Source organism: Acomys minous, assembly GCF_964271855.1.
Source record: "Acomys minous genome assembly, chromosome: 16".
Classification (NCBI taxonomy): Eukaryota; Metazoa; Chordata; class Mammalia; order Rodentia; family Muridae; genus Acomys; species Acomys minous.
This window is the reverse complement of record NC_140498.1, coordinates 8,843,702-8,964,633: the sequence shown is the minus strand read 5'-3', so window position 1 is coordinate 8,964,633 and position 120,932 is coordinate 8,843,702. Positions and strand designations below refer to the sequence as shown.

Below are 120,932 nucleotides of genomic sequence, written 5' to 3'. Positions count from 1 at the left end.
GACCAGGCTAGCCTTGAACTCACAGTGATCCGCCTGCCTCTGCCTCCTTTCTCTTACTCACCACATTCATTTTCTCCACATCTCTGCTCCATGTGGCACAGCATAGATTCCACTTTACTGTTTACTTTCCCCCTCCATCGGATGGAGCTCTGTGAAAGCAGAGGGTTTGTCTGCTCTGTTCGCTGCTGTGTCCGCAGTACCTGGAACAGTGCCTGCCACACAGTAGTTGCTTAGTAAAGCACAGCCAGTGAATGCACACATGACCCTGCCTGTTGTCCACACACAAACACATTCTGTAATACGATCTACCCTTACTTTTCCAAACTCTATGACGGCTCAGAGCTTGTTGCTTGTTGAGCATGAGAGTCATCTCATTCTTCCAAATGTTAAGGGTCTGAGGGTGCGAATGTTGAAATATTGGTCCTCTTGATGGATGTTTAGATATCAGTTCCCTCGCTGTTGTCAACAGTGCTGCAGTGCCCTGTAGCCTGCATTGCCTCCTTCCTTCCTCCTGTGCAGAGAAAGGACGCTGTGCACATTATACAAGTGCTTTGCCAGGCTCTTTTTGTTTTTCATCTTTATATCCCCCTTCATTGTTTTGCTCATGAACATAATTGGAGGTTTGGCCTTGTAGACCACAAGTTCGGTTTCTGTATTAAGCTCTTTATTTGTCAATTCTTTCTTTAAAACCTGTCTTTTAAGCATCTCACCCAGCATCTCTTGTATTTTGATGTTTTAGTATTATTGTATGGATTTAAATATTTTACTGTCAACGTAGTTAGTACTTCTAGCTGTGACTTCTTAATTCTGACCTCATTGTAAAGGCTTTGCTCCAGATGGTAGGTGAAGATTATCTCACTCTTCTTCTGGTGCTCTTGTAGATTTCTTTCTTTAATTTGAAGATCTACTTTCACCTGTAATATTCTTTAATATAGAGGCACAACACCATTGATTCCTTCAACCCAAGCTTAGCTTTGCTAACACCATTTATTGAGCTGTCTTTCCGACTGTGATGTACTTTTTGTTTCACACCCAATTCTATACTTTCTAGGTTGGTCTCAGATGATTTTAACTCATTAATCTAAGTCCCAGAATTAACCTGCTTCACTAAGATAGAAGTATACGCTTTCTTTCTTTCTTTTTTCTTTTCTTTTCTTTTCCCATCACCACCACCACCACCAAGTAGCCCTGGCTGTCCTGGAATTCACCCTACAGACCAGGCTGGCCTCAAACACAGAGCTCTGCCTGACTCTGCCTTCCGAGTGCTGGGATCAAAGGCATGCACCACCACCACCTGGCTTGCATTATAACCTTTTGATAAGTGAAAGAAGTAAGCCAAAGGGACTTTCTGAAGATTTCTTTTCATGTCTCCCTGAGTCCTTTGGCAGGGATGTAGGCAAGTTTAGGAGGCAAAATTGTTGACCCCTTTCTCTTAGGCAATGGGAGTGCTGAGTGGAGCACAGGGCCCTGCAGCTATGCCCTGGCTGATGCTGTCTTCCTGCTGTAACTTCCTATCCAGAGGATGGGAAGGTGTTACGGTTTGACTGTGAAATGGCTCTCAATGGCCTTCACAGGCCCATGCCTTTGAACCCTTGGTCCCCCATTGGCGGGGCTGTTTTGGGAGACCATGGAACCTTTGGAACTATGGCCTTCCTAAGGGGGACATTGGAAGTGATATCTGCTTCTCGTTCTGGGCCCTGGTCTGCCTGGCAATGTGGGAGCAAGTCATGCTACAAGCTTCCACCACCATGGACAAAGTCACTCTGGTTACCACGGTTCCTGCCATCACGGACCGGACCTTCTGGAACCGTGAGACTGAATCAGACTCCTTGATTGCTTCTGCTCACTGTGTGTTGTCACAGTGAGGATGAGGAGAAAAGAAACACATAGAAAGCAGCAGCCTTCTTGCCTGCCCTCGGCTCTCCTGAGGCCACAGCTCTGCCTGTGCTGAATGTGGTAAAGTGGTGTTGATGGTGGTTGCCTCCAGTAGGCTAGGTCGGAAGGGCCAGAATTTGAGCTTTCCAACTTAGGTAGTAGTCTCAAGGTAGCATTTTTTTTAAAGGGAAGAAGGAAGAAAGAAGGAAGGAAGGAAGAAAGGAAGGAAGGAAGATAGATAGAAAATGTAAATCAGAAGAAAGAAGTCCCACGCTGGTACGCTTGGTGCATGACTGTTGCACAGGACACTGGCCAGGCTGTATGCTGTGCAGGCTGTACGCTGGGCAGGCTGCACGCTGGGCAGGCTGCAGGGCCACCCTGTGGCCCTAGCTAGTGTAGACATGCACTCTTCTGCATTGCCCAGAGCTTTCTGTGGTCCTCAGATGCAGTGGGAGGTTGGTATGAGGTTAATTTTTGGAGTGGGTGAGTGTAGGAAACAAAAGCAGATCTTTAGACATTTTCCCTTCTCTGCTTCTTTCTTAGAGAATCTTGAAGCATCCATGGATACAGGCTCCCATTGTGTGCCCCTTTCCAAGGCCTTCTGAGCCTCTTTGAGAGGTCCGGGAAGTAAAACTAGACTCTTGGAGAAGTGGCTACACAAAAGCCTGACTCACCCGGGACCCTTACCTGGGAACCATTTGAGCCCCGTGTTGGATGCCCCATTCTCCTCCTCCAAGCATCTATGTGGTTGCATTCTTATGCCATGGGCACTACAGGTGCTGAAACTTTATTTCTTGACCAGGGTGCGCTCAGTCAGCTACACTTATACCTGTGGCAATGCACAGATCCTGGCCCCCTTGCCTCCTATTTTTAGAGACCATGCTGACACGTAACGAAGGGTGGCCGTGAGGCTGGGAGCTCCCTGATTTGGGTGAGTGAGTCCCGCTCAGGTGATAAGAAAGTCATCTGCCTTCAGCCCAGTGCCACCTCAGCATCCTCCCAAGGTCAACTAAGACTTGTGTCCTGCTGGGCTTGTACCAGGAGTGAGCCTTGTCATCTGTGGGATGTCCTCGGGGGTGTTGGTGCTGCAGATCTGGTCCAGGGCTAGCGTTCTGACAGTCTGAGGTGCCCTGTGCTCACTAACTCTCTTCCCATTGCAGAAGGCCCTTCCACTTTAGAAGCAGTTAAAAAAAATCTTCCTAGAGTTCACCACTGCATTGGTCTTAGGGGACACTGGGAAATCAGGCTAGGATAAAAAGACTGAGGGCGGCATCGCCTTCCTTGGTGGACCAGCTGAAGGTTCAGGGGTCTTGGCTCCATCCACAGTCATGCCCACCCGGACAGGGGATTCTGTCCCCTGTCGTGTGGAGATCTGTTTCACAGGCAAGAGGTGATGCTAACGGCTGTGTTTGTTTACTGAGTGGCAGACACTTCTGTGGACCACGATGCGTGTGTTACCTCATCCAAGCCCCACAAATGCTGTTAGACAGATGTTTATATTATCCCCATTTTTATCACATCGATGTTTAGGAATTCAGCGAGTCTGAAAAGATAACTAGCTCATTGTAAAATCTCACTACGAGTGGTGGCAATTGCACACATCAAGCAGGGATATGATGTTAGTAGCTTAAAATTGCCCGCTGCTGGACTAGTCACACTTCAGAAACTGGCCTTCACTGCAATCCAGATGTTTGCGTGCGTGTATATGTGTGTTTTTTGTTCTGCCCCCCACTTTTATAGAAATAATATAAAATTTGGCCTCCCTACTAAAATCAACATGCTAAAAGAAGAGGTTCTTCCAAAATTCTCTAGTAGAAATCATGTCTTTCTCTGTAGCTTGCTGTCATTGTGTGAATAAAAAATCCAGTCCGAGAAGAGTGGGCTTTGCCTGCAAGAACCTTGTCAGGGAGGCAGGGCCTGCAATGATGGACGGGTAGCCTGGGGAATGCTGGGGTGCTGCTTGGCAAGCCAGTGTGGGGTGCTGCTTGGTGAGCCGGTGTGGGGTGCTGCTTGGTGAGCCGGTGTGGGGTGCTGCTTGGCGAGCCGGTGTGGGGTGCTGCTTGGCGAGCCGGTGTGGGGTGCTGCTTGGCGAGCCGGTGTGGGGTGCTGCTTGGCGAGCCGGTGTGGGGTGCTGCTTGGCGAGCCGGTGTGGGGTGCTGCTTGGCGAGCCGGTGTGGGGTGCTGCTTGGCGAGCCGGTGTGGGGTGCTGCTTGGCGAGCCAGTGTGGGGTGCTGCTTGGCGAGCTGGTGTGGGGTGCTGCTTGGCGAGCCGGTGTGGGGTGTTGCTTGGTGAGCTGGTGTGGGGTGCTGTCACTTGAAAGAAGTTGCCTGTTCCCTGAAGCAACACTTTTCTTTATTTTTAATTTTTTTTAATTTTTAATTTTTATTTATTTTAATTTTAATTTTTTATTTTTTATTTATTTAATTTTTTTCACTTTTCTGACTAAATCCTTGAAGGCAAAAATGCTGCTCAATAATTAGATCGCTTGGCGGGAGCGATGAAAGGAGCAACTCCAGAAGACGTCGAGGCGGGAGAGCTGCTGGGCAGAGGCCTTAGAGGGCGAGAACAGGTGTCTCCTTGGTTTCTGGTTCTAGTTCTGTGTGGACTTCCCTGTGAGGGCTCTAAAAAGGTACCAGGAAGCTCTGTTATTTGCGATAAGAAGAGGCGGTGCAATGTACAAAGACCCCCATCTCGCCTGTCACTGTCCTGCACAAGGGCTTGTACACAGAATGCCCTTGGACTATAGCGCACTGCGCCAGTGTAATTGTCACAACTTTCATGACAATGTTTTCTCTTATCATAGCCTAGAACCAAGATGTGTACTGTATGAAATGAAAGGTGACTTGGTGTTTGGATGAGATAGATCAAAAACAGAGAAAGAAAAAAAAATATTTTGTGTATGTTGTTTGCCAAGCAATTAAAGGTTTATGGAGTGCATCTCTCATCTCATCTCATCTCTCTCTCTCTCTCTCTCTCTCTCTCTCATCTATATCTATCTACCATCTTTCTCATATCTATCTCTCTATCTCTCTATCTATTTATCTATCATCTATCAATCTACCTATCTATCTATATCTATTTATTATCTATCATCTATATCTATTGATAATCTGCTTATATATAATCTGTCAGTCACAACTGTTTATCATCTATCTCTCTATCTCTCTATCATCTATTATCTATCTTGTGGTACTGGTTTTGGAATATAGGGCCTGACACATAGGAGCGAAATTCTCTCTCTCTTAGATACACATTAAGCACAGATCTGTGTAAATCAACTCCACTTCGGTGTCATTGCTATATCTTGCCCGTATTCCTTAGGCTTGGCTACAGTTACGAGTTGGGCATCTTTAATCTAAAATTCTCAAATCCAAAATACAACCGAATGGAAATGTTTTGCATGTTAACATGACTCCGGCAGAAGAAAAGTCAATACCTGACCTCATATGATAGACTACCATCAAAATACAAGTGCACTAAAAATATTAGACAGTGTGGGGGACAAAAGAAAGGAAGGAAAGAAGAAAGAAAGAAAGAAAGGAAGAAAGAAAGAGGAAAAGAAATAAAGAAACATACATGAATTTCATGTATAAATTTGGTCTGTCTATTGCTGTTGTAAGCTACCATGGTCAAGGCAACTTATAGAAGAGTTTATTGTGTGCTGACAGTTCCAGAGGGTTGGAGTCCATGCCCGTCATGGAGGGAGGCATGGCAGCAGGCAGGTAGGCAGGCAGACATGGCCCTGGAGCAGTAGCTAAGCTTACATTTTGATCCACAAACATGAGACAGAGAGAGATAACTGGGAATAGCAGGGGCTTTTGAAATCTCAAAATCCCGCCCCCAAGGGACACACCTCCTCCAACAAAGCCACACCTCCTAGTCCTTCCCAAACAGTCCCACAACTGAGGACCAAACATTCAAATACAGGAGCCTTTGGTGGGCACTCTCATTTGAACCACCATGGGGTCCCATCCCTTAGATATCTTATCCTATATGCAAATATTCCAAAGTCTTAAGAAATCTAAAATCGGAAGCATTTCTGACACAAGTACAACTGACACTATTACTCGGCGTCTATTGGTTATAACTCTCCAGTCTCTCACAGTGGACGAGACACTTTAGGACAAGGCTCAAAATGCACTCATCTCCTCACTCAATAAGCATGCACTGAAGACTACAATGCACTTCAAAGAAAACCTGTGAAAGAGAAAACCAAATTTCCCACTGCTGGGCCCTACCAGGACAATACATCAGAGAAAGAGTCCAAGGCAGGTTAGGGTGGGGTGCTTAGAAATACTCACTGGTAAGAAGCAAATGAATGCCAAGGAAGTTGATAAAAGGAGGCGTCTGGTCTGTAGGGGACAGGAGTTGGAAGACACATTTGGGGATGAAGATGGCAGTGACTTTACAGAGAGAAGATCATCAGAGACACAGCTCCCATATTCCTGATGGGAGACACTCCTGGACTGTGGTGGAAATAAAAAAGTAATGCAACTGAGCTTAAAATTCGCTTATAAAAGCCTGTCCAGGCTGAGCTGATGGAGGCAAGGCAGCCCAGAGCCTCTGATAAGATTACATGACCACAGACTCCTCTGTGGAGGAAACCATATATTTTGACCCATGGGGTCTCTGTCAGCAGAGGTAAGTGTTGTCCCCCAAGGGAGTATTCAGAGGGACTGATAGCAGTTGGCTGCTTAGGCATACCACTGAGATGCAATCTGAGGCACTGGGATGCCCACACTTGGAGCTTTAGGTATTCTGAATCACCTGGACACACAGAATGTCACCCCTTAGTCTTCACGTTCCTCAGAGCTGGCAGCAGGCTCAGAATTACAGACACCTCTCATGGGAACCCAGTAGTTCTCTCATGGGGTAGTAGTGTCCTGTCTTGAGGGCAATCAAAAGAGCCCTTCAGTGAGTGAGTCTCAGAGGGGCTTTGACAGCATCAGGTCAGTGCCTGGACAATTGAGGTCAGTGCCACCCCTGGGCAATGTCTTGGGTTCTATAAGAAAGCAGGCAAACAGCGTCTCTCCCTGTCTGCTTCAGTTCCTGCCTCCAGGTCTTTGAGTTCCGTCTTTAGCCGCCTTCTATAAAGGATTGTGAGCTGCAGAATGAAATAAACCCGTTACTCCCCAAGTTGCTTCTTGCTTATAGTCTTTATCATGGCCACGGAAGGCAAAGATGTCTATAAGTGATAAATGTGCACAGAGGTTGCAAATTAAATGCAAATTATGTGCAATAGCATGTTGTCTTACAGAAGGATCAGGAACACTAATAAATTTTAGTGTTCTTGGGATGTCCCTGAACTAATTAACAGTGGGTACCAAGAGAAGTCTGTATGTTGAATGATTTTTTTATGCATGGAGAGCTCATATATATTAGATATATTTACTTTTGTGTAGTTATGCAAATTTTATGCAAATGAAGCAAAATGTGCACATCTGTTCTGATGAATAGGTGAAAGATGGGTCCCTGTGTTTGGGGCTGGGGTGGGGTGCTGACATGTGCCAAGGTGCCACTTGCCTCTGTTTCATTCCTTCCCCTTTCCTTGGAGACAGCTACAAGTGATTGCAAGAGGCATATGTGGAGAGAAAGAGGACAGATTCCCCAGAAGCGACCTCCAAGGTGACAGCTGTGGAAACAAAGTTAAACAGGCTACAGTAGGGTCCCTTGCTTCCCTAAATCTGTATATATCAACGTTCTAGCCCCTGAGATGTCGTTATGTGACTTTATTTGGAGATAGGGTCTTTATAGTGATAACCATGTCAAATGTGACCATAAGGGTGGACCCTAAACCAGTGTGTGACTAACAGGAAGTGGGAGCTTGGCTGCTGAGGCAGACATACAGGGGAAACAGCATGTGATCATGAAGAAAACTATGTATGTACCAGGAGGATGACTCCTCACAAGCCCCAGAGCTGCGGTTCTCAACCTGTGGGCCGTGACCCTTTCGCAGGGGTGGCCTAAGAGCGTAAGAAAACACAGGTACATTTCAGTTCATAACAGTAGCAAAATTACAGTTATGAAGTGGTAAGGAAGATAATTTTATGGTCGGGGCTGGGGTGGGGAGGGTCACTGCAACATGAGGAACTGTGTTAAGTGGCCGCAGCATCAGGAAGGCTGAGAACCAGTGTCCCGGAATAGCAGCCATGCCAGCATCTTGGTCTAGACTTCCAGCCTTCAGGACCGTGTGTGTGTGTGTGTGTGGCAAACCCCTGCTTGAGAGTGATCCTTTCTCCGTGGATCTTTGTAGATCAGCCCCAGCGAAACCTGCAATCAGGGCGGCAGCGTATTTGAAGCACTAATCTAGAGTCTCTTAAGGAAGATGGGGCCTCTGGGAAAAGCTGATTCTAGCTGCCCCACAATGCTCAGCACAGAAGGGATTGCTGCCTGGTGCTGCCCGGTGCTGCCCAGGGCACCACCTTATCTTCGAAGCCAACTGGACTACCAATCTAGCAAAACAGGAGAATTCCTGGCTAAATTTGGGTCTTCTGCCTTTAGAGGTAGGTTTCATTTCTCAGCTAATCCATTCCAAAGAGGTATAATCCCAGGTCCCGAGCCTGGGAGAGGAATATAACTTTTTACCGAACATTTTCCGGAAGTCAAGCCCATGGGGTGTTGAAGTCCCTGACTAGATGTGGCCTCCTCTTCTGTCCACTTCGCCACGTCTGCCTGCCCAAGGACACAGCAGCTGCTGAAGCAGCTTTACTCTGTGTCCGCCTTCCTTTTGAAACAAAACAAAACCAAACCAATCCAACAACCCAGCCGCATGACTCTCTCCCCTTCCACCACTTCCTTCCCCATGTCCTAGTTCCCCATTTCAGTAGCATCATGTCCTTTCGTGTGTGTGTGTGTGTGTGTGTGTGTGTGTGTGTGTGTGTGTGTGTGTGTGTATTTAGCTCCTCTTAGCCTTTCCTTTTCTCTAGGCTATTTATCCTGGTAAGAACAGTAAAGGCGGGGCCTGGAGTCAGTGGCCAGGTAGAAGTCTCCTTGCTTTCTCACTTCCAGTGAGTTTGCAGTGATACCTGCCTGGCTGCCTACCTATCTACGCTACCTCATGGCATCCATCTCTTGCCCATCTCTTTAACATTTCTAGTGTTCTACAACATGGCGGGATGTCTACAGGCCATAGTAACCCATTACAGATGTTCTGAAGAATGAGCAGAGGCTCTCAAAGGCTCCAAACAAAGTAAGTTAGGGAGTGATGGACGTGCTAACCGCCTTGATTTCATCAGTACCAGCATGCATTGCGTGCATGTAATGAAATAGCACAATATCTTCCCCAAAACATGCAATTATTACATGTTGAATAAAAAGAAAATAGAGATCTAAAATTTTATAGATTAAGCGACTGAAGGGATGCCTCGGCAGTTAAGAGCATTGCTGTCCTGGCAGAGGAACCTGGTTCATCTCCCAGTGTCCACAAGGCGTCTCAGAACCATCTATAACTCCTACCCCAGGGGCTTTGATGTCATCTTCCTACCTCCACAGGCACTGGGCACCCATGTGCTACACAGACAAAACACCGACACGCAAAAATATAAATTAAAAAGTATCTGTAGATTAAAATCGATACAAATAGAGACTTGTACACATATACGTTATTTTCTCCAGCCACACAGGACAATGTTAAGGCTCGTCCTTCCATGGAGATCTCTCCTCGGCGTAGGCCTGGGATGTTCATGCAGTGAAGCCCATAATTTGAGGCAGAACTCTGAGCTCTCCAGACTACAGATGCACAGGAACCTCTCTCTTCCTGTGGCTCCAGACCTGCCACAAGCGCCTCACAGTTGCGTTGCTTTTCCTTAAGACATTTTTAGTTTTTATTTTCAGATGCAATACATGTTTACTCCCCCAAAATAGGCACAGAGAAGCTGGAAGAAAACTGACTCTATTTCTTAGAAATTGTTATCATTTTTGCATGCACACCGGCAGGCTTTGCTTTAATGTGACACACGCACATCTGAAAACACATATGTACAAAAGCAGAATTAAATATACATTATGTATTTTCGAGGATGGAGTTAAAAATCAGCATATCGCCACATCCCTAAGTGCAGGTGTTCAGGAAATAGTTCTTGGTGGATAGAGTAAAACACTGAAGAAAATTTTCTCAAGGACAAATGATTAATTTGGCACTAATTACAATGGCTTTCTTAGAGGCTATTGTCTTCACCAGCTCAGGCTAGTGGTTCATGTTAATTTCCAGCCCTAAAGCCTTTCACAGAGGAGTCAGCCACCTCGACTGACTAATCAGAGTGCTCATGAACCCCCAGGATGTCTTTGAGGAGGAGTGCTTCAGTGTGGAACTTAACAGTTTTATTTTATGCACAAGAACTATTTAGCAAATACTAACAAAGCTGAGGAACCACCCACAATTTAGGGAACTCAAAAAAAAAAATCAAACTTTCTGGGATTTATACATCACCACACAAAAATTTCTCATGGCGTTATACAGCCAAGAGGGAAACAATGCTGTTTCTCATAAACAGTTGACTCTCTTGGCTCTGGAGACAGTGGTGGCGGGAACATCACCCAGTGAGCAGAATCCTACAGAGAGGTCTGCAAGTTCTTTGTCAGGGTCAGAGGGACAGCCTCAAGCTGCTGACCACTGATGGCTGCAGTGCTCAAATGGATGGTGTAGAGTCTGTATTAATAAATGTCCTGGTGGCCAGAAAAGATGGCTGAGGTAGCTGGTGTTTTGAACACATCTCTGGCCAGGATATGTGACTTTAAAGGGGCAGAAATAGTTTCCTTTGGGAATGACCCCATTATCCAAAACGGACCCTTGCCTTGCACTGTTTAATGCAGTGCTTGCCTCCTTGCTCTTAGAGCCATTCAGTAGAGCATGCTGACATCATCTTCTTTGGGTAGCCAACCTCTCAGAGTGCAGACAGCTCCCCAATCCTACTTAAGGGGTTCTTTTACAAGATTTCTATCAATTAGAAAATTTAGAACTCCTTCTGTGTTGAGTGGGGAATGCATTTCTGCAGTAAAGCCCTTTTCATAATGGTGTTGAGGATGATGCCCAGTGGTGTTCATTTCTCTCTATGTTACAGTACAGCCAGTTTGCCTGTCCCAGCCCCTCTAGGCCTGAGCACCTTCACGCAGACTTTGAGCGTCCTGACTTAGATCTACTACCAGTTTTGATGAACGCTTACTCTGTGATAGAAGGTATACTGCCATCTTTGAACAGTAACATCCTGGTACTTGACCTTCTCAAGGTGAGGCCTGGGCTCTGCAGATCAGCCTTCCTAGCACCCAGAATCATGGGCCTGTGGTACATGTCCAGCCTCTGTCTCCTCACAGGTGTCTGACTGAGGAGCTGGAGAGAGCACGCAGTAGATTGGTGGTCCATTGTCTTTGAACCATAGAGTGAACCATAAAAGCTTCAAGCCTGGGTGGCTTTAATTTTCCAATACATTAAAATTTGTGATAAAACACATATATCATTAAAGTCTCTGTCTCTGTCTCTCTGCTTCTGTCTCTGTCTCTCTGCCTCTGTCTCTGTCTCTGTCTCTTGGTTTTTGGAGACAGGGTTTTTCTGTGTAGCCCCAACTGTCCTAGAACTCATGCTATAGACCAAGCTGGCCTCGAACTCATAGAGATCTACCCGTTCCTGCCTCCCAAGTGGGGGCAGGCTTACAGTTTGCTCTTTGGTCTGCTTCCCCATTGTCCTCCTTGTCTCCTGCTGCCTCTTGCTGGTCCCCCTCTTCCTCTCTTAGCCCTCCTCCTACCTTCATGTCACATGTATTCCATTACTTTCTACTTTTTCTTCCTCTTTCCCTCACTTCCGTAAGATCTCTTTTTGGCTAGTCTCATGCTCCTCTTTGGCGTTTCATGACACAGGATTACATATTTGTTATGATAGACATATAAATCTAGGATCAACTTATGAGGTTTGTCTTTCTGAGCCTGGCCCGTTTCACTTAACATGATGATTTCCAGGTTTATCTGCCTTCCTGGAAAAAAAAAACTCATGATTTTCATTTTTCTTTATGGGAGAATAAAGGCCCACTTTCTCTGTTCAAGCATCTGCTGATGGACATCTAAGCTGGGTCCATTTCTTAGCTATTGTGCAAAGTGCATCAGTCAACATGGATGCACAGGTCTTTTTGTTATGCTGGGGCTTGTTGCTATGCAGTGGGATAGCACGGTCATATAGTGGGTGTACTTTTAGTTTGCTTTAAGTAAGATATTTTAAATTATACGTGTACGCGTGCGTGCGTGTGTGCGTGCGTGCGTGCATGCATGTGTGTGTGTGTGTGTGTGTGTGTGTTTATGTGGACATGAATGTATGGGCCCACAGAGGCCAGAGGAGTTGGGGGCCCAGAAGCTAGAGTTACAGGTAGTTGGGAGCTGCCGGATGTGGGTACTGAGAATCAAGCTCGGGTCCTCTGGAAGAACAGCGTTCCTAACTGCTGAGACATCTCTCTCACTCCTACTTTTAGTTTTTTGAGGAACGTCCATGCTAACGTCCACGGTGAATGCGCCGGTTTACATTTGTGTCAGCACCGCATGCGAGTTCCTCCCTGATACCCTTGCAACATCTGTTGTCACTTGTTAGCTTGATGTCATCCATTATTGACTGGGCTGAGATGGAATCTCAGAGTGGTTTTGATTTGCATTTCCCCGATGACTAAGGATGTTGAACACCTATTAAAATATTTATTGGCCGTTTCCATTTCTTCTTTTGGGGACTGTTCAGTTCACGAGTCCATTTACAGAACGGATGATTTGGATTTGGTATACTATTTCTATAGTTCTTTGTGTTTTCTGAGTAATAACTCCTCTGTCTGGGGTCTATTTGGAAAAGACTCCTTTTGCACTATGGATGCGGCCTCATTCTTTTGTTCTTCTGTGCACATGTGTTGTAAACTTCATGTACTCCCATTTGCACGTCTTCAAGGCCACATCGTGTGGGGTTTTTTTTGAGTTTTTTGCTTGTCCATGTCTTTTTCTTCGTGTGCTTTCCCTACATTTTCTGCTTGCAGTTTCAAAATCTCGGGCTTTACATTGAGACTCATGATTCAGTTTGAATTGATTTTATGCAAAGTGAGGACTGTGGATCTATTTTCACCTTTCTGTGTGTAGAAAGCCAGTCTTCCATGGACCGTTTATTGATGAAGTGATTTTTCTTCCAGTTTTAGGAACAGAACTTGAAATCTAGGGCTGAACACACGGCTTAATGATACAACAGTTCCTTATTTTATGTCCTATTTTGTGTTGTGTATATGAGCTTACACAGATTTTTGGTATTTGACACTGTTGCCAATATTAATTGCTGCCGCTGTGTCGGTTTAGTTCTGGGTGCTCTTCTGTTAGTCATCTTGTCTGTATTTGCATGGCTACCATGTTTTGTTAGAATGGAGCTGGAGGATAATTTGAGATCAGTTATCGTGATATTGCCAGCGTGGTTCTTCTTGTGTTTGGTGTTCATAGTCCTTTGTGTTTTCAAAGAGACGTTAGGATCCCCCTACCCCAATTTTTGTGAATGTCACCATTGGAATTTTGATGAGGACTGCATATACTATGTATATAGTGCATTCAGTAATATAGCTATTTTCATAATATTAGTCCTGCCAATCCTAAAGCATGGGAGATCTTTCCATCTTCTAGTATTTTCCTCACTTTATTTCTGCAGTATTTTGAAGTTTTTCTTTGTTTAGATGTGTTCCTAGTTTTGTTTTTTTTATTATTGTGAATGGGATATTTTCCCAATTTCTTTCCTGGCAAGTATGTTATTAGTATATATAAAAGCTATTGATTTTTGCATGTATGATAATGGTTGCCATTTTAACTGTATGGTTTAGTGGCATTAAATACTTTCATACTGTTGTGCAACCATCACTACTATCCTTCCCCATCTTCTCCAATGGAAACGCCATAATCATTAACATTCATGCCTTATCCCTCACTTCCCCTGTCCCTTGCCCTGTTCTTTCCCCTGTCCCTTGCCCTCAGACTCTGATGACCACTGTACTAGCTCTTGTCTCTGTGAATCTTGCGACTCTATAATCTCATGTAGATGGAGTTATGTACCATTTTTTCTCTTCTATGCATAGTTTCACTTAGCATCATGTCCTCAAGGTTCATTTCTGCTGTAATGTGCAGCAGTAGTTTGCACCCTTTTAATACTAAACAATAGTCTCCATTATACACATATAAATATTTCATTGGACATCCATCTGTTGATGGACACTTAGATACTTTTGCCTTTTGGCTGCTGGAAGCAATGCTGCTTTGAGTACAGTACACTAATATGGCCTTGAACTTTGAGATAATTATAGATTCACATGTATTTGTAGATAATAGTATAGATAGCACGCACACACACACACACACACACACACACACACACACACACACACTCTTATGTCCAATTCAATTTTGACATCTGTGTAAGCTCATATACCCACCACTAAAATATGACATAGAATAAGGAATCATTGTATTATTAGGTCATGCATTCAGTTCTAGATTTCAAATTTTGTTTTTAAAGCATGAGAAGCTCTTTAGCCATGGTTTCCAAGAGGGTAAATGAGGCAAGAGGTTGGTATGATGCCAGCAGCATCTCCAGACCACACATTTTCACGTCTTATGCTGGTCAGTAACCAGGAGGCGTAATTATGCCAACAGTCACCACATTCATACCTCAATCACAGACACCACCAGTGGAGTCAAATTCCAGGGGGTGGCTCCTTAAATGGAACGCTTCCCCAAGAACAGTGACGTCTGCTAGGAAAAAGAAACAGTGAAAATGAACTTTCATGTCTTCTTTGTTAAATCTAGCATAAGACTAACACTATCAACTCGATGTGTAAACAATTTCAATTTTAATGTAAACATTTCACTGGGCTGTTTCTTGCTCTGTTCTTTTTATTCGGGCTTGGGTATTAGGCACATGTTTTGTACTTGCAGCGTGACTTAATTTGGCCCAGCCCATGTGACCACCTTCTGTCAATGCTGACAATGTGAGCATCTGCCTTGATAGGTACTCAGAGACGCCAGCTGGTTGTTGGAAATATACCAACTTTGCTTAGGGGCTGTTACCTTGGTAACCTACTCAGCAGCCTTGTTAGATTCACCTGTTTAGTGACGCTGCCATGAAACGAGCCTTTGAGACTCAGAGAAGGAGCGCGCGGCCCTGAGATGCATGTTAACATTTATAGAGAAGATGGAGGCGAAATCAGCTGAGAGCAGTGTTTAAGGGAACCCCAGACTGTTGGGAAGGAGTGGATTCCTGGAACTTGACAGCTCTGAAGTTGCTGTAACTCCCTGAGCCAAGGGCCTCTGCATTCCACTTGGGTCATCTGGGCTGACCTCTCACGTCCTCCAATGTGAGACAGTCTCTCTGCTACCCGGCACTTCTGTTCTAGCATTCTACCCAGGGGTTGGCAGTGCCACCCACAGCTAGCCACCTAACAGATAGATGGAATACCAGCTGCCCACAGCCATACTGTGTCAGCTAAAAGCACCCTAAAAAAATGGGTGGCTGGATACAAAGTCTTCTGTCTGTTGCAGACGGGGACAATGTCTACCACAGCCCACACTTTTTATTGTGGGAACATTTCTTGCTATAGTAACACTCTGGAGAGACTATTGTGGAGTTTCTGCAAAATGTGTGGCCTCGTGGGCCTACAGCTGGTGGCTCTCCTTGGAGAAGCCTGTGGTGCTGGTATGCAGAGTCGGCCTCTTACTCACCCACCCTTGGCCCAGACGTCTCTTCCCAAGCAAGCCTAGCAGGCACACAGAACATTTAGCTTAGCAGCTTGGAAAGCGTGCACAGAGAAATCTGGTATATTTCACACACAGCGGGTTAGGGGCCGTGCATGACTAGGGTCAATGTTAGCTGTTGTTTCTCCCCGCCCCCGCTTTCGTCCTGTGGCTCTCAGAAGGTTTAAAACTGCACACCACATATTTCCACTGGGTGGGAATTCTTAAGTGGCTGCTGTGTGATGATGTCTGGTTTCAGAGTCACGGCATTCAAGTTTCAGTGTCATCTATGATACTTGAATCCCAGAAGGCTTCGGTTTCCCCGTCTGTAAAGCAGCAGCAGCGTTAAACTACACAATATCTATACTACAATGAAGGAGAGATAAACATGTTATTTTTTTTTGTTTAGACCACAAGTGGAGGATGAGAAAAAGACTTGTTAAGAAAATTGAGCCTACTCTACAACAGACTTTTTTTTTTAATTTTACTATGCGAATAACCTGGGTAAACTAGAGTAAAACTATGCTTGCCTGTTCTCAGCCTCCATGCCTGCATAAAGATAAGGCTCCTGAGAAAGCCGCCTTACAATTAGTTGAGCAGCAGGCCCTGTGTGGGTGAACAAGGGCAGGCATCCATACCTCCAGGGCGACCTCCCTGAGGCCCGTGGTCCTTTCTGAAACCCCAGATCTCAGCACAGGACGTACAAAAGGGTGGGGAGCTGGGCCGCTGCTGGACAATCAATTTCAGGGTAAGGGAGTGTAGGCATTAACTGGCCCTTCCAGGAACACTTTCACAGAGAATCTCTTGAGAGCAGGGCAGAGGATGCACTGCACTTGGCCTCCTGCATTGTTTATGCATTCAGATACTGAGATAAATATTTCAGATGAGCAGTCCTAAGGGCCAGGGTTGCTCACTGGTCCCTCGTGTGAATCACTGCTCTCGACTTCCCTCACCAGCTTCCACCTGTTTTCAGCAACTGGTTGGTCCCTTCCTTGCCCTACAAACCTTTTGACTTTCATTTTTAACTGCTGCACCCCATTCCCATACACCCAAGGAGCTCTGTATGGCAATTTGATGCATGTATACACTGTGCAATGATCACAGATCACAATAGGTTTGCTCTTCTTGTGGTAACCTAGAGTCACAGTTTTCTGTTTTCCTTTTTGCTCTACCCCCATTTCCCTGTCTCTACTTCCCTCCCTTCCAGGTAACTTGTGTTTCCCCCTGTGGTCCAGCCCTCCTGCAAGTCACTGCCTCTGTCACTGGTCTCACCCACGGCTCCCTGTATCAAAGGCTCTTTGCTCCACCCACACCACTCTGTCTGTGCACTCCACCTGTCTACCCGTGTTGAATCTTTCCTTTGGATCTGCTTGTGTCTTCTTTGACTTCTTTATGGAGTGATTCTCGCTTGGGAGGTTGCACGCTGGAGGGTCAGCCTCACGCCCCACTCCTTTCTGAGCATCTCCTCCCACAGGCTATGGGACAGGAGGCTGGTACAACGTCCCTTCCTTCTCTGTGCAATCATTTGGAGGCATACAGGAAGCTGGATTCCAATTAGACACAGGCGGCCAGCTCAGTGACTGGAACAATATCTAGGGGGCTGATGGCCTTTGAACGAGGACCTGAAGAGAGGGCCAGGAGCCTGGAGACAGCTGGAGACAGGATACCTCGGAGTCTCAGAAGCAAGGGCCCTGTGGTGAATTTGCAGGCTGCTGTGGTGCCCAACACGTGCTTGTATGAGAGTCCAGGGCACTGAGAGGGGCTCACATCCCACTCCATTGGCCCAGCCAGGAGTAGTCTGTCGGGCTCTGGAGATCAGCGAAGAGATGGATTTGCTTGGTTTCTTCTGGTCTATGAAGCAACACTGTGGATGGGAAAAAAAAAAGGATCTGGATAATGACGTATTGGTGGGAGGAGATGAGAAAGGGCCGATGACGTCAAGTCCCAGCTGGTGCCTTCCTTGAGGCCTGCAGAGTGCTGTCTGTCTGTCTGTCTGTCTGTCTGTCTGTCTGTGTCTATCTCCCTGCCGCCCCCAGGCAAGGTCTCACTATAGCCCTGATCTGAAACTCACAGAGAACCTTCCTGCCTCTACCTCCCGACTACTGGGATGAAAGGCATGGCCCAGGCATCGTCTCTTTCCGCTGCATTTTCAATAGAGCGAATCTGGCCGAGCGTCAGGATTCTGTTTTAGCAAAGGTCACCACACAGATGCCAGCAAGAATCACATTCACCGTCCACACTCCACCCTTCCCCTCACCCTAGATAAATTAACCACGAAAGCCCACCTTCCTTCTGAGGACCTCCAAGGCACCTCATTTTGTCTTTGCCAATCAGAGACAGTTCCCTTGGGAATAGCAAATCTGTCCCAGGTCCAGCTGTTTGTGTGACCTTTGAGCTCATGCAGGGCTTGGCCCCTCCCACCTCCCATTACTCCACCGCCACCCTGTGGTTTGGCCACATGGAACAGGGTTAGAATTCTGCATCTGTTTTGGGCCTCTCCCTGACCCTGAATTTACCACAGTCTCACTCATTATTTAAATCAAAGGCTCTCGAAGGCTAATCTGGGTTGTCAGCTTTGACATCTGGGAGGTGGGAACCTTAATTGAGGAATTCTTTTTTTTTTTCCTATCAGCTTGTCCTGTGGGAATTTCTTTGAGGTTATTTTCTTGACTGCTGATGGATGGAAGAGGGCCCGGCTCACTGTGGGCTGCACTACTCCTAGGCAGGTGGTTCTGAACTATATAAGAAAGCAAGCTGAATAGGCTAGAGAGAGAGAGGGAGCCAGCAAGCAGTGTCCCCTCTGTGGTCTCTGCTTGAGTTACATCCAGCCCTGGTTTCCCTCAGTGACAGATCTGTCAGTGTGATCCAAACAAACCCCTTTCCCCCAGGTTGCTTTATGGTCATGATGTTTATCACAGCGTCCGAAAGTCAACTGGGACAAGACGCTGCTGCCTTTAAGAGCAGTCATCCGCCAATCCAGAGATCCAAGCTGCTCTTTCCCAGCCTGCCGTGTCTGCCGTGGGATTGGGACCCATTTACCCGCTCCCACCATTTTATAGATTCTAAGGCCACTGTAGGACAGGACGAACTGTCTGCTTTCCCTTCGCCTCCAAGTCTAACCCAGAATTCCATAGGACAGGACACACTCCGCTTGTTTTCTCACTACCAACCCTTGCCTCTCCAAGTCTAGCCCAGAGTTTGTACAGAGAAGGCACTCTGTGCGCTCCTCTCAAATAAGCAGTAGGCTTCACACTCCTCCGTGAAAATGTGTCCACGAGGAGCGGTCACTCTGCTTCTGTCTTCTCGGGCTGGACTTTGAGAACACAGCCCTTCATACTCACGAGGGACCTAGCTAAGGTCAAAGGCCACAGTTCTGGTGATTTGAATCGTATGACCGAATCCAACAATACCAGTAGGAAGGAAGGGGTCATCCATGTGCCTGATGGGGTCTTCCTCTCTGGAAGGTGCCATGCGGGGAAAGATGTGAGCCCGGTCATGAAGAAAGTTAAGGGCACAAGTGGAGATTGCTAACTCCCCTGTTATTGGGAAGTGGTGCTGTTGGTAGGTCCTGTGGTGTGGGACTCTGATTGTTGTGTTATAACCCAAAAAATCTTCTGTTTTCTCCTTGTGGGGACTGAGAACACCTAGGGGAAGACCTGGTAGGAAACACATGACATGACGGGGAGAGAGGTTCAGCTCAGCCCATGCCTTGCCCACGTGAATGCATTGAAGGTTTTAGCTTCTTCATTCTGAGTCTTCCAGGTAACTGTATTTCACGGGGGCAGGCAGGCACAGTGATTGATTGATTGATTGATTCCGAGCCCTATCATATAGCTGGGATGACAGCTATGACTGGCTGAGAAGAGCCTTAGCAAGGAAGGACAAATGCCCAGCTGGGACATCTGTTTAAAGACAGGTGGGAGCCGGGGATGTGGCTCAGTGGCAAAGTTCTTACAGAGCGCGCATGAGGTCCTGGGTTCAACCCCGGCATGGAGAAAAGGAGGGGCAGTGTGAGTATATGTCAATCCCATTTCACCAGCGTTAGTAGAAGGCAGGGAGGGTGAAAAAAATGGGGGTGGGGGTGGGGGGTGGGGGGTGGGGGGTGGGGGGGGAGGAGAACATGTTTTACAAAGCCCAATGTGTATGGACAAGTAGTAACATTAAACTTAGCAAGCTGATTTCTAATCTTTCAGGAAAAAAAAGAAAAGAAAAAAAAAGAGCCTTTTAGACCAGAGACGCTTCCAAATGTTCTGGGAGTGCAGTGGTACCATGCGCCTCTAGAAGTGGGAATCCAAGAAAGGAGAACTCCCCTGAGAAACCATTTAAGAAGACATTAGAATCCTCTGCTCTCTCTCCTGACCTCCGCTGTGCAGCCAGGTGACCACCCAGCCCACACGCTGATGGCGAACCAGAAATTTGTCCCTCTGACAGAGGCTCCAGGTCTTTGGACTCAGGGACACTGGTACAATGAACTAATATCCAAATGGCCATTTTGGAACATTTCCTGAAGGCAAGCTGCTGTGTGTCCTGCAGGAGGTGGTGACCCCCACCATCGATGGAGGTTTATTAATGGGAGACATGAGTCATGACAAGGCAGATGCCAAAAAAAAGGCCGATTGTCTGCCAGTTCTCGATGAGATGGCCTCAGCAAGAGCTTATGGGAAATGGTCCGAGTGGACAAGAACGAGAAATGAAGAGGCAGAGGGATGAGAGGACAGTGCGGTGGTCAGGGACCTCAGATTTAGAACGACAAAGCAGGAAACACCAGATGCTATGCCTGAGGAAGGCCTCTGCAACTGAACGTCTGCAGAAGCTGGGACCAGGCAGCCCGGTGTCTCCTGGCCTTTATCTCTGGGGTCTTTATCTAAGGGGTCTGGTAGTGAGGGGCTTAAGATAATGGGAATATTCAGTAGGAACAAGACACACACACACACACACACACACACACACACACACACACACACACACAGCCCTTCCCTCGTCCAGGGCAAAGGCTTATCAATTTGCGTAACCCCGTTCACTCCCTGTCCAAGGACACTGAGGCTCTTCATCAATGCAAATAGTTCAGGCAAGTTAGAACTCCGGATTCCCAACAGCCACATACGTCCCAGGGCTTTGAATTCTTGGGAGGAATCTTAGTTAAAAAGCAAACTGGACTTTAAATGGAAACACATATTCTCCTAAGCCATTTCTTGAATGTTATCAGTCTTCAACCAACCACTGTCCTGGACTCCCTGTATGCTGTGAGAGGGACCACCCAGGAAGGCAGCCAGTTTGCTGCCCTGCCCTGTCCTGGCTCCTCCCTGCCTAAGGCTGGCCTCAGCACTTCAGCCCCATCATCTGATAAGCACAAAGCTAACTATGGCGCCTTGCAAGGAGCAAGGGCACAGTAAATGCTAGCCGTTATCTTTAATAATTGTGCCTGGCGCCCGGGTGAATCAATGTTTGACTCTGTCAAGTCACCTGGCAGTTCAGAGCTGGTCCAATGGGCTCAGTGGGTGGGCAGAGAATGCTGTGGACTTGTTGTTGTTGTTTGTTTGTTTTTTTTTTCAGCCCTCTTGGCTCAGATTTCAGGGTGTGCCTTCCCACAACAGGAATCTAAAGGAGGATACAGAGGGCCCTTCTTCTGATGGCACCCGGTGCCTCTTGTGTTTGAATCTGTTGTTTTATCTAACTACAGATTTATCTTTTCTTGCACTGATTTTGCTTTATTATGATCAATACACACGGTGTAAAACGTATGCACCATCTTAGTAAATTTTTTTTGTTTGTTTTATTTTTCGAGACAGGGTCTCTCTGTGTAGCCTTGGCTGTCCTGGGCTCGCTTTGTAGACCAGGCTGGCCTCGAACTCACAGCGACCCACCTGCCTCTGCCTCCTGAGTGCTGGGATTAAAGGCGTGCGCCACCGCATCCGGCTAAAGGTCCAGTTCAGTGGCGTGGAGTGCATTCACACTGCAATCTAGTCCCACTTGAAATCCTAAATGCAGCTTGATGCATCTCATTGACTACAACCCCACTATCCTAGCTGTTCTGGGGACCCAGGAAACTTAGAAACCAACCTCCAATCAGATTTGACATCTCACTTCCTGACATCTGGTCTCCAAAGTCTGACCCCTGATGTTCACATAGCATGGAGAACCCCAGGCCACTTCTAGGCTGCTGAAGCTCATAGCCTCTGGGTAGCTTTCCTGCTTCGCCTAGCTGGGCACATTCAAGAAGGTGTTTTGCTATTTCACAGGAAAGTTATTGGACCTTGGAAAGGTTACTAGGAGCACAAATACATCTGGTGCTGTAGGCGGATAGATCTGAGGTCAGACCTAAAAGCATATGAGAAAGGAGTTGTGTTTTCTGATCTCGTTCCTCTTCGGTAGACTGAGCATCGTACCTTGGAGTTATAGTGAGGTTGAGAAATAATGCCCAAGACACGCCCAGAGTTATTCACGACTCTGGAAATCACTTCCATACAGAGACAGGAACGGTCTCCCTGCCTGTATGTCAGCATTGCCCCTCAACTTCCCTCATGGGGGAGATTTCTATTTGCACGATAGAACCAACTAATCCCTCTGCTGTCGTTAGATGTGAGTTCACTCAAAATCCATGCTTTATATGTCAAAAACTGCTCTGCGGTAATTCGTGACCCAAGACCCAGACAGCTGGCAAATTGGAAGCAATCATTATCCATCCATCCAATGTTTATCACACTCTGTATTTGCACAGAACAAGAGGCTTTGGGTGTTGTTTATAGTATAGTCTACTAGTGTTTATGTGACGGCCCACGATGTTGCAACTTCTTACGAGGACAAGGTGGATCCAGACATGAGGAGGGGGCGGGCCCTGGTGAAGGCAGATGTATCAGTAGAGCATCCTGAGAGGGGGCCCCTCTGGCATGAGGGGCCAAATAAGAGGGCAGTGATGCTATCTGTAACTGCTGGAAGGGAAGGTGCCTTTGTGTGGGCGGTCTTTAAATTCACCCCCTCCCAGGTCATGTGTTGCAATGAAGAGGACAAAAGGACATCTAACACATTCCCCCAGTCATTACTTCAACATATTCCCCAGAAGAGAGTTTTGAGAGGCATTTTATTAGGAAAGCGGGCCCATTAGATCCTGGGCACTTGAACAAGGGGAGGGGAGGCACCTGGAAGAAGGTAGGACAGAGGAAGTGGTGACCCGAGGACACACTACCGTCGTACAAGCAGTAGGTACTCTGGTTTCACGCCTCCTACGTGATTGGTATCCATGGCTGGTGGCCTGTGAGGCATAAACCTGCACTTCCTACTTCAAAACAAATTTAGAGAATACCGAGCCAAACTCATCAGGTGAGAGATGCTGGTCACCAAAAGGTAAGAAGATCCAGTGAGCCCTTCCAGAAGAATCTTGCAGAAAGATGTAAGTGGAGAAAGTGACTCATGTTGGCCAGTCTCAGAGTGCCTGGTGTGTCAAGGGATATGTTGTTAGAGCTGTGGGCCTACCTCTGAAGACCCATGGTATCTTTCATGAAGCTTCTCCATTATGTTCAAGGACCCTGGGATCTTTAGTGGTCAGGGGACTTTTGTGGACATGAACTCAGACTGTTGAGAATTAGCCCGGCTGGCAGCTTTGCATTGACCAACAGGTGTGCCTCTGGGCCATTGTCACACCAGTGGAGAACTGGGGTACTTGTCTGTTGGTTGCATCTCTTCCACGCTTCCAGGTAAAATACAGACAGACTTTCTAGATGCTCCTTGGACCACCCATCTCTGGCTACAGCAGCTCTCTTTGGCTGGGCCACGGTTCTGAGCTCATAGCATGAGTCACCTTGCTGCGCTGGGTTGGTTGACAGTTTCCTCTGTAGTCAAGGGCCGAGCCACTTCATCTTGAAGTCCACTATAGTCCTAGCATTCTAGTGGGGATTAGTGCCTAAAACCTCCCAGACAAAGTGCCCTTTGCCCAGTCCTGAATTCAAAGGAGCACCAGGCACTGACAGGCCAGAGTCAGGGAGCTGAGCCAGCCTTAACCCATTCTCCCTGAGCTCAGACACACAGCAGCCGGGAGATGTCCTTCGCAGCCACCACTTTGACAGTTTCCTGGGAGTGAGGACAGTGTTTTTAGCCACCACAGCCAGGGTACTCCTTGATTTTGGGTATCAGCCCAGTTGTCCAGATTCCAGGGGTCTCTGAGGTTCTTCCTTCACTGTTAAATAGATTTTGACTGGAACTTTCCACAAATGGATAGATAGAGAAAAAAAAAATCCAAAATAACCCTAAGACATTTCACACCTGGTCTTCTCGCTCTGTGTCCATGAAACAGCACAGAGCTTCTTATTTGCTGCTGCCTAAGCACCTCAATTTGCCTCCCAGCTTCTTTTCCCCAGGGAATACGGGCATGCTAAAAGCTACCATCGAGGCTAGGCTGGCAAAGTGTGGACCTGGCCCCGGGGACTCTTTCTATTGCCCTAATGGTTATGGTACACATCTGTGCCCCTGACTCTGCCTGGCACTTTCTCGATTTGTCTGCCAGCAGTATCCCAGTTCCTGAGACCCTTCCAGCTCATAAGAGTGATGTCTTTCTCATCCCTTCTCCTTATGGCCTGGCATTTACACGGTCTGGCCCTCTTTGGGTGTTCAACATGCTGACCACTATGTGATGGGGCATCTGCTTGCCAGGAGGCAAGCACCCATCTCCTACCACAGAGATGCTCACCAATGTCAGCTGCATGGTCTTCTGCTCTGGGCTGTCACAGGAAAATGGGAGGTTAGCATGGTCTAGGGGGCAGAGCCAGGCACTAAGGAAGGTTGGGTGACTCTGAGTTAGCTTAGTCCTGGCTGGGGCAGGAGTAGGCATGACAGTGGGAAATGAAGGGGTCAGCATCTCCCCTGTGCCTAGTCTTTGCTAGGCATTGCCTGTAGCCCAGGAGCATGCTCCCTCTGCCTGTTAGCTTGTCTCTCAAGAGAGTTGATAGCAAACAAAAAAATGGGAATAGTGGTGTGACTCCCATCTCAAATGTACCAGCCACGCACCCTGCTTCAGAGCCCTCCCTTTCACCCCGTGCTCAGCAGGCCCCGGATTCTGTCTCCAGGGTCTCCTGCGGCTTCTTATTCTCTCCCCACTCCTGCCCATCACACCTTCTTGCCACAGAGATTTTCAAGAGCTGCCATTCTCCCCAGCCCTCCTGCCCCCCACCCCCGTGCCGTGTTCCTGCCGGAGTTACTACCCTAAAGCAGGTGAGGGTGAGGCACAGACACTGTAGTATGCCACCAGCACCAAGTCCCCTCACCCGCCCTCCCTCTGTCTGCAGGAGAAAAGTTCAAACTGGAATACAACTTCACCTCTGACCCCCTTTCTCCCATGGAGCAATAGCAACACCAGCCCAGACCTTCCAAAGCATTTCTCATCCCACAGGGTCCCCGCCCCACCCTTGTTCTCCAGGTGAAGTCTGTTTCAGGACTGGGCCTCAGCCCCAAACCTCTACTTCCATGAGACCCCTATTGACTGTTTCAGAGAATTCAGACTACCATGTCTGGCCCGTGGGTGCACACAACAACCGTCCAAATTACACTTTGTATGCATCTCACACAGAAACTCAATGTGTAGTCACAATGTATTGTTATATTCCCAGCCCTCACAAAGTGCCTGCCATTTATTGGAGGAATTATTATATATATTTTTTTAATTAAGTGAGCTAGTTTACAGGAAAGAGAAGAGCCCAGCAGTAAATTCAGAGGGGCTGGCGCTCAGAATTTGGGTGCCTCAGGTAAACACAGCCTCGGCAATGCAGGGAGTAGAGGGCGGGGGCAGGGGTGGGCATGCCTTTCCACTCCTAAAACTTTTTTTTTTGTTGTTGGAGTCTGAGAACTCAAAAATGCAGCTGCACTTTGCCTAAACAAAGCCCTGATTTTTGTTTTCTGTGAGCGAGGGGGAAGGTCCTGAGTGGGTGGGTAGAGTGCCGACAATGACTGTTTTCACCCATACTTTGGGTTCTAGCTGGTTCAACTGGCCATCAAGGGGAGTCCCAATGCCTGTCACCATGTGGTGGTGTCCCTACCCCGGGGAGTCAAAGAGCACCCGGTGTGCCAACTCCAGCTAGCTTCCGAATCTTACCTTGGAATTGTCTCCTGTAAATGTGCAAAAACTATTAAGTAGGTGCCTGCTGTGAGCTAGGAAGGAAGGCAGGAGCTATCTGGAGACGACTCAAACACGGTTCCCTGCTCTCACTGAATTCTCAGTCAAGTGGAGAATGTAAACACAGGGAGAGGATCCCGGCAGAAGGCAGCAGGCCACCGAGGGGTCATGGGAACAGAAGAGAGTAAGCCAGTCCTCTAGGGCTGAGGCCAGAGGCGCAGAACAGAACAGAGTCAAGTGACTCAGGGAAATTAGGTTTGTAATTTCTCTTAGGACGTCTCCTGGTAGCAGGTCATCGGGAACACTCCTTCAGCCCAGGGTCTTCAGCTTGTGTTTTTCTCACCACCCAGACCTTGACTACGGCAGCTCTACTAAGCCGTTCTCATTCCAGGCAACAAAGGGGACAGAAGCCCTCTCTTCCATCCCATCATGCAGCTGTGTCAGCAGCCTTCCTTCCGGGAAGTTCCTGCTCTTGTCTCAGGGGTCCCAGATCTCTTTCTGTGCCATTCCTCAGGGCAGAGGGGTCAGATGCACCCACGTCAGCGCTCTACTGAGCTAAAACGTCAAGGTTCTTCTTCCAAGGAGAGAGAGCTGAGGACGTGGCCTGCCCAACAGATGCAGCTTGAGGGAGGGGAGATTTCTATTGGCTCATAGTTTAGAGGGTCAAGTCCACCGGATGAGCATGGCAGGGTGAGCATGGCACAGTGGCTGGAGTGGTAAGGTCTGCCGCAGGAGTTTGTGGTACAACATCTCGTAGTAAGGGTCAGCCGGGAAGCAAACACTGGATAGAAGTAGTGACCTGCTTCTACGAGTCAGGCCTCACCTCCTAAAGTTCCCACAGTCTCCCATATAACATCACCAGCTGGGGACCAAGCATTTAAACACACGAGCCTGTAAAGGATATTTCACACCCAAATCGTAGCAGCCAGTGTAGTGAGCTAATAGTTGTTGCCATGGTAACCCCACTTGGACCACCCTGGAGAATCCCTGTCTGTCACTCTTGCATCCCAAGAAGAAAAGGGACACCTGGGGAGATAGATAGGCTGTGGCAGGACGCCTGGGATGTAGTGTCAGGGATCTGCAAAGTGGTTTTAGTGCTTGAGTTCGGAAGCCCACCATAGCTCCCTTCCAGAAGAGGGGGAGGGAAAAGAAGAACGTGAGGAGTGGGGTGGGGGTGGGGAATATCAGTTCCTTTCCCTACGCCAAGGCAGAGCTCCCTGGTAAACAGATGGGTGAAGGCAGCTTTGGTCATCAGTTCTTACTGTTCCAGGACAGAGGATGACCAGACAGAGCAGATGAGCCTGGGCTAACTCACCCAGCTGAGGGGCTGAAGGAAGGAAGGAAGGAATGGAAAGGGTCAAAAGTGGACAGCCCCCTGCCTCATGAAATAATATCTTCTGCCAAATATAACACAATGACTCTCGGCCTCTCATCAGTCAGTTCACCTCCTTTGGGAATATTTTTTTTTTCTTTCTTTAGGCTAGGGGTTTTATACTTTCCTGACCTTGAGACATGAGGCTGGACATGGTGGTAGAAAAAACACACATCCCTGTTCCATGAGGTGTGAAAGGAAGATCATGGACCAGGATGCGTTAGGCACGGACCTAGCATCTTATGCAGACTCCCCAGTGGCTCTGATCTTGAGCCATGGTGTGATCTTCCGCGCTCCCTGCCTGAGCCTGTTGGCATGACCTTACATTATTCCCAGCTCTGGGGTCAGACTCCAAGAGACCCTCAGAGGGAGACACAGGAGAATAGTGACCATTAGACAACTAACTGAAAAAGAGCCACAGGGAACCTAACCTGGAGGATTGAACCAGGGCTTACTGGAAAGTCTGGAGTCCATTGATACAGCTGAGCAAGCCGAGGGCATACAAACTGAGCTACGGTAACAATACTGGTGGTTTTCTGTTCCATAGTACCGTGAAGGTGTAGTTGACATATAACTAATAGTTCTATAAGTTTTCCTTAGATATGTATGGATGAGTATTATCCAGGGTTCTCTAAAAGGACAGAGCTGTTAGAATTATATATACATATGTAATACATCCATATTTATATCCATATCTTCCTCCCTATCTATGAGGGGGATTTATTAGAGTGACTTACAGGCTATGATATGGGTGGTCCAACAAGGGCTGTCTCCGGACAGAAAGGCCAAGGCTCGAGTGGCTGTTTATTCTGTCCACAAAATTGGATGCCTGAGCAGTCCTAATCTGGCGCTGGAGTCCCAGGGGAGTCCTAGAGAGCGAGCGCCTTTCAGTCTCTGTTGATATCCTGAAGAAGTAGGTTGTAACACCAGCAAAGGGATGCTGAGGACCAGGATAAACAGATTTATTAGCCAGAGTGAGGGCAAGCAGGCAAAACCTGAAAGCTTCTTCCTTCTACATCCTTTCGTATGGGCTACCACCAGAAGGTGTCACCCAGATTTAGAAACTTCTGACCTCACGAGCTGTGTGCCCATGGGTGTGCAACTGAAGCCCATGGGTGTGCAACTGAAGCTCATGGTTGTGCAACTGACACTCATGGGTGTGCAACTAAAGCCCATGGGTGTGCTACTGAAGCTCACGGGTGTGCAACTGAAACTCATGAGTGTGCAACTGAAGCTCATGGGTGTGCAACTGAAGCCCATGGGTGTGCAACTGAAACTCATGAGTGTGCAACTGAAGCTCATGGGTGTGCACTTCCTCTGCATTAGACTATTCCCATACGTCCTTTTCTTGGATTATTGGGGGAATCAATACTAAATAAATTTGTAATTTATACCTATTAAATGCACTCAAAGCTCAACAAATACTAATGTGCTATACTTAACCAACACCTTGAATCCAATAGCTTCCTGCTAAACATTTGTTGGTTAAAAGAATAGAAGGCAAAGGGAAGGGAAGTAGACACTGTCAATCACCAGGAGAGGAGTTTCAAACTGCACTGTATTTTTGGAGGTGATACCACCAGTGTTTCCAAAGGTGGAAAAGCTGGCAATGCTCCAAGTGTTGACACACTCGGAGACTGGTCCCATTCTAGCTCAGCCACAGTATGCGTGGTATCACACAGCCAAGCCACTGCAATGTTGCAATGCAGCACTGGGACCATGTCACTTGGAGAGCAGGCATAGCTGCCTGTGGCAAAACCTACCTTTGCTGCCTGTGGAATTTGGCGAGTTTGGTTAAGCAACTAAAAATGTTAACTTTTCTATTTTTAAAGTGGTGGTAACGATGTCAACCTCACTGGCCCAGGAAAACTCGACAAGTGTTTGTTTGGGATGGCTGCTGGCAGGCCACCAAGGAAAACATACAGAAGATGCCATCCACCAGATGAAACTGGTTTTTTAATAGTTTGATGATTTTCCCTGAGGATGGATGACTAGGTCTGATGAGGTCTGATTCAGTCTCATATAAACTTATCCAACAAGTCAGCTCCTTGCCTCTGAACGAGCCTCATTATTTTCCTATGAAGGGACTTTGGACATGAACTCATGGGTGGGACAGGGAGTGCAGCATCAGCCATGCCACCTACAAAGTATCTGGAAGGACAATAATGGCAATAATAGTAACTGACGCCTTTATTGAGCGCTCGCAGTCTGCCACACTCTGTGCTGAGCTCTCCCTGCCCGCCCGCTGCCCCTCTCGGCAGCCGAGTTAGGTGGACTCTTGTTACTTTTATTATGTGGATGAGGAAATGGAAGCTCTGGGAACTTTAAAAACATGTCCCACGGCAACCCAGTAGCACAGCAACAACAACAACAACAACAAATAAAAACATTACATACAAGTGTGTTATCTTCTGATAAAGTACTTTGACGCTACCTGAAGCCATTTGCTGTTAACCAGTTTGTCAAACAACTGTGCAAGTTTCTTCAATAAAATGGGAGCCGGAAGGGTGCTCAGGGGGAGCACCACTTCCAGAGCCTCCAGCGGAGGAATCATGACTCAGGGTGTTTGGCAAGTCCACTCACTGTCTTGGAATCTTCTACAGGGCTTGGGGGTGGCGGTAGGGGCGTGACCACCTGCCAACTGGGCTTGAGCTTGACAAGGCAGGTTCAGTTTTTCTCCTTAGGCCTGAGTGATCTAATGAAGATAACTTCTATAATAATAATAATAATAATAAACTGTAAGCTCATCCTAACTTCTATAATCTTGTCTTGTAAGTTATTTCTCGCACTGATTAACAAATCATGTTTACACACTCACGGCATACAGTGGGATGTTTTGATTTATGTACACAGTGAGAAATGACTAAAGCAAGCTAGTCACGGCATCCTTTGCTTTCCTTACCTGCCATTTCATTTGCTGTGTTATTTGAAATATTCCACCCCTCCTACCTTGGACTGACACCCTTCCCCTCACCCCAGTGCCTCATGCATGCTAGTGAGGCATTTATGCTCTGGGCTTCCCCCCACTCCCCACCCCAGTTTGTACTCCATTAGTTATTTTTTTCAAACTTATGAACTTTTTATTTATTATAACTGTGGTGTTGGGCACATATGGATAAAGGACAACTTTATGGCATTGGTTCTCTTCTCCAACCTTTATGTGGGTTCCAGAGATCAAACTTGAGTTGCAGGTTCATTCAGCAGGTGCCTTTACCTACGGAGCCATTTTTCTGGCCCCAAGTTTACATTATTCTAGGCTATTGTTACCCTGTTGTACAATAGGTCTTAATACCTACTCCAATCCACTTGAACCTTGGGCTCTCGGATCAATTCCTTAATTGCTCCCTCTTCCCCAATCTTCATCTTATTTTATGAATTCAACTTTATTAAACAAGAACACTGTTGTCTAGTAGCAAACACAATTATTTATTGCCAAGTGGCCCTTTATTGCTGTTCATGAGTTCGATTCAGTATGGCTCAATCAGCAGATACATGTCTTCAAGGGCTGGTTTCAGGAGCCCCCCCCCACCCAAATCCTCAGATGCCCAGAGCCCTTGTATGAAATGGCACAGAATTTGCAGATTTCCTACCTCCATAGCCCCTCTCCTGTTCATTAAAGCATCAGATAACACTGGGGTGGAAACATCAGGTATGCTGTACCGTTTATTGAATAATACCAAGAAAGACAACGGAAGTTAAGAGTCCTGGGATTACAGAGTTTGCTACACTCTGTCTCTTTTTCATTACCGAAACTATTCACGTTTGATGAGGAAAGAAAAGTTGTGAAAATACCCATGAAAACAGCTGTCTTTGGGGAACACTTACCACACCTCCCAATTGGCTGACCCTGCAGATGCTAATGGATGGAAAGGACATAACTTTGAAAAGGGACATAATAACTCCAGGCACCATGGCACACTACTGTAATCTCAATACTCAAGAAATAAACGCAGGAGAATCCTAAGTTCTATGACACTGGACTATAGACCAAGGCCTGTCTCTAAATGGAGGAAGAACAAACAGAGAGAGAGAGAGAGAGAGAGAGAGAGAGAGAGAGAGAGAGAGAGAGAGAGAGATCCATTAAAGTTAAGTCCTGACTGGTTGATGAAGATCACAAGTGAGTAGTAAGATTTGGCCAGATCTTGATCACCAATACATCTGTGAAAATAATGTCAGAGTATTAAGATGTCACATCACAGGGGCCAGGGACCTCACTCCTCAGGAGAACGCTGCTTTTGACCTCACTGTGTGGAAAAATGTTTCATCAGAACTCAAGCTCTAAAGCAGACTGGGATCATGTCTCCTTGCATTGGGATCCACCTATGAACCTTCTCCTTTGCAGCACTCTGTAAGGACACTGTGAGCATCACTCTGTAAGGACACTGTGAGCTCCTGGAAGCTGGTGATCAATGAATGACAGCTCTAGTAATGATGTTGGTGGTGATGGTGACGGCACTCTGAGTCACACTGGGCAGGTTATGGGAGAGGGGTGACTTCTGGGGTAGACATGAAACATACACCCCTACAATAATCAAAAGTTTAACCTCCATAAAAATTAAACTATAAGTCAAAGTCCAGTGGACTTGGATCATTGGATTCACTCACACACACACACACAAAGACATGCTGTACTGGGCAGAAAGTGCCAAGAAGGCTCAAATGTATCTCACTGTATTTTGTTGTATCATTTTATGATGGTAGTTCCTACTGTTTGACGGTGGACAGCTCATAGCATTTTCAGTTTATTGTTCAAAGGTACAGGCAAGCTCATTTTTATGGTGGTTGGCTGGAGTCTGGCTTTGAGACAGGTGGTTGATTTTTACACACACACACACACACACACACACATACATACACACACACACACACAACACACACAAAATCACACTGCACAATTCTATTATTTCTAGACTTGGCTATGAGTTTAATTACCCTCCTCCTTTCCGCGGATGAAGATCTAGGAGTCTCAGGCCTTGAACCTGTTCTGCCTTTATTGAGGAACTTCCATTCAGGGTGCCACGACTCACTCAGGTGCTCACGGCCACAGTGTCGTCTAGGTATCCCATTGACTCATGGAACAAATTCTGTCTTCTTGGAAGAAACTAAAAACAAAACTGCAGTTTTTGCCTACCAAAATGCTCTACTATGTCCACAAGTAGTTAGCAATGAAGACATTTATAATCCGATACTAAAATATATAATAATCCCACTTATCTGACCACCACCTTCTCATGGTCCCACTGTGAGAGTTGTGGGTATCAGAGAAAATCCTCCTTGTTGGAGGAGCCTTTCAGAGTGTCTGGGTTTGCTCACCCTCTGTGGCCCTTGATAGAACTGAAGTCGGTCCATTTACTGTCTAAGTGCCAGGGACTGTTTGTTCTGAACACGCCACATCTTCCATCACTTAATGCTCCCAAGAGCCCCATGAAGGAGGCATTGTCATCATGTCCCTTGTAAAGCAGAGGAAATCAAAGCACAGAAACATGCTCATCTGATAGCTTATAAGTGGGCATAGTCAGATATGGTGCTGACATCTCTGGGCCTCCTGGCTGATGTCATGTGATGTACGTAGTTGGGCAGAATTCACAACTGCCAGGTGAACACCCCTCAGTTACACCAAGCCACAGGTCTTCGTTTTGTCCAGGTCTGAACTGGGGAAATGACGTCTATCTAGAGAGTAAGTTTTATTCACATGTCCACAGTTCCTAAGTGATAAACCAGTTCTGCAGTTACTTAGCTGTGAGTCAAAGGGCCCAAACACACACTTCTCAGTAAAGACCAGGGAGGGACCAGGAATAGGCACAGGGTGTGATGGAAGGAGGGAGAAAGGTACCTTTCCCAGCTGCGCCTGTAAGCTAGTAAGGAAAACAACTCAATGAACTATGTAGAGACCAATGCCTTAGAAAGTAAGATCCCCACCATGATGAAGGGGTGCCTTTACTCAGGGAGGTATTTATTTTTTCCTCCCCCCCACCCCCTTCTCTAGAGCACGATCCATAAAGTCCTGAAATAGTTTCACTGTAGAAGCCGAGATCTGGGCATCTACAATCTACTCTCTGGACTATGTCTGTGTTCACTCCCACTAGCTGGAATTTTTTTATGGGAGTTCGGACAAAGACCATTTTGTGGCGACTCCCTCTGCCCCCTGCCCAGAACTGGCTCTACCGGAATGCACTAATTGCTGCCGGAACAAAAGGATGCCTTATGTCCCCCTCTGCTCCACGGGCTGTGCATTGATTCTCTATGGCACAGGGATGAAAACTGCCAGTGTTTCCTCTCACAGCCGTGGTAGAACAACAGTGGTGGCATCCTGCGTGCCAGGGGAAGTGCTTGTGAGGCTGGGCCATGCAAGAGGTGTCAGGTTTCATGTACCTTTGTAGCCCCGTGAGAAGGAACCTTCACTGGTCACAAGGGTTCCTTTTGCCTGGCTGAGGAGCCTGCAGCTGTGAATGGCTTGGCTGGTCCAGGCGAACCACTCAGGGCCATTCAGAAGCATGCAATCAACAGCTGGGTGTAGAGCCTCAACAGAGTGGCCCTACCCAGAATAGCTCTTTAAAAGTCTTTATGAATAATGAGTGTAGGGCATGGTGAATAGGCAGACTGAATATTCAATAACAATTCCTGAAATAGTACGTCTATAAACCCATTAAAAAGTATGATTTGGTACTGTTCATCAAGAAGGATGGAAGGCAGTTCCTGAAGATGGAGGAAAAAAAAAAGGCAGAAGTGAAGAAAAAGCCAGATAGGAGGATGTCCAGGGCAAGGTGACCTGCTGCTGCAGGAGTGTCAGGAGGCTCCAGTCCAGAGTCTTCAGATGAGATGAGCCGGAGGCCCTGGTGGTGTTCCTGACCACTTGGAAGGTTACACCTTATAGGCTCCTCCATTTCTTTCTCCAACTTCAAGTTCTGCTAAATATCAGGATGCAAGGATGGAATCAAATCATGACAGAGTGAAGGCTTGTGCTCCAAACAAAGTGCCCCTGGGGCCACAGAATCCCCAGCGTGCGCACGTGCACACACAGACACACAGACACACAGACACACACACACAGACACACAGACACACACAGACACAGACACACACACACAGACACACACACACACACACACAGACACACACACACACAGACACACACACACACACACACACACACACACACACACACACACACACACCTTGTAGGATGCCCACTTACCCGGAGCAGGATATAGGGGGTCCAAGAGCCCCTGGGGGATCTGAGAAGCCTCAGTGGAAACCCCAGCTGCAGAGGAAGTGTGAGAGCCTCGGGCAACCCGGAAACCACTAGTGTGGGAAAATGGGCTTCCATCTTTCTGCAAACGTGGAAAACAGAAAATATTAAAAAAAAAAAAATAAAATAAAGATTGGCTGGGCATGGTGGTACTTGCCTTTTAATCCCAGCACTCAGGAGGCAGAGGCAGGTGGATCTCTGTGAGTTCGAGGCTAGCCTGGTCTACAAAGCAAGTCCAGGACTAATAAGACTGTTATACAGAGAAACCCCGTGTGTGTGTGTGTGTGTGTGTGTGTGTGTGTGTGTGTGTGTGAGAGAGAGAGAGAGAGAGAGAGAGAGAGACAGAGAGAGACAGAGAGACAGAGAGAGAGAGACAGAGAGAGACACAGAGAGAGACAGAGAGACAGAGGGAGAGAGAGAGAGAGAGAGAGAGAGACATAGAGACAGAGGGAGACACACACACACACACACACACACACACACACACACACACACACACAGAGAGAGAGAGAGAGAGAGAGAGAGAGAGAGAGAGAGAGAGAGAGATCATTAACATATTGTGATGCTTTACGTGGGGGATCGTCATCACCAAACAAGGAGAGCAAGCATTACACAAAAGAACCAAGAAATTCCTAAATCTGAAGTAAGATGATCTAACTAAAAGTAAAATTTACACCAGTCAGCCAGATGTCGTGGAGCACGCCTTTAATCCCAGCACTCAAGAGACAGAGACAGGTAGAGCTCTGTGAGTTCCAGGCCAGCCAGGGCCACATAGAGTGAGCTGGCCCTCCCTACCCCCCAGTTAAACCAATGAGTAACTCCCCATTCTTCTCTCAACCCCTGGCAACCACCATTCTGTCTCCTCCTTTCCTTACCTGACTACTGTACAGCCCTCCTGCAAACAGGATCGCACAGGGTTTGCGTGTTCTTGCCTTTACGTTTTTTTTTTTTTTTTTTTTTTTTTTTTTTTTTTTTTTTTTTTTTTTACTAAGTAGAATGTTCTCCATTGGAACTTAGAGCAATTTCTTCTTTAAAGCTGAATAATATATTCCGCCATGTACTTCTTGGAACTTAGTCTACATTCCATATTTGTATGCGTCTGTAAGGCAATTCCAAAGTTCAAAAATAATCTTATCTTTCACCAGGACAGTTAAGTAGATTACACAACCAATAAAAGGAATGAGATCGCTTTATACATATTGATAAGAACAAGCTTGTCAGTCTGCGTGAAAATAAAAGCAAGCTCAGAATATACTAATATTTTGTAGAATATGTAAATAAATGCTTATCAATATTTAGGTGTTATCAGAAAGGAGTGAAAAGAACTGACAGGATGCTGTTCTTTACGTAGCTCGGCCATTAGGCAGGGAGATGCTATGTTTTACATTTAGTGCTTTTTGCATCCATGTCATTAAGCCATTTTTAGGGCATAGAAAAAGAAAGCAAGCTGCTAGTGGCATTTATATTTGAGGAAGGCTGAAGGCAGAGGAAGGATAAGATGTAAAATGGCTCATGTGCCACCTGAATTCCTGCAAGGAAAATTAGCATCATATTCTTTGAGTTTAATTTCCTATAAATAAAAATCCCATAAGTCATATAAGCATGTTGTTAGAGACAGGACGTTCTGAAAGTGCCCCTCAGCAGCCCACTCCAGGCGTGCTCTGCTTGGTGTAGTTTCAGTCGTCTCTCGGTACTAATTCCTTATTTCACTGGTGTCATTTCAAAGTGAGTGGATGGATGTTCCAGCCTCCGCCGTTGTCAGCTGGGTGTAGTGCTTGCACGCTGACCTTGTTTGTGTGGGTGCGCTGGGTGAGTCTTTAGTTTTAGAGCAAATCCTAGAAGCACACCCAGCCGTCCTAGTTTGCTTCCTATTGCTGTGATAAGCACCATGACCAAAGTCATTCAGGAGGATGACTCAGCTTACAGCTCATCATCATGAAGGGGAGTCAGGGCTGGGACTCAAGGCAGGAATCTGGAGGCAGGGACTGAGGCAGAACCTGTGGAGGAACACTGCTCACTGGCTTGCTCTCCATGGCTTTCTCAGCCTGCCTTCTTATACCACTTAGGACCACCTGCCCAAGGCTGGCACCACCCACAGTGGGCTAGGCCCGCCCACACCATTCATTGATTGAGAAATTGTCCAACATTCTTGTCTCCAAGTTAGTCTGACAGAGGCAGCTTCTCAGCTGATATTCCCTCTTCCCAGATGACTCTAGCTTGTGTCAAGTCGACAAAAAAGCCAGTTAGTACCACTGAGGCGATGGGTGATGAATTTCCACCTAACTGTGACACTAGTGAAGTGCCCATGTGCTGTGTGAAAACTACGTGGGCTTGGAACAGGAAATGGCACACAGGGTCCGAGCACTTTTGTTCTGATCCAAATTCTCCCAATGCTTTGACTCTGGGAAACTTGTTGAGCTTTGCTGGACTTCCTTTCATCTTTAATAAATGGTAAAATGGTGTGTATATATATAGTAACCAAATATATAATACCCAAAAAAGTTATTTTAAAATAAATTTCTTTTTAAAAAATTTTTATTTTATTAATTTATTCTTATTACATCTCAATGGTTATCCCATCCCTAAAATAAATTTCTTTATGACTATCAGTAAATGTTTAGTTTATATACCTATTTCATATACCTATTATTACAAGGTCATTTAAAAACTTTTCAGACCAAAAAAAAAAAGAGTTTTTGAGTGAAAAAGTTTGAGAAATACTGCCTAGGGAATATAGGTAGGAAAAAAATCTGTGCATTTTGAGTACAAGGGCAAAGTTTATTTTGATATTTTCAGTTCTGGTTGGCTCTACGGATGTGGGACCCTCAGAGGCAGAGGGTTGACATACTGGAAGGGTGGCACCAAAGTCCACAGCAGGACTCTGACTCTTTTCTGGAGGACCGTGCCAAGAGTGTGGCCTGTTCCCTTCAACAGCATTGCTGTTTCTCAATAAAAATTTCTGACAAGTGAGTTGGGCAGGCACAAGCTGCATCGTGTCCACCTTGCAGAACAGTGCTGAGATGTCTGGTGTTTGTCAAACTCACAGCTCACGTGGACCTGCTGTCCAGCGTCTGAGCCTGTAAGACTGTATCTTAGAAACTATCACAGGGCTGTTGAGCTATGGACCACACTTAGAGTAGCAAGATGCAGCCATGGGACTGAGTAAAGGTCTAGTTGTGAAGACATAACAGGGGAGCTGTTCTAAACACCAGGGTGTAAGCAGGTACCCCATTACATTTCTACTGCATCCAGAAACATCTGCCCTGCCATTTACACTAACATTGGAACTCTTGGATTTCCCAGTACTGAATTGCCAGGGAACAAAATTCTATAATCACGAAGGCAGCCATGTTAAACCAACAATTCTTCAGAAGGCACGACAAGGACACACAGATGCCTGTGCACTGTGCAAGAAGAGGACGTTCTAGGTCACGTGCACATGATGCTTCCAGTGACTTTACTTATCATGTGCACTTTCTATCTGCTTTCACAGTTGAAGTCAGACACGCCAGCCCTCAGCAATGCGGCTGACCCAAGCTTTCTTCCAGTGGGCCTAGCTTCTGCTTTTGACGGCCTATTTTGGTCACCAAAGGCCCCTCCCTGACCTCACAAGGTTCAGGGCCTCCGGTCTATGACTTCCTGTTCCTTTCTCAATCCTGAGATGGATTTGCTCTCACACGGCAGCGTTCGCTCCAGTATGAGCTTTCTAGCAGTCATCTGTCTTCACAGCACACCCAGGCCTGTTGTGTGTGAAGAGTTCTCCCCTGGAGCCACATATCTGTCACCAACCACATCAGTTATGAAATCTGTGAGGACAACAGTGCAGCTGATGCTGAGAGTCAAAAGGGGATCTTGATCCCTATGACTTCAGAGACAGGGTAGGTTCATTTATAGATGCCAGGGACCTTGGGAATGGGGAGTGGGGGGACCCTAAGTGCCTTGAGGCCTCCTCCTCCTTTGTCTGCTCTCTTCTCTTTTGTTCCCTGACAATTTTAATAGTTATCACTGCCGTCCTCCCTGCCTCAGATGCAGTGTGTGTTGGGGGACTGCCCTTGTTTCACATAGCATCTGGACAGCATGTCGATCCTTCTCCTGTCTAGTACATGGGCAGAATCACATGACCACTTGCTTATACTATCTATCACCATCCTTTCTAGAAAATTACAGACCCATCTCTCTTGGTTTCTCTTTTGCTGTGGTAAACACTGTGACCAAAAGCAACCTGAGAAGGAAGGAACTTATTTAGCCTTACACATCTCTATCCCAGGCCATCATGGAGAAAAGTCAGGACAGAAAACTCAAACAGGAACCTGGAGGCAGGCACGGAAGCAGAAGCCACGGAAGAATGCTGCTTACTGGCTTGCTCCCCGTGCATTGCTCAGCTAACCTGTTTTTATTCAGTCCAGACTCATGTACCCAGGGATGGCACCAGCCACAGAAGGCTGGACCTTCCTCCATGTCCATAGACATGTTCACAGGCTACTGTGATAGTGGCAGTTCCTTAACTGACATCTCCTCTTCCCAGGTCACTCTTGCTTGTGCCAAGTTGAGGAAAATCTAACCAGCACACTGACCAAACAGCATTAACAGCAGGATGTGTATTCTGCATGGGCAGAGTGTTTCTGGGCTGTCCTCATGTCACAGGACAGTGATCCACAGCCCTGAGACAAAAATCTTCTAAGTTCCCTGGGAGCCAGACAGGAGGGGGCTGCACCTGGGTTGCATTGGAGCTACGATCTTTACAGTTTTGGATTCATGCAACTTTAAAACAATTTTTAGAAAAATGTCCTAGTATCTCTTACTTGTTAAAATTGGTACATGAGAATTTATTATTATAAGTTTAAGTAGTTGCAAACAAATAACTTTTCACACATTGCAAGCATTGATATTTAAAAGATTGTTTTGTTTATTCTTCCCATTGTTTTTAATGCATCAGGCTAAATAACGAAGAATATATGTGGTCATTCACACAAAGATGAATGAGTTTTTAAAAGGCAAAATGTCACGACCCCTCCAGTGGAGTCTGTGTGACAAATGTTTCTGCACAACCCGAGGCGATGACCTCTGCTCAGGGAGAGCCTCTTGGAATGGGTCTGATGTTCCTGCCAGGAGTAACTGATTGCAGCCTCCTCTTTTTTTCTTACTCGTTTGTGTTGGAACATTCTGCCTTTGTTTTCTCTCATAACCCACTCTCATATCAGAACTTTTCAGACATGACTCTGTTGCTATGAAATGCCCTAACTTGGCACTGCAGCCAAGGGTCATTCAGGCCCAGAGTTTACCACCAAGTTCCGCTCCACTTGTTAAAGGAAACATGGCTAAGGATTAATCATCAGTTAACAGTTTATATTATGACTAACAAATAAAGTGTTTAAGAAAGCTCCAGGTAGTGATGCTCAGATAAAAAGAAGAAATTAAAAAAAAAACTGTCTTGACACACAGATGTTTGGCCTAATGAGAGAACACTGACCTTTGATAAATAGGGCACATGCGTGCTGATACCAAGCCAGTGATTTGAGAATGGTGACTCAAGATTTATGACAACATTATTACTTTGCATCCTGTATTTTGAATTGTATATGCCTGGTTGTTTCACTGACTTCTTTGAATGAAAAAAAAAGTAACCACAAAAACACTCCCCATTTCAAAAACATATGTATAAAAATCTAGACTGCTTGCCTGCAAAATACGCTCAGACTTAAACTCTCCCCTGGATTGGTCTGTTTGTCACTTTGCCTATCTTTGTCCACCAATGCTTTGCGAACTCCTATTCCCAAGGACTTATACCTGACTGAGATGGTCTGCGGCAGCAAAATTCTCACACCATTCTTTGAATCAATGGCCTTGGTCTGCTTTTCCTGAAGTACCTCATCTTATTTTAATATTTAGTCTCAAAAAATTTCCATTGATCGCTTATTACATGTCCCTGCTGAACAAAATGTGCATGTAAATGAAAATTTAAATAGCTACTCTGTATATAAAATTTTAGGCAAGAGCTTTTAAATAATTCCTGTTTAATAATTTACAATTTGAATGTCTCTGGGTTGGAGAGATGGCATAGCTTGGTGGTAAAGAGCGCTTGCTGCTCTTACAGAAGACCTAGATTCAGGACCTAGCACCACATTAGCCCACAGCCATCCATAACTGTAGTTTTTAGGAAATCCAATATCCTCTTCTACTGCCTTGGACACCAGACGCACAGTGGTACACACACAAACATGCAGGCAAACACTCATACACATAAGATAAAATGAGTAAATCTAAATAAAAAGCTAAATTTGAACATTTTATATAAAACATGCATATTTTAAAATGTATTTAAGCATAATAAAATAATTATAGGAAAATAATACAATTTAAAATAAATATATTGCTTTATAAAGCCCCTAAGCAAGATATTATTACTTACATACTTTTTACTCAGGTGAAGGAGGTATTAGTGAATCTCTTTACTGAGCCACGATTGCACATAGTGGTGCTAACTGGAGGCAGGTTTCAGTGTCAGTTCCATCTAGATGTCTTCTATTTTACAGAAGTGGGTTCTGAGAGACCACTTTCAGAAAGTCAGTAGATGGGCCTGGAGGTAGTGCTCTTTATCCTTGGTTTGTAATGTGACTTTTCATGAGCTGTGAATTAAAATAACAAGATAACTTGCCGTGAAACATTCAATAGACAGAGCTCTAACTTCTGTTCACTTTTTGGAAAATCATCCAGAAGGCATTTCACTCATCATGACTGATGCTCTTCCTCTGCAGTTCTGGTGTAGATACTCCAAACAGAGTATAGTCATAGAAAAATGATTGTTGCTTTAGGAATACACTTTAAACCAATGTAGGGTAATTAAACATATTCAGAGGCCACAATATGTCACTTTAATAAAGGCGTGTGGCTATTCAAAATCTCCCGTTAGCTCAACTAATTGTGGGCAACCATGGTTCCCCAAATGTGCTCCTCAGCACCGGCAGATGTTTTTCTATTCAGCTGCATCTCTATGAGCAGGCTGGCCTCGAACTCACAGAGATCCACCTGCTTCTGCCTCCTGAGTGCTGGGGTTAAAAAGATGTGCGCCACCACACCTGGCCTCATTTACAGTTCTTCATATAGGATCTTCCAATTCCATTCATATTACTGCACACTGCCAAGCACTTCGTCCTTACCAACGGTTGAGTAATATTCCATTTTTTATGTAGCCCCCCATTTTCTTTATTCATTTGTTTGCTGGCATCTCTGGTGACTCCAGACGTCTGACATACTGATGTCACACTCCTTGTCCGTATGCCTAGTAGTGGGATTGCTGAATCAGGCGGTAGTTCTATTCCTCATGTTCTGGGGGGCCCTCCGTTCTGGGGGGGCCCTCCGTACCATTTTCTTAAGGGTGGTACAAATATACTTCCCCATCAACAGTGTATGAGAGTCCCCCCCCCCCACTTTACTCCATGTCCGCACCAGCATGGACAACATCATGAAATTCCTACGTGTATATGTACCAGGATTAAAGTCTTACGTCACTATTGTAATTTCTAAGCTGCATGGCTGGCAGTGTGAGTGAACTATAGGAGGCCAGCTGCGTGAGTCATGAGTCGCGATACACCGTGGCCTAACTTAGAACTTGAGCCAAGCTGCCTTAAGTTGAGAAGTGGGAGAGGAAGCTACTTTTCAAAACTCGTTTACAAATAATAGTTGTCACCTCCCAGAAGCCCTTGTTCTTTTCTGTAAGAGCTGATGACGCCATCTAGCACCGTTGGCCGCACCGTAGCCGTGCATGACTAGGCTCTGACTTGCGGTGGTTCTGCTAAAAGATCGTGTGGAGCATCTGTTCCGTCGCATGCCGTCGTGGGTTCGGGGAGGCTGGGAGGAAACAGCTGATGTGTGTGGCTTTGCAGGTTCACAGACATTCCCGTAATTACCCTTCTCCAGTTGCATAAGAGCGATGCTACACTGAGTGGGGAGGAGGAGGGGTGTGGTTGTCCTTGTGTTATGTGCATAACAACTCGTGAGGTTGATGTCGGTGTCCAGGCTTCATAGGGACTGTGGACCTCAGAGAAGTCAGTGCTGTGTTCTGTGTGCTCTTCAGGACGGGTCTGAGCCTAGGCCAGCTGTCGACATCTGCTTCGCTGTTGTATTAGCTACTTCACTAGTTCCTGAGACAAGATGCTGGGCCCAGAAGCAGCTTAAAGGACAGTTTGAGAGTGCAAGTCATCATAGCTCTGGTGGCAGGACTGAGAAACAGCTGCACCATGTCCACAGCCAGGATGCAGAGACGGATGAACGCTGGTACTTTGCTTTCTCCCACCCCCCCTTTTTTTTTTTTTCAAGACAGGGTTTCTCTGTGTAGCCTTGGCTGTCCTGGACTCACTTTGTAGACCAGGCTGGCCTTGAACTCACAGAGATCTGCCTGCCTCTGGCTCCCCGGGTGCTGGGATTGCAGGTGTGTGCCACTGTGCCCAGCTGTCTCTTTTTGCCTTTTATTCAGCCTGGGACCCTGGCCTATGGGAAGGCTTTGGAGAGACACCTGGGATCTCGACAAGCTTTTTAGAGACATGTGAGGTGCGGGAAGGGGACATGTTGTTGATTTCAGATAGGCATCCACATTCAGTTGGACCTATGTGTTCACGGACACTCCCACAGATATGTCTCCTCGATGAGTGAAGACCTGGTGAAGCTGACAGTGTTCATTAACCATCACAATTCCTAATTCCATAATCTTCCCAGCATGCCATGGGGCCCACTGTAGATGAAAAAGTACATATGTCATTCTCCTGGCCAGAGCACGTCTGTAGCAATGCTGGGGGCCCCAGATAGGGGCTGGGGAAACTGCTGTGTGGGTAACTACTCTCTCCAGATCATAGAGCGGATGGGTATGTTCAGTAGGCTCCCCTCAATTCCTTGTATTTCATGACACAGGAGGAAAAAGGAAGCATTTGTTTGGCAGGATTCTGAAAGCAAAGAGCATGATGGTGACATGTCTATGGCAGAGCTAAGGGTTCCTTACCTGTGGCCGTGCACCCATCCGGTGTTGTCTTACGAGAACAACCACAGTGCAATATGGGCATCTGAAGGCCTGGTGCCCTCCGGGGGAGGAACAACAGACCAGCTCCCAGAATTCTCAGCAAGGGCCTGCAGACTGTTCTCAGTGCATGCGTGGCTTCAGTGGGCAGGTGAAAGCATTCCTCGTTGTTATTTCTACGTTTTTTAACTGCGTGGCAATCCAAAGGTTGTGCCGAATGAGATAAGAAGAAATAATATAGTATGCAGTTTGTAACTTTAACTTTCACTTCCATACTCAGAAAAACAAACTGCAGGGAAGTAGAGAGTATATAGGCATATGTGTATATATAAGTAAAATGTGTGTACATAAATGGGCATAGTGTCCATAAATATAAAGAAAATACAAAGGCTATTATGTTATTTAGCATTTCATCACTGTGACAAAGTAAAAAAACTTAGAAAACCTAAGATAACCAAGCTAAAGTGTGCTTTCAGAGGCTTCAGGTGATGGGTGGGGGCTTGCCCTCGTTGTTGGGCCTCTGGCAGCACAGGGCCTCACGGTGGGGAGTGTTTGGTGAAGGCTTACCCACTCTAGTAGCCAGAAAGCAAAGACAGGAAGAGAGCGTGCCTGGGAGTCCAGTCCTTCCTCTTCCGGGTACATCCACAATGGCCCACCTTCCTTAGGTAGCCCCTGCCTCCTTCAGTGAGCTTAGGACCAACCTCTCCACACAAAGACACTTCCACACCACAGCCGCAGTGTTTCTGTTAGCAACACGTGTGTGAGCAAGTTCCAGAGACTGAGGTAACTTAGAGGATATCAGGGTATTTTGGGAGAAGATAATGTGAGCTTTCTGAGTGTTTGCCAGATTTTGTTTTTTGTTTTGTTGTTGGTATGGAAATTGCTTCCTAAGCATTGTCAGTCGGTAGGCAACCGTGGAGGAAACAAGCACAGCTGGGGTCAGGCAGAGGGGAGGGTGGGTGGGCTCCAGGATGAGGTGTTGGCTAAAAAAGAAAGCTTTCATTAAAACGCTCAGGGTAGGCTGTCGGGGGTGGGGGTGGGGTGGGGTGGTGGGGTGGGGTGGTGGGGGTGGGGATGGTGGCATTGAAAGGATGCTAAAGATGATTGTCTTGAGCCATGTGGGTCAATCTGGACAAGTCATTTTGGGGCCTTGTTTCCTCACTTAATAAAGGAAAGCAGATGGGGACCTGAGGGGGGGCCCTTCTGGCCTTCGCATCATGTGATTCCACCTACCTCAATTACACAAATTAGCTTGTTTTCAAGGACATGTGCTCCATGGGAGTCTTGAAGCATTCTTCTGGAGAATTGAAGAGATCTAAAACTAAATTAAACCCATAAATAAGAATTAATAAAAATAAACAAAAAAAAATCTTCGCTTGCAGGCAAACGCTTGGTCTCTTTTTTCAGTGGAGGTTAAGTATACATGAAAGTAGCCATCCCAAAGGAGACGCACAGGCTTGCTTCCTTGACTTTACAAACTCGAGGTTGGTGTGAGCCAAGTCTGTCTGAACAAAAATTTCAGACCTGGTATCATTGCCCAGATGCAAAAAAACCCTCTCCTTTGTAGTGGCATCTGTATGGATTGGCCTTGACTTACTGAATTTTGGCAGGGAGGAGCGGAGGGGGTGGGGGGTGGGGGGTGGGGGGTTGTTTCCAGTGAGATCCTGATGCATCCTGCACCTGGGAAGTCAGCAGAGCAAAATATCTGCATATTGTGACTCCCATGAGCTAATTAACTGGCTTTGGAGAAGCGCTTGGGATCTTGACAAATCTTTTAGAGACCTGTGAGGTGTGGGAGGGGGAAATGATGTTGATTGCAGGCAAACACACAGCATGTTTGCTGACACTTGCTCGCTTCAGTTTCAGTATGGAGTGGGTATGATGCTGCTCCACGGCCTCCTCAGTCTAAGTACCCACATGTTGTTCAACCTGGCTCTGTAGTTACCACAGTACTCTTAGCTTCCGGCCTGTTCACACTCAAAGCCTTAACTTGGGTGCTGCAAGGGTTTGTGGGAGGCAAAAGGGCACTCAGCTGCCATTTCTTGGGCACTGGGGATACACCGGTCCTCTGCCCACCAGTGACTTCACTGCTAATGTGGAGCTCCTTCTGTGTTCATCTGGATTCGAACTTGGCTCCATGTTGCCTCTGTTCGAACTGTGATTTTGAGTTCCCCTTTCGAAAGACTCTAGCAGCAAGTGGCCAGACAATTGTGTCCCCCCAAGCAGGTGATTCCAGCTTGTGTTTTAGGACTCACGAACACTAAGGACAGCCAACCTTTGAGAGTGAAAGTTATAGAAAGGACGGAGAGTCCCACATAAGAGACAGGAGGGTGCTTGGACACTGGAAAGGCAATTAGGCTGCAGTAAACTAGGTTTCCAGTGACAAGATTATCTCGTGACTCTGACAGAACAAGTCTGTGATTCTCAATGAGAGTTTTGCAACATCAAACGTAATGACTCAACCACTCTCTCTGACTCAAGATCAACCTCTGATTAAAGAGGATCTGCCTATATTTGTTTTTGTGCAGGGCAACCTCCGTCTGCTGGCCAACCGACTATGAGCTGCCTACGAGCCAGGTGCTCACCAGTCAGTGTGCTGGAAACGGTGGAGAACGTGGCATTAGGAACACGATGGCCTCTGTCTCAGCTTGGACTCCCTCGAAGCTCACTCCACGGAGTCCTGTGAAAGTGACTTGTCAGGAGATGTGGTGAGGAAAACAGAGCAATGGGGATGTGGGGAAGAAACAGAAGGGAAGTAGGGAGAAGCGGGAGGTGACTTTGGATCCTTTCCAGGAAGATCTCTAGAGACACTGCCGCGCCCCTGAGTGGTGCCAGTCAGAGGCAACAGAACTCGTGTACTTATGCCCTGGACTCATTTATCTTTGCTTAAGGGTTGGCCTGAGGCACAAACCTCCAGGTGACTTCAGCTTCTCTTGCTGCCCCCAGAATGAATGTTGACACTCTGAGACCATCTTCCTTCGTACTGGTGCAGCTGCCAACTGTCAAGAGTGACATAACTTTGGGCACCTGCGCTCCCCACCCCCAAAAAAAGACCTCGGGGTCCCAGCGGACAGGAGTTAGAACATCCACTGGAGGCAGCTAGAACGGCTTCCTCTACCGAGGGCCACGGGCATGGCTGACACCTAAAGCTGAGTAACGCCCTCTGTGTAATCTGACTCTGACAACAACAGACTTGGTTGAAGCCTCAGCTCGGGGTGTGGGAAAGTGAGGTCTATTGGTACTATCTTCAGGTTAAAGTCTGAAGAAAAGGTTGGCTGAAGCAAACAGGACCCATCAAAGGCCGGCATCACAAATCAGACTCAAGCTAGCCTGAACCAGCTCCTGCCTGTTCCCAGTTTATAAACAACAGATAAGTAATCTTGATAAAGCTGGCAAAAAAAAAAAAAAATCAATTAACTTTCTCATTAATTCACTGAGAGCTGTCATGTCAAATATTTTGTAAGAAAAAATGTGGGCTACCCATCTCTTTCTGATTCCAATTTTGTTTCCAGGAACTCCTAGCAACTTAAAAACCCGCGAGCTTTGCTGCATAACCCTTAAATTATACTGGTCCCGGCCAGTGGTGTGTTTTCCACTTCTGAGCTCCTGAGAGACTTGGGTTTCTTTCTGACAGCTGTGTCTACACTGGAGCCTGCACTGTCCATTTTGTCTACTCCTCACCAGCGAGGAATCTAAGAACAGCGAAGGGATCCGTGTACAGTGATGCAAACATTTAATGTGTCCTTTAGAGGAGGTATGAATACAAGCAGACGCTTATTATATAGTGAAATTCTACCAATTATCCTATGGTACATAATTTATAAATAATAAAACATAGCAATATCCCATGTTATACATTCCATACAGGAACTTGGTTTTCAAAGGTCATTCTTATTCGTTCCTGCTTGTGTCACTGGCCAGTGTGTAGTTGCAGCTAATGACCCAAAGAAACTCTTAACATGGATGGGCTATCGTAGCCCATTCATGGCCACGTGACAAAATGGAGGCGTATTTTGGAATGAATGGGGTTGAGTTGAAGTGAAGTAGATGTGTAATGTGTGTGATGGGATGGTGTAAGTGACTCTGCAGAATCAGATAACTCCTTTCAAACACACACACAGGAGCTTACTCAATGGCTATAGACATGAAGCCCTTAGTTTAATGTGTGTTCTCTCATTCTCTCTCTTTCTTCTCTCTTCTCTCTCTCTCTCTCTCTCTCTCTCTCTCTCTCTCTCTCTCTCTCTCTCTCTCTCTGGGGGCAGCCCAGAGTCACTCTGTAGCCCAGGGTGGCCTCAAACTTGTGATCCTCTTGTCTCAGAGTCCAAGCACTGGATTACAGGTATGGGGTCCATTGCTTTCTTGGTGGAGAAAACTTTGCGAAGCCTTGATGTGTGGATCTTGATGTGCTTCCTGGTACAAATACTGTTGCCACACTCAGTTTTGAGCTACCAATGAAAAGCCACTGAATTCGGAGTTTGGAGACAGCACTCAGTAGGATACTGTAAGGTGGTATTTCCATCAAGAGGACTCAGCAGATTAAAAATAAGTCCAAAGATTTAAAAAACCAGCAGAATACGCTGAAATAATCAGGAAGTGGGGCATGTCAAGTATTCATCACCACTGATTCAATATAATTGACTAAATAGTAAATTCATTAATTTAGTTTTTGATAGTAACTGTGGTTCGCAGTCAACAAGACTGCATTCCAAGCCACTGGGGCCCAGCTCCAGAACTCTGCCCCTGGCTTTCATTGCCTCCCATGATGCCGAGGGCTCAAAAGCATTCATTGACACAGAGTGATGGAAAGTTGGCAATGCCAACTCTGATTCTCTTTGATGCCCTGTCTCCATCTTATCAGATTTCCAACATCCTCCCACTGGTAGCTGAACATAGACACTAATTTTTCTAATGACCAAAGACTCTGTTGTAACTCATGCATCAGTCACAGTGCATCTCTTCTTAGAACAGTTGGTGTCTTCCTGCATGGAGACACATGTCCATGTGCAGTTTCCACAGAATCCTAGACAGCAGATCACACAATGACCTTAGGACCCTAGATGTCTCATGGCTGACACAGCCGCAGTTGCGAGGTTTTGTTTACTTTTAATAGATATAACAAAATACAACCCAATACTATCTACAGTCAACACTTAGCCCTTTATGACTTCCTCCAACATTAAAATACATGATTTCTCTTCCCTCCCTAAGTATCTCATGTTATTGCTTTCATATTGTTGGGATCCTCGCCATCAGGCTTCAGATGAGTCACTTTTGGTTGTTGTCATTGGTGACTAATTTATGATACAGGACTACCAGTGAATACCAGGACATTCTAAGATAAAATCTTTGGGGAGTTCTTGATCATACAAGACAGTCTCCAAGCATGAAGACCCACTAACCATGTAGCCAAGGCTTCTGAGGTCGTTGCTTGTTGCTCCCTCAGACACCTTGCTTGATAACTTCAAACCTGGATTTCTTTCCCCCATAGTTCTATTTTCTCCATGGATAAAAGGGAAACAAGTCCCACCGCAGGGCCCTGCAGAAGAAGCCTGTGCCATTCTCCTGTTGGTGCTCTACAGGGACATCCGAGCTTATGTATTGAAGCAAGAATGTCAACAGAGCATCTGGTTAATTCTCTTCCCTTTGGGGTGATTAGATGCCACTAGCCCTGTGCTGTAGCTCACCTGGAGGTGAACTTGGGCGGGGGAAGTCTATCCCATAATATAGTGCCAGTGAATATGAATCAAGGAGATGCTGGTCCCTCTTCCTCCAAGGATTGTGCCCATTCATTCAGTAAACACATGTTAGATGCACACTGTGAGCCAAGCATGGTGATGCTGAGGTTAACAAGAAGGATGTGTGAGTGGAGTACATCAGGTATCGAGGAAACATCACAGGTTTGGAGTTACACATCCCTAGGTTAGGTTCCAGCTCAGGCATCTCACATGATCTTGGTTAATTTACTTGACCTGTAAATCCATGTTATGGGTCATTGTGAGGAGGCCAGGTGAGATGGTGTGCATAGAGTTGGAACGGTGGATGTGTCCTCCAGTGGTTCTCGTGACTGAGGCCGGAAGAACGCTGTCCCTGTCCGCACGGGACTCAGTCTAATGGGGAAGGCAAAACGTGGGTGCAAATGATGAGCAGATAGTAACAGGCCCTGTCGAGCTCACTACTTCCCACCTGGTTGGAAACAAAGCTGTAAGAGCTTGCCATCCCAACTTAGTCCATCTGCTAAACGAAGGGCTTAGACAGTGCAGAATCTTGACTGCCTTTACAGACTCTGGAACTCCCTCGAATAGGGTGTGCCCTGCAATATCATGCTATGAGAAAGTCCACCCAATTGAAAAAGCTGATTGCAGCACACACCCTTACAAATAGCCTAGTAACATAAGCAAACACAGCAGTGACTGCGGATCCCACTTTGGCCTTGTTGTAAATGATAAAAATTCTCAATGGATACATTGTGCATCTAGTCAAGTTTCCTGTCTAGCACTCCACCAAGCCCTTCTCTGTGACGAGTAGTGTTCCATTCTGCGTTTTAAATCCATTTTGATTTCCTATGCAATTTGTAGACTGAAATCACTATGTACAAAAAGTGTAGCGTTCCAGTTCAGAACTCATGGGAAATAAAGCCTCAGGTATTGCTGGTACAGATTTGAATGAAATTCTTCAAACTTGTTTCTAAGCAATTTATTTCTGAGAACATTGACAATGACTACGTGTTGAGAACTCACGGTATTCTAAAATACAGTTGGCAAATACTTCTTTTGTCTCCCCGGCAGTGGGTACATTTCCAACTTCCCTCTATACAGAGCAACAGAATATAAGTAGAGACTAAGGTGGCACAGGCATCCTGAGCTAGCTGGCTGTACAGATGATGCTTTCTATTTTCTCTGCTTTGACAGTCTCTCTTTTTTCTAAAACAAGCCATCGCTTTGCACTTCTTTCACTTTTTCTCCCCGCCCCCCTGCCCCATGAACCACTGCCTCCCACTCCCAGACCACATACCTAACAGTGTAGCCATCCTCACACCTCACGTCAGAATGCCAGTTATTTCTACATCCCTGGGGAAAAGCCTGACTATTGGATGAACATATTTTTTTCCCTCTTTTTGCTGACACACATTCCTAGTTCTGAACTGTGTTCAGAATTCCAGCCCTGAGCCATGGAAACGCTGCAGCAGGCTGAAGCAGGCTTCTCTTACAGCGTGTTCCATGGAACACGGGTGTCCCTGGGGATGTTAGCAGTGTTCTAAGTACTTAAATCTTCAGAGTTAGAATGCTATGGGGAAAATATACTAGCCTATTAAAGATTCCAAGAACACCAGATTAAAGAAACCTGCCTAATTCACTTTGGGCTAGAAACACACAAATCTTTTAAGATATAGAACCCTTATTGATTGATTGATGATTACATGGTTCCGGGGAAACATTTCATCAACATGAACACTTTTCCCCCCTTCTGTTTAAGAAGTGAAAGAAGGGATTGCGGCTCTAGTCCATCCTCCTAGGCATTCCCTTCATGATAGGAAAATGCTACCACAGGCTCCCTGTTCACATCTGCATCCACACTCAAGCTTAACGAATATTTGACTCATTACCCTGTTCTCTACCATAAAAGGGGAACAGAGTTCTTCCACTGATTTACTATCATCTCTCGGATCTTTAAACCTCACAAAGTAGCAGTGGACTACCTTCAGCCATCCAAGTCCATGCCCTTGTGTGTCCATTCAACTTTGTGCTAACAGCAGGCATGACTTTGAAGGACTCCAGTCCTATATCTCCAGGGCAACTTATTTAAACTCTTTCGGACCAGCCGTTGGGCCTACTGTATTAGCTTCCCATCACTGTAGCAAATGATCCTAACCAACCAACTCACAGTGGGTTGGCGTTTTATTTTGGCTCATCGTTTTATTGGTTGACCCTTGCTTTTGACCCATGGTTAGGCTGTACATCATGTGAAAACTAGAGGAAGAGCAATTTTGCTCACTTTGTGGGTGATGAGAAACAAAGGCAGCAGGAGGCAGGGGCTGGGGTCCCAGGGTTCCTTTTAATGGTAGCTGCCAATGATCAGACTTCCTCTTGCAAGGCCTAACAGGTTAGATGTTCCATCACAACCCAGAAGTATCACAGCTGGACTCACCTTTTGATACATGAACTTTTGGAAGACTTTAGACCCAAGCTATTGGACCTTCCCTGTGGACCCGCCCCTTCCCATTTTGAGGGCATCATTACCAAGACGGCCCCACTGAAGGGGACCGTCCTGAATAAAGCTGTGGTGAAAACCATTTTTACCGGGGAACCTTTGCCCTAGAATCAGCCGGAACTGCTCTCATTGGTCTCAGGAAGGTAAGTGAACAGACTTTCGGCATTTATAAGTGCAATCCTTCTATTTAGGCATGTGGCCAGAGTTAAAGGATAAACACTAGTGTAAAGGGCAGTGCTTGCTGTGGCAAAAATCTACATATTGGCTCTGGGCTTTCAAGTTATCAATGATTCAAGTGTAATAGTTACTCACAGGACAGAGATAAAGAACACAGATGTTAGAGCCAGACTGTAAAGCTTGGCCCTTGCTGTCCAGGTAATGCTGTCCAAGTCATCTACCCTCCAAGGCTCCGCTGCATCGTCTAGAAAATGGAAACAATAGAACAGTCTGTTAAGAGCACTACAAAGAGTGGGTGTGGTGGTGCAAGACCAGACTATGTGGGGAGACCCTGTCTCAGAAAGATACACACCTTTGCCAGAATCCAGGCCAAGGTGGCTTCAACTCTGAAGACTGCACAGGACACTGACAGAGATGGATGCGTTTAGCTACCTTTTTGGAGGCGGGAGTCAGAGAAGGAAGGAGTGAGTCACACATGAGGGAGGGCAAGGAATTAAGGAACTCACAGTTGGCTCTCCTTGAGCAGTGTGCTCTGTTTCCCAGAAGGGCAGCTTGAAGCAAGGGCAGGCTGGTTCCGCTCTTGGAGGAGAGTGTCATGAAGTCTAGGACGTATAGGCTGCCCAGGGGAGAACCTATAGAGTTAGAGAGCCAAGTCCACACCTAAGAAACCTATAGCCAGATCTATCATGATGGCTGTTAGTGTAAGACAAAGATAACCTGGGGAGAATGTGGGGGAAGGGAACCCTGGTGTGGGGTCGGTAGAGATGTAATTTAGTCTAACCATCATGGAGAACATGATGGTGGCTGCCCAGGAACTAAAGGTAGACCAGCCATAATCCAAAGTCCCATTCATGTGTACATTCAAAGGAACTGAAGTCAGCGTGTCACAGACCCATTTGTGTGCCATGCTTATTGCAGCACTAGCCAAAAATAACCAAGCTATAAAAGCAGCCTAAGTGTCTATCCTAGTTTGTTTTGCTGCTGTGATAACACACTGGCCAAAGCCAAGTTGGGGAGGGAGAGGAGGGTTTTTTTTGGCTAACACTTCCAGGTGACAGTTCATCACTGAAGGAATGTTGGGGCCCGAACTCAAAGCAGGAACTTGGAGGCAGGGACTGATACAGAGACCATGGCGGAATGCTCTTTACTAGCTTGTCTTAGTGGCTTGGTCTTTCTGCTTCCTTACACAACTCAGTACCATCTATGGTGTGTGTGTGTGTGTGTGTGTGTGTGTGTGTCCTGCATCAATTATAAATCAAGAAAATGTCCCACACAGACATTCCCATAAGCCAATCGGATGGAAGTGGTTCTGCGATTAAGGTCCTTTCTTTCCAGTTGACTCTACTTGTGTCAAGTTGACAAAAAAACTAAACGGTGTAGTGTCTGTCATTGGAGGGGTGGACACAAAATGTGTGGTCCGTTACACAACGGGAATGCCATTCCACAGCATATACATATTTCAAAACATCATTTTGCAGTCTGTAAACACATAGAGCTGTTTCTAATTAAATGTTGTTTTAGAAGAGAAACTGAAAACCAAACCCAAAGCCACAAGCTTTTTTTTTTTCCCTGCCAAATTTCTGGCAGGGCAGTTCCTGCTCCAAGGGCCTCTGCCTCTGCCACTATTGGAACGCCCTTTCCCATTAAAATTTCATTTCTCCTATTGCAAACATGTTGATTGATGGCATTCTCAGTGCACCCTGAACAATACTTTCCCCAGGAGCAGGAGCAGCTGGGCTCACCTGAGACCTTCCCTGGTTCATAGCTCCTGCAACACTGAGCCTACATACCATGTGCTGCCCTCTCTCCAGGCCCTAAAACACAGTAGCAAGCCTTTAATAAATGGTGGCTGTGTGGGCGGGTGCGCCGAGCCTGTGACTTTATCTCAGCTGGAAATGAGAAAAGCAGAGGACAAATGCGCTTCACTGTTTTGCTCTGAAAATTGGGTCCTTGCCACATGGAAGACGGTGGCGCATGGATGGGGTTTGTCTAACCAAGGAGCTTACAGTCTGTGGAAGTCATTTTGTAGGATGACAATACAGTAGACCGTTCTTCATAGAGCACTGAGTGTTGTAATAGATGAGACACTTGGATACGGGAGCTAACCGACCTCAGATGGCTTCTCATGACATTAGGCAGGAATCCATGGTGAGGTCAGAACCAGATGCCATGTATTTAAATGTGACAGGGAAGGAAAGGAAAGGGAGGAGAAGGAAGAGAAAGGGAGGGGAGGGGAGAGGAGGGGAAGAGAAGGGAGGAGAGAAGAAGGGAGGGGAAGGGAGGGAAGGGGAAGAGAAGCAAGTGTAACAGGAATGGTTGGCATAAGCTAACAATGGGTGTCCCTAGGGAGAGAGATGGAGGAGTGGTACAGTGTAGGGGTAGGGGTGGGGGTGGGGCAGCACTGCTTCAGGCATTTAGGTGGTGGGACTTACCGTGGTTCCAAGTACATGTTAGTGAGGAAATCTTTTTCTATGGGAAGGTCATGGACAAGGGAAATGGGCGTGCTCAAGTCTGGAGGTGACTTTGTTTCCCTGCGGTTGGAAGCTGAACTTCATCCTCACAGAGAGTCGGACGAGTAACAGGAGTTTTAGCAGAGTGCTTAGCAAGGTATACAGAGCTAAGTAGAGATTTTTCAAAGAGTAGCCAAGCCAGAGAGCAGCAAAAGCCAACTGATAGCACGGAGGAAGCATGAGCGTGCCACTGGGCTGGTATGGGTGGGTGGAGCCCGTATGGGTGGGCGGAGCCCCGAGGTCTCTGAGGAAGTAGCTGCTCCTGGTTTTTGATGAGGCAGTACAGCTAGGACAGGGCTGGTGGCTCATGGGTAAAGGCTGATGGGGGCTGATGATTGAGTGACAGGGAACCCCGAGAAAGGAAGTCTGGTGACAGGAGGACAGGGGAAGGAAGTTATACAGCTGGCCTCAAGCAGTGTGCTCCTTAGGCAAAGTAGTAAGTTGCCTCAGTCAGCTCTGTTCCCTCTCTGTGTCCAGACTTCTGGTAAGTGTTCTTCTCTGCTAAGCATCACCGATGTGCTTCCAAACCACGAATATTGTCTGAATACCTTCTTTGTGGCAAGCACCATAAGGTGCAAAGGTGATAATTACCTTTTAATTCTGGTAAACAGTTGACAATCATACAATGGGTATCTGACTTATGTTTTTAAAAAATAGATTTTTTTTGAAAATAGAGTTGATCAAGTTTGTAACATTCAAAAATTTGTGTATCGCTTCAAGGACCAGGTTGTGCTATGATTTCACCTGATTTCTTTAACACTGGGTGACTAATACCCAGTTAGCATCACACTGGGATCTATTTAAGATGGTGCAACACCAAGCATAAAGACTGCCTCGTCCTCAATAGATCTCAGTTAAATTTGGTCCAGAAATCTCTAGCTTTCTGGCTCCAAGAAGGAACATACTATCTTGGCAGCAGCTTGGGGCATTGCAGGAAGCCCATCCTGAGCCCTTAGATCAAGAAAAAGAAGCTTACTACACTTCCGAGGAAAAGAAGGCCAGTGGCAGATCAGAAAGGCGTCTTGAGTCAGAACCTGGAGCTGCCGGTCTGGAGTGAGAACTGGAAAAAGAGAAGGCTGGTCTCGCAGTCCTGTGTGGGATATGAGGGGCTCCGTGTGGCTTATCCAGTCCTGCATTCAGGCTGAGTACTGAACCTTTAGATGGTCTCTGTAGTTACCCCCCTTCCCCTCCCCCCACCCCGCCCACTTCGAGGAGAGCGTTCTCGGCTCATTTCCATTGTCAGAAAGCTGGAGTCACTTCACAGGTACCCTGCTGGTGTCAGGTTCTTAGGAGTTTAGTTGGCCTCAGCCTCTGATACAATCAGGTTTCTGAATGGGCAAATCAGAGGACCCGCTCCCCTCCGTGTGCCTATTGCCATGGGGATGCCACCTCAGGGAGTATTAAACCCTCCAGTTCTGCATTTTAGAGCTAACTCTGCCCCCTGGGTGTGGCTGCTAGGCCAGTGAACACCTACAGCCTCAGCTCCCACCACCTTGTTAAAAGAAACTCTTTAAGAGTTTGAAGGAAGGTGGCAGCGATGGACCTGTAAGGGAAACACGTGGCCAGGGCCTGCTGAAATTTTTGTGTGTGTTTACTTAAAATTTAACAGAGGGAAGATCCCTAAAGCAGCCTACGTGCCTTGGGATGAATCCTGAATGCCAGCGCCTCCGGGTGGGGGTGGGGGGCCCTCTAGTCTTCCAATACCCGCTATTCCAGCGCGGTTACTATGCTCGTGAGCGTCCATAGCAACCGCCTAGGGCAGGGCTTCCCTGCTGCTGCCCAATCCGTTTCCTGCGACAGACCCTGGCTGCCGTTGAGTGGTCCATGGTTTGATGTTAAGAGGGGCAGGGTGATTAGGCTTCTAAGGTGGCTGAGGGTGGAAGGCGCACACAGGTAAGTGGTCTAGGAAGGTTCTGGCCCCACAGGGCTGCGGCACCTGCCTAGGGGTCCTGGATGTCTCACCCTGGGTCCTCAGGCAGCCCAGGCCCGCTGCCCAGTCCTGTGGTCCAGGAAAGGGACATCTATCCTGTTTCTCACCTTCTTTTCCAGGGTGTAGGTTGTGTCCGAAACCCAGTCCGTCTTCCCAGTTGCTTTCTAAGCCTAGGCTTCTAAGTGGCCCAGGGGAGAACATATTTCCGAAATTCAAACCAAGGCTGGTGTCCTCTGGCACTCTCTCCCCCGAGACCACTTTCAGTTAAATCTTCCTTGCATTTTGGCGGTTAAAACCAAAGCCCCTCAATGCCATCCTTGGCACTTACGGTGTTGTAATAAGCAAACACGTGAGAAACTGGGAACATTCTTTGCCTAGTTATTGCAGAAAGGAGGCTGTTTTATTGGTAGGTAGAGTATTTGAGGAATCTGGTGAAATATTCTATCCTTCTTATAAATGAAATAACTCGGCGAACAGCATCTGTATGCCAAGTCACCCCGTCCACCCCTTAAACGGTTATAAGCACAACCGTGGCCTATTTTGTAGATAATCTTCTCCTTTCCCAGGGCACTCACTTATCAGAGTTTAATATTTTCTGATACTCTGGATATTTTACACTTTTATCATGATGTATCTATCCAGACACCAGCACATGGTGTAACTTTAAGTTTATGTAATGTTATGTAGCAGACACTGTGGAACAGATGTACTGTCAGTATACCTCACATCACCTACACATCTTCCCACTCATAGGCTTTTGGTTTGCTGTCTGAAAGATACCAGAGAGGGCTTCTTGGACAGTCTAATCGTTTCTGTTTCTGGGTGCCTCTGGGTATACAGCTGTGGCAGTAAAGCAACCGGGAGTGTCGTTTCCAGTGTACTAGATCTGCCACAGAGAAGAATTCTTTTGCATCCAAAAAAAAATCTGTTTACAGATAATTAAATCTTTCCTATGTTCATATTTGACCTTGAAGTTTCAATATTTCATATTGAGAAACAAGTCCTTGTTTCTAATTTTGGTGTTTGTTTAAAAGGCGCAAGATTTCTATGGTCTGTGGAGAAGCCTTAGCTAGTTGTGGTATTTATTAACATATGTTTCTGTTGTTAATCTGACACTGTGGAAGGTACTAGAACCAGTGGACATGAGGGTCTGTGCGTGAGGCTTTTGCGCCTGTCCCTGCCGCTGCTCTGAGGCCGGGTGTAGAGAACAGCGATACATCACTTGTGTTTTCTGCAGATGTTCTATAGGTTTTTGTTCCTTTAAATATTTATGATCCTGAAACCTTGACTTAAATGTGCTGATAAAATACATCCATTCAATACATCATCTTAATTGTAAATGGATCTTTCCAGTACTTGTGTTTGCTATGGGGTTGGCTCTATCTTTAGCAAATTTAATATTTATAGTTGAGCACTATAGCACTTTCAGCACGTTAATACCTGCTGATCACACACTGAATGAATAAAGCCCAACACGGACTTTGTAGCACGTCTCATTTCTCTGAATGCTCTTTGGTAGTGAAAAAAACATAATCTATTTAGTAATCTTAGTGGAGCTCTGGCTGGCCTGGAACTTGCTATGTAGACGAGGCTAGTCCCAAACTCCTAGAGCTTTACCTGCCTCTGCCTCCTAAGTCTGGAATTAAAAGCATGGGCACCACACCTGGCCCAAAATTTATTAAAAACAAAAACAAAAAGCAATTGTATGGTCTAGGAGATGATTTCTATAGGTACTTTCAGTTGTTTCCCAAAGACCTTGGGAAACAAAGATCGAATTTCCTTGCAGAGGGGAGATGAACACCGAGTTAACAGTCTCAGTAAGAGTTGCACATGCTTGTAACAGACACAGTCAGCAAATTAATCCCGAGTCTTCTTAAAGCTGAGGCATGTGTGTGTGTGTGTGTGTGTGTGTGTGTGTGTGTGTGTGTGTGTGTTCGTCAGAGGGCAGCTTGCAGGAGTCAGTTCTCTCTTTCCACCATGTGGTTTCTGGGAATTGAATTCAGCTCACCAGGATTGGCTGTAAATGCCTTTATCCTCTGAACCATCTCTTGGTCCCATGCTGTCTGCTATTAGCATAAAGTTAGGTGGGAGTGATGTTGCCCTATTACCTTTTGCATATTTGCTCTGCTGGTGGTAATATTCCTAATTTGTCCTCTCTTTATTTTGGTAAGTCTAGCCAATTTGTTAAGTTTGTTGGCAGAGTGATATTGTTTTTCTTTTTTCTATTTATTCTTTTTCTGTTTCAGAGATTTTTTTTCTCTCCTTTCCTATTTCTTCCTTCTGCTTTGTTTTTATTTTAACCTTTTAACTTCTTAGATTAAAACACAGATCACCAGTGGCACAAACCTTTAATCCCAGAGAGAGTTCCAAGACAGCCAGGGCTACACAGAGAAACCCTGTCTTGAAAAACTGAAAAAATAAAGATAAAACAGAACAAAACCACCATAGATCATTCATCTGAACTCATTACTTTCTAGTAAGAATGAAGACACACTCTTCGCTCTAGTAACGAAGAAAAATGACTCTCCTTTCCCACAGCCATCAGATGCCATGATAGCCCCTTGGCTAGCAGTGGGACTTTCTGAGATGCCCCACCACCAGTCCACGCTGGCTTGGTCTCATGGAGGTCCTGTGCATGCCGTCACAGCCACTGAGAATTCATGTGTGCAGCGGCCCTTTTCGTGCCTAGAAAACAGTTTTAATATAGTAATATACTACCTTAGGCTCTCACAGTTTTTGAAGGTATATAATATTTTCTAAATGTTGCTCAGTGTGCTTACTAATTAAAAATACTTTATTGTCCATGCTTTGGGGCATATCATTTGCAATTTGGGTAAATTCTTTTTCTAATTTTTGCTTTTCCCTTAATTTTCATAGCTTGCAGTTTCTTCTCATTCAGCTAAAGATATTTCCCAATTTCCATGTGATTTCTCCATTGATTCATGAGATTTTTAAAAATTGTGTTGTTTAATTTCCTATTATTTGGGAAAATTTTAAGCGTCCATTATTGACTTATAACTTACTTTTGATATGTTCAGAAAGCACACGTAACTTGCATGATCTTGGTAGTTTAGGACTACTGAGATTTCTGGCTGGTGACAGCCTGCATTCTCCGTACAGGTGGCAATAGTGTGCAAGACTCCATTTGGGGTGGGGCGCTCTGCAGACACTGTGGGTCCAGGGAGTGTAAAGTGTTTGACTGAGTGTTAACCAGGATGTCTTTTCTGTGAGTCACAGTGCTGGATATCCAGCTGTAACTGTGGACTTGCCCCATCTGATTTTAATCTTGTCAGTCTTTGTGTTACGTATTTATGTCAGTGATTGCACAGACATTTAAGATCGCTACGTCTCTTAAGACGTTATTCTTATTTGTTATTATTAGGTGTGTGCAATGTGGGTCAGTCTGAACATCCCGAGACCTGTTGTCATACTTTGCCTAAACGCACCCTCAGCATGCTTGTCTCACCTTTGCATTACTATTGAAAATAACAAGAACAGATTAAGGGGCAGAGGATTAATTTTGCCTCATGGTTTCAGGGGATCACTTGGCCCCTGTGCAGGATGATAGCCGAAGAGGATGGGTCAGAAGGGCTGTTGTCCATGCCCAACTAGCAAGCAGAGAGCAAGCCAAGCAGCCAGGGGCAACACACCATCAAGGACTTGCCCCTTGTGGCTTACTTTCTACAGCTAGCACCTGCTTCCTAAAATGTTTCTGCAACCTCCCAGAGTGGAATCACCAAACTGGGGACCAGGCAGCAGCAAGCCTGATCCCATGGCTGGCTTTTCATGTTCAACCCACACTAAGTGCTTCCAGCTCAGGTACTTCAAACGTGTGACCGCTCTGACGTCTTCCTTGAGGGTCTCCCAGGAGCATCACAGATTCCAATCTCACTTGTTTGAGTTCAGAGCTCATCTCTACCTTCTCCGCTCTACAGCTAGTTCCTCCAACAACTCCACGCCCAGTGTTTGGCAAAGTGTGAGGAGGGTACCTTGATCCATGTGCCAGCCATGCCTCATTAGAAGCTCACGTGTCCCCGTGTAGGTTTCTAAGCTGTATTTGTGTTCTCCAGTTCTGCTTACAACTTCTGGTGGTTGAGGCCTCTCCAGAGTCTGGCCACCCTCTTGGCATGTGAAGCCTGCCAAGCTATGATCCATTTCCTGTGTTTTCCCCATGGTTATCTGGAAGCTACCTCCAACCATGATGGTACAACAATCAGAGGGGTCATTTTTGCCTCCTTCCTCTCTGGGGTCAGTCTGTGTTACCTGTAGCCCAGGGTGTGTGAGAAGCTGTTCTGTATATTGGATCCAGGTTTTCAGACGAACAGTTTTGACTAGTTCACCATGGTTGTAGGTGGGAATCATGTTTTGAGTTTTTAAACATTTTTTTTTTAGCCTCATCCTACCTTCAGATTTCCTAACCAATAACAGCTCAAAATATGGGATGGTGGAGAACTTTGGTAAAAGGTCACCGAGGGATGGTTTTCATGCCATCTTCCTGGGTAGCTTTAGAAGATGGGCCACTGGAGCTCTGGGCGTGGCTACAACAGATCCTCCGCCATCCCTCCCTAAAACAAAGTTCTGTGTGCCTATCGGGTGGCTTTTTCTCAGCCCTCGGGTCTCATATTCCTTGTGAGCCAGCTGTGTGTTTTCCGTTTAACAATCTTCACTTGTGATGTCTCAAGATGGCAGCATCGCGGGTGTTAGGAGCGTCCACGGTGGCATGCCACCCTTCAAATCCCACTGTCAGTACCAAGTGACCCTGTGGATTTGGGATTCTTTATTGGGCACTAACCAAAGCCAAGCAGAAAGGTTTTCACTAGAAGAAAACTATGTTATTTCTGGATTTGACAAGGGAAACGGGTTGGAAAGAAGGCAGACTTAAGGTCCCCAACACCTCAAGTTGCTTTGAGCTTGCTTTAAAGAAAACCACTATTTAAAGTTTCAAACTGAAGTGGAGAGATGCCATTATAAAGTGACTTGGAGCAAAAGGAAAAACAGACCTGGGCCACTCTGTCATGGGCAGCTACTCTATGATGTGGCCTGAGTGGATTTTAACCTGGACACAGTTCTACAAATCAGCTATTCTGTGGTTTTGGTCAAAAGGTATCCTCGTATAGCTATGTAATCATTGAGGGACTTACTTATTTTTATCTTCATAGTGCATCAAATTAAACATGACTTGATTCTGTCACTTTTCAATAACAGGTTTATAGACATTAGTGCCCCAGCAGAATTATACTTATATTCTAAAAAGTGATGTCACAGTCTGTGATGTCCTGGTCTTCCTAAGAGGTCCTAGCTATGCGTTCAACTAAAAATAAACAGTGTGTTCTAGAAGGATATGTACTGCAATTAGGATAACTCTGTTTTGTATTAAAAAAAAAAACAAGTCTGCACACAGAAGGAGCACATAGGCAGATGCGTATGATATATAAATAACATTTATTTACATGTGAATGAAATACTTTGAAAGGTTGCAGCCACTAACGAGCCATTCACAGTGACTCCTTCTGAGTAGTTACTGGATTTTTAGGGGGAGAAGGGAGGCTTGTCTTTGACATCTATTACTCCTTTCAACTGGTAATTTAAAAGGCTCACATCTGTTGTCCCGACAATGTCCCAGATATCCCAATGCTTACTTAGCATTGCCTGTCCCTCTAGGCCCAAGGCTGGTCAACAATTTCTGAATCAGAGACCCTCAGAGGTGGGTGGTGTCTCTTACTCTCCCTGAAACTGCACACCAGCCACCCCACTGCCATCGGCCCATGTGCCTCTCGGTAGGACATGATGGAGCAGGGTGGGTGCTGCTAAGGAATTGCTTACTGCAGTGCTGCTCAAGCAAGCCAAAGAAGGGAGAGAGTGCTAGCATTATCCCTTGGGTTTGTAGACAAGGCAGCAGGAGCTCAAGTCATTTGCTGATCGCCGTGCAGCAGGGGCAAGATTTGAATCTGCTAATGTATAGGTAACTCTCTTTTTAAACCTGGAGACACACTCGGGATTTGAGTTTGTGTGCAACATTCCTAGTCTTTTCATTTAAAGCATTTGGATTTCAAAAGTGTAAGTGGCCAATATAAAAACACACTACTTTCAGACATTTTAGAGGCACGGGGTGGGGAGGGACGTTGGGGGGATGGAAACTTTTAAACTTATCACCGGGAAGTACTGACAATGCATGATTAAAAAATGTCTAATGAGCTCAGGGGCACCGACCTTTTATATGTATATTACAAGAGTAGTTTATTTGATATTCTTTCCTTCCTTCCTTCCTTCCGTCCTTCCTTCCTTCCTTCCTTCCCTCCTTCCTTTGCAGGAGAGATTTACAAATTGTGTTTGGGCGCCATGGAGCCTTTAGGTTCTACTTTAACGGCTACTTATGCCCGCCCTCAACCAGCATCAAGCAGCTTTCTACCAACCATTGGTACCATGGCATCAAGCTATCGGGACTCCTTTCCCCACCGCAATTTGACACACAGCTTGAGCCTTCCATGGAGACCAAACACATACTACAAAACGGCCTCCAACTACCCGAACTTGGCCCCGTACTGCACGAGAGCTCAGAGAGTGTGTGAGAGCAGTATGCTCCCCTTCGTGTCCAACAGAACCACCCTCTTCACAAGGTATGCCCCGGATGATTGGTACAGGTCCAACTTAGTGAGCTACCAAGAGTCCACTTGCTCACGGCATAATTCAGAGAGACTCAGAGTGGACACATCTCGCCTCATTCAAGACAAATACCAGCAAATCCGGAAGATCCAGGCTGACTCTACCCACAACTTGGGAGAGCGTGTCAATGACATATCGTTTTGGAAATCTGAAATCACGCATGAGTTGGATGAAATGATTGGAGAGACAAATGCACTTACCGATGTCAAGAGAAGGCTGGAGAGGGCTTTGACGGAGATGGAAGCCCCTCTGCAGGTGAGCGTGAGAGCTGGAGGAGAAGACCCTGCAGCTTAGCCATTATGGGTCATTTTCAGCAAATCGCATTTCATGTTGCCTATAGAAACACTATTCACCAACAAATGTGTAAATGGGGTTGGTAATGGCTAGCCATTTTTACACATATCGTGCACAGTGAGTTTCTGGGCAAATTCTGAAAGCAAAGCAGACTAAAGAAATACCATTAGGCTACACCCTGTTTCCACCTGAACATGCCATCTTCTTAGCCCTTAAAAAGGCTGGACTGATCTCTGCAGGTTCTAGGTCAAGATGGAAATGTAAGAAAATCATTCTTTGAGACAGTTGTAATTTAATAAGAGCTGAGGTGATGGCTCAGTCGGTGACGTATTTGTCTTGCAAGAGTTTGATCCCCAGAACCCATATGAAAAAGCAGGGCATGGTGGTGTGTGCTGGCAGTCCCAGGACTGGGGAGGTGGAGGTAGGGGGAGCACTGGGTTCACTGGACAGCCAGGAAAAACAGTGAGTTCCAGGCCAATGAGAAACTCCGTTTCAGAATGAGGTTGATGGAACTGTGTGAAAGCCCAGCTCTCAAGACTGACCTTAGCCTTCACACACACACACTCATGTGTACACGCGCACACCACATGCATACACACACCATTACACACACACACACACACACACACACACACACACACACACACACACACACAAAGGGAAATGAGGCTGAGGGTAGACCAGTTGTCCCGGTCACATAGACAGCACTTCAGGAAGTTGCTGGTGTCTGCTTAGGCTTTCATGGGTTCCAGTTACCTGGGGCCCTTGTATCACATGGACCCTCCAACCTCTTTTTGCTTACCACCATAGAAAGGAGACATTCTGTGTGTAAAGCTGGGGAAAACATTCTGAAGCCTAGGAAAGCATATAAATTAGTGTACCGTTGCTCAGTGAGCGCAGCTGACATACTTTTCTCCCTGTGGAGCATCCAGGAGGTCACGTGGTATCTGCAGGGTAAGAGTGAGGACCAAGGGGCTGCAAGGCTCCTGATCTGAGGAGTCTTTTGGGCTTCTCCCTCACAGAGTCACTTCTGTCCCATCCTCTCTCCACCCGCCACAAACACGCAAATACACACAAGCCCTGGTGCCCTCGGGAAGGCTGGAGGCGTTCACATAGGGTCTTTTGGATTAATTCACCCTGGGTTGTTAAGAATCAAAAGGCAGTCGGGCATGGTGGCGCACACCTTTAATCCCAGCACTCTGGAGGCAGAGGCAGGTGGATTGCTGTGAGTTCGAGGCCAGCCTGGTCTACAAAACAAGTCCAGTACAGTCAGTTACTGTACAGACAGTGACAGATAAACCCTGTCTTGAAAAACAAAAACCAACAAAACAAAACAAAAGAATCAGGAGGGGGCTGGAGAGATGGCTCAGAGGTTAAGAGCACTGACTGCTCTTCCAGAGGTCCTGAGTTCAATTCCCAGCAACCACGTAGTGGCTCACAACCATCTCTAATGTGATCTGATGCCTTCTTCTGGCCTGCAGGTGTACATGGAGGCAGAGCACTGTATACATAGTAAATAAATAAATAAAATTTTAGAAAAGAAAAAATAATTAGAAAGCCCCCAGTGCCTCCCTGGGACCTAGCTCAGTGACTGAAAATATCCTTAAAACCACAACCACATACCCTAGTACTTAATTTCCCCAAGGTGCTCCGTTGCTTTCCTCAGTCCCCTTCATGAGGACTGGACCCTGACTTGGTTCTATTGTGAACTTTCTCCTGCAGTTTCCACCTGGGTGTTCTTGTGGGTCACAACACTGACTGTTAAAACAGAGTCAGAAGATCCTGGTTATAATCAGTATTACACAGAAAAAAAAATCCTCAAAAGATAAAATACAAATAATTACTTACTAGGAGGAAGACTTTAAATTTTTACACAGCTGATTAAATCAGTGAGGTGGCCATTTTTAGCGTATCAAACTTGCAATAATGAACACTTGTAACATCTAAGGCAGACGAATGTGTCACTGGTGGGACCGTGGACCGGAAGAAGGGTCCTGCGAGGCAGTATGGTGATATCCACTCAAATAATTAGAGCTCCCACAATCCACTAGTTCCTCATCTAAGAAATGTAACTTATACTATTAAAAATTAGAAATTTGCTCAGTTAAATTTCAACAATATATTCCAACGGGCCTCACATTTTTATGTTTAGAAAAGTTTGACACCATACAGTAGTTTTATGTCATGGAGAAAAGGTTTCGAAAAGCCATTTTGGCGGCATACTGACCTCTCCCACATAATTCATTGTTAGCAATATATGCTATTATTCATTGTCATCACTAACATTCTCTGCCTCAAATAATATTTTAAAGCTTTAGTCTGCTGTTTAATTTGATCCAAACAGCAGCAGCAACAACAACAACAAACCAAAAACCGTAGTATAAAGCTGGCTGGAGAGATGGCTCAGTGGTTTAAGAGCACTGACTGCTCTTCCAGAGGACCAGGGTTCAATTTTCAGCACCCACATGGCAGCTTGCAACTGCCTGTAACTCCAAGCTCTGACACCCTCACACTGACATACATGCAGGCAAAACACCAATGTATATAAAATTTTTAAAAATGTTTTAAACCATAGTATAAAATTACAGGGACATTTTTACTTCATTTTATTAAAATCAAGCAACCAGCAAACAAAGCAGTGATGAGCATGGCAGAAACATGTTTTCTATATTTTAATTATTGTTTCTTTTTCTTCTTCTTCTCCTCCTCCTCCTCCTCCTCCTCCTTCTTCTTCTTTTGGTTTTTCCAGATAGGCTTTCTCTGTGTAGGCTGGCCTCAAACTCACAGAGACCCACCTGCCTCTACCCCCCTGAGTGCTATTCTAATTCTTAGTAGGTAAAAAGCATATTATTTTTATAATTAGAAAAAATAGGTAATTTAAAAGATATGATTTAGATATATTTGGCCACACAAATATTTTAATATTTTGAAAATAAATATATATATTTTTTTGGTTTTTTGAGACAGGTTTCTCTGTGTAGTCTCGGCTATCCTGGACTAACTTTGTAGACCAAGCTGGCCTCGAACTCACAGTGGTCCTCTTGCCTCTGCCTCTGGAGTGGTGGTATTAAAGGCATGTGCCACCACCGCCTGGCATAAATTTTTATTAAAAATAATAAAAGTTATTTGTAAAAATGTTCTACTTTTTAGTATAAAATATTTAAAAATAATATCTCAAACTCTATGTTTGATGTTACCAAACTGTTTATTTTCAATAAGAAGCTAATACCTAGTATGTAATTCAGTGGCTAGTTGGTGGAGATTCATTTTGTCAGTTTTCCAAATCAGGACTTTCCCGCCCCCCCCCCCTTTTATATTAATTTCTAGAGCAGGTGCAACCCTTTTTAGCAGCAGCAAAGGTTTCTTTCCTTGTCATTGTCTTTCTTGTGCTAGGCCCTCCCAAACAGTCTCTGTTGACTTCCTTCCAAAGTCGCCCTTCCTGTGCCCTGCTGCGGCCGGCGTGTCGTGACGTGTCCTGTGCTCTGTGGATCTCTAGGTTGCCCGAGAGTGTCTCTTTCACCGCGAGAAGAGAATGGGGATTGACCTAGTTCACGACGAAGCAGAAAAAGAACTACTGACGGTAAGCGTGGGGGGAAGTGCGTCAACAGCGTGGTAAGCGTGGGGGGAAGTGCGTCAACAGCGAGAAGTTTAAGTGAAGAAATCGAGGGGTGCTGTCTGAAGCCGCCTACAGGTAGATTTACAGTGCCTAGCAAAGGTTCGTTTTCTTGGTTTTATGAGTAATACGTGTTGACTGAGACTTTTAAAAATACAGGAAGGAGTAAAGGAAGATTAGATGTTTGCAGCCCCTTCAGATATAAATCAGTGTAAATTTTGGAGTTTTTTAGTCATTCTGTCAAACATGTTTAGCTAGATACCACTGCCTCACGCAGTAATGACCCACACATGTCTACAAGGCTGCACCCACACTGTATTTGTGAATGTAAAAAACTCCTAAAAAGTGACACTGAGGCCATTTTCCTTGTCACTGCATATCCTTGTAGGACACAACTTTGATTGTCCAATTCCCAGTTTTCATAATGTGAAGATGCTGCCGCTTGACAGCAGCTCAGTCTTCCCTCCCTGACCACTTGGGTAGCTTCGTCATCTCACACACTCCTTGGCAGTGTGTGCTTGGTCCCCAAGGAAGGCACAGGGTCAGGCCCCCATGGCTCGATGCCGCCATGGTGTCAGGAACATCACTGCGGGTCACAGTGCACACTCCTGATTCCTTCCTCCCAGTCCCTTTCCGGAATGGTGACCGAGGTGTCAAGCAGTCAAAGGGTGTAAACATCTGGGGAAGTCCTGTCCCCGTGCCAAGCTGCCAGCCCAGGGATGATGCGTCCCACCAGCTCTGTGGAGTCTCCCAGGCTCACTTGCACTTTCCACCTGTTAAAGCCGACTTACCCCCCTGAGGTCTCTCACCTTTCTGCACTACCTACAGTAACGACTCCCAGTCTGCTAAGGTTTTAGACTCCGTGTGCTTGAGGCTACTCCAAGTCTCTTTCTTTGGCTAAGACATTGAAATAAATACCACTTCTACACCTTAAGTGTTCTGACAGTTTTTAAATGTTTGATTAACATGTAATAATAGTAATAAGGATCAAGTACGTACTGGTCAAATCCAGTGTCTGTCCTTCCTTCCGGCTCACTTCCCAGCCTGTCCTACCCTGTGGCCTACCTCTTCCTACAGATGGTAGAGTGGCCTTGGCTACAGCCATTGTCCCTGTGAACCCTACTGTCAGTCTAGTTCTTTATCTGAAAACAAACAAATAAAAAACCCACCCCACATCCCTACACTATGACATATGAAGACATGACATTGAAACAAATGGAAGGCTTAAGAATAAAAGATAAAAATGATTAAATTACTTAGGAAAAGTATGCATAAATTATTTTGACACAGGAGTGGGTGAAAGTGTTTTGGATACAATACTAAAACAAAATAAAAAATAATAAGCTACATCAACAAAACTAAAAAAAAAAAAATGGTGCATCGAAGACAATTATCTTGAGCAAAAACCTTCACATATCATATATCTGATGTGGGCTTGTTTTAGAGAAAAACAAGTAATTGAAATTTTAAAAATGGTTGAGTTGTCCAAGCCAGGCATGGTGATGCATGCCTTTAATTCTAGCACATGGGAGACAGAGGCAGGAGGTTCTCTGTGAGTTCAAGCTTAGCCTGGTCTACAAATCGATTCCAGGACAGCCAAGTATACACAAAGAGACCCTGACTCCACCCCCCACCCCCAAATGGTTGAATTGTCTCATCAGTTCACCAATTGGGAGAAGCCAAGACCAATAGCGTCATGAGACGCTACCGCCAAGAAGATACAAACCACCTGCATAAAAAGACTCAACCTCACAGCCCCTAGGATAGAGACTTCTATACAGAAAACAAAAGCCGAGACTGTGGAGGGATTAAAATCCATGCACATTGTTGGTGGGAATGGAAAAGGTTGCATCTGCTTTCGAAAATGACTACTCGGAGTCACTACGTAACCCAGTAACTCTACTCCAACTGCCCAAGAAGAGAAGAAAGCCTGTGTGCAAAGGGAAACTTAACATCACACAGGCAGAGGAGGTTATTTATTTATTTATTTATTTATTTATTTATTTTTGAGACAAGGTTTCTCTGTGTAGCCCTGGCTGTACCGGAACTTGCTCTGTAGACCAGGCTGGCCTTGAACTCACAGAGACACACCTGCCTCTTCCTCCCAGGATTAAAGGTGTGCACTTCCACTGCCCAGAAGCAAAGGAGGTTTTTAAGGGGGAAAAGTTTAAAAAAATTATGGGCTAACCATCTAGTTATCTTTGCAAAAGGCTGGGGAAGTTTGTCCATTGTCCTTACATTTAATATACAAGTCACCTTTGGTCACAACTAGCCAATGGCAGAGCTGGCTTTTGAATCATCACTGGCTGACGTTGAAGCAGGTGTGTAGCCACAGTTGCAACAAACCTAGGAGTGTGTGTGTGTTGGGGGACGGGGCAACACATTTTCACTTGGGGTGAAGGGAAGGGAAAGACGATGGAGTCTCTACTCTGACACCTCCCAGCTCCACAACACTGCCCTAAGAATACAGTTCATGAGAGGTGGGTGGTAGAGCGAGGTGCCCTCTGAAGGTATCCCCGGCTCAAATAGGAGGCTTTAGTCCAAGGTTCCTCAGGCACAGAGTCAAAGCTCCTATTTGGCGTTCACCCACAGTCCTGCTAGTGGGATCACGCAGCCGGCATGTAGTACACGGACATTTTGAGACTCTCCAGGGAGTCTCCTACTCTTCTCCCAGTCTATGCATGCACAGGTTATCATTCCTCCTCACGACAGAGTCCGGGACTCATGGGCCCAGCTCCCAGGTCCTATAGGAATGGCTGTGCTCTGCAGAAGCTGCAGTCATGGGCTCACTGGACCCAGGCCACGCCCACAGCTCCTGCCTCCCGCAAGCTTTCATCTTCAGGCAGAGGAGAGGGTGGCTTACACCACATGTATCTCCACTGCAGGTGGGAGTGCAGATTGACAGGTCAGCTGACACTGGACAGTGCTACTTGGTCCCCTTTTTACTCTTTCCTTATTCATGTAAGTTCCTCCGCCTTCCTCCATCTGCTGCTGTTCCTCCGAATTTATTTGAATTCTCAAATTAAAAATTATTGTTTAAAGATTTAAAAGATACTAACGTCTTATTAGACGTGTTTTCCCAGTGGAAATCCCAGGAATTTCCAATGCGTGCCTTGTACGTGAAAGCACTTCACATATTGTAAAGTGCTCTAATGATGCTTTCTAAGTGGGGCTCCATGCCTCTCTCTCCCTCTTTCTCTCCCTCCTTTCCTCTCTCTCTGTCTCTGTCTCTCTGTCTTTGTTTCTCTGTCTCTCTGTTTCTCTCTCTCTGTTTCTCTCCTCACCTTTCTTCTACTCTTTCCCTCCTCGTCCCCCTCCCCTCCATGTAATTGAGACATACAAAAATTAAACAATACAAACATCTAAGACTCTCCTAGCATCCCATGACTGACTATTTGTAATAACAGGTAGAATTTTGATAGGACATGGAAGCAGAAAAAAAAAACAAAACTCTTAGTTGATTCCACTGATCTCGAGCCTCTCAGAATTGCACAGCAGATTTTTAAAAAAACATTTTAAGGATATTCAGTACTGTCTAAACATGTATGTAGCATGTTCATATGTGTGTGGGAGTGCACATGTATGTGTATGTGCATTTGTGTGAAGGCAAAGGACAGCATCAGCTGTCGTCACTCTGGAGAATGCTTTTTATTTCTTTCCAGGCAAGGCCTTTCATGGGCCTGAAAGCTGATCGATTAGGTTAGACCAGATGGTCATCAAACTTCAAGGATGTGCTGGTTTCAGCCTCCTCGGGGCCGGCATTACAGACGCCGGTCATCATGTCTGACACCTTTGTGTGGGTTCGAACTCAGGTCCTTGTGCTTGCAAGAGAAGTGCTTTACTGATTGAACCCCCCCACTCCCTGGCACCCCTTATTTAATACCGTTAAGTTTAAACAATAAAGGAAGAAGGCAACTGGCAGGCGATCATATACTAGAACGAAGAAACTATCATCAGATTAACAAAGACAGAAATAAAAAAAAATTGTTTGATAAATTTTAGCATCATAGAAATCATTAATGTCAATATAAAAAGCACCATGAACAAAATTATATTGCATCTGATGTGCAGATTGTTGTGATTGTTTTTCTTCGCATCCCCAAGCTCTGGGAACGACAACTCAGGATACTCAAAATATTTTTTACAAATTCCTAGGCCGTATAGCGAGGCTCTTCTCTGACTAACTCATAATTTGAAATAACTTATTTATACTATTCTTAGTTCTGCCACATGACTGGGTACAATGCCTCTGTCCTCTTTCATGTCTTCCTGGGTGAGTCTCCTGTGCCTGGCTCTATTCCAGAATCTGCCTGACAGATGTCCCACCTCCTATTTCCTGTCTCGACTATAGGCCATTAGCTTCTTTTCAACAGGTGATGCTTCCACACAGACACAAAAGATTCCTTCTATACTTCCCCTTTTCTTCATTCCAATAAAAGGCTTTTTTCTCTTACAGTAATAAACTATATACAATAAAAACAATTACGAAATAATCAGGTAGATTTATATTCACAATGCCCAGTCCATATGCACTTGACAACTTAGGAGAAAGTATTTTCCATTATCTATCCTATCTTGGTGAGTTCAGAATTCTGTACTTAAGTCATTTTCTATCATAACTGGCATGGCCAACCTAAAATCATCTAGATCTAGAAACATCTTCTTAAATCCTAAACAACTTAAGTGTAATTGTTTGATTTTGTTTTGACACTGATGGGGGTCTCCTACTCTGTATCCAGCCTAGCCTTAGATTTAATCTCCTCAGCATCTCAGCCTTCCTTGTAGCCTACCACCACATGTGACTAAAGGTTGCTTTTAAAATATGTTAAGAACATCTAATACATCCTTATATTAGCCTACAAATACAGGTAGGTTGGCTGTTTGTCTTGGGCATGTTGTGCTACACTGGCAAGAGTTGGAGGGCAGATGACTGCCTGGTGTGCCCAAGGAAGGCAGATTTGTTCGTCATTGTACACAAATGGAACATTCCAGAAGGAAATTTTAGCTTTAATTGCCAAACTTTCAAAATGAGCATGATCCTTGGCCATGTCTGCAGGTTTACTCTGATTGTTCACAGCAGCATTGTTTAATGTCATGGGAAAGCATCCAAAGTTCAAGATGCCACAAACCAGAATATTAATAATGATCCTTTTTTACTTTAGAAAATGGTTAAAAAATCACTGTACACACTTATAAAAATGTCTGAAGGATATTGTTTGAGTTTGCAAATTTTATAATGTTAATATCAATTTCAGGGGAGAATTAATATTTACATGCTATGAAATAGTTCATATATCATTGTAGCCTCAAAATGCCACACATTTGGTCAAGTGTGTGGCATAACTAACACAGGTATTGGTTCAAGTGGTGGGGGCTGGACCACAGGGCACAGGGTGGAAGGTCAATTTCCATGTCTGAAACACAGAGCTGGTCCTGCGAGTGCTGTGTGCATAGCCAAAGAGATGCTCTCAGGACTGGCCCTCAACCTTCACTAGTTTCCTTTGCTTTTGGAGGAAAGTTGTGATGGAAAGAAGTATCAGTTGAGTTCAGTATTGCACATTACTGGAATCTTAGGACTTTTGTTGTTGTTTTATTTGAGCTAAAGACAAAGATGGAGTAGAAACAAAAACTAAAGTTTTTAACTCATGTTCCATCTTGGTCCATATTATGGTTTCCCTATAGTCCTTTATGGGAGGATGGGTTTGTATTATCATGGTGCGTGCCGGTAAATACGTAAATGTAAAGTTATTTTAATGCTTAATGTCACAGATTTTCAACAAATAAAAGTTTCCTTTATTGATGGCTTTGAACACTGCTGACTTTCAGTGCTGTACTCAATGTGTTGTCTTTTTCTTCAATTGAGTAGGAAGTTGATACCATTCTGTGTTGTCAAGAAAGAATGAGGCGACATCTGGATAAGGCGATTGCCCAACTTGCGTAAGCATTTCCTCTCTGTCTGGCATTAAAGCCTAGCATTGGACTATGCTTCTGCCTCCTGTGCACATTTCTCTTAGAGATTTAAAAGAACACACACACACACACACACACACACACGCAAACACACACACACACACACACACACACACACGCATGCACGCAAACACACACACAAACACACACATAAACATGCATGCACACAGGGGCACAAACACACATACACATATATGGGCACACCCAAATTTTTATTCAAACATTAGGATAAATGCTTGGAATATTGTCTTCTATTTTTTTTTTTAAGTTAATTTGGAGATGCTGTGGGAAAGGTGGCTGATGTTTTCCTTAAACTCGGGAATCTTTCACTTTGAGGCCTTTGTTCAGTCCTGGCAATTGGAAAGGGAGTAGGCCGTGTCTCCCTTTTATTTTCCCTATAGTCCTATAGTCCGTAAAGACCCACCTGTCCTGATTACAGCATCACTCACCACCCCCAGGGCACTGTGATTCTGCACTACCTCTGCCCTCCCCCAGAATGCAAAGCCCTCAAGGGAATAGGCTCCCAGGCACCTACTCTTTTCAGCAAGGGTGGAGGACAATCGGAAGGAAGAGCGGCAACCAGGGAAGTTCTTAAGTTGTGGTAACAGCTGTCAGAATAGGAAAAGTGCTGGCTGCGCCTATTGTCTAATAGTTCTTGGAGGGTCTGTGTTGGCTATGGTCACAGAATGAAGCAGTGTTGAAAATGCCTCCCAAAGAAATGATAGCTACATATATCCTACTGTTACCAAAGGTGACAAGTGTACTCCTCAGGTAGCAAGTGTCAGAGAGGCATCAAATTACTACCTGCTCAATTTGTCCAACCTGGGCCTTTGGGTCAACACTGGCTGACATGCTGTGTGCGGCTCTCTGGAGGTGGCCTTAGAAGGCTCTATAACTTGGGAATTGTTGCCTGGCACGGTTTGGCTATGGACAGGGTAGTTCCACAAGGAAGGGGAGAGAAACCCGTCGGGCCCGTGAAACAACAAAATCTTTTATTATTCCCACCATGTAAGTGGAGTTGCTGATGGATCAGGGCCATCAGACAAGCACCGATTAGGGGCTAAAGCTGGGTTTATAAGCACAAAAGCCTCAAGCTCCTGGGCCAAGTTACAGTTATAATCACCAATCAGAACTCGGGGATTAGGGACTTTCCAAAGAATTCCGTCCAACAACATCAACTGACATTGGATGTGTTTTTGCCCAACCCAATCAACTCCATTTGTTCATTGGCATTATGCTTTGGGAGACTATTGTTGCCTAGAGAGGGGGTTGGTCACCTTATGTAAAACGGAATCTGAAGTCGAAATGGCAGTATTGAAGACAAGTTCCTTTCATCTGCTCCCAACATTGCTCCCTCGTCTGGTGGCTAATGAGACGAATCTTCATCTAGAGGGTTTTTGGAAAAAGAGTGGGTTGTAATGGGCTCTTAAAACCATGAGCTTAACTGAGTTAATTCTTGATTGACTAAATTTAACTAAAGCATTGAGACTGCAAGTCCCTATAAATACTGGGGGGGGGGGGGGGGAGGACCAGTGGTCCTGCTAAGGTGGTGAGTAGCCAATCAAAGAGATTCTGGAATCAGTTATAGGTCTCCTGTGTTTCTCCCTATCCGATCGGGTTCGTTTTATTTTTTGCTAAGGTGTCTTGAACCATCCCAGAGGCATAAACACTACGTTTCCCCCAAAGGGAATTTACTTTCAACTTAGCATTTCAGCTTGTCAAGGGGGCAGGGACCATGTACTCAGTTCTGTAATAATTACTTTCAGCTGCAACTGGTGCATCAGCTGTTGGTCCCCAGGAAGGCTGAAAATGCTAGTCAAAAGCCTGGGCAGTGGGGCATTTTTCAGAAGCATCTGATTAGCTGATCCAGATGAAGGGACCAGGAACAATTATATCAGCTGGGCAGAGCAAGGAAATTAGAAAATGTATGGCTCAAGGATTAAAGAGGCACCAGGAAGTGGAATGGAGCTAAATCCCATGTTCTTGGAGATAAACAGATTAAAGATATTAAATGGGATTAAGGAAGGGATGACCTCAGGGCAAGATCCCACCCAGCTGAGCTTCCATCTTGTGAAAGGAATTAAAGAAAAGTTTAGGTCTGGGTATGGTGCTACGTGCCTTTAATCCCAGCACATAGGAGACAGAGGCATGCAGTTCTCCGAGTTCAAGGCCAGACTGATCTACTGAGCAAGTTCCAGGACAGCTAAGCTTTGGCAGTGAAGGAAACCACCGAAGACAGAAAGCTGGTGAAGATGTAATTGGAAGGGTGTGGGGGGGGTCATGTTCCAGCCCCAGCAAGCAGCAGAACTCGGCAGCTTCAGGCAGCTGTGTCTGTGTCCGTCTTCAGAATCAAGGATGGAATTTCCCTCTGTGACCAAGAAAAGCCGCTGAGGCCATGAATGTGTCAGGGAAGTCCACGGAGGCCCAGAGAGGCCATTGTGTGATGCTGTGAAGGTGAAGCCCGGGTTGCCTTGGAGACCCCAAGAGGTTAGTTAGAGATGCCAGAGCTGTGGGATACCTACCGAGGAAAGCTGCTCACAGGGAACCAGCCCAAGAGAAAGAAGCGTGTTGTAGTCAGCAAAGCTGAAAGGAGATCTGAAGAGCATTTTACCATCAGACATGGAGATGCCAAGTTTGGCGTTTGCCCAGCTGGTTTCAGTCTTGCTTTTGGTCCAGTATTTCCTCCCTCTGTTCCTTTCCCTATGGTTTGGAATGGTGATGTGACATTAGAAGTATGTGACCTGCTTTTTGATTTTGATTTTATGGGGCATTACAGTTAGAGATGTATAAATCTCAGCATGAATCTCAGAAGAGACTTTGGACTTTTAAAAATTGTTGAGACTGTGAGAGACTATGAGGACTTTTGAAGTTGGACTAAATGCGTTTTGCATCATGCTATGGCTATAAGCCTATGGGGGGCCAGGGAGTGGCATGTGGTGTTTTGAATAGGTGTGGACCCCACAGACTCATGTATTTGAATGCTTGACTCATGGGATGGGTACTATTAGGAGATGTGACCTTGTTGGTTGGTGGAAATGTGGCCCTGTGGGGGCAGGTTTTGAGTTCTCCTATGCTCAAGCTCCGCCCAGTATGGAACACAGTCCTACTCTGCTGCCTTCAGATCAAGATGTAGACCTCTCGGCTCCTCAAGTCTGCCCGCTTGTTGCCATGCTTCCCGCCATGATGGTGATGGACTAAACCTTTGAAACTGTAAGCCAGCCCCAGTTAAAGGTTTATAAGAGTTGCCTTGGGCACATTGTCTCTTCACAGCAATGACAACTCTAATTAAGGCAGCAAGTCAGCAGTCTCCAGTTTCACTCAGAAGGAAATCTGTGCCTTTTTGACATCCAACCTATGTGATCTGACTGTCCTTATGCTGAGGCTCCGTGTCATCTGCTAAGGCCCTCCTGACCATCCTGTGTAAAATCACAGCCTTTACTTGGGGTTCCTGGTCCCCTTTTCTGGTTTTCACCTTGTTCTTTTAGACACACCAGCTGCCTGTCTGGTGTGTAGATTGTCTGTGTGCCCACAGTAGGGTGAACTCCTAGGAGAAATTTCCGCTGCGTTCACTGTTTCTAGGGCCACACAACAGTTGTTGAATGAACTGTCACGTGAGTGAGGATACGTTTCACCTTTCACCCACGGTCACCCCTTATCTAGGGCTAGTCTCTGGGCATGACCTGTGGTCCCTCTCTCTTGGCATTCAGGAACGAATGCATCTTTGAGGTTGCCAGGCTCTCTTCTCTTCCAGTGGCTGGGGGATGGAGGGTGGGGCAGTCCTGGGGTGGACTGCCAGCTCCCTGACCTCACCTGAAGCACTCTTGAAAAGCTGATTCAGACTCTACATTTGTATCTCCTGGGAAACAGCTGAGCCATAACATGGCCCCAAACTTAGATGACCAAATGGGTTCAGGGAGCCTTTGTTGTATATGTTCCCTAAGTTCTTGGGGGCACGGGGTGGGGAGGGAGTAGAGTCAAGGCATAGAAGAGAAGAGGGTGAGAATATAGGAGCTGACTGAGGAGGAGGGAAGGAAGACACAGAAACGGACATAGGTCACAAACCAGTGTCCTGTCTGGGACAGCTGGTGTGCATTAGAAGACATTATTTTCCATTCGCCTCCTCTCACCTCCTTTCACCTACATCCCATGGACAGGAAGTGTGGTCAAGGTGGGGAAGGGCGGGCCAGGGCAAGGGTGGGTCCTCATGGCTCCCATGCACTGCCATCTCCACAGATGCTCCCTTAGAGTGAGAGTTGATTGTTTTGGTGGAAAAGTGTGGAAGGCCCTGACTTAGAAGGGCAATCAATGCCCAGTCACTTGGGAAGTAGTTTGCCTGACTGGAACCATGTCTCTCTTCTCACCCCTCTGTACTGTAGCTCAGATAGAGCTGCACAGCATGAGCTTGAGAAGGATTTGAGTGATAAACAGGCTGCCCTCCGCATTGACGATAAATGCAAGCATCTGCGCAACACGTCTGAGGGCGTCGGCTACTTCCGGGGAGTGGAGAAAGTCGATGCAACGTAAGTTGGCACGCGCCATTCTGTGATTGTAATGGCATGTTAATGTTTGTTTAATAAGCTTCGCAACACAACAACTGAGCAGTTATTATTCTAGTCTTAACCCTCTAAACCCGGTTTCTTCCCAGTGTACAACCCCAGAGATGGTTGCACATTGTAGCTTTTCCTGCTCCAGCTCCTCTCCTGATGTCCCCTGGACCTCTGCCCATGGCTCAATGCCTTACTTCCTCCTCTAACCTCTCCTCTCCTGCAGGGCAGGAAGTCCAGCCCTATTCTCTCCCCTGCTCAACGATTGGCTGTGAGCTGCTTTATTGGCATGCCAGGGGATAATTGGGGAGCAGTGTTTACATAACATTGAGCCAGGAGATTCTCAGAACAAGGATGGCAACCAGATTATTGGGGGTGGGGAGTACAGAAACCAGCATCTGAATTACACAATAACCTTATGCCTACAAAAGGCAGACTCACTTTCATAACAGCTTGCTCTGGGAAAACTCATCAACTCCAGTGAGAATGAATTCATGCTCCCCAGAGAGGCATGCATGTAGGCAGTGGATAAAACTTAGTGAGGGGGACATCTGCCTGGATTTGCCCCTAGCACCTCAAAGTGAAGAGTGTTTGTAAGGGCACTGATGCTCTTGAAGAAGTGGTTCTCAACCTTCCTACTGCTGGGACCCTTTAATACAATTTCTCATGTTGTGGTGAACCCCCAACCATAATATTATTTGTGTTGCCACTTCATAACTATAATGTAGCTACTGTTATGAATCATAATATTTTTGGAGATAAGGATTTGCCAATGGAGTCATGACCAACAGGTTTAGAACCACTGACTTAAAGGCTCTTCGTCCTAACAATGCACTGATGGTAATCACTGTTGATATGCGTTGAAATGGAATGTGCAAAGTATAGTCAGGTGCCTGAAGAGACACACTTGGCCTTGACCAGGTTTCAATAAAGTTTTATTCTGGTAGAGCCAGGCCTTGAGAATTGAACCATCCTGCATTCTTTCAGCAAAGAAAAAAATTTTTTTCCGTAATATGAAAATGGTACCTTCTTGTGCAGAAAGTTTAGAAAAACACAGAAAGGAAACCAGACATTGCCAATTCCTAGATGCCCTGAGCCCTGTGTGCATAGGGGAAGCCATGAATGCCTTTCTTACCACTGCCTGCCACATTTGCTTTACTGGTAGCTCTTTGCTAGACCCTTGGATGCCATTTTGGGCAAGGTTTACAGTTTGAACCAGCCACTTCCTTTCAAAAAATTAACCAAGCTGATTCAGTGAAGTTTGCATAGAATAAAGTGACAAAACTGCACATGTGTGTTGGTGGGTTTGACATATTTGAATGTCTGTATAACCACAGCCACACATCAAATGGAGACTTGCCATCACTCTGCAAAGGTCTTATGGTGTCCTCCACCCCTGTGTCTACACTTTACCCCTAAAGTGATTCCAAAATTGATTTGTCCTGTGGGTGCCTCATCCCACAAAGCAGCTCCCTCCCTTGAGAGCCACATAACCGAGCACCACATGGATTTTTAATGTTCATATGTGAATCAGAACCAGATCCTGTGTTCTATGGAGTTGCCACATGATGCCTCTTAACTTGAGTCAAGGTGAGCAGAGAGCATCCTTTTTTGTTGCCTCCGCAGAGGATGGGCAGTGGCCTGAGACCTAGCCCTTTTCAAAGGCCCCCAATTTCAGCACAAGCGCTTTGCCATCCCTTTCAAAATATATGGAGCAAACATGACATTGCTTTGGGTCTAGTCAACATTGAGTTCCATTCAATAGCTTATGAAAAGAACAAGCAAACAGATATCACCTGTTAACTCTACCATCCAGAGGGGCTGGAGAGATGGCTCAAAGGTTAAGAGCACCATTTGCTCTTCCAAAGGTCCTGAGTTCAATTCCCAGCAACCACATGGTGGCTTACAACCACTTGTAATGAGTGCCTTCTTGTGATGGGCAGGCGCACGTATGGGCAAAATATTGTATAAATAATAAATAAATCTTAAAAAAAATCTACCATCCAGAGACACCCAAGTTGACAACTGGTCCTCAGTCCTTCCAAGTGTCCCCAAAGGAACAGATGCTAGCGTATAATCTTAAAGAATGGCATTGCCCACACACCATCTCTATAGCATACCCAGCTTTTCACTGCACACTGTATCAATAATATTGCTTGTTAGCCTACTGTTCCTAGGTTAGTGTAGATTCATGAAATAAATATTTGTGAATTTGCATGCTACATAGATTTTTCTTACATATTAATCTAACCTGTGCTTTCATTCATTTAGGTTGTTTCTAAGCTTTCAAACCTTTACATAAGTATTGCTGAAATGAATGCCTTTCCATATCCATCTTTGGAAATACCATTTTCTTAGTGTGGGTGGAATTTATGAGTTACAAACATTTAAGTAGTAAACTCTTAGTCTGTGCTGCCTTTCTATCGCCCAACGAGATCATACCAATTCAACGTTCTCGCTGCAAGAGGGCCGACATTCCTAAAGCCGTCAGCAGCTGCAAGTTAACACATCTCATTTTACTCTTCCGGGAAGGTTTCTCAGCGAGCTGCTGTTTGTTGGAACATCGTTGGCTACCCCCCCCCCCCCCCCGCAAGGCTGATATTTTTGTTTCTGTGTATTGGGCTGGTCATGACACCTTTGTAAAGAACCTGCATGCTCTTGCCTCTCAATAATCCATGCCCAGACTGGCAAAATAATTACTTTATGCCTATCAGTAGACTGTTGGTTAAGAGTAAAATAAGCAACAATTGAGAACAAAAGTTAGATTAGCTTTGTGTTGTTTGTTTTCATTTTGTGAGGTGTGTCTAGGATGGGGACATGGGGCCTTTCTCTTTCAGGAGGAACAGTCCCTGCAGACCATCTAGGCTAATGTGCCATTGTCGCCATCGGCTCTCTTCCCATTTCCAGGGTATCAGTGCCCGAGTCATGGGCCAAGTTTACAGATGACAACATTCTCCGCTCCCAGAGCGAGAGGGCGGCCTCCGCTAAGCTGAGAGAGGACACTGAGAACCTTCTGGTTGTGACAGCCAATGAGATGTGGAATCAGTTCAACAAGGTGAACTTGGCCTTCACCAACCGCATCGCTGAGACTGCAGATGCTAAGAATAAGATCCATATTCACTTATCGAAGGTGAGGAGCTTGCTTGGCCCAAGAGCTGTACCCAGGTCTGGGGGGTGAGGGGAGGGAGAGGAGAGGGGAAGTGAGAGAGATGGTGTTCAGAGGCAAAGAGTTTGCTTGGCACATGCAAGGCCCCTGGCTCCACCAGCAGGATTGAAAGAATAAAACTAAAAAGTCACTCATTCGTAAGTTCCCATCACTGCTGTGGACAAGGCAGGATACTCTGAGAGCACAAATCTCTCACCGCCCCCCCCCCACCCAGAAAAGAGCCATAAGTCACACGGTCTCCTGGCCATCCAGCCTGAGGAAAATTAAAAGCAGCACAAGGCATGCCGTTTATTTTAGTCTGAGGCCAGGTGTCAAAGTGAAGAGGGAATTTGCGGGTATTCGGAACACAAAGAACACACTGTATAGGGAAAGGTTCTTAGTATTTAATGGAAACAAAAATATTATGGTAAAGCTTAATGAGTCGCTGCAATGACTAGGAAGAGAATTTAGTAGAACATATGGTACGGGGTGTGGGGCTGGATCAGTCATTTTGGACCTCTTTTAATGGACCGAAGGACCAAAGATAGGAAGCAAAAAAGATTGAGTGTCCCTGAGTCTGTGAAGTGTTCTGTGCTGTGAGTATAGGAGTTTTAAATGAAAAATTAATGAAAGGTTGATGCAGAAGTCATATTTCAAGATAAACAAGAGCTGCTGCCTCCACTTGTAACTACTTTGGAATGTGGTCTCCATCACTTGCCACTTCTTTTTCCTTTCATAAAACATTTATTTTATGCATCTTTCACGCATGTCTATGCCCCATGTGCATGCAGTGCTTATGGGGGCCAGAAGAGGGCGTCAGGTCCTCCTAGGAGTGGAGTTGCAGACAGTTGCGAGCTGCCACGGGGATGCTGGGAGTTGAACTAGGGTCCTCTGGAAGAGTAGCTGGTGCTCCTAACTGCTGAGCCATCTCCCTGACCTGTCTTCTCCTGTTGAAAGACCTTGCACTGTTGCCCTAAGGTAGTATTTCACAGTAGATGGTGCCATGTTTCCCCCGCCACCCAAGCAGCAGCAATTCACATTGCCTTCTCATGATGCCCAACTTCTCCACACAGCAACAGTTACGCCGGGTGGTATACTACATTGTGCAGGCGGAGAAAAGTATAAAATGTACGTTTTGTTCCCCCAGCAGCTGGTGATAATGGTAGGAGATCATGCACTGTGACTGCCCATGACAAATACAGACAGCATGCATGTCCAGGGGGCGGGAGGAGAAACAAGCGTTCTGACGGGGCAAACTTGCGAGCAGGGCACAGGAGGCAATATTTAAGAGGCAGAATTCAGATCCGTAAGGAGGCTGGTGTGTGTTTATGTCTGCATTAGTCAGGGTTATCCAGAGGGATAGAACTTACAGAATGAATCTCTCTTTCATACATATACAGTAATTATATCATATATAACTCATATATAACCTATATATGCATGTATATATGTATGTGCGGGTATAGGTTTTATTAAAATGGCTAACAGGCTGTGGTCCAGCTAGTCCAGCAAAAGCTGTCTGTCGTCAGAAGATTCAAGAATCCAGTTCAGTCCACAAGGCTGGATTGTGTCAGCTGCTCCGCAGAATTCCAAACAAGCAGGCTTTAATGCCAGTGAAGGAATGAACTTGCTAGTGAGAGTGAGAGCAAGCAGGCAAAGAGAGAACTGTCCTCTGTAGGCAAAGAGAGAGCTGTCCTCCTTCTTCCGTGTTCTATACAGGACAGAAGGTGTGACCCAGATTAAAGGTGGATGTGCCCACCTCAAAGACCCGGATTAGGAGCGGTCTTACCACTTGAAGTTATGTACTTCAGAAAAAAAAAAATCTCACAGATAGATGTGCCCAGGCCTTTGGGTTTTAATTAACTTCAGATGTAGTCAAGCTAAGAACCACTGTGTCCATGACGCCTCTGTTTTACAAGATTTGGACCCATTTTTCTTGACTTCATTTTAACTCCACCACTGCAGAGATTCAGTCTCCAAATAAATTCACATCACATTCTGGGACCTGAGGGCTGAGACTTCAAGACTTGAACATTTAAGGGAAGGACACACAATTCAACCTCTAATAGGTACATTCATTCCACTCAGGCATGTTGGGTCGTAGACACACTGATCCTGCTGTCTCATGAAGTTACACACACACACACACACACACACACACACACACACACACACACACACACACACCATAGTAGAAAACGGGTAGTCTGTTGGGAAGGCACAGAAGGAACCACTTGGAACCAAAGAAATAAATGTTAACAGAAGAAAACATTGTGTCTTCTGGTGAGAAACAGACATGGCTATTTTTGACAGGTTGGTAAAAGCTTGGGAGTCAGGGCAAAGCCCACGTGACAGATTTAGCAGCACTTGGCTCACATGGGCATTCAGTAAGTGTGGTCTTGCGAGGTCTCTGTAGGAGATGGGGGCCATAACAGCAGGGGTTCCGAGGATGAAGCTTTGGCAGTGGGATGGAGAGCAATTAGAAAGCCAGAAATTTGCCTAGCAGCTGGCTAAGGGGACAAGTGAGGCAGGGTTTCAATGAGAGAGAAACATCCAAGTGGCCTGGATGATCGATCCTCTGGAGAGCCATTTTCATGGGAGCAGTGAGTGCTGGGAGACAGAATCTAGGAACCTCTGGGATGCTGGGTAGGTAGGTGGGAGGCAGAGGGAATGGGCACCAGCCATGGGTAGCATACTTGGCAGTGACCATGTGAGGGTTTGGAGAGACACGCCCCGCGGCCATCTCCCGCCCCCCTCCACCCCCACCCTCCCATCCCCGAGGTTAGACTGGAGAGTGGCAGAAAACACATCAGGTTTGGAAAATGTGCTAGTGATATCTGGGGTGTTTCCAGGCCATAGGAAAGGGGCCACAACCAAGGGACCAAAGTAGGGGCGGGGACTTGGAACTGTGGAGCCACAGGGAGCCAGGTCACAGAAGGAAGGTGTTCCAAGCACAAGAGGAGAAGAATGCAGAGGGAGCAAGGTCCTCCATGATCTGCTCCCTTCTCCCAGAGGTGGAGGAGGCACATGGGCCAGAGGTGGTAGTGTCACAGGTTGTTCAGGGAACAGCAGCGAGATGTCAGCAGTTGCTTCTCTTTGCCACAGACCCTGCAGGAGATCTTCCAGACAGAAATGACCATCGAATCCATCAAAAAGGCCATCAAGGAAAAGTCTGCCTTCCTAAAGGTGGCTCAGACTCGGCTGGATGAGAGAACACGGAGGCCGAACATCGAGCTGTGCAGGGATATGGCTCAGTTACGGTAAGGGAATGGGGTGCGCAGAAGGGGAGAGCTGGGGGACCCCTTCCTGGATACAGCTAGCCTCTGGCTAAGGGTGTTCTCTGATGACAAGTATCATTAGGAAGCCGTCTTGAAAAGTGTGCTGATGGGAGCTGTGAAGTGGGTAGCGGGTTCCCTTGGGGAAGGTGGAGTCTTGAGAGGTGTGGTAGTGATGGCTGCCTGACGGTGTGGACGTGTTGAATGTCCCCGAATGACCACTCCATGGTGGTTGGAGTGGTAAGCTTGGGGTTGCGCACACGACACCTTATATTTGTGAAAACTGGAAGGAAACCAACACATCGTATAACGTTAGCATTTAGGGGAGGTTTGGGTTTCTGAGCACTTCCATGAAACCCTCGGTTTCCAGAACGCTGCTCTTGGAAGCAGCGGAGGCTCCAATATTCTGTGATTCCCCAGCATGGGGAACGGTGGGACTCATCAGAAAAGAAACTCCCAGTACCGACACCAATAGCCCTTCTGAACTCACCAGCTGCTTGTGGCATCTTTTGGCCTTGGTATCTGCTCTTGCCGTGGAGCCCACCCTCAGTTTCCAGGAAGCCCCAAGAGCCGGGTTTGGCCTAGTTCCGATGTAGGACAACCAGCTGGCTGCTCTTCAGCAAGCCAAGCTCCCTCACAGGCATCAGGAAGGATCTGAGCCACACTGTTCGGCTGCTGTTATTATTCTAACTTTGAAAAAAAAATCTATTTTAGGACAGGCTTAGGATGGTTTAGCCAGGAAAATTCTTTTCTCCGCAGCCACATTCTGGGTTCCTTGTTACATCCCCTTGAATACCCACCCTCTTTTGTTGCTAGTTCAGGTCATGGGGCACTCCTTGTCAGAGTGAATCAAATCAGTAGCAGTCATATGGACAGCTGGGGGAGGGGTGGGGGTGGGGGGTGGGAGTGGTGATGCCATGGACCTTATCTTGTTTTCAGTTCCGTAGTAGAGTTCCATTATCATGAAGGATTTAGTCTAAAGATGAACCTCCCAAACTTGGACCAAGGAAAGCAACAGTAGTGTCAAAAGGGTAATTTTTCAGAGAGAAAGTAAAGGGGGAATTCCTTGTAAGGTCAGTTGTCATCCATGATGATAATGACGACAACGAAGATGGTTCCTTGATCTTGCTTCATGTGTGGCCCTGTCTTGTCTGCCCACTGCGCGCAGTATTTCGTGCATGACCTTCAATTTGTAAATGAGGAACAGAGGCTTAAACAGGTTACATAGTGTCTTATTTAGGGTTTCTATTCTTGTAAGGAAGCACCATGGCTAACAGCACTTTCAAGAGGAAAAAAATTTATTTTGATTACACTTCCACATTGCTGTTTATCATGGAAGGAAGCCGAGACAGAATCTCAAACAGGGCAGGAAACGGGAGGCAGGAGCTGATACAGAGGCCATGGAGGAGTGCCGCTCACTGGCTCGTTCCTCTTGGCTTGCTCAGCCAGCATTCTTATAGGACCCAGGACCACCAGCCCAGAGGTGTCCCCACACACAGTGGCCTGGACTCTCCCCTATCAACCATTAATGAGTTACTAAATCAATCATTAATTAGGAAAATGCTCTACAGGCTTGCCTGCAGCAGGATCTTATGGAGGCATTTTCTCAGCTGAGGTTTTCTCCTCTTAGATGACTCTAGCTTGGGTCAGGTTGACAATAACAAGCTGGCACACAGTGCCACACACCTGGTGGTAAGAGGCCCACCAAGCACTTCACCCGATGAGCCAAGCTGTCCCCCCATGCGCCCCTCTGGGGGGGCCTCTTTATGCAAGAACCATTAGAACAAGGTGAGGTGAAGTTTCGTGATATGAAGCAATGTCTTCAGAGTCATCAAAGATGAGATGGGAAAAATTCTTCAGACCACTGTTAGATAAATACAGGGCTTTGGTTTTGTTTGGCTTTGGTGCTGGGATGGGAACCTGTGGCCTTGGGAATGCTGTATGCTCTATCACAGAGGCATACCCCAGCCCAAGTGTGCATGCCTCTGTGTGTGTGTGTGTGTGTGTGTGTGTGTGTGTGTGTGCATGCGTGATCTGTGTGCCGTGTGTGTGTGTGTGTGTGTGTGTGTGTGTGTGTGTGTCGCATGTTGTGTTTTCGTACCCATGTGGATGTGATGTCTGGGATCATCTTCAACTATTATTCTATCTTATTCACCAAGGCAAGGTTTCTCAACCAAACCCAGAGCTTTCCCATATGGCTAACCAAGTCGCTTTGATGGCCCCCCACCCCCCTGACCCCCCCAGCCCCCCACCCCCATTCGCTTTTTCTGCCGTCCCAGATTGGAATTACAGGCAAGCTTCCATGCCTTCTACCCAGCCTCTATGTGGCTTCTGGCTGTCTCAGCTTTGCTCCTTGTGTTTGTAGGACAGCACTTCAACCACTGAGCCATGTCTCCCACCCATGAAAGGGTTTTGAGTGGTGACCTAATGTGACTCTGGAGACCTCCCCCCCACTCTTCAGAATGCTCTGCTTTCCCAGCCAATGCTCTGCCATTTTACTTGCTCCCTGCCAGCCCTCTAGTGTGCCTGTTTCCTCCCTCCACATCTGCGTTGACTCTGGGACAGAACCTGCTTTTGTTTCTTGTTAGTCTTTCCCTACCAAGGGTATTTAGGGTTGTTTCTCTTCGGGGAGAAAATGTTTTCTTCAAAATTGATCAGTTGGAAAGCAACCCTTGGGCTGTCTAGATTGAGAGAGATCATAAACTCGGGGCAGGAGGAGGGGTTGGGAATGGAGAAAAGTTGCTGTTTTCATTTCAAGACCGATTTCCACTTAAAATACTCTAAACGGGCTCCTTCAAAAGCAGGTCTAAGCCTTTTTGGCATATTAGTAGAAGTCCAGAGAAGGCGCTGCTTGACTTAAATCTTGATTCTAACACAAAACAAGTTAACCATAGCAGACATATTTGTATTTTTAATGCAAAATGATTTTCAAGTCAAGTCTGTAATTAAAAAAAAAAAAAAAAGGAATGCCTTCAGCAAAAAAAATCAACGAATACCACAGAAAGTAGAAGTGACTTGTGTCCTTGATGGTGACATTGATTTGGTTGATTTCGGATGGCTGCAGTTGGGAGAAGGGGTGCTCCCTGCTGTGTACACACAGCCTCAAGACAGTGGACTTTCTGAGGTTGCTTTCTCCAGATCTTGTGACATTGATGCATTGGCATTATTCCGCCATCCACCGTCTATCACAGAGACTGGCCTTTGGCTGCAGAGAGGGTTCAGGATTCCTTCTAAGCTAGGGAAGACTGGGAGAGAAGAGGCCTGGGAGTAAGAAATAGTATAATTGACAGAGGTCCCGCCAGCAGTCAGGTCCCACCAGCAATCAGGTCCCACCAGCAGTCAGGTCCCGCCAGCAGTCAGGTCCCACCAGCAGTCAGGTCCCGCCAGCAGTCAGGTCCCACCAGCAGTCAGGTCCCACCAGCAGTCAGGTCCCACCAGCAGTCAGGTCCCACCAGCAATTGCCTTCAGCAGCCCTGAGGAGCTGGCAACGTTTTATATTGTGGAATCTTAAACAAACAAACAAACAGAAACTTTCTTTTTAACCCAATTGCTGTAAACATCAAAACATATAGTTTCAGGTGAGCTCTCAGACTTCGTGCTGTTGCAAGTGAGAACAGCACAGTCTCTAGGTGAAGGGGTGTGCCTGAGCTGGTGTAGGCCTCCCCTGCCTCCTCAGGCTCAGCAGGTTTGGTTTTTGTTTTTTTGTTTTTTTTGTTTTTGTTTTTTTTTAAGATATAGTGCACTGTGTATCTCAGGCTAGCCTTAAACTCAGGATCCTTCTGCCTCGGCCTCCATAGAGCTTGGATTAGAGGGGTGCACCCACATGCCTGCTGGTGGGCACCCTTTACTGGTATCCTCTTTGTCTCAGACTGGAGGCAGATCAGTTGAAAGTGGGTCACTCCTTTGTCCTTGTGGCCTTGATTTCTTTTTGCTGTCCTGGGTCTGGATCTTACTCTTGGTGTCCCCTTGGATTTAGAACTTCTTGCAGCTCCCTGCCTCCCAAGGCTGCCTCCTCCAACCTAGAGTGTAGAAGTTGATCCTTACCCAGTGCGTACTTTTTGTCATGCCTATAAGCACGGGGCAGGAGAGACTGCAGGAAGGAGCTGTAAGCAAGGCTGAATGAGGCTGCTTCCTGATTTCTGTAGAGAAGGCATTCCTAAGTGCCCAAGGGTCACAGGAAGGTTGGTTTCTTGGCATGTATTATGTAACTGGGCAGCAAACTAGTTCCAAGGACTGGAAGTGTCTCTTCCCCTAGTATTGGAGGATGGCATTCATTAGAGAGCTTAAGAGAGAGATAAAAGATACCCTGGCTGAAAAGATAGCAAAGGAATCCTCTGAGGTCAGGGACTGTGGGAGTGTGCTGGAGGGCAGGTCTGCAGAGGAATGGGGAAAGAATGCCGGCTGGGGCATGGTGGGAGCGGGAGGGCAGCTGGTGGGTGATAGTTAGAGGACAAGATGGCTAGTTTTTATGCCTGAGGACCGTGAGGTCATGAGGAAGGGATAAAGTCAGTCAGAAGATAGTGGAGCCCATGCAGCCCAGCCTGCTTTGGTTATGTCTTTTACACCCCTCCTCTGCCAGCCACGGAGCCTGTGGCCATCGGGGATGGGGAACTCAGATGCTGCCTCAGGTGGGAGCATCTTCGTTTGACATGGAGATGTTTGTGTCAGAGTAGCATTTTAATCCAGTCGCTTCAGGTAACCCCTCTAAAAAGTAAAAAAAAAGTTAGAAAAAAAATCCCTCCTAATTGCAGCTCCTTGCTATTTGGAGATATTTGCTATGGGACACCCTCAGAGATGTCAAACATCATGGGTGCTTAGGTCCTGCATATTAAATAGCATATTGTTAGGAGCACTTCCTTCTTTGTACATGAAATCGACTGTAGATAATCATAATCCAATGTAAGTGCCACTAAGCCAAGCAGCTACTGCACTGTGCTGTTAGGGACTAAGGACAAGAAAGGAGGTGTGTATGTTCAGTAAGATGCAAATTAAAACAAATCAAAAACAACACTTCCTGTCTGAGGTTGTTTGACCCCCTGATTCCCGAATGTTGTCTGTCCTTCTGTTTTATTGGGGGTGGGGTGGGGTTGGGTTTTTTTTATTGTTGGCGTGGTAGAAATCCAGAATAATACAGAAAGTAAAACAGTGAACAGCAAACAAATAGCTTCCATGCGCCACCCTAGCTGCTGTGTCTGCCTCCACCACAAAACCCAGCAGGAAAGGTTTAGATTCTGACTTTCTCAAGCAGCAGCGTATTGTGTGGGTCTCTTCCTGGTGCATACTCTTAAAAACAAACAAACAAACAAACAACATCATCAACAACAAAAGCTCAACGTTTTTGTTGAGAACTTCCTTCATGCATGAACACAGTATCTTCATAACCCCCACCCCTCTCTTCCCCTCAGACTCCCCCCAGGTCCCCCCAGATTTATGCTATCTTCTTTAATCCCTATATTTTGCACGAATATACACGAGTACATATGCACATACGTATACACAATCTACTAAGTCCATTTAGCTTTGCTCATATGTACATATGTCCAGGGCTGACCAATTGGGGTAGGCTCTCCTATGTGGGAGCTCATCCCTGGAGGAAACTAACTCAGCCTCTATTAGCAGCCACTGATCACCCTGTTTCGGCAGCCACTCATCACCTGTAGTTTTTCATCTGGGGCAGAGCCATGTAGAATTTTCCCAGTCCACCTTGGCATGCCAACCGGTGTTGTCACGCTGGTCTTGTTCATATCATTGAGATCTCATGGGTGTGTTTTCTCTACCTAGGTGACGTTGTCTGGTAACCCCCACCCCTAGAATCCTAGGCCTCTGGCTCTTAGCATCTTTCTCCATTTTCTGTGGATTTCCCTGAGCCATAGATGTAGAGGTTGCACTATGGGTGCATTAGTTGGTCCTTTATTCTCTGCATTTTGGTCAGTTGTGGGTCTGCCCTGATCTCCGTCTAGATAGTAGAGACAGCTACGAAATGTAAATGTGCTCAGTTTCCCTGAGATACACATGAATATGCTTAAGATGGTGCACTTTGCAGTATGTGTATTGTACTGGGACTAAAAAAAAAAACTTGGCACTAAAAATTACTTGTTTATTTGATATTCAAGTTCAGTTTGGCTAGCATCCTGTGTACTGTTTGCAGGGGTTACAAATAAACGAGATAGTAAGATGGGTCATCTCAAAGGAGCCCTGTGTCCTGAGGCCACCCTCCTAGGTCTCTGCTTCTGCCTTTTCATTACAAGGAATAGAGAGGGTGGGGACAGGAAATGAGACCCTGTTCCTTAGTGCAGCCACCCAGGCAGGCTCTGTATTTCCTTCCCAGCTTCCGGGGTAGCCTGCCATTGCTTATAAACACATGTGGGCTGTGTGCCCGTGGATAGGACAGCTCATCAGTCCTCTGGGCTCAGTTTCCTCATTGATGACCCCTGACTTTCCTTTTCCAGTTGCAAAGCACTGTGAAGCTATACTGTTGCACTGTGTCCTGGTATTAATGTGGTTTGGATATGTTTCTGTCGTGGCGAAATCTTTTTCCCCTCTAGGGAGGCCTAGATCCTTATTTGGTCATCGGCATTTTTCTGTTCAAAACAGACACACACACACACACACATATACGTATATATGTATATATGTATGTATGTAAGTAAGTATGTATATATACACAGATATATATACACACATCTATATGTATGCGTATATATATATATATATATATATATATATATATATATATATATATATATATGCCCCTTTAATCTGCCAGTAAATGAAACTTAGAAGAAAATACAGTTTCATTTTTGCATCACCAATTAGGATTTCATGTGCATTCATCAAGATCCCTGGGGGTGGTTTCGAGATTTCTCTTGGATATCAAAATCCACAAATATGAAATCCCTTATATAAAATGATTTGGCACTTGCATCTAACCCACTCATATCCTTCTGTGTACCTTTCACTCATGAATAGATTACTTATAACCCTATGCAATGTAAATGGTTATTACATTGTTTTTATTGTTTAAGGAATAAGAAGATAAAGTATGTGTTTAGCATGAATATATTTTTTCCTGAATACTTTAAATCTGCGACTTACTGAATGCACTTGCAGGCCCTCAGATATAGAGGGTTGACTGTACTCAAAGTTATGTTTTCAACTGGCTGGGATCAGAGGAGAGTGATTAAAAGTGGCTGATAGGTAACTTCCAATGTGTCCAGGATCTGTGTGGTAGATATTTGGCCCAGTATGGCACTCAGAACAGCACTTACATGGAGAACAGTCACTAGCCAGTTGGAATAATGATTCAGGCCTTTCTGTAACCTATTCCCTGTTTTACCCTTGAATACCACAGAGGCACATCCTTGGGATACTATTGGTCAAATTGGTGGGTAGTTGCTCTTGGGAAAAGCAACTTTCAAACAGAAACATGGTAGAAGAAATCCCAAAGGGGAAGAAAGAAACTGGCGCACTAAACACTGGCATCTTATGTCCAGCCAAACAGAAACAAAACGAGAAGCAAACAGCTACTTAGGGGCAAGGTTTCCACAAGCAAACAGACAAGACACGCACAGCTACTATTTCCAGAAGCATGCCCAATAGTTATGTTTATTTATGCAAATGACATGATAGGTAGCAGTGCTCTGGGCAGCATGATGAGCAAAAAGACAGGCAGCTTGGAGACTGCATACAAAATGACACACAGGCATGTAGGAATGGCCTATGAACATACAAGACCAGGAAGACCAAGTCTGCAGTGACAGGTCAATGAGGAGGAACTCCTCCACTTTGTGATGATACTGTATTTTTTCCTTTCTGTTCTCTTGACTTTTTATTTTATTTTATTTTTTTTATCAGTGCCCAGAAAGGGTGTCTGGGACAGTTTCAGGGTCACAGTTTACGTGGCGAGTGTCACATGACATCATCTTTATGTCTCATTAAGGTTTGGAAAATTACAGTTTTCTGACTTTAGACCTGAGAGGCTTTTTGCCTAGAGCCTTGAGATGACATTATATTTTGGTGAATGCCCCCTACTGAGCTATGGAAACAGGTTGGGAGGAATCCTAGATACTAAATGCTCTTTCCTAAACTCTAAAAAGTAAATCTCAAGACTAAAGTAAAAGGTAAAAAGCCCTAGCTAAGTCAAGAGACTTTTTTCCCCTCACATTTGCTTTTGACAAAATACCAGTGTTTATAGTTTTTCTTCTTTTAAAATATTGTAGTTGGCATACATTTATGTATATACATATGAATACTTATGTCTGAGAGAGAGAGAGAGAGAGAGAGAGAGAGAGAGAGAGAGAGAGAGAGAAAGAGAGAGGGAGAGGAGAGAGAGCAAATTTACTGGTAACTCAGGATTATACTTAGTCTTTTGGGTTATGGACTACAGGGTGCAGGCAATGGGCGTGGCCCTGGCATGGTACTGCAAGTCTCAAAGATGCTGATTTCCTTGCTGTAAAAGGTACTTCTGACATGGTCCCTCTGCATCCCCTACATCTCCAGTAGAACTCCACGAGTGCGCAAGCCTTTAAGGCAGCTGACGACTGGCTGCAGGCATGTGCCCTCCGACCTAACCATGCTCTCCCTCCCTCCCGCAGCCTCGTGAACGAGGTCTATGAGGTGGACGACACCATCCAGACTCTGCAGCAGCGCCTGAGGGATTCTGAGGACAGCCTGCAGTCCTTGGTCCACACCAAGGCCACCATGGAGCATGACTTGGCCGTGAAAGCCAACACCCTGTACATCGACCAGGAAAAATGCATGAGCATGCGCAGGAGCTACCCCAGCACCCTCCGGCTGATTGGCTTCTGTTAGGGGGCCCTCCCAGAAAGAGTGGATTTTCAAACTCCTAAAAAGAATGGTAGATGAAAAGCATTACCTCAGCATCTAAATGAGTGTTAATGTAGTCACTATTAAAGGGTTGTGTAGACAGAAAGACAGCACGCCCGTCTTGGATGGCCTCTCATATGTGTCTTAACCTTAATATTGTGTTTACTGGGTTTATGGGCTCTGGAAATGAAATCAGGAAACCTTGTTAGTCTACAGGAGAAGGCAAATAGGGGTTGAATGAGCCTCAACATCCTATATGTAATATGAATGAGCTGAAAATGAAGACCGTTTTATCCTTGGGGTGACCAGATCAGGGGTCACAACGGTATAATTGACGCTGAATGTTTCCTAAAGACCTGTGTGTCAAAGTCCTTGTCCCCAACGTGATGCAGTTGGGACTTGGTGGGACATTTAAGATGTAGAGTGCGGTGGCGAGCCTCAGACTTGGAAAATGATTGTGAGACGCCAGCCTCATCCCTTCCTCTTCCTTTCCTCATCCTTTCCTCATCATGTCCTTCCTGCCCAGGAATTCTAAGCCACTCCTCAGCATCACCAGGCACTCTAACATGGGAAGCCACAGCCAAAAGCGGCCTTTTTTCATTTCTCACTTTCTCCTCCTTCTCTTGGTGCGTCTCTCTGCATCTCCAGGTGCTTGCCCTGAGGGCATTGTCCATCAACATTGGCATTAACGTTAACATTAACATTGACCATCAACTCCAGAGCTCATGCCCTCCCCCTCCCCCTGGCCTTTCTTAGCTCATGCCCTCTCTCCTTAGAATATTGGCTAGTCAATTTCACAAAACGTTTTCAGATTCCAGAAGGGTTGATGTACAGACGATAAGCTTGTACACTGGCTATTTCTGTGGCCTCAAAATATCATTTTAGAATCAAATTATAGGTTTTTATCTTGTTCCCTCTACTTCTGATGGAACCAGATATCTCAATATCTCACAGTGAGAGTTAAACAAAATGTCATAATTTTATGAGTTTTATAGCCTTAAACGTACATATCTTTTATTTGTTATGTGTTTGGGGCAAATCTTTTTTTTTATGAGCTGTATTTTTTTTTTAACTTGACGAATACAGATGTACACAGTCCTTTCACTTAGGTCGATATTCCTGGCATTACAAGAATGTGATGGTAAGGAAAAAAAATGTAGTTCAGACAGAAAAAGGCCTAGTTTTCTTATTTTGGCACACTGTGGGCAAGGCTAAATTCTGTAAATAAACATTTGGGTTTTAGCCTGAAGCATGGTAGCTACTTTGTGACAAAGGTAACGGGCAAAGCACTGCTGAAGACTACAGGCAGCCTCCACTCCCAGGATACTCTCGTGTTTAAGAACCTCAGGGCTAGAGAAGATCAGCACATGACCTGCCTCTATCTGTTTAAAAATGTCCTTAATACGATGGGAGTCTGAAATGGTCCCTGGCCTGCCAAAGGCATGCACTTACCCGGGCATCATTCAAATTTAGAAATGCGTGTAATTGCCCCTAAATAGCCAAGCTGCCTATAATTTTAGTAATTTCCACTTATGTCTCTGGAGAATGTTATTATAAACACCGCTCACCTGGCACTTCTGCCTCCCGAGTTCCTGCTATAAATAAGTGGATGGTGGGGGCTGGATTTAAGTTAGGTTATTTATTTTTTTTATTTTGCATTGACAACAGGGATGGACTTCCCCGCTGTGTCCACAGGCTAATCTAGAGCGGTGGAACTGTTGTTCATCTTGTGACTCGAGTCTTCCAGCCTCCCTTCTCCAAACCTCAGCTCTTAATAGTTCCTAGCTGGGCTGTATGTACCACTGTCTCTCACTGCCAAGACTAGCCACTTCCACCTAGAACTGATAATGAATTCGGAAACCTAGCCTGACAATTATTCGTGCACTCTTGGGGAAGGGAGATAAGGCTCAGACACTGCAAATTGACTTCACTTTGCTGATGAGCCTGGGCCCACTAGCAACAATTACCTGTGTCATTGAATTGAGAAAGATCTTGAGGTCGTGTAAGAACTCAGGCCCTTATGAATCCAGAGGTCCAAATGGGGTCCTGGAGGGTGGATTGTCCACACAGTCACCCACCTTCTCCAAATGGCTCAGAACTCTCGCTCAGCTCAGGTCCTTACTGATCAACTGTAAAGGATTCTGCTGTGTGATGGGTGGCCTGCTGGGGACCAACAGCACTACAGGAGGTCCCAGCCAAGCGTGAATAGACTGAGGACTGTACAAAACAAAAAACAAAAAACAAAACAATACAAAAAAACAAACACCTATTTTCAAACATTTCCCCTTCCTATAATGTGAAGGCCAATTTTGCAGTGATACATCTTGAACTAGGTTCTGGTCACTTCTGGTCACTGACACCAGGACATCTTTTTGATTTCCACAAAAATGAGGCCCTGCTTACCTGGCAACCTGCTCCCTAGAAAAACCTACATACTTTCTAATATGAAAAATCTGCTTTTGAGAAATGTCCTCTCATTACTAGACAACTGTCTTCATTTCCTGACCCCAGCATATTCCACGTGTGATGCGGAGACAGAGAGTCTGAAAACTTAAAGGAGGGGGAAAGGACTTAGTCGAAGACCCAAGAGCACCTCGGGTACGTGGCCCTGTGAGATATTGAAAAGCGCCGATGCTATGTGACACTGCTGCGTAGGGCAGAAACATCTAATGCGTGAATGCCGTGGTTAAATAAGATGTTACAGGTCTTACCGTTCAGAAAGGAAGATGTGCATGGAGATGCTGGTCAAGCAGGAGACAGCACATCGCATTTCTTTTCACTAAGACTCACGTGCCCCACCCATGGGTGTTTCCACACTATAAAGGGATGGGTGGCAGAAGCAGTGCTGTTCCTGGTCCTCAAAAGAGAGAGCAAAAAAGTCACGCGCTGAGTGTGTGCCGATGAGCTACACAAAATGGCGATTTAATCCAGTCTTCTTAACTGAGGTGTTTTAACCAAAGACAAGTGACTGGTTTTTTTTGTTTTGTTTTGTTTTTGTTGTTGTTGGGGTTTTTTGTTTTTTGTTTTTTTTTGTAAGAAAAAAATTCAGAGCACAAGTCAGGCTAGATAGATAGCCCAGTATCTGTAGACTGGTCCCACAGCTTTCTGCAGATATCAGTTCATGGATGCTAAACTGACATTACATTTTTAAAAATATTTTTTTTATTGAAAAATAAAATCATATTACATCTCGATTGCTATCCCATCCTGTGCATCCTCCCATTCCTCCCTCCCTCCCACTTTCACCCCATTCCCCTTCCCTATGACTACGACTGATGGGGACCTCCTTATTTGGCCATGTCCCCTTGATGGGGAGGCCCGATGGCCCTCGGAGGAAGGATTGTAGACTACCAAGAAGAAACTGACATTACATTTACACGCGACTGATCGGCATCCTTCCACATACTGTCATCTCTAGGGAGGCACGATGTGCAGTCCAGTGTAAAGACTGTGTAAACAGCTGCTGTGCTGCACTGCGTGTGTGTGTGTGTGTGTGTGTGTGTGTGTGTGTGTGTGTGTGTGTCGGGGGGTGTGGGGGTAAGGGCAAGAAAGCGGTCTGCGTGTTTAGTGCAGGCGCAGTTTTTAAAATGTTTTCGGTCCGTGGTTGGTTGATTCCACAGATGAAGAACTCACAAGCACAGGATGCAGGCAGTCTGTAAAATATAAAATAACTTTCATCTAAGAAGGCCTTTTTACAATCCAGACATGAGGTGACCACGTATCCGTGCTTGCCAGGGAAAGAACTGCGGGTATATTAAACTTTGTCAGCTGGGACCGATTCGAACGGTCATTAGTGCTTCCTATCAAGTTTTCCCAGCATTCTATCTTCCTGTTCCTTGTAGGTAAAGTAGATCCATGTGTCCGAATAGGAAGAACGTGGGTTGCTTTTAGGAGAAAGTATTCAATCACCAGCATCAGAGCCTCCAAAATTCTACTCCTTTTGAAATGGAGGCAGGAACCTTTGAGCTATGTCTTGAGTAACTACAGTAAGTTGAATTTACCAGATCTGTGTCTGTGTAACACAAGAAGGAAATATATCTCTGCACTTTTAAGCCCTTGGTTCTCTTGTGCTATTTGTTACCGCATCCAAACCTAACCTATCCTGATTAATACGGCAGTCAGAAAAACAAAAACAAACAAAACTGCTGAGTGTAGGAACTGAACTGTGAATTATCATTTTCACCATGACTTTAAAACTCTACTTCCCCAGATTCAGGCTGGAGTGGTGACTAAACAATTGAGCCTGCGCCTACTTCTAGCCTTTGAAATACTAAGCTAAGACTAAACCTTTTGCCCTTACTTAGGTCATAGGACAAGCTGAGACCTTCAAAGCACAGAACACCCAGCCCATTAGCGGCAGTGTTTTAAGGTCTGAGAGCCTAAGCAAGTTACTTGACTGCTAAACTTCTTAAAAGCTGGAGAGCTGGGACTCAGAACGCTTACCAGCTTACCAGCTGAACCAGGAGACATTCCTTTAACTTCCTCACTACGGCTTACTGTCCTGGAAACAGTCAAGAAGAAATAACAGCAGATGGAAGCAAGCTTTGGAGCTGGGGAAACACTGGAGAGAGTCTGGGAACAGGGAGCAGGCTTAGAGTAAGCGCAAGTGTCTGCCCACACTGAAGGAGGTCGCAGCCACTCTGCTTCAGCCAGTTACTGCCACGTGGGAATGTGTCCCAGCTGTGCAGCTGGGACATCTGTACCCCCACTGTAGAGGCTCTAGTAAGAGACAAGGGATCCGAGGAAAGATGGAGGAGGCGGGGCAAGACTGAACTACAGCTGTGATCATTTCAGATGCTTATTTTTTTTTTTTTACAAAACACCGTAAGCATAATGGTGGGGCAGAGGGATCCAGTTTAGATCTGTTGCACGTGATTTTTTACATCCACCCTTCAAATTGTGCCACTCATGGCCACATTGTATGCAGGTACGCAGTAGGAAAGGTACTGTGATGTGCTCTTAATTCATTGTACTAGTAAAATGATGCCGTCGATAGCAGGGTCTTGGATCATTTAGGTGAACTAACTTTATAAAAGCAACTTAAAGTGTATGATTCTTGGAAATCAAGAAATATGCCCTAGCCTGTAGCACCGTGCACATCCATCCACACAGCAGAAGGAATGCTTCATGGTGTAGTTTAATTCTATTTATAGAGACGAAAGAAGCTCGACTCTCTGGTTTACAAACTTTGAGGTGACAACAGAATGCAGGGACCAGTGGGCTGCAGCCCTTGGCTAACCACAGTGCTTGAAGGGCTGTGTGCAAGCCACAAGCAAGCAATGCTGACAGATAAATGAAGGATGCTATGGCTGTACAGATGCATCCACGGGGAGAGGATAATTGGGGATGAATAACAGTAGACTGCTGTGCCTGACGCACTGACAGGGAAAAAGCAAAACATGTATCTAGTCAGCAAACCAGCCCAGGGGTTGTTAATTACACTGGTTCACAAAGTCCAAGCTCAGGAGAGTGGGCTCATGAAGGATGTCACTCAGCCAGCTGTTTACGGTCAACTTTTAAATGTTAAAATATGAGTGTATATTTCTGTAGATCTTAAATGTTAAACAGATACTATGACTGCATTTGGTTTTGGAGACCCTGGTTTTTAATTGAGCTTTAAATTTTATAGTCAAGACAAGTAACATATGTTTTGTATTTTAGTAGTACGTAAGCTACAGATAGCATAGAAGCATGCTTTTCTTTTAAAATAAACTAGTCAAATTATACAACAGAATAGATGTTAAAAATTACTGTTAAGAACATTTTTTAATAAGATAAATGACTTTTGCAATGGTCTTAGGTAAAATTGATGTTAACTTTTATATTTAAGGACTGTATTTTAGGGACTACAAAGGTAAAGGAAAGAGGCTGAATGACAATGTCACAGAGTTCAAAGGCTTATCTCAGAAGGTGGTGTGCTGGGATTATCTTTCCTTTGGTCTTATGTGCTTTTAATTTTCTAGAACATTCTTATAATAATGATGAAAGTTAAGTTTACAAAATATTTTGACTGAATAAAGATCAGCAAAAATACAGACAAGCAAGAAATGTTGCGGCAAAGGCTCAGTTCTTGCCTCACTCTCACCCCACCTGTATAGTTTTCCTCCAAGTTAATTACTGTTACTACTTAGTGAGATATTCTTGCTGCAAAAACTATTTTAGCACCAAGGACATGGCTCTGGGAGTAAAAGTGCTTGCTGCCGAGCCTGACCTGAGTTTAAGCCCAAGGCCTACATTGTGAAAAGAGAAACCAACTTGTGTAAGTTGTCCTTTGGCTGTCACAAGCACTTAATGGCAGGTACACACCTACATCTACACATACACATACACACCCAACCTCCCCCTAAATCAAATCAATCTCCTCCCTCCTTCTCTCTCTCTCTCTCTCTCTCTCTCTCTCTCTCTCTCTCTCTCTCTCTCTGTCACACACACACACACACACAGACACACACATACACACACACACACAGTAATATGATTTAAAAGCCCATTTTTATGACTTTTTGCATCTACCCTATGCCTTTCAGAAATTAAAAACTAGTAGGACTTTGAGAAAGATGCTAATCATCAATGAAGATCCCCAAGAATGGATAGACTTGTCACATCCGGTGGACGGAGGAGACCATCCTGCTGAGACCCTGAGGTCTCATCTTCTTGCATGGCTGAGTCAGATGCCGTGGGTGGAGCTGAGCTGCATGGGGGAACTGTGGTGTGCTCCCTTCCAGGGTCATCTTCCTCTTGCTCACACTAGCTAGTTCTCTGAGGATATGTTGTGTGGAAACTATTTCAACCATTTATTTTCTCCCAATAAATGCATTTTTTATTGGCTATGCTCTACATGTTAGCACAGTATTAGACCTCTGGGACAACAGTGATGACATCATGGTGGAATGAACCTCGCTCTCTCGGAGCTTACAGTCAGTGGAAGAGACTGACATCAGCCAGCCAGGCTGATGAAGAGCTAAATTAATTACGAGAATGTGTAAGAGACATCGCATCTTGGGGTGCTTTTCTGAAATTGTCATTTACATGACTATCTGAAGGGTACCAAGTCAATATGTGACATGGTGGTAAAGGGACGGCCCGGAGGGTAATCTAGGCAGAGACAATTATAAAGATGCATCATACTGTACAACTATACCATGAGTCAGATGAGCATGGTCCCTGTACAGGTGAGCAGGACCCTGGACTCACAAAGAATACGCTTGATTTAATTCTCTGTTGTCACAATCTAAATGTCTTGTGGGTTTTGAGTAAAGAGAGCCACATTTTGTTGTTGTATACTGCCCTCAATTATAGCTGATCCTGGACATAGGCGTCTGATCTTGACATAAATCTAAACTCCTTAAAAACACTTTTTAAAAAGGTCTGTTAGTATATTTAATTGTGTGTGGGTATGTGTCTATATGTGAATACGGGCCTGTGAGTACAGATGTCTGAGAAGCTGGAAGCCAGAGCTATCAACTCTCCTGAAATTAGAGTTACAGACTCTTCCCAGCTGCCTGATGTGGATGCTGGGACCCAAACTTGGCTCCTCTCATAGAGCAGCCAGTGCCCTTAACTGCTGAGCCATCTCTCTAGCTGTACCACAGTGGTCTTGATGGAAATAACGGAAGACATGTCGATTGCCCTCAAGAAACCTGGGGTATGGCTACCAATGTCGAATCCAGCCAAAGGGCTTATTGCAAATAACGTGATGGAAATATCTAGAAGAGGACAGTGCAAAATGGACGGAGAGATGGATATTCCTGTAATAAAGTGCCTTGATTGGAATAAACTGTGCTGCCTTAATGCTTCCCCCTGTCCTCCGAGCTACATACCCCGCCCTTCATCTTTCCTTTTCAACATAGAGGTCTGGAAGCCACCCCTTCAATCTTAAGCCTTAAGGCAGCCTTTGGAATTGCTTCCTATCTTTGGTTTAACATTAGAGGTCCTTGCATCAAAAAGGGCAACTTTTTAATAGTAAACTTCCCCCTCTTCCTTCTTAGCATCCAGCTGACTGCAGTGAAATGCTTCTGTTCCTTATTGCATCCCACTAATCTAATTTCACAGGCACACTGGAGCGCATCCCAGAGGAGCTCGGCTGTCTCCTCCACTTACTTCAGTCGCATCTCGATTGTCTGTGAGCTACGACTTCTGTTCTGTGCATTTCCCATAAACGCTGTGCAGTGATGTCATTGGCAGCAGCATAGTGCTTGTGGTGGTGGCCTCGTCTCTTGGTGACCTCCATCATTTTTCTGCACCGAGAGTGATGTTCTGTACCTTTTCTGTCTGGAATGGTAGCCATGAGTAGTTATTGGCACATCAGGGTTCTATGCGGAAGCTTAAGGTACCAAAGCTCTGCTAGGCCGAGCTGTAATTCAAGGTCCTAGAGCCCAAATAGGGCAGCTCCTACGTGACTCTGGACTCATTGCTTCCTGATGATATTTTCTCTGTACGAGGAGTAGGACTCATACGATTATTTGAAAATGTTTTTATAGACTATCAAGTAAATATAGTAAACATTTGGGTGACCTCAATAAATAAAATTATTCCACTGGGTCACAGATGCGTGATCATTAAGAAAAGGAGAAGTACTCTGATGGCATACACAAGCCAAGGAGACAAGAGAGCTCTTGTGTTGACCTTCGAGAGAGCTGCCGTAGAAAGGGAGAGCCCTTCCAGCCACATCCCCAGTGCTGGCCTCTGCTTTTTTACTGCTCTGATAAAATACCATGACCAAAGCCACTTGGGGAGGAAAGGGTTTATTTTGTCTTACAGTTTACAGTCCATCACCGAAGGAAGTCAGGACAAGAACTCAAGGCTGGAACCTGGAGTCCAGAACTGAAGCAGAGATCACAGGAGAACACAGCTTACTGGCTTGATCCTCCTGCTTTGCTCAGTGTGCACTGGCTATTACCCAAGGTTCACACTTCCCACAATGATCTGGGACCTTCTGTATCAATCATCAGCCAAGAAAATGCCCCACAGACATGCATACAGGCCAACCTGAAGGCATGTATTTTCTCCGTTGAAGTCCCGCTTCCTAACTCTAGCTGTGTCAAGTTGACAAAACAAAACAAAACAAAACAAACAAACAAAAAAGCCCACTACCCAACAACACATAGATGCCACTGCTGCCACTGTACAATATGCAGTGCCGGTCCTGCTCTGCCTCTGTGCTTGACAAGCCTTTGATCACTGAAGGGTCATTAGTAATTGACACACACAACAAATCCCAGTCCTGATCCTTCTGGGTCTTCAGGTTTAGTGGAAGTGGTTCTAAATAATGAGTCTAAATCCACCCAGCTACTAAGAGGTCATGACCTCCCAGATTAAAATCCAGTCTCTTTAAACCTGACCATTAGTTAGGGTCACAGGGTTAGGATGTGTGCTGTGTACCAACACCAGTGAGACATCTGAACTCATCCAGTGGGTGGCAGAAAGCTGGAGAAGCTTTTAATAAACAGTAAGTAGGAAGGAAGGATCTCCTAATGGAGTTATAGTAGAAAGAAGGGTCTCACCCCAGCCGTGAGCCAGGGGTGCTGGGGACAGTGGTGGCCTCGTGATGTAAAAGAGAGGAACTCTTCTTTCTGCAAGTGCCCAGGGAGGCAGGTGATTGATTTCAGCCTGGGAGGACGCTGGTTTGCTGCAGGCACAGCTGCAAATGCTCTGAAGATGTTTTTAATGATGTGGGCTGTGCGATAACTGACCTCTTCCTCATGCTGTGAAGATCTGGAAAAAAGATGGCTAAGTAAGGCCCATGTGCAAGGTCCCCCAGTCACATCTCAGGGGAGAAGAGTGCACAGAAGGCTCGTGCTAATCAAGAGCACAAGACAGAATCTGCAGCCAGATACAACGCAGAAGGCCCAAGGCAATAGTGGAAGGAGGGACATGGTGAGTCCGGGCAGTGCAGTGATAGGGACCACCTGCAAGGGTCACCTGAAGTTGGAGGTCAGACACAGACATGAAGAAGGTCACTGAGAACTCCTAACTGTTCTCATTAGGTAGCGCAGAGCGGCCAGTTAATGGAAACTCAGGGAAGGGGAAGACCTGAAGGGCTGTGAAAGAAAAACAAACAATCAGCCAGAACAGCACAAAGAGGTCAATGAAGTTTCTTCCAAAAGGAGAAGCCCTGTCCTTATAAACATGGACCTAGAAATTAAGTATGCTGCAGGAGTCATTGTGCTGGGGAGAGATGAGAACCTTGATATAATAGTGTGAACATTATTAAGATAAATCTTCCACTCTCTTTCCAGGAGAACGTCTGGCCACATTTATTTGGTTATTCCAGAGACAATATGCATTAACTATGGAAATTAAACCTAGGGTGTCTGGGTCAATCAATGTAATGGGAAGTCCCCCCCCCCCCACCCTGAAACAGTCTCACATACGTGTGCAGAGCCAATAAATGGTTTCCTAACAGTCAGGGAAAGGTGGATTAGTCCAGAATTGGATATTAGGAAAACATAGAATCCTGACTGCATTTAATGTTGTGTTTGAATGTAAGAATTCCAGATTTTAAAAGAAACATTAAAGAATCATAAAATGGGATAATAATCTGAGCAGGCAAAATACTTAACATCTGAATGTATGGGCTTAAACACAGAGCAGAAGCAAATGCTACAGGGCGTGTGGCCAGCACCTGCTAAGGAACCTTCTGTATGTTCCTTGTCCATTTAAATAACACCCAGAGGGAGGGGACGAGGTGTTGAGCTCAGGCGCTGAGTGGTCTCTGCTCCACATTTCAGGATGCTGTTAAGTTCTGTGATATAATACAGGTGCTGCCTACCCGACCCCCCTGTCAAGAAAATCAGCTACCTCTTTCTCTACTATTTAGAGAAAAGAAGCAAGTATTGAGAGGAAGTAAAATTCTCAGCATTTGTCCTTAGTGTCCATCTCTTGAAGAAGTTTTGAAAACCTGTTATATGAGAACGGGGAGACTGCTCAGTCCATAAAAATAAAGACCTGAGCTTGATCCCAGAAACCCACATAAGGAAGCTGGGCTTGGTGGACGCTTGCCTTAGTGCTAAGGAGGTGGAGACAGGCGGAGCTCAGGGCTCTGTGGCTGGAGAAGCTAATGGGTGAGCCTGAAGCCAACAAACACATTGTATCAAAAGCCAATGTGTGCAGCACATGAGGAACTGTACCTCTGGTCCACACACACACACACACACACACACACACACACACACACCACACACACCATACACACCACACCACACACACACACACACACACACACACCACACACCATACACACCACACCACACACACACACACACACACACACACACACACACACCACACACACCATACACACTACACCACACCACACACACACACACACACACACACATACACACACACACACACACACCACACCACACACAGCACATACCACACACATACTGCACACACAGCACATACCACACACACACCACACACACACCACACACCACATACACACACCACACACATCATACACATTCACAGAGAGATTAATTAATTCATTTTTATCTAAAAACTGCTAAATATTCAGCCAAATGGGCAAACCAACATTATTTAAAGGGTTATAACTGACCTTATCAATGGCATATAGTAATGCTTCAAAAACAAAACAAAATGAAACAAACAGCAAAACTAATCAGTAGACAATGATGGGTACCGCTTGACTCTAGTTTTCAGTTTGAGTGTGCATCCTTCATCTCTGCATCATAATTAGTGTGAATAATGTTGAACACCAAGTATTGAGAAGAAGTGGGAGGGAGCAGGCACCTTCATTTCGTGGCACTGCCCTTCATCAGTGCCCACGTAGCTAGTTCCCAGCATCCGAATGCAAGGCCCACCATCCACTTCTGGCCACGAGTCACACAGTGGTTGTTCACTAGAGGGAACACATCTTTTTCTACACCATGGTTCCAGCAGAAAAAAAATGTCACCAAGTTATTCCAGATTTTCTTCACCAATAGGTGACATATGTGTTCCTCAAGGCTCATGTTTGGGAACTGAGTTCCCAGTGTGTCAGTGTTGAGAGGTGACAGCTTTCAGAGGTATGAGTAGATCATTAGTCATGGATGGATTATTGTAGAAGTGGGTTTATTTTAAAGGTAAGCCCTACCCTTTTCTTGGGCTCTGCCTTCACCTGATCTGAGGCACCACACTCTTGGACTTTCTGGCCTGAGGAATCATAAGCCATGACATTTTTGTTCATTATACATTGCCAGGTCTATGATATTTTGTTATAGCAACACAAATGGAGTGAGATAGTAATTTAGTCAACCATGAACCCAAACTAAACAGTTCTACGTCATGTGACATTGTTCATTATGTACTATTCATAGGCACACACACCATATGTTATTAATACTCTGTAGTTTCCAACTTATGCCAAATGGCTAAAGAATTATATTAGCATCACTCAGCATATGCTAAGTTATGTTATAATAGCAATCCCCAAATCTTTGCATCTAAGGCTAGCCTTGAACTCACAACCCTTTTCCCTCCCATTTGCTTGAACCATGGATATATGCCAGCACCATGAGCTCTCCATACCTTATTCAGCAAATTTCGTGTACAAATCAGATCACCTATATATCTTCTCACCCTGGGATGAAGGGTAAGCCCACTTCTAATACTTCTTGTTCAGCAGATCATTGGTACAACAATTGACAACAGCCCTGATGCATCGATGCAAAGCTCGGATACTATCTGGATTTAAGAAGAGTCTGTAGAGTTAGAACGAGAGGTGGAAGCTTCCTTCCTGGTCCTGACCCGATATTTGAAGTCTGCAGACTCACATTGTGAAGTCTCAATAGTGAGTAAGATGGAGGCAGGTTGGTTATGGAGAAGACAGTGTGGCTGCAGCACTGGTCCCCTTCCTTCAGAGGCAGAGCTCTTGACCAGTTCTCCGCAACTCTACTGTGTCAGTTGATCGATCACCAAGCCTCCAATCCTATAAGGCAGTCGAATAAAACCCTCTTTGGAAATCAGAGGCTCCTGGGCTTCTTTGAAAGGAATGTGAGTCACTTTGGGAGGTGGACTGCACTTGAAACTTCCGTTCTCTTTTCCAATTTCCCCCTCCATTTGGGGTTACTCATTCATCGCCAAGACTGTAGTACTCTTTTCTGTGAAGGGGGTATGGGCTGAGCTGTGTCACCTCAGAAGTCACATGACGACAGTTCGGCTGCCAGTCCCGCAGGATGTGACTGAGTTTGGAGACAGGGCGTTTAAAGAGAAGATGAGAAATCTAGCAGGAGGCTGTGAGGGGCTTTTGTCCCCAGGCAACACGGCTCAGAAGAAAGCAGCCCAGTGACACCTTGGGTTTGAAACGTAGATTTCAGAATTATGAGAAAATAAATTCTTGTTATTTGAAGCACCCCACCCACTCTGTGGGACTTTGTTTTGTGGCTCCAGGAGACAGGCACAGGTATATGGAAGACAGCTCTTAAACTACGGGGGTGTGAGCTGCGTAGAGAAGGCATGTGTAGAGACTGTGAGGGAGCAAAGGTGAGTACAAATGGAAAGGTTTGTAAGTTCGTCTTCTTAAGATACTGACTAGACACGAAAAGATCTGCCATCTCTTGCCACGAGGGGAAAACCGTATACTGCAGCCACTGCCATTTGTCAGAGATCCATGTGGCTCCTGTGCGCTGAGACCAGGGCTGGGACACAGAGCGGCAAGCAGCCTTTGGTTGGAATTTGTGGCTAAGAAAGTGGCAGTAGAGTCCAGATGTGATAAGCCAGGCTTGTCCAGAAGGCAGGCCGGATATCGGTGGAATTCATGTGGTCACAGCATCCCCATGCGTGTTTGGGGAGAGCTGTGTGATGAATGAAGTGTTTATACGCAATTGGGAGAAAGAGTGTGTTCCCACATTCCCATGGCCCTGAGTGCAGAGCTGAGGGCTGTGCAGCCTGGTTCCCACCAGCTGCACATACAGAGTCCAGCTCGGCTCTTTTTCTGTCCTGAAAGGAACATTCTCTGGCAGGGACTAGCCCTCCAGGGTGCTCCAGGGAAGCCGTTTTGAGAGCAGCAGGAATGGCCAGGTCTGGATAAACATAGTTCAGTCTCTCAGATGTTTTGAACATGACTAAATATTCGGCCACACAGCACTTCATCAGGACCCTTCAAATAGTTCCTACGAAATCCTGGCTGTGGTCCAGGCAGTTGCTGGTCAAATGTTAGATCTACTGCCCTGGAAACCAGACACCATGGTGTTTTAGCTTATGGGATGAAAGCTAAGGGCTCATGGGCCTTTCCGGGCTTGGGGAGGGGGCGTTCTCTGTACTCTGAACTTCATTTTCTTGTAAAGTGGTGATAATAATAATAAAGATAAGTCTTCAATGTCATGAACCCTGAGTTTTAAAACTGAAGTGCAAAGGAGGAACTTTGCTTAGATAGTGGATCGTTCGCCAAGTCCCCTCACACCAGGAGCATCCAGGAAACAGTGGAGGTGCTGATGGGGAGTGAGGATGATGGAGATGACCTCTTGACCTATCAATGAAGCATAGTTGAAATTCCTCAAGGTACTGAGATGACACACTGATGACACACATGCTTCTCTTCTCTTCTCTTCTCTTCCTCTCTCTCTCTCTCTCTCTCTCTCTCTCTCTCTCTCTCTCTCTCTCTCATCATATGGTCTAGAAATATAAGTGGATACCAGATGGCTATCATATTGGAAGTAATATTGAACTGCTGCAGCATGGTCTTTCTACACGCAGGTGCGCAGCAGAATACACGGAGGCTCAAGAGAACCATTTTTCCAGTGGTGCATTCATTCACTCAGCAAAGACCTATTTTAAGTCACACTTCAATATAGCATACCCCCCAAGCCATAAGAGAGGCCTCAGCCATCCATGAGCGTATAAGTTAGAAAGATGAACATAAAAAAGAAATAAGTGCAGTAGGACCATAACTAGGTCTGTCACTTGTCATTCACTGTGTCGTCAGCAATCTGTGAAGGAGCTCACAAGCCTGTGACTTTTGGAGATGTTGATTTTGCTGAGATACAATGGACTGCTTTCCTGGGCACAGTGTGAAGTGTGGACTTTGGGGTAGGGAGCAGAACAGGACTCTAGAGAGTTGAGTTCCACGGCCTTCCCACCATCCATGCCTCGGAGAGTTGTGTGACAGACTTTTCCTGGGGAGTCATAAGAAACGTCTACTCACCCCAGGAAAGGAGCCCACAGCAGGCCAAAGTACAGATACCACTGAAGTCCAGTTTGATGATCCAATGAGTTTCATTGTGGCTACTTACAGGAATATGGGCGAGGGGTTATTTGCAGGAGCAGGAATGAATCAAAGGCAGCTGCATCAGCAAAGCGCACCCTCGCGTGGTGACAACTCACACAGTTTGGAACCTGGAGCACACTACATGGCCTACAGGCAGTTCTGTATACTGGAGCGTGTCATTTCCTGTTGTTTGGCGCTTTTTCTAGCCAGTTTGGCTGAGTTCTGCTTCTTCCAGACTACTTGGCTGGTCAGAGGGTTTTCTTTTGTAGGTTTGCTTGTCTGAGAGTGGCTCTCAGCAATCTTTATTATTTACTCTTGGGATGGACCGGCATTAATTAATCTGGTCAGTTTCGGGGACTTCCTGAAGCTATTTTGAGTTGTTTGCTTTCTCTCTTAAGGAGTCTCCCCTGAATGTCTCAACCTGGGAAGAAACTCCTACACAGCAGAGATACTTGGTTTTCTGTGGCTGCCACCAGCACAGTTACCTTAAATGTTACAGCATCTCATAGTTGAACTACTGTGTAAAAGGAACTTTTATTCACCTGTTTCAATTGTTGTCTGAGAGGCTAACTACCTCCATCTGCTAACCTAACCCTAGTCCTGGAAGCTTCTAGCATCCATACAATCTAACCTAGGCCTAGAGCTTTTCAGCCTCTGAGATTTACTGCTTAATAAGCTTACCCTTTCTTGTCATATTAAACTACTGGCTGGTTCAACTCAGCTGTTCTGGATCAAACTTCTTTCCCAGCTGATTTATTCAGTCTGGCTTTTCTCTTGGCCTCTGAATTGCTCTCCTTGGCCTCAAACTAACTCCAGCAATCTGCTCTAATCTCCTGGTTTCTTCTCATTCTCTGGCTGATTTGGTCTTCGGCTGAGTTCTCTCTTTGAAGTCCATCTCTCTCTTACTGTCCAGGTAAAAACGCCTCCTCCTCCTCTCTCTGCATTGCCCCTTAAGTAGCTTCCTTTTCCTCTCTCTTCTTGTGAGAGTTGGGCATATCCAGTTCTGTCAAATCTCTGATTTGTCACCTTTTCTGTTACTCAATTAGACATCACTTTCAATCATGGATGCTTCCTTCTACAAACTAACTTAACCTTCGTTATTTGGGATTAAAGGCATATATCACCACACCTGGACCTCAGCTTTTCTTTACCTGGTACTTGCTGTGTATTAAGTTGCCCTTGAACTCAGATCTGCTTGCCTCTGTTTCCTGGATTAAAGGCGTGTTTGTATTCCAGCTGGATCACACAGACCTAGAAGGTCTTTGGATGTGATCTCTTGCCAAAGTAGCCATGTTCTGCATGAAAATTTCTCTGCACTACTGGGACACAAAGCTAGCAGGAATTTATATTAATAGACATGAAAAGAAATGAGGATCTCGGAGACAGCATTGTTCTCATCCAGAAACGAGAAGCATTTGAGAGAAAGATCAGAGAGCAGTCATGAGCACCAACGATGAAAGTCATGCCATGCTCCGAAAGTATCTCCCATGAGTGTCCAGTCTGTGGGTCATCTGCTATGCCAGGTGGAAGATGTCAGGAGCAAACTCGCAGAGGAGGTGTCTCAGATCAGATGCCTGGAGCAGGGCCATGTGCTGGCCTGCAACCCCGAAAGCCAAAGCAACTCTGGCCAAGATAGTCATAGAGACAGGACAGTATTTAATCTCTTACTAGACACACAAACACAGCAGACAAAAATACACAAAACAACTAGAACACTAGTTACCGCTGAGGGGTCAGACACAGATGAGGTGAATGGATCGATGACAACATCACTGGGTTTTCAGTGCTGCAAGAAGAAACCCATGAGCAGATTCCTGGTGCTGAGAAGTATCAAGAGCCTGGTGGTGCCATGCTGGTGTGGCAGGGGGAGAGAGGGGGAGAGTATCCATCTCCTTCATGCCAAATCTCTGCAGTCTTGGACCATCTGAGGGGCATATTTATGGAAGCCCAGTCTATGTATGTTCTGCATTTTCTTGCTAGATCTTACCTAGCATCCTAGAAGCATCCTAAGGGAAGAACCAAGGCCTATGGATAACAGTAGAGCTAGTTTTCCTGTTCCAGCTTCTAGCCTGTGAAGAGTTAAGTGTTGAGACTTCTTGTCCTTTTCCTTAAGCACCTGTTCCGAGTAAGGGTTCTGTTCTTTATCAACCCTTTGTGGTTTGGTTTTCACAGGACCATTCCTTGCAGATTGAAGAAATGGCATTGTTTTCTGTTTTCAAAGAATAGTGTTAACAGTCTAGTGTTTGATATATATATGTAGTATCCTGACTCTGGGCCTGAGATCACACACACACAGAACCAGATTTAGCTCATTTCCAGCAAAACTACTAGAGAGGCATGCTGTGCACAAGACCTGTGTGAGTTCACAGACTGTTTTTTTTTAATTAAAAAATTTTTTTATTATTAATTTATTCTTGTTACATCTCAATGGTTATCCCATCCCTCATATCCTCCCATTCTTCCCTCCCTCCCATTTTCCCCTTATTCCCCTCCCCTATGACTGTTCCTGAGGGGGATTACTTCCTCCCCCCGTATATGCTCATAGGATATCAAGTCTCTTCTTGGTAACCTGCTGTCCTTCCTCTGAGTGCCACCAGGTCTCCCCCTCCAGGGGACATGGTCAAATGTGAGGCACCAGAGTACATGAGAAAGTCATATCCCACTCTCCACTCAAGTGTGGAGACTGTTCTGACCATTGGCTAGATCTGGGTAGGGGTTTAAAGTTTACCGCCTATATTGTCCTTGGCTGGTGCCTTAGTTTGAGCAGGACCCCTGGGCCCAAATCTGCCTATCATAATGTTCCACTTGTAGGTTTCTAGGACTCTCTGGATCCTTCTTCTTTGCTATTCTCCCATGCTTCTCCCATCTAGAGTCCCAATAGGATGTCCTCCCCTCTGTCCCAGTTTCCTGGTAAGTGAAGGTTTTCGTGGGACATGCCCCTTGGGCTAGTATGCAGATATAAGTGAGTATATACCATTTAAGTCTTTCTGCTTCTGGGTTAACTCACTCATTATGATCATTTCTAGCTCAATCCATTTATCCACAAATTTTGGGAATTCCTTGTTTTTAATAGCTGAGTAGTATTCCATAGTGTATATGTACCACAGTTTCTTTATCCATTCTTCTACTGAGGGACACTTAGGCTGTTTCCATGATCTGGCTACTATGAATAAGGTTGCTATGAACATAGATGAGCAAATTTTCTTGTTGTGTGCCGCAGCATCTTCTGGGTATATTCCAAGGAGTGGAATAGCTGGGTCTTGAGGAAGCCCTATTCCCAGTTTTCTGAGATAGCACCAGATAGATTTCCAAAGTGGCTATACTAGTTTGCCTTCCCGCCAGCAATGAAGGAGTGTTCCTCTCTCCCCACATCCTCGCCAGCATGTGGTGTCACTTGAATTTTTGATCTTAGCCATGAGTTCACAGACTGTTTTAGGCTTTCCCAGATGTAAGCAGAGATACAGAAGAAAGACGTTAAATGCCGCCACCACCACCACCTCCTCCTCCTCCTTCCTCTTTTCCTCCTCCTCCCTCTCTTCTTCCTCTTCCTCCCCTCTTCCTCCTCCTCCCTTCTCCCTCCTCCTCCCCTCCTCTTCAGTTCTTTAGCATTCTGATGTCCCATGACATTCAGTGGACACGTCTGCCTCTCATGCCCTACAGGCTCATGTAACTATGGTGAATTAGAAATAACAAGAAAGCACACAACAGTATAATAGTTCACTGTGAAGTCTTGCTCTCCACGGAGCCTCAGAGCAGAGTACAACCACACTCGACTCACCAGATTCACAAGGGGCTCCACAGAATAACCTGACCCTCAGGAATGTATTAGAGGTTCCATAAACCCAGCAATTACCACGGGACCTTCTTTGGCGATGCAGCTGAGTCAACTCTTTCTTTCTTTCTTTCTTTCTTTCTTTCTTTCTTTCTTTCTTTCTCTTTCTTTCTCTCTCTCTTCTCTCTCTCCTCTCTCTCTCTCTCTCTCTCTCTCTCTCTCTCTCTCTCTCTCTCATATTTTTTTATTTTTTGGCTTTTTGACACAGAGTTTCTCTGTGTAGCTTTGGATGTCCTAGACTCACTTTGTAGACCAGGGTGGCCTCGAACTCACAGTGATCTGCCTGCCTCTGCCTCCTGAGTGCTGGGAGTAAAGGTGTGTGCCACCACACCCAGCTACTGAGTCAACTCTTAAAGCCAAATTTCTAAGCCTCAGAGAGACCCAGGAACAAGAAATCAGTTTACTACTACAGGGACATTGTCTCTGTCCCCACTGACATAAACCCTTGCTTCTAAATGTAACATGGTTGGCAGGTAGCCCAAGATCAAGGATTGTTAATTATTGGCTACTTTGTGCTGTGTAACAAACCACCTGCAAACCCATTGACTGAAAACAGCACATGATTGGCTCTCACAGTTCCCATGTGACATTCATCGGTGTCCCTCTGCTCCAGGCCAAACTCCGATGCAGTTTCCTGGGAGGATCTAAGCACAGGTGGCTGGGGTGATTGGTTGAGAATCTCTTATCATGTTGCCTCTTAGTCTCCAGAAGCTTGTTTGGGCTTCCTGTCACAGCCTCTCCTGGGTTGCACTGTTAATATCACACTAGCATGGACAGGTAACAATTAAAAGACTGGAAGATAGGCTCCATCCCTTGAGGGAGGTGCACATCGGGGCTGGGAAGTATCAGTGAGTATCTTTACATTCTGAAGAAGACTGAAGGGATCAACAATGCTGTTTGTTCCTTGTTCCAGTTGCTGCTCAGTGAATATCTATTGAATGGTTATTGTTTTTTAATTTAATTTTATTAATTTATTCATTTACATCTCAATGGTTATCCCATCCCTTGTATCCTCCCATTTCTCCCTCTCTCCCATTTTCCCCTTACTCCCCTCCCCTATGACTGTGACTGAGGGGGACCTCCTCCCCCTGTATATGCTCATAGGGTATCAAGTCTCTTCTTGGTAGCCTGCTATCCTTCCTCTGAGTGCCACCAGGCCTCCCCATCCAGAGGACGTGGTCAAATATGGGGCACCAGAGTTCGTGTGAAAGTCAGACCCCACTCCCCACTCAACTGTGGAGAATGTCCTGTCCATTGGCTAGATCTGGGTAGGGGTTTGAAGTTTACTGCCTGTATTGTCCTTGGCTGGTTCCATAGTTTGAGCAGGACCGCTGTGCCTTCTGTCTCCCTTCTCTTCACATAGTTGAGCTGAAGATCTTCAGAGCACACTTGTCCCCAAGGCCCACTCTGTGGAGTGCCGTGGATGCCAAATACACTTAGTCACCTCCTGGAAAGAGTCAGGCCTCTCTCATCAAGGAAGAAATCACAAAATTCCAGGGACCTCAGTAAGGAGGACCATGTGGCTTTCATTTCCTTGACGGAAGACAGCACTGGTGTGGACAGGAAACTGATACTTCAGTGTGCATCTTCTAATCGACGGCCAGGCTGTTTCAGCTCCAACCAGGAACTCACACACCATGGGAAAAAATAAGGATTGAAGACCTCGTGCTGCGGCTGCAGAGTAGAAATGGTCCTGGGTTCCTGGGGCAGAAGCGTGCCTACAGTGTCCTCTGCATATACGGATGTCACAGACTTCCACCAGCTTACATACAGGTGTGTGTGTGATGGATGTGCTCCTGGTCGTCCTTTGCCTGGCCTCAAGCTGAGGAGTCCGTGTGCTCATCCTCAGCTTGCTGGAGTATAGCAAGCCATTAAGCAGCGCCTCTCTATGGTGTCTGCTTCAGTTCCTGCCTCTAGGTTCCTGCCTTGGCATCCTTCAGTGATGGAGTGTGACCTCATAGTTGTAAGATGGAATAAGCCCTTTCCTCCCATGTCTGTTTTTGCTTAGTGTTCTATCGCAGCAATAGAAAGCAAGCAAAGACAGTCCTTGTGAGTTTTTCTGACACAGCGCTGAATTCAGGAATCCCTCTGCTGAGTGATTAGGAGAAGCACCGTAATACCCAATTCTTCTGGAGAATTTCCTTGGGGCAATTCCTCGCTGAGCTCTGACCTAGGGATCCTCTGTGTTCCACCATTACTATTCCTGTGTGAAGTTTCACTCAGAAGACTTTGGGGATGGGATTTTGAAAAATCCATGACAATAAGAGACCGTAGAATGTGACAAGCTTTGTTGGCACTGTATGGACAGAGCTGCGTAAAAGGCTTCGTTGCATGAGGTGAGGGCAAAAGGTGAGGACAAAAGGTGAGGAGAGGGAAGTCTTTTGGAAGGGGATGTCAGAGAGGGACCATACATATCTAGGTAATGTCACTATCACCCACCAGTCCTCTAAGTCAGAGAACTCTGAAGGGCCAGAGCAACCAGGGGTCTCAGAATCATAAGGCTCTATCTTGCCCATAGGTCGGTGATTGGGCCGAGGTATGCAAAGATATGACTAAAAATAGGATTGTTCGATCTACTTTTACATTAATGCAATGTGTGAAAATTTGAACTTGAAACCAGTAGGCAACTGAATCAATGAATTTAAGCTTACAGTGAGCTAAATAACCCAATACCCAAAGGCCATCCTTGGTTCATTTGGGTACCGTCTTAGCTGGGTTCTGTGAAAGACCAGAACAAGACCACTCCCTGAGATGAAACACTGTAAAGTGGGGAGGAAATGTATCGGGGGAGGGGTAGAAAGCTCCTGAACCACCTGGGAACAAGACAGTGGTTCTGTCTTGATTGAGGGACCCCTGCAGATCTCCAGGCAAGGAAGTAAACCACGAAGAAGTGAGGATGAAAACTTGGTTCAGATTGACTTCATCAACCTGGATCTGACTTGAGGAGTCTGCTGCTACATGATTCAGTGCTAGCATATTTAAAGCACAGCACAGTTTGGAAAAGAGGCTTCCTGGAATAATGAAATCTCCAGTGCACAAGAAAGCATAATCACATCAAAACTCAACTCAGGATATGTGTCATTTCTTCCAGGAAGATGGGTTCTAGAGATAGGCTATCTGCATCAACTTACGGGCCTAGGGAAGGATCTGGCTTGGTCTTGATCATACAGATAGCTTAGAAGGCATTTGGGCTATTAGCCATCTCTGGTCCTTGTTGAGGGAGCTTGGGGAGCCTCTGGCTACAGGTAGTGTAAGGGTCTTTAGCCTATTAGGGATCTCTGGTTCTGGTATTGGGAGGTTGGAGAGTCCTGGCTGCAGGAATCATTTAGATTACTAGCCACTTCCGGTCTTGATTATAGGAGCTTGATAAAACCTGACCTAACCAATAATGCAGGTCACTAGGCTGATAATCACCTCCCTTCTGGTCATCACCCAGCCTTCTGGATGGAAGAAAAGGTATTCCCTCCTCTGAGAGACATCCTGAGTGATTAACATTCCTGGCTCCCCCTGGATGTCTGTGGGTGCACGGACCTCCATGCTCCCAACACTCCATCACTACATCATCCCAGACGCACCTTCCTCACTTAGGTTCACAGTGACGAACCTGTTCAGGACTGCTCAGTGTTGGGTGTGATTGATGCTGCCTGTTTTCTGTCTTGAGAAAGTTAACTGGTTGAGAGTTCTTAGGCAATGCTTCCTGCCTTGAAGTCTGCCTTTTGGTTTTCTGAGATGACCATGGTCCATTTCTTCCATTGACAAAGCCTACAGCATCAGTGCTAGAGAAGTTCAGGTAGACCAAAGTTTTCATCAGTGGCATTCAGTGATCCTGAGTCTTGGAGATACCCTGGGGGCAGGTCTGTGGCCTGATACATTTAGGACATGCTTTGGAACCCAGTCTTTGTCTAAGGACTTGTGACACAGTGGCATAGTAACTAGACTAGACAGGACTAAGGTGGGAGGGGCTATTGTGTGGCCCAGCATCCCCCGCCCGGGGGTGGGGGTGGGGTGGGGAACTCATGCAAACACCCCACTGAGACAGAAAACTCACAAAGGTTCTAGGACTCCTAATTATGGAGGAGCTTGCACGGTAGAGGAATTCAGATGTTAACATCTTTCACATTTCAGTATGGACACGTTCTGTGAGACAGGGCACCAAGCAAGGGAGAGGAGGAAACTGAGGGAAAGATAACATGGTAGTAGGTGGTAAACCTTGGCACCCACACAGGCCAAACTCATCACCATTTTCAGTATTGCTTTTGTCATCCAAACTATGTGATTTACCACACCCTGTGGCTTATTTTCACATTCAAAGCCATGCACCTAATGCTGTGAATTTTGGGCTAGTAAGGATACCTTAAACTTCCTTGGGACATCACTGAGCTCTGATCTAGGGATCCTCTGTGTTCCACCACCACTATCCCTGTGTGAAGTTTCACTCAGAAGACTTTGGGGGATGGGCTTTTGAAAAATCCATGACAACAAGAGACCATAGAATGTGTGACAAATTTCGTTGGCAGCATATGGACAAAGCTGCCGTTACCATGGAGTTGTGATGCTATGTGTGTGTAGAGCCTGGTGGCACAGGCCTATAATACCAGATCCTTCTGAGACTGAGGCAGAAAGGTTGCAAGTTTGAGGATTGCCAACCCAAGTCTTGCTAGGTTATAGAGTGAGTTCAAGGCCAGCCTGGGCAACTTAGTGAGACCCTGTCTCAAAATTAAAACAAACAAATGAGCCAACCAAAAGGAAATGGTAGAGTATTTTGTTTGTTTGTTTGTTTGTTTTTAGCATGTGAAAGGGCCAGAGTTCAATTCGCAATACCATTAAAACAAACAAACAAACAAACAAACAAAAACCAACCTGTCCACTTGATGGAATTGAACGGTTAAGAATGTGGTCTGATGGCCAAAATTTATATTTGGGCACCACTTTCCTGCCAATTGTGTGGGCCTCTTAGGGGTCACAGCCATATTCTCCTTAGAGGAGTGTGTAAATGAGATGTTTAGCACACAGGAAATACACTCTGAGTCTAACACTGCATATGTTATGCATGTCCCTGCCTTTCATTATTCCCCACTTTTACTTTAAAGATCTCCATAATAGTAGACCTTATGGCTGTACCAAAGTTAACTGAATATTCATAACTTTTTCTGCTATCCGAAGTGTCATAATTAACATGTTTGAGGACCATTTTTCTTCATATATCCAGGACAATCTTCAAATCAACTTCTAAAATTCATTTCTGAGCTCAGATTTTTTTTGAACAATCTCCACCCGAGGCTCCAGCTTGCCACTGGAGTTCGCTGGATTAGGTATTTCCTGGACCGGTAACAATGAGGAGGAAACAGGCTTGAAATTTTGCCCACTTTTCCTTTGAACTCTCTCAAGAGGGTTTGACCTTTGACCTCTGTCTATGACCTTCTTGGTGTAGCTACGGCTTCACACTAGACAAGCAGATGGAGAGAGCCTCTCCCCTCAGGGTCATGCTCACCGCGCCTCAGGCTCAGAGGTGCCAGGAGAATGAGACGCCTTGGGACCATAACAGGGTTGTTTTCCCAAGGTTCTCTGTTGTTCTTCTTGTTGGAGGTGAATGCCCATTTCTTGGCATGTGAACTCAAGCATCCTCTTGGGGTTAGCAGCGTTTTCCGGTCACCTCTCTCAGTATCTTCTCTCAAGCCCAAGCTGCCTTTCTAGGAAGGACCACAGCTGGTCTGCAGGAGCTGAGGCAGTGCAACGTTGCCTCCTTCCCTTGTTTGTAAGTTCTGCAGCAAGACTGCCCACTTTCCCCACCTCTCTTGGGGCAGAAGCCTGCCTCTTAGGACTAGGAATTTCAGAAAAGCCTCAGCATTGCAAATATATGTCTGTGTCTGACCTTCTCTCACTCAAATTGCTCTCTGCCAGCTCATGAGATATCAGAGAAAGGCAGCTTTCTCCCCTTCGCTTGTATCTCTGGAATCTGGCTTTCCTAAGCAACAACACACATTCAGGCACAAAGAGTCTTTTGTACTCGGTAGTTTTTGTGTGTGCCTGTCTGCAACATAATTATTCTGTGCTTTCTCTCTCCCACAGGTGAAGGAGCTGAAGATGTACTTTATCCTGAGATGAAATTGTGAATTAATTGCCAAGTTAGGTCATGTGCGCATGTGGCATGTATGCACGTACACGTGGTGTGTGTGTATGATACTTGTGTGTGTAGTGTGTGGGTACATGTGTGTGATGTGTATGCGGTGTGGTGTAGGGGTGTGTGCATGTGTGTATGAACACACATGTTTGCATGGACACATGTGTGGCATGGTGTGTAGTGTGTATGTATGTGGCATGTGGTGTAGTATGTGTGTGGTGTGATGTGTGTGGTGGTGTGTGTGTGTGTTGATGGTAGTGGTGGTGTGTGTGTTATAGTGTATGGTGGTCATTGTGGTGTGTGTGTGTCTGTGTGTGTGTGTGTGTGAGGTATAGCATGTGATGGTGGTGGTCTGTGTGTGTTATGGTGTGTGGTGGTGGTGGTGGTGGTGTGTGTGTTATATATAGTATATGGTGGTCATTGTGGGGTGTGTGTGTGTGTGTGTGTGTGTGTGTTATAATATGTGGTGGTGGTGGTGGTGGTGGTGGTGTGTGTGTGTGTGTGTGTTAGGTTGGTTTCTGCCTGTTTCTTTGTTTACACAGGGCATCTTCTCATCCTCCAGAGTCTTGGCCATGACATAGTTATAAGCTTATGTATTGAGAGAGGGGAATGGAAGTCAGTGGAAGTCAAACTTACCCTGTTCCTTCTTTTCTCTCATCTCTGCCTCCATCCTTCTCCCTTCTCTCTGTGCACCCGCCTCCCCCCCCCACCCCCGCCTTGTGCTTGTTCTTCTAATAAGCTGTTCTTGCACAAGGTCAGAACAGTATAGATGCATCCAGAGCCAGCGAATTGACTTTTGAAACCCCTTCCAGACCATCTGCATCCAGGTTGGGCCAAGAACTCCCACACAGGCAGCTGTGAGGCCGCACAGGCTCCCCGTGCTGTGTGAACGCCATCCAGATCATGACGCGAGGTAGATGTTTCAATGATCACTTCACTATCTGGACACACGCCGAGTTCAGGCTCACCTCTCCTCTGCTCTTGGGGAGTGTGTACAATGCAAACCACAACTTAGGGAAGCAGGGATCGGGTCCTATGTCCCAGCCTGGCCTTTGCGAGCTGATCCCAGGAGAAAGACGCGGGCTTTGCCCGCCTCAGCTCCTTCACATGGACTTGGTTACAGTGCTTGCCTCCACATAGGATGCCGTGGTCAGCGGCATTTTATCAACTGCCAAGTACACAAAGGGCTTCCTCCTCCAGAGTCTGTTTGAACCCTACTCTACAAAGATAACAGTGACAAGTCTCATGAAAACAACTGTTACTTCTGGGCATTGCCCAGTGCAGGTGCTGGACAGGTGTGTGTGATATGGACCTCCTGAGGCTGGATGCTGGAAGCCAGTACCAAGGGACTGGTATAATCTTCCCATTCAATAAGAAAAAAAATGTGAGTGACTAACTGTATGTAAACTGTATCTTTCATCCAAAAAAAAAAAAAGGAAATTGGACTACAGAAAGTTAATGATGCCCAGTGTTAGCGGTATGCTAAGAATATTCTGGATATAGCAAGGAGTAAGACAGAATGTTCCCCAAGTATGGACTCTAGGTGTCATGTTGTACCCCTTCTGTAGAGGGATTTTAATCCAGCAACATGCTACTCTTGATGGAATACAGATGTGCCCTTAGCACAACTTTAATCCCTCTGGCTGGAATACAGACATGTCCTTACTACACATCTTTAATCCCAAACAATGAAGGTAAAATTAGTAGAAGAAAGCAGCCATGTTTCAAAGTGATGTCTAAATTGAGAGGCAAAGTGATGAATCAGAGAAAGATTTGACAGAATAGGATATGCCCAACACTCATGAGGACAGAGAGGAAAGACAGGCAGCTTAGAAGAGAGTAGCACAAAGACTGGAAATGAGGAGGCAGCTTTCCTGGGACAGTTTTACAGAGACGGGTTTAGAGAGAACAAACTAGACACAGATAAAGACAGAATGAGCCAGAGAATGAGAAGAAGCCAGAAGATTAGAACAGATTGTCAAAGTTAGTATGAGGCCGAGCAGAGCAATTCAGTCAGAGGCTGAGAGAGAAGCCAGATCGAGTCAGTCAGCTAGGAGAGGAGTTTGAGTCAGGACAGCTGAGTTGAACCAGCCAGCAAGAGTTCAGAAAGAGCTAGAAAGGGTGATCATATTCAGCAGTAAGTCTCAGAGGATGAAAAAATTCTAGGCCTAGATTAGACTGTATGGAGCCTAGAAGCTTCCAGGACTAGGCCTAGGCAGTAAGCCTCCAAGACTACAATTACATCAGGTGAGTGAAAGTTACTTTCATACTCTTCTTATAAAAGATGCTGGTTTTGGTATCCATCGTTTCATACGTTGCGAAGATTGGTGATGTGATTCACATGAAATGCTCAGGGTGGTCCTTGGTCTTAATAGACACCTGGAAAATATGAACGGCCGATGCTACTATTTTAGCCTGTGACTTCTGAGTGGAGTGGTCACTCCCGAGAAACTCAAACAGTGCAACAGAAACACCCAGCTAGTAAAATTAGTCTAGGGTGACATCACTGCTTCCTTGGTGAAGTTACAGAAGTCTTTTTTTTTTCCTGTGTGTATCACCCATGATGATAAATATGATCGGGCGACTGTTCTGTGTGCTTGTTGTGGCGAGTGGCTCAATGGGATGGTCTTAGTGGCTGAGAGAACCAGAAGGACGTTTTCCTCAGGTGGCTCCCGGGGAAGGAGGCAGACAACCCAGGCCTGATAGGTGAATGGGATGGATCGGTAGCTGCTCTTCCAGGGCCTAGCTACGGAGATGGACGGGTCCAGGGAAGGATGGCTCATAGAGGGAAGGACTGGCTGACCCGATAGACCCAGATGCAAAGCCCATGCCCTCAGCCCTCACACTCACTCTTCCTCAAATCCCGGGCTTTGAGGTCATAACTATTCTTTTCTGATGTGACTATTTTGTCCTGGCTTGCGATCTTCAGTTTAGTGGTGGGAACACTTAATGGGAGTCGGGTTGGCTGGGGGGGATGTCCGTAAAAATCAAAGGAACTATGCTCCCTGCTTTCCAAAACTCTGTGCAGACCATGTCAGAGGAGGATTGGGACAGACTCCCACCGTGTTTCACTTGGCGAGACTAATCCATATCTTGTATAAAGCAGTAGCCCGCCCCTAGTCTCGACCCAGTTTATACTGAACCACAGAGGGAAGCTGGGGGAAAAAAAAATCAAACAAACAAGCATGTAATAACTCTGAAACACCCTGCTGGACAGTGTGACATGCTGGAGAAGCAGAGTGTGACAAGTGACCGGCCTCTGAGTCCCATCCCTTACCGCTAATGCCAGCATCTC

General features: G+C 45.8%; 1 protein-coding gene and 1 long non-coding RNA gene across 4 annotated transcripts; one reads left to right on the top strand and one right to left on the bottom strand.

Annotated features, from left to right (window-relative positions):
* Window positions 1–34,263: 34,263 nt before the first annotated feature.
* LOC311585568 lies at window positions 34,264–50,464 on the bottom strand. Of its 2 annotated transcripts, XR_014775260.1 has the most exons (6): window positions 50,330–50,464; window positions 49,288–49,425; window positions 45,904–45,998; window positions 44,552–44,639; window positions 40,725–40,937; window positions 34,264–34,393 (listed from the first exon to the last, which is right to left on the bottom strand). It is a non-coding gene; the product is annotated as an uncharacterized lncRNA (long non-coding RNA). The 2 variants fall into 2 exon arrangements; XR_014775261.1 differs by lacking the exon at window positions 50,330–50,464 and having other exon boundaries at window positions 49,288–50,042.
* TEKT3 (tektin 3) lies at window positions 45,890–92,585 on the top strand. 2 transcript variants are annotated; one of them, XM_084760906.1, is made up of 9 exons: window positions 45,890–46,026; window positions 46,831–47,072; window positions 62,454–63,061; window positions 66,597–66,680; window positions 72,580–72,650; window positions 77,060–77,203; window positions 80,135–80,357; window positions 83,478–83,632; window positions 92,242–92,585. In XM_084760906.1, exons 2-9 carry the CDS (start codon window positions 47,042–47,044, stop codon window positions 92,456–92,458), a joined length of 1,533 nt encoding a protein of 510 aa, XP_084617032.1. In that variant the 5' UTR covers window positions 45,890–46,026; window positions 46,831–47,041; the 3' UTR covers window positions 92,459–92,585. The 2 variants fall into 2 exon arrangements, with proteins under 2 accessions (XP_084617032.1, XP_084617033.1); XM_084760907.1 differs by lacking the exons at window positions 45,890–46,026; window positions 46,831–47,072 and adding an exon at window positions 55,963–56,106.
* Window positions 92,586–120,932: the final 28,347 nt, after the last annotated feature.

Coding starts and splice junctions, on each gene's coding strand:
- TEKT3 (XM_084760906.1), top strand. CDS start 47,042: ATGCAAACATTTAATGTGTCCTTTAGAGGAG. Junction 63,062..66,596: donor AGATGGAAGCCCCTCTGCAG/GTGAGCGTGAGA, acceptor GTGGATCTCTAG/GTTGCCCGAGAGTGTCTCTT. Junction 83,633..92,241: donor AGGGATATGGCTCAGTTACG/GTAAGGGAATGG, acceptor TCCCTCCCGCAG/CCTCGTGAACGAGGTCTATG.